This window comes from Colias eurytheme, chromosome 31 (assembly GCF_061535395.1).
Source record: "Colias eurytheme isolate Ceu_HAF_F1 chromosome 31, ilColEury1 Martin Lab GWU primary, whole genome shotgun sequence".
Taxonomy (NCBI): domain Eukaryota; kingdom Metazoa; phylum Arthropoda; class Insecta; order Lepidoptera; family Pieridae; genus Colias; species Colias eurytheme.
The window spans coordinates 910906-1032801 of NC_143010.1; the positions used below are offsets into that span (position 1 = coordinate 910906).

The following is a 121896-nucleotide window of genomic DNA, read 5'->3' on the forward strand; positions in this document are numbered from 1 at the left end:
CAAGTCTATTGAAGTGAAACTTCTTTATCGGGATTGGAAAAAAATTTAGTATAACATTTTTTTGTTACGCGTGACATTTTTCCGTTACGCGCCTTCTTTTTCTTATCCCTACCACGCGTGATTCGACGTATTTCTGTAAAGTTGCATATAGTAAATTATTTTTTGAAAAATAAGGTCATAAAGAAGTTTCACTTCTTACGTGTGCACACTAGTAGGTACACGCACACATTTTTTTATCCATTCTATTCAATACATATTAAAATACTCTAAAATCAAAGACAATAAAACACTATAAGTCCTTATACCTCCCTCGGAAACTCTATGAATAAAATAACAATAGTGCGTCTATGAATACATTTCTCAAACATTCCGTTTGAATTGTAAAACGGGTCATTTCTATTTCATTTTATTGCAAGCTTATCCTACTTGTATTATATCGTTTTCATGGATGTTTGTTACCCTGTTACGCTGGAAAAACTGAACGGATTGGGATAAAATAGCCTATCGGATAGGTATCCTAATAGTCTTGTCTATCTCTTATTTAATAATAGAAGTAGAGACTTATGTACTTAATAATATCATAAACTTGCTGGGTACAAGAATGGAATCAAAAACTCCAGCAAGTAGCTTAAATGCAAAAGTAATTCTATTTGTCTGTTATGCTTTTACGCGAAAAATACTCACCCAATTTTAATGAAATTTGAAATGGAAATAGATTGAACCTTGATAAATATGTTTTTTGAAATGAAATATGTTTATTGTGGATACATAAAAAAAATACAAATAAAATAAAACAAAGAAACTTAAATCTAATTTAAATCTATGCATGCCACAAAAGGCCTCCCACTCAGTGCAATACACTGATTTTCAGTGGTTGCCTTAGAATGCCCTGTTGACAGTGGAGGTTTTTTTGCTCAAAACTGCATAAAGTTATTAAAAATTAAAAAATAATATATATATATATATATCTATTTTAATATTATTTAGAACAAATGCTACTTTTACAAACGAAAAAGGTGGTGGAAATATGTGTGGCTGTTAATTTGGCTTGTTGTTAAGCTTGGCTGTTAAGTGTACGAAGTCGAACCGGGGGCGGAAAGCTAGTAATTATTAATAACTAGCTGCGCTTCGCGGTTTCACCCGCGTGGCTCCGGTCCTGTTGGTCTTAGCGTAATCATATAATATAAGCCTATAGCCTTCCTCGATAAATGGGCTATCCAACACCGAAAGAATTTTTCAATTCGGACAGTAGTTCCTGAGATTAGCGCGTTCAAACAAACAATCATGCTATTATTTATTTTATGTAGAGCTTGTTATGTAGAGCGAAGAATATTTTATTTAATTTATAAGATATAACGTGTTTAATATTGTTTTTTTAAGTTAATTTTTACTTTTAAGTTTTAAAAGCATTACAACTAAATAAATCCACATACCTTATCTTGCTTCATAGGTGGTTTTAAAATATACGGCAACCCTGGTACCGGGTTGAAAATCGAGGGCATCATAGCTGGTGCAAATATCACTTTCACAGCTTGATTCTGACAAGTGCACTTATGTTCAGTCACACTTTGACAGCAACAATGGTGACACTTCGGCTGACAACTCTGACAGGTCTGATTCTGACAATGACTAGAATTCGAATTCTGACTGTGACTAGAATTCTGCGCGTCTATTCCGTGTGGTACGTTTTCGCAATTCGAATTTTGAATAGAACTCTCTTTATTTATATTCTGACAGTTTCGATTCTGATGATTCTGACAGTTCTGAGATTCTGATGTTTGTATTGACGTTGTTTTCATTTCACCGTCATTTACTTCGTTTGAAACCTCCTTGTTGTAGAGCCTGGGTTTCTTAAAATCTTTTGGCAATTCTAATAATGGTGTCTTTCTCTTTAAATCACTTGGTGTTTCTAAAAGGTATTTATTCTGTTTTTCAGTATTTCTAGGCTCAAATGGATGTACTAGTAGCGTCTTTGTTTGCTTGCCTGTTTTTTGACCCCCGTGGGGGTCAGGAGTTGCTTTAGAATCCAATTTGATTGATTTATTCCACCTTTCTTAAGAATAAAATTGTTATTAGTTTTTATTAAATGTCATAAAACACTTCGTTCAGAAACACAATCTATTAACGTTCACAAATTGTATAATACACTGAATTATTCACATAAACAATTCATTCAAACTATGTCAATAAGTCACAAATCAAATGACCTTCACCCACACGTGTTATTGTTGACAAACAAACATAGTAAACAACGCGAAAACAATCCTAAATACAAAGAGCATCTTTGTATTACACTGTCCAACAATCGAACACTGTATTCCAAATTAAAAAATCGTTTTACTGGCTGATTTTTTGAAGAATAGAATGTATTATTTTAAATTATTTTATGGGAACAGACGCACGTCCTCTATCCTTGAGATCTAGAGCTCTACTGAATAAACCGTAGTGGGATAGGGTAGGCGTGGCTTAAGGAGTGTTGGATACGCCCACTGCATTATAAATGATCGTCTAATATCTAGTCTAGACTTGCCAAGATGGCTGACTGTGTCAAAAATTAAATAGGTATAAAACTTTGTGTGTCTGACTCTTTTAACGTTGTGTTTTGCACGCCTCATAACGTGAAGCGTTGGTGATTGTGCTCTACTTTCAACACGTCAAGACTTAGCAATTTTCTGACCTTAAAATTACTCTATAACGTTTATATTACCTTAACAATTACTTATCATAGCATTTAAAATAATAAATTCATTGAAAATCTTTTTATCGTATGTATAAGGAAGAAAATTTGGTGGGTGTAAAAGTCGGGCTTTACTGTGAGCAATCTCTATCAAACAAACTTTAATGCTAGAGAAAGTGATGAAAATTAAAAAAAAATTGAGTTAAGCATTGTTGAAGACATAAAAATACAATAAAAGTATAGTTTAAGAAATTCAATCTTCTTTAATCAAAACTGAATATAAAGAGGCATGAATACATTTCTTTAAACTCTATCATAATTCTCATATTTTATTAACCTAGGTCCTGGGATTAATTAATTATTTTGGTATCTATAAGCGAAAGTGGAAGGAAAAAGTAATATTGTTGTGATTGTGTATATCTATCTATACTCAAAGGTGACTGATATAGTGATCTATCAACGCACAGCCCAAACCACTGGACGTATCGGGCTGAAATTTGGCATGCAGGTAGATGTTAGGACGTTGGCATCCGCTAAGAAAGGATTTCCCGAAATTCTTGCGGGAACGGGGAAAAACGGGGATGCACGTACAAAGTCGTGGGCGGAAGCTAGTAGAGGAATAAAATCGTATACCTTTCCTTATTAAAAAAGAGGTTTGTAACTTGACTCTATCAATCTTAAAACTCTACATTGTATATTGCTATTATTTTAAAATAACAGAGGTCTAATTATATTCTCTACGTAGAGTACTTCGAGTAGTTAGAGTTTTCGATGACAAGATTTAAACGTAATACTATCGCAAATAGCTTAATTTTTTTCTACTGTGGGAGAGGCTGCACGGTGGTTTATGTAAAATATCGATGACAGAAAGCTCCGTAATTAAACCATTACAATTAATATTTTCTTAAAGTTATATTCAATACTTTTTTATAACACTAGCTTTCCGCCCGCGGCTTCGCCCGCGTTTTCAAAGAAATAGTTCCTGTTCCCGTCGGATATCCGGGATAAAACCTATCCTATGTGTTAATCCAAGTTATCCTCTATATTTGTGCTAAATTTCATTGTAATCGGTTCAGTAGCATTTGCGTGAAAGATTAACAAACACACACACACACACACATCCTCACAAACTTTCGCATTTATTTTAGTAGGATGACACATTATTACATTTTCATTACACAAAAGGGTCGAAAAATAGATATTATTATATTATTTAGATCTTAACTAACAAGTTGTTAAAATTTGTGAAACAAAATGCGAGGATTCTAATTGTCTCGTGAATGGCACAAATTAATATGTTTTTTTTTCAAATCACCAAAGAAGATACTCAGCTTAAAACACTTGATAGAGCATGTATATTTATATAAAAACTAGGTTTCCGTCCGCGGCTTCGCCCGCGCAGTCAAAGAAAAACCCGCATAGTTCCCGTTCCCGTGGGATTTCCGGGATTGCGTCACTTTCCCGGGATAAAAAGTAGCCTATGTCCTTTCTCGGGTATCAAAATATCTCCATACCAAATTTCATGAAAATTGGTTCAGTAGTTTAGGCGTGATTGAGTAACAGACAGACAGACAGAGTTACTTTCGCATTTATAATATTAATAGTATGGATGAAACCGTTTACGTGTTACCGTTTCGCGTTGTCACGGCATCACGTGTGAACGGGTGGACCGATTTCGATAATTCTTTTTTTATTATATTCCTTGAAGTACGAGGATGGTTCTTATGTAGAGAAAACGTAAATATGTACCACGGGCGAAGCCGGGGCGGACCGCTAGTCTTAATATAATAAATCTCGTGTCACAATGTACCTACTCCTAAACCACTTATGACTTAACCGATTATAATAAAATTCGCACACCATGTGCAGTTCGATCCAACTTGAGAGATAGGATAGGTTTTATCGCGGAATTCCCTCGGGAACGGGAACTATGCGGGTTTTTCTTTGAAAACGCGGGTGAAGCCGCGGGCGGAAAGTACTCTATAAAATGTAATTTCATGACTTCTACCTGAAGCTTTGTCCAGCTATTATTGCTACAAAATTTACATTTCAATCTTGACTTAAATAAATTTTGCTTATAAAAAACGATATAAAAAGACTTTTCAACTTTATACTTTAAACTATAAGTATAAATAAAGAACATCTTAATCTATATTTCTATACTAATCTATACTTCTATACTATTTATATTATTATAAAGAGGAAAGATTTGTAATTATGTATGTGTGTATGTATGCACGCATAAAATACTGGACCGATTTCAAAAATTCTTTAACCATTAGAAAGCTGCATCTTCACTGAGCAACATAGGCTATATTGCATTTTCAAAAAATTAGAGATTCTTACCAAAAATGCAATAATGTAACCCAAGGTGTATAAAAATCCTTAATAAAAATTCTGTCATCGTGTGCGCTGCGGAATCTATTCCTTGAAGTACGAGGATGGTTTTTATGAAAAAAAAACGTAAACATGTAGGTACCACGGGGTGGACCGCTATAGATACATGCGTAAAAACACTTACCTCAAATATCACCTACGATATTGAGTACCTAGGTACTCCAAACTCAAACAAAACCGTTCAACATTCAGTTCATTCAGAAAACAATAATTGCATCCCTTTTGAGTAATCATATACAGAACATTAAATACCACCGCAAAACAATTTATACTTTCTATAGAGCCTCCTTTTTAAGTCGGTTGATAAATCAATGTTCACCTTCATGTCTCCAAGACGAGTAAAACAATGAATTCGTTAGCGCTGTTGGTTTTACAGTATCACGCTTGAATAGTAATCGAGTTTTTTGGATTTTTCCTTATCAATTTGTAAGGAAATTATAGGTTCTTTGTTTTAACTTTTTATGTAATTTGTAGGAGTTTTTTCGTTGTATAATTGTGGGATTGTCTGTTGAATATAGTGTCGTAGCGTTACGTATTTGTCGCAATTTTAATTAGCCGTTTTATTAAAAGACTAGGCTCTTTATTAAACGTTGTTGAACTAACGTCTTACGGCCTCAAGGATTTACATAATCATTTAAAATTTAAACGTATAATTGTGTTTAAAAAAAATAAAGATTGAGTAAGGTATTTTAATGTTCATTTGAAATCGATTCAGCTGTTTTTGAGGTAGATCGTAACAGACGAATAAAAATTACTCGTTTACTTTCAGATAATATTATACCTTACATGTTTAAGTTTTCTCTCCATAAGAACCATCCTCGTACTTCAAGGAATATAATAAAAAAGAATTATCGAAATCGGTTCAGCCGTTCTCGAGTTATGCGCTTACCAACACATTTTGCGATTCATTTTTATATTATAGACTAGCGGTCCGCCCCGGCTTCGTCCGTGGTACATATCGCAATAAAAGGTAGCCTATGTTCTTTCTCAGGGTCTAAACTCTAAAGATTGCCTGTGCCAAATTTAATCAAAATCGGTTGAGAGGTTTATGCGTGAAATCCATACATACATACATACGTATACATAATTACAAACTTTTCCTCTTTATAATATTAGTATAGATAGATTTTCTAACAACATATCAGGAAGCTGTTAAATCGCTTTTCACATACAAATGTATCAGACAAATTATTCTACTTTACAAGTACCTACAGGTAACTTAACATCTTACCCCTCTCGGTCATTTAGTTTTACGAGAGGGCACGTCCGAATCGCAGGGTTAAATAGAGATTAAACTGCAAATTAATGTACTGTATTACTATATTAGTAGGGTTTTGGATTAACAGTGTTAATTTTGGAGTAATACAAACTTATTGTGTTATTTTGACCTGTAGGGGAATGCAGTTATGTTTTTAAAGAATTGTAGAGGTAAAATAATCTTTTCGCGTCGATTAGGAATGGATAATGGGAATGATTCAGTAGTTCGCAAATGTATTAAAAGCAAGAGCGAATAACCAAGAAGGTATAGGTACGTGAAAGTCGTGCTCTTGTATCTATTTTTAAGCGATCTTGCCAAAAAGGGAGTTCTCTATATCAATAGCGTATTTTTCAATGTGTTTATTTCATGTACTGCAACGATAGGTAGATACAAGTAAAAGCAGCAGCAAGTACGATCATAATTCGACTGTCTCTACCGCCTCACCCGCGCTCCGCGTACCTATAGGAATGTGCTGCGGGAACACGGTACAATATATTGTGTAGTACGTACACAATATATTATAACGTATGTGTGTACGTGGATCATTCGTGATAACTATTTATAATAAGATAACACAATATATTTTAATATAAAGAGTTGTTATTTGAATAATTAATTAAAAACAACACCCAGGGATGTATAATTTCTGCGCATATTGGATAATACCTATGCTTACTTTTTATTTTATTTTTTGTGAAATATTCTTGTGCATGTGAATATACTTGTGAATGTATACATTATGCGAAATACAAAAATAATTGAATTTGAAACAACAGAATAAGATCGTCACTCATTAGTTGTTTCAATATTGTTTTGAAAAGTTTTCGCTGTGAATTAAGTATTTCACTATGTAGTAGGTAGGTACCTATCTACTAATTGATTAATAAGTAGGTATATTATATTACTTTAGTATTAATTTATCTCCACTATTAAGTTCCCACATTCCAATACTCATAAAACATTCATAATACTATTCCAAAACATTCCAACTAAAAACTTTTCAATCTTACCCTCTCACAGATAACACAAAACTTTAGATAATGTCCATCGTGTGGTCTGTGTGTGACAGCCCTGATATACGGGCCCTTTGAAACAGGGCTGGATTGTAAGGGCTAGGGGAATGTGGGGCCCCGTGTTAAGGGCTATCTCCAAGAAGCTTATATCTAATACACTGGAGATTGCACTATGACCATTAACTTGTAACAAGAATGTTATCCCTTATCCCTTTCACACCAACTTGCCAAGTTAGGTGTGAAAGGGATAAAAAAACGTCATTCAACGTCATATTTTCTTGTTACAAGTTAATGGTCATAGTGCAATCTCCAGTGTATTAGATATAAGCTTCTTGGCTATCTCTTAGCTATTTATTTAATTAACTCTTCAATATAACATACATAAAGGAAATTTGGTTCCATTTATTTACCATAAATAAACATAATTGTTGATTAGGTGGCGATCATTTAGCAGTGATCTAAACTATTAGTTTAGACACAGATAATATAAAAAAAATGTGTGCGTGTACTAGTGTACACACGTAAGAAGTGAAACTTCTTTATGACCTTATTTTTCAAAAAATAATTTACTATATGCAACTTTACAGAAATACGTCGAATCACGCGTGGTAGGGATAAGAAAAAGATGGCGCGTAACGGAAAAATGTCACGCGTAACGAAAAAATGTTACACTAAATTTTTTTCCAACCCCGATAAAGAAGTTTCACTTCAATTATTATATGTTTAACTATTATATTTATTGCACTCAAAACTTGAATTTTATAACTAGCCGTGCTGTGTAATATAAGGCTCAAATACCGAAAATTACCTCACAAGTCACAACGTGTTGCAACGACGAGAAAATGCCACATGTAGTAACGTATAAAATTTTATTCGAATTTTATCTTAACATTTGTAAATTTCAATAAATAAATCAAACTCAATTTTTATACAGTTCATTCTTGCCTACTTTAGCTTTACTATCTGAAAAATGAATTATTAACTTTAGAATGTCGGAAAACAGTACATTTAAATTGTATTTTTTTCTTCACGTTATTCTCGTATGTAAGTTGGTGTTACAAAGCACTCATATCATAATAATATAATCTACTTAATGTGTCGATACAATCAGGAATCCAGCATTGTAAAAGGAATTTCGGAGCCTTGAGCGTTTATTATAAAACGTAGAGATCTTCTTTGTAAAACAATTATAGTTTCAATATTTGTTGCACCTTTAATCGTTGCAAATTCACGTTTTCTTTATTAATTTTACAACACGATGCTTTCACAGTTTACTTCACAAATAAAAACATAAGTAATGAAACCAATATCCCTTGAGCATATTCAGTGAAAAATAAAACCTTTTTCTATACAGGGTGTCCCACTGTTGATATACTAAGCTCAAAGGAGGTTATAGTTTTGCATACGCTGAGTACGTAAAAAATACTTATAAAATTCCAGACGCATTTTTTTTCAAATAGATGAATTGTTAAAACTCTATGTGTACACCCATAACAAGCAACCCATCCAAGTTTGCCACCAGCACGTGAGCTATCGTTTAAGATTATGTTTTCATAGACAAAATGCTCACATTAGAGAAGCGGTACATGACGGCTGCGCGAAGCTAGAGAAGAAAACATGGATTTTCAGGAAAAATTTAGCAAAAAAATTTTGACGTAATTTTGTTGTATCACCCCTTGACCACCGAGCGGCCCGATCGGGCCACGACACAATAGATTTTCTATTGTGTCTGTGATTCCGGGGGCTGAGGCATTAAGTATTTTTTTCGTGATCAGTGTATGCAAAACTACAAGTTTCTGCGCGCTTAGTATACCAATAGTGGGACACCCTGTATATCGGTTAAGTATATGATAAAAAATGTTATGAAACAATCTACAATCAAATCAAAGACAAAAGTGCTTATATAAGAAGTTTAATTGAATAAATAAAAGTTTGAGTTTGAGTTTATATTTTGACATTTTTAGCCTAATGTCATTAAAGTCAGTTTTGGGGCTACAAAGTTAGTCATAAAGGCCGTGAGTACGGCCCTGTTAAAGGGGTTCGGTTTTGATCCAAAGATTTTACATAGCCGTTAAATTATTTCATGACAATCCTATTGTATTCTTCAATGAATATAATATATCAAACTAAGATAATAAATTAACATTATACATACATACTAGCTGTGCCCCGTCGTTTTACCTGCATTATTTATATTATTTTTATTTATATTGTTATATTAGCTTGATGATATAATATTATATAGTCTTCCTCGATAAATAGACTATCTAGCAGTGAATGTATTTATTGTTCAAAACTATTTTCTTTAATTAGAAGTTAATAAGTAATCAGAGAACGCACATAATAATATCTCTTCATATTTTATAACTAGCTGCTCCACGCGGTTTCACCCCCGTGGCTCCACTCCTGTTGGTCGTAGCGTGATAATATAATATAGCCTATAGCCTTCCTCGATAAATGAGCTATCTAACACCGAAAGAATTTTTCAAATCGGACCAGTAGTTCCCGAGATTAGCGCGTTCAAACAAACTCTTCAGCTTTATAATATTAGTATGGATACCATTTTTCTAAAACAAGGCTAAAACATAATATAAATGCTGATTATTTCTAAAGGTTCATTAATTATAAAATAAAACACAATCTCAAGTTAATAATTTATTAAAAAATACAATTCTTAATAAGTTAACAATTTAAAACTATTACCTACATAGTTGTTAAGCTGCGATATATATATATTTTACTAGCGGTCCGCCCCGGCTTCGCCCGTGGTACATGTTTACGTTTTCTCTACATAAGAACCATCCTCGTACTTCAAGGAATATAATAAAAAAAGAATTATCGAAATCGGTTCAGCCGTTCTCGAGTTATGCGCTTACCAACACATTTTGCGATTCATTTTTATATATAAGAAGATTAGAGTAACGAGTTAACGACACAGTTTAATGATTTTCATATGGAGTAGTATTAAAAATATAGTTTTTTAGCTACATAAGTGTAATACTATTATATAAGAAGCTGTGTCCCGCGGTTTTACCCGCGTTGCTCCGCTCCTGTTGGTCTTAGCGTGATGATATATAGCCTATAGCCTTCCTCGATAAATGGGCTATCTAACACCGAAATAATTTTTCAAATTGGACCAGTAGTTCCTGAGATTAGCGCGTTCAAACAAACTAACTCTTCAGCTTTATAATATTAAGTATAGATATATCAAGGATCTGTGACAATACAATAATTTTATCTTTATTTTATATTCTTGTTCAATGTGATGTAGCTACATAATATTTTTAACTCTAATTTTTATTTAGATTTATCTAGCTTTCCGCCCGCGGCGTCGTCCGCGTTTTCAAAGAAAAACCCGTTCCTTTTAGGATTTCCGGGATAAAACCTATCCTATGTCCTTTCTCGGGTATCAAAATATCTCTATACCAAATCTCATGCAAATAGGTTCAGTAGTTAAGGCGTGATTGAGTAACAGACAGACAGACAGAGTTACTTTCGCATTTATAATATTAGTATGGATGGCCAATTACGTTTTTAAATTTTCATTTATATTAATTTTTAAAACTACATAATTTGAAAGTAGCAAAAATTAAAAATATAATGAACATAAAGTTCAGTTAAACCGGATATTACTGGTGTTTATCGAAAAGTAATTTCTAATAATAAATTAATAACGTGCATTAAACATAGCCAGCTCTTAAACTATAATAAAATAAGCGTAAATTAAGCCGAATGTCAATCATCTCTTAGGGCCGATTTTTCAATGCTTGGATAAAACTTATCCGTCCAATAAAGTATTACACGATAATATTAAAATGTCACGTAAACTGTCGAATACGGGCAATTAGAATACGTTTTTAAAATGGTAGTTTTATACATTATTCGACGAATAAGTTTTATCCAAGCATTGAAAAATCGGCCCTTAGACTATAAAGAGATAATAAAAATATCAAGGCCTATTTAAACAACAGCGGTATCCCGATGGCACGCGATTATATCTCTTACGAAATATATTATAGAGACGCTAATCGCGTATCTATTTTATTGGATTTGAACGAAAAGGAATGCACTGTTATAACAAATAAAATGAATTTATTTTTCACATTTTCTGTGTAATAAATAAAGATACTGAAATTTTTTCCATTACAAAATATTATAATAACATTTTCATCCAAAAACGTCTTATTATTGAAGTGAAACTTCTTTAGGCGCGTTGAGAGTATAATTTCAACATCGCGTCATGGCAATACCGTCACGTCATGGAGTAAGGTGACGATTTTTGTGTCTTTGAATCTCGCCAAAGAAGTTTCTCTTCTGACACGTAAGCTCGGCACACACGCCTTTTTTTACAATTTTATATATTTATTCATTAGCCAAAGCCGCAAACTTATTAGCCATACTGGCTGTTTCCCCGTCACTATCGCTGTCTCCCTCGCTCTCATCACCGTCGCTATCTCCGTCTCCCTCTGACGATGACGTCACGACTATTTCTTGCACGTCTTTAGTGAGAGCTTGCACCCACTTGACGTATTTTATCTCGTCGCAGGTTTCGTATTTTTCTGTAAAATAAATAAAAAAATAGAGATTTGAAAGTAGATAAATAAGTACATTTGAAACCATATTTTTCTGCGGAAAATATAAGAAAAATAAAAATAAAATAAAATTACATAATATAAATTTTACTTTCATAATTTGATAATTCTAGATCATCATATAAATATTTCGAATTAATACTAAACGTAAGATTTTTCAAAAATATATCAAATCATCAATGTAAATAAATAAAATTTAATTTAATTCAAAACATATATTTTATTATATTTTTATACCTCTTTCTTCAGTAAATTTAGGCGGTCGCAACCACAGGCAGATTTTCCCGTCCAACGCCATCCTTAGAATGCTGTTAGCCGCTCGGTATGTGTCCAGCCTAAATTAATATTATTTTTTAATTAAGTAAACGTGGTTTAAGATACAAGAGTGGTTTAACGTTGGTAAGTTAAACGTCAGTCTGTGTTAACCGTGTTTTGATGCTGTTTTATTTTATTTTATTCATTCAGTTTGGTGTAAGCGCGATAAAAATTCAGTGTGGGCTGTCCCTTTTATAATATTGTTATATGTAACTTTTGATTTAATATTTTTGTTTATGAATAGTTGTCACTATTTCCTGTCAAAACATGCTAGCTGTAGAATACTATAAATTGCCGCTTTCCTTTGACTCGTGGCGCATTCGTACGAATCGTGCCCGGGGGGGGGGGGGGGGGGGGCCTCGGACGTTGTTTATACGACGTTCGACCCAACTACCCTCACTTTGCTAATAGTGGTTGACTCGCTGCGATTTGTTATCAACTACCTACATCAATTAGGTAGCTGTGTATAATCGCAGTACATTCTTATTACATTGTACACAAACGAATGTTTAACCCGGCCTCGCGTGTAATTTCTTATAACATAATTAGCTTTCCGCGGCTTCGCCCGCGTTTTCAGAGAAAACCCCGCATAGTTCCCCTTCCCGTGGGATTTCCGGGATAAAACCTATCCTATCTCTCAAGTTGGATCGAACTCCACATGGTGTGCGAATTTTATTATAATCGGTTAAGTGGTTTAGGAGTCCATTGAGGACAAACATTTTGACACGAGATTTATATATATTAAGATCTACTCACTCACTCACTCACACTCACTCACCTAGCAGCCTTAGCGGTGAGATATCCCCGTTTCTTCGCCCAGCCATCACATATATCCCTCGGCGACCACGTGTCGTCGTTCTCTGGATGATCCATGCGCAAGAGTTTCGGTAGATCTAGACGTTCGGCTAGGAATCTAGGAAATTTATTTATTTATTTATTTATTTTATGTATGAATAAGGGTTGATTTTTCAATCCTTGGTTAAAACTTATACATCGAATAACGTATTAAACTACCATTTCAAAAATGTATTCTAATTGTCCGTATATGACAGTTTACAGGTGACATTTTAAAATGTTCGTGTAATACTTTATTGGACGGATAAATTTTAACCAAGGATTGAAAAATCGGCCCTAATAAGAATAAATTAAATTTATTAGACTGACCGGTTGGCTTGGTTGGTAGTGGCCCTGCCTTCCAAGCCAGAGGTCGTAGGTTCGATTCCCACTCAGAAAATATTTGTGTGATGAACATAGATGTTTGCTCTATGTCTGGGTGTTAATTATCTATATAAGTATTTATTTTAAATTATATATGTATGTATGTTTATCAGTCATCTGGTTTCCATAACACAAGCGAAAGCTTAGTATGGGATCAGATCGTGCCGTGTGTGAAATTGTCCTGAAATATTTACATTAATTTATTTATATATCACTACATAGTATTAAACAAAATCGTTTTCTCTGTCCCTATGTATGCTCAAATCTTTAAAACTACGCAACGGATTTTGATGCGGTTTTTTAATAGATGATTCTCGAGTAAGGTTTTAGTATATCATTTATTTGGTTTAGGCAAAGCGGCTGGCAAGCAAAACAGGTCAAATAAAAAATGATTTATTTATTTATTTTATTTAATATATTATTTTTTTTAATATAAATAAATGCATACGATAATATTTCTTACCTAATAGTAGTATATGGTTCTCTCAACTGCGCTATGGGATATGAACCCATCAATATTTGTATAGACCGGGGCACCATAGATGGAAACACTAACCCGGGACAGTCACACAGACGTACCTACGGACAAACACACAAACATTTTATTTTTTAAAGAATAGAAAAAAATCGATCACGAGGCGGGATTTGAACCCGCGTCTTTTGCCATTCTAGAGTGGAATAGAGATAATTTTTCGATTATTTATTTTTATTAAGCACTAGCGGTCCGCCCCGGCTTCTCTACATAAAAACCATCCTCGTACTTCAAGGAATATAATAAAATAAGAATTATCGAAATCGGTTCAGCCGTTCTCGAGTTATGCGCTTACCAACACATTTTGCGATTCATTTTTATATATAAGAAGACTAGCGGTCCGCCCCGGCTTCGCCCGTGGTACATATTTACGTTTTCTCTACGTAAAAACCATCCTCGTACTTCAAGGAATATAATAAAAAAAGAATTATCGAAATCGGTTTAGCCGTTCTCGAGTTATGCGCTTACCAACACATTTTGCGATTCATTTTTATATACAAGAAGATAAGCATTTGAATGCTATAAAAATACAATATAAACACACAAACATATTGTTTCAAAATTATATACTTTTAACGGATTTTAAACCATATTACCATACATTAACAAGCGAAAATACATCTTATGCTGCTAGGTATAAAGCTTATATTATGTTATTGCGAAATAAATCTTTTCCTATTCTTAGATGAAAAATAAGTCTTATTTGCTAAGAAATAAGGTTCAAAGTCATATTCAGCGTAAATAAAATAGTCTTAAATTGTTCGTCATCCAATATTGCGCTAAAACAAGGGAATATAACACCTAAATATATACAAACTAGCTATGTTCCGCGGTTTTACCCGTATTGCTTTGCTCCTGTTGGTTTTAGCGAGATGATATATAGCCTATAGCCTTCTTCGATAAATGGGCTATCTAACACCGAAATAATTTTTCAAATCGGACCAGAAGTTCCCGAGATTAGCGCGTTCAAACAAACAAACTCTTCAGCTTTATATTATCAGTATAGATAAGGTTCAAACTCACTTGCGGTGTTAGGATAATAGTCTGAAAATGCTTAGTATGTCCCAGAGCCCTCGATACAGAGACTTTTCTCCCCATTTTAGCAATCATAACAATTTAAAAGACAAGCTAAAATACAATCTATTTTTCTAGACATAGAGGTTATAATAATTTCTAAATCAATCTTTTCCTAATATTCAATGAAAAATAAATCTTATAAACTAAGAAATAAGATTCAAACTCACTTATGTCGTCAAAAGAGTAGTCTAAATGTTTAGAAACTGCAAATATAGTACCTAAATACATTGCAATAAGGTTCAAACTCACTTGAGGCGTCAAAAAAATAGTCTGAAAATGTTTAGTATGTCCCGGAGTCCTCGATACACATATAACTTTTTTCCCCATTATAGCGTTCATAACAATTTAAACAAGCAAATATACAATCTATTCTTCTAGACATAAAGGTTATTATTGCTAAATGAATCTTTTCCTAATATTCAACGTAAAATAAGTCTTATTTGCTAGGAAATAAGGTTCAAACTCACTTATGTCGTCAAAAAAGTAGTCTAAATGTTTAGAAACTGCAAATATAGTACCTAAACACATTGCAATAAGGTTCAAACTCACCTGCGGTGTTAGGAAAATAGTCTGAAAATGTTTAGTATGTCCCGGAGTCCTCGACACAGAGACCACTTTTTTCCCCATTATAGCGTTCATAAGGGAACTTTTCCCCACATTGGGTTGTCCAACACAGCCGATGGTTAGGACGCCATTTTTATATTTTTCGTGCGTGTAGAACGTCGTATCCGCTTGTTGGAGTATCGTTTCGCCTGTGAATAAAGAAATATATTTTAAAAGCGTTTATTTTTGTTGGAAGGAATACTTCTTTTGCCTGTATCATCTATATTATATCTTCAAGTCGATGAAACGAAAAAGCGACAAGAAAGAGATACACATAAATTCATAAGATTTTACGTGAGAGGGAAAGAGATAGGACATACAGAGTTTCTGGATTTTGAGTATGTAATAATTTTTAGCGCACAATCAATATATTTCACTTATAAGCGAAATAAACAGGCAGACAAATGTTCCCATTTATGATGTTCTTATAGGTCATTTGAATAAAAAATAATGAATTTACAATCCTTGTGATATCCGCTTAATTTATGCTTGTTTTGAACGCGATTTAAGCATGAGAAAATAATTGTGTACACTTTGCGACCAAAAAAATTATAGGATCAATTCAGCGCCATTTTATGATTTGTGACGTCACACGTGTTATTTTCCATCTCTTACCAACTTCCGTCTCCTCATCATCAAACTCCACTCCACTCTCTTCTCCTATCTTCTTCTCCCACGAAGTGAGATCGACTTCTCCCTTCACTATATCCTTGCAAGCTTCTAGAAGTTTCGAAGCACCTTCTGCGCACATACGCTGTCTACCTTTACGACGACGAACTTGAAGACCTGTGAATAAAGAATATATTTATTTATATACTAACTAACTAACTAGCGGTCCGCCCCGGCTTCGCCCGTGGTACCTACATGTTTAAACTATCCTATCTCTCAAGTTGGATCGAACTGCACATGGTGTGCGAATTTTATTATAATCGGTTAAGTGGTTTAGGAGTCCATTGAGGAAATTTCATCCAAATTCTTGGCAAGCTTAAAAGATACCAAAAATCATCGCCTTACTCCATGACGTGACGGTATCACCTAGAAATTTTACTATCGACGCGCCTAAAGACATTTCACTTAAAAAAAATATGTATATGTCGGCGCAACGACGAAAAACGACTACCCTCAAATTACTAAATAATTATAACAAGCTAAAGTTTACTTTGATCTTTTTAAATAAGTGGTTGATTCATAGAGCAGGCTCCAAGGAGATGTTCGTTTGCAAAAATAGCGGACCTAAATCTGACTTCTGATATATGTATATTGTATAGATCCCAGACATATTAATTTCGACGTAGATTAAAAAGGCAGTAAAAATACCTACGGGCGTTCTACTTCGAGTATGAGCGCTTGCCCTGATGATGGTGACGTCAGAATTGCTGACGTCACTCTTTTTAAAAATAGCCTTTGGGCCCTTCTTCCGTCATATATAATAGCTTTTTCGCCCGCGGCTTCGCCCGCTTTGTCTAAAACTTAACAAATTATATACTAAAACCTTCCTCTTGAATCACTCGTATCTATAAAAAAAAACCTCTTCAAAATCTTATAGGTAGTTTCAAAGATTCAAACATACATAGGAACGAACAGACAGCGGCAGAAACTTTCTTTTACTTACTGACTGAATATTAAAGATACTAAAGTGTTTGTTTATTTGTTTGTCTTTCTTTCACGTCGTAACAGAGCGACATTATCACATGATTTTTATGTATGAATATAGTTAGAAGACTATAGAGTTACGTACAATACTTTCTACCACGGTAAAACATCTTATTCTCATGGGAATTTCCTTAAAAAAAGCCCTAAACATAGCAGAACTAAACTTGTATTAGAAAACTAAATAAAGCAAAAAAAAGAATCAAATACATATAAAAGAAATCTAATCATTAGATTACATTAAGAGCGTATACGCACTATGCGGGTAGCCGCATTGCGGGTAGCCGTCCGGCTGACCGCAAGCACAATTATGTACGGAATATTCATTTCTATGCGCACTGTGCGGTCTGCGGTAGCCGCATCGCAGTGCGCATACCCGCATAGTGCGTATAGGCTACCCGCATAGTGCGTATAGGCTCTTAGGGCCGATTTTTCAATCGTTGGTTAAAATTTATCCGTCCAATAAAGTTTTAAACGAACATTTTAAAATGTCACCTGTAAATTGTCAAATACGGACAAATATAATATATTTTTGAAATGGTAGTTTAATACGTTATTCGATGAATAAGTTTTAACCAAGGATTGAAAAATCAGCCCTTAATATAAAAAATGCTCCACACTTACCAGCCTTATCGCAATTTGCCCCTTGCAAATTATACCCGGGGCACGACGTAAAGTATACCACTTTTAAACCGGGGCAAGTTTTCGTCAAATAATCTTTCCACGCAGCAACGACGGGTGCAGGCACTAGGTCTATTTTATTGAGCACTAGAATCATGTCTTTCTTTTGCTCTTTCACTACGTATTCGTAGAGGGAGGGGGGGAACATCATACCCTGAAATTTAGGATTTAAATTTTTTTTAATTGTATAAAAACTAATAATTTAAAGTATGAATTAGATATTTATTTTATTTATTTTTATTTATTAAAAAAGGCTCATCAATAGTTGTTACATACGTATCTTTCGCGTTAAACAGTTAAAACTGGATTTATAACTTACTAGCTTTCCGCCCGCGGCTTCGCCCGCTCAGTCAAAGAAAAACCCGCATAGTTCCCGTTCCCGTGGGATTGCCGGGATTTCGTCATTTTCCCGGGATAAGAAGTAGCCTATGTCCTTTCTCGGGTATCAAAATATCTCCATACCAAATTTCATGAAAATTGGTTCAGTAGTTTAGGCGTGATTGAGTAACAGACAGACAGACAGAGTTACTTTCGCATTTATAATATTAGTATGGATTATTACAAAATGGATTTACAACAATTACAGATGAACACAACATTCACATTAGGCGATATCTATACACAATATATCTTTACAATTAATTAGACAAAAATAAATGTGTGTGCTCTTATGATAAAGGAGTTCAGATTGAAATGATTGTATTTACAACAGGCGATATTAAAAAAATAGTTATTACAATAAATATTTAGTTATATAGCATTTAAATTGCTTTATAAATAAGCATTGCTTAAAGAATAGAAAATTTCGATCTAGAGGCGGGATTCGAACCAGCGTCTTTTGCCTCACGGGTTTGTAAAAAAAAAGAAACTGATTTTTAACCCCCAACGCAAAAAGAGGGGTTTATAAGTATTTATTGAGGGGTTAGAGGGGTTTATTGTATTTAGTATCAAAATTCAATACCAATCCCATAAACATAGAGGTATTTGTAACTTGAAAAAGCTTGAAAAACTTGGTAATAATTTTGAAAAGATTTGAAATAATTTTGGTAATGATTATGATTACAATTTCGAATAAAAACCGGATTTAAAACCGTCAAAAACTCACCGCAAACCTGACATCCACGATCAACAGCAAAATATCACACATTTCTAATACCCTCCATAACTGTCTCCAAGTTTCTAAATTGAGTTCAAAATAAGACATTTCCTTCCAACGGGGCGATGATTGCAGAGTGTTTATGTATTCCTGTAGACAAACATGTTATTGTTATTGTTATTATGAATAATAAACGGAACACTAATTTGATCTTGGGACTACTGAATGTGCAGTCTCTTTTTACCGGCTGTGAGGAATTACAGGTGATGCTCGAAGCTCATGGTCTGGACATCTTAGCTCTCAATGAGACATGGACCAAGGAGGGAATGGAGAAGTTTGCTCCCACCATGCCTGGATACAAATTCTTAAACACACCCCGTCCCCTCGGAGGCCGAGGGGGAGGGGTGGGTTTCTATATCCGTGAAGGCTTGCGTGTACGAACTCGAGCACACCCTCCGGCTGTGTTGGAACAGATGTGGGTCGAGCTGACGGTAGCTGGCGTGGGGCGAATCGCAATTGGTACTGCTTACAGACCTGAGAGCGTGAGAGTTGCAGCTGCTATCGATGCTCTGAGTGAATCTGTGAGCTCTTTTGGATATTGCACTCACATTTTTTTGCTGACCGACTTTAATGTTGATTTAGCGAGAATAGATAAGGGAGCAGCGAGTGAGTTCCTCTCTTTTTTGACACAGCAAAACTTATATCAACTAGTTAAGGAACCCACTCGGATTTCAAAAACTTCTCAAACCCTCTTGGACCTCATTATTACCGACAGCCCAGACATCTGTGAAAGTATTAACATTGTACACAATCAGGACCTCAGTGACCATGCTTTCATTTTCTTTAAATGTAAAATAAAAAAAATAAAACCACCAATCAAATATAAATATACGAGATTGTTAAAAAATATAAATTTAGATGATTTTAATAAAGATCTAGTTACTTTACCTTGGAACTCTGTACAATATGCGAAAGATGTGAACGATATGACAAACATATTTAACCAACTGTTAAATAGGTTGTTCGATAAACATGCTCCATTGAAGAAACTTAAGATAAATTCATCGCCGCGTCCTTGGGTCACAAATACGGTCAGGTCAATGATGTTACTGCGAGACAGAGCTCTAATAAAAGCGCGAAAGACAAAAAATCCCACACACTATCGCTATTACCAAGATTTACGTAATTCCGTCATTAGCGCAATGAGACGAGAAAAAACGGCTTTCTTCACTGAGTATGTAAATAATAATAAACGTAATCCACAAGCAATGTGGAATTTCCTTCGTCAAATTTCGATTACTGGTAAAAATAGGGAAGCAGATAATGTGCCGCAACATCTAAACGACGCCAATGCAATCAATAATTTCTTTCTAGAAGTACCCGGAAATCCAACTATAGATAAAAATTTAATAAAATTTTATGAACATAACAGTTTTGGCCTCAATAAATTTGATATTAAACCATGTACAATAGATCAAGTTAAAAAAATAATAGCAGGTATTCAAACTAACGCGGCTGGTCATGACACAATTACTGTTGATATGATACAGATGACTCTATCGGTAACTCTTCCAATTATTACGCTAATGGTGAACACTTCTATTTTTACCCAAACATTTCCGGATGCTTGGAAGATCGCTAAAATAAAACCTCTGCCAAAAAAATCTGTGGTTAAGGAACTGAAAGATTTACGCGCAGTCAGTATACTACCTGTACTATCAAAAATAATTGAGCGAGTTGTATGTAACCAATTAGTCAAATTTATAGAGTGTGAAAAAATTTTACCAAATGTTCAGTCTGGTTTTCGAGCGAAGCATGGCACAGCTACAGCTTTGGCACACGTAACGGATGACATCATATCAGATAGTGACAACGGAATGGGTAATATTATGATTTTACTGGATTTCACTCGTGCGTTTGACTCCATCGATAAAGAACTTTTATTAGCTAAATTAAAATACTACGGGGTCAATTCAAATTCTTGTGATTGGTTCAAATCGTATCTGTCGGAGAGGAAACAGTTTGTCGTTACCGAAAATGAGGGTTGTTTGAAATACTCGCGAACGGAACCGACTCCGCGTGGTTGTCCTCAGGGTTCTATACTCAGCCCGGTTTTGTTCACGTTGTATACTGCCGATCTCATTGAACACATTAAATACGGTAAGGTACACTTATATGCCGACGATACACAGCTATATTATCCTATAGATTCCAATAATTCTACAGTCACAGAACGCCACATTAACGAGGATTTAGAACAAGTGTCGTTATGGTCTAAACAAAACGCCCTGGTACTTAACGCGTCCAAATCTCAATACATAATCCTAGGTACAAAAAATCAAATTCAAAAAATAAAAAATCTTAATTTTAATATAAAAATTAATAATGCACCATTAGTTGGAGTGGATAAGGTTAGGAATCTCGGCTTGATTTTGGATGGGCAGCTTAAATATGAGGATCACATAAACATCACAATCAGAAATGCCTTCTACAGACTGAAAGTACTGTATGGTCTTAGGCAGGATCTATCAGAGAGCGTTAAAGTAATGCTGACAGAATCATTAGTTTTGTCACATTTTAACTACTGCGATACCGTCTATGGCCCCCGCCTATACGCCAAAACCGAGCGAGCAATTCAGCGAGTGCAGAACGCATGCGCTCGTTTCTGCTTCGCCATACCAAAACGTGCGCATATCACACCTTACCTGAATAGTCAAAAAATCCTCAAGATGGCGGGTCGTAGGCAGTTACATTTAGCAGGTCTGGTACATAGGCTGGTGCACACGGGGGCTCCTGTCTACCTCTATAAAAAACTAACATGGACTCAAGAGTACCATACGAAAGATACACGAGGTAGAAGCAACAATGCCTTAATCATACCGAAACACCACACGTCAGGTTTTAAGGGTGGATTCAAGTATTCTGCTTCAAAGATCTGGAACGACCTTCCACCACCCTTAAAGCTTAGTATGTCTTATGTATCATTCAAGTATAAATACAAAAGGATACTCTTGAACAAACAGACAGCAGAATCAACACACAGGTAAAACAATTCTTATTACAAATATTCCCATCCATATACACATACATATATATTTTCATTCATATATAATATATACGCCCTATCTATCTGATTTATTTAAATATCTATGTAAGTATAATAATACTGTTTATTTTGTTTTATAATATATATATGCATATTATATCATGTACACAATATGTAGACGTATTTATAAATTTTTTACCTTTATTGATAGGAACAGTTATAGATGTAATTTTATTTTATTATTAGTATTTATATAAATGTAGGACCTCGGAAATACGCGGGCAGACTGAAAATCAGCGCTGTTCGGGTGTTAGCCCACAGCATGGCTGAGTCTGTTCCGATTGCCTAATACGTGTTTACTTTTAAGTTAAGTTAGTCTAAGTTTTTGTTGGCAATAAAGCTTTTTTTCTTTCTTTCTTTCTTTCTTTCTTTCAAACATACAAGCACATTAAATATATTGGTAAATAGTTATTATGTAATAATAGTCTATTAAATTATTAATTCTGGTAGTGAAATTAACGGTTGCCTGGTAGAAATGGCTTTTATTTATAAGACATTCTGTATTTATTTAAACCGATATTCACTCAGTCTTAATTTTTTTTCTTTTGTGAATAATAAAGAATATATACAAAAAAATATTATTGTTAGAAATTACACGCGAGGCCGTGTTAAATATTAGTTTGAATATAATAAAAATGTACTGCGATTCTACACAGCTGCCTAATTGATGTAGGTAGTTGATAACAAATCGCAGCAAGTCAACGACTATTAATAAAGTGAGGGTAGTTGGGTCAAATGTCGTATAAACAACATCTGAGCCCCCCCCAGGCACGATTCGTACAAATGCGCCACGATTGAAAGGAAAGCGGCAATTTATAGTATTCGACAGCTAAGCATGTTCGGACAGAAAATAGTGACAACTATTCATCCACAAAAATATTAAATCAAAAATTACGTCTAACATTTTAATCTAGATATTTTTTATAGTTACATACCCTAAAATACTTCTGTTCTTGCGCGTCCAACTGTGCTGGTGTCATGTTAAAGTCCCATGGAGGTCTTTTTGGAAACGTCAATTCAGATGGAAAGAAATCTATCGGATCTATTTCCATCTCTTTCTCGCTCACGTGGTTTAGGGCTTTGCTGAAAGAGATAGACAGAGGTTTAAAGGTAATATATAATATAGAATGAGTTTTGTAACTAAAAATACAATTAATCTATACTAATATTATAAAGCTGAAGAGTTTGTTTGTTTGAATGCGCTATTCTCAGGAACTACTGGTCCGTTTTGAAAAATGATTTCGGTATTAGATAGCCCGTTTATCGAGGAAGGCTATAGGTATAGGCTATATGTATATCATCACACTAAGACCAACAAGAACGGAGCACTCCGGGTGAAACCGCGGAGCACAACTAGTAATGAATAGATGTAAATATGAGTTTATGACTTAATGTGTAAAAATAGATACTTTAACAATATAAAACACTAGATTTCCGCCCGCGACGCGCGCGACGCGACAGAACACAACGACAAAGAGAACACAATTTAACATATCAAGTGCATAATACTCACAGAGCCTCCTCCTTCTTTAGCCTTAGCTCTTCGTCACTCTCTCTATAGAATTTCAACGCATATCTGTTCGCGTCGCCACGACCCCGCGATCTATTCGGCTGGTAGTTCATTGATAGGACGTCATAATTGCTTGTGTTTGACGACGCTGTAATAAAAAAAGACGGGTTGCACTCCGGGAGTGCCGGCAGAAGTAAAAACTTGATTATTATTAACGTTGAGCATGTTTGATATTTTGGAATGGTATCCGTCTTACGCTTTTTCGATCAGGTCACGTGTCCTGACGCGAGTTTAAGATTTTATACCCATACAGAAAAAGTGCTCAACGCCGCTAAAGAAGTTTTCACTTCAAAAATGATATATCATACTAATATTATATTATAAACTAGCTTTCCGCCCGCGGCTTCGCCCGCTTAGTATAAAACCTAATAAATTATATACTAAAACCTTCATCTTGAATCACTCTATCTATAAACAAAATCGCATCGAAATCCGTTGCGTAGTTTTAAAGATTTAAGCATACAAAGGGACATAGGGACAGAGAAAGCGATTTTGTTTTATACTATAATATTATGTAGTGATGATGCAAAATACATTGGATGTTTGTTACTCTTTCAGGCAAATACTACTGAGTCGATTACAATGAAATTTTCCTACATACCAAGTATAGTAGCTGAGGACCCAGAATATAGGCTATTTTTATATGTATATTTTTTATCCCAGAAATCCCACAGGAACGGGAACTATATGGAAATCTAGTATTATATATATTTTAAGACCTAATTTTCAATCATTTGTTAAAACTTATCTGTGTAATAATGATGACACATTGATATAATAATGCCACCTGTAAAATATTAAACGATGGGCAATTCCAATACATTTTTGTAAGAGCGTGAGCACACTTGTCAGAAGTGAAACTTCTTTGGCAAGATACAAATACACCAAAATCGTCGCCTACTCCAGGATGTGATTGTATTGCCATGACCGACCGCCGCCGACCGCGACCATGAAAGTATACTCTCAACACACTAAAATTTTCACTTTAAAATTAAAAAAAAATGACTAAATATTTAAGTAAGTGGCTTACGAGTTACGCACAAAGACTGAATGTATATTAATTATTTTTATTACTTGAATTTCCTTGCCAACTAGATCTTAAAACTTTTAATAACTTAGAAATCATAATATTAAGTACTCACATGACAACAGCAATGTTTTATTCTGTTTCTTTGATTGCAACTGCTGCTTTTTTGCCTTCCCGCTAAAGGGAGTCTTCCTTCTTGCTTGCGGCATGGTGTCTTTCACTCTAAAAAATATTTTTTGTTAAACCAAATTATCTACTAAGCACTTACTACATACTACCTATTCTAATTTTTTTATTTGATTTAAATATTATATTATGGGAAATTAAACATATTATTGCTGCAACATATAGCAAAAATATATTTAAATTAAATGTATTTTTTCCGAAATCCAACATTCTAATTTAAAAAATATATAATAACAATAACACATTAAAAATCTATAAGAATAATTTCACTAAAATAGCATTTGTTTACTTACATTTAACATAAGAAAATATGCACCTACTTAATAATTGAATATAAATTGAAATAAATAGCAGCTAATTATACAATGACCCATGTTGGTTATAAATTCATATATAAAAAAACTCATACTGTATGAAGAATTTTATGAATCATACATAGTTAACTGCATTAAGACAATTATTCCCACTTACGTTAACCTAACTAAATTAAACACGCGGGTTTTCTTACAAACACAGAAATTAATTTCTATTGAAACTATACGTAAGTTTTATAATACGCAAAAGTGCAGTTTAGAAAATCGCCGGTAAGTAAAGAATACATTTATGTGTTAGAGACCATGCGGTCCATACCCACCTCTCTCCTCAGGTAAGATACGGCCTGCGGGAGGTTCAACGACCCTACACTGCAGTCTAGACGGCAAAGAAGACCTAAGAACCTAATTCGTCCGGTAACCGCAGGCCCATGCGTTTTAACCAAAAATTATGTTATCTTTGTTACCCTTACCTATATAGTAAGTGTACAAGGGAAGTAAATGTTCTCACCTGTACGTATACCTGACGAAAGTATATGCACTTGTAAGTCTAGATTTTTTTGATAAATAAAACTTACCAGCGTTTATCTTAATTTATCTTCTCGAAAAAAACTGAGTATCAATCAATGTCAATGTCAATATTGTAAACAAAGAATTTTCGTCTGTAAATGACAATATGGAAAATATATTTTGTTAGAAGCAGGTGGTTTGGAAAGATTGCTAAGTGAACTTTCCTTTTAATTATTTTTTACAACTTAGTCCATTCAACTATTGATTTTTATTTATTCGAAACAAGGTATATATTTTTCGATCAAAAGCCTTGTCGCTATAGCTCTAGTCATAACAAGTGACATTGCTTCTAAATAATCTGTGGTGACTTGACATTTGACAAATAACAAAACAAATTTCATCATAACCTCGAATAGGTACGACCAAAGAGTATAATAATATATTGGGTACGACTACGGTACGAATATTGACAAATATTTAATAAATAAGGACCGCTTTTACTCAAAATTAATTTAAATCAGCAAATATGTTACCCCTATCGTTGCTACGTACTGCGCAGAACCATCCAATGCTGGTGGAATTAAAGAATGGCGAAACTTACAACGGACATTTAGTGAGTTGCGATAACTGGATGAATATTAATTTAAGAGAAGTTATTTGCACATCAAGGGATGGTGACAAGTTCTGGAGGATGCCAGAATGCTATATTCGCGGGAGCACAATCAAGGTAATGATTAGAATCTCATATTTATCGAAGTATTGTTTCCTTCCCGCCCGATTATAATCTTCCGGTATATACTACAATATTCCATAATTCGAGCTTCTTTGTTTCTTACAAAATTTATTAAAAAGTGCAGTTCATTATTTGTAACCCTTTTACTGTTTCAATGATCATTTCTATGAAAATATATGCTTATCTTTTGAAAAATTTTATCTCAATAAAACTGTTTGTTTGAAAGCGCTAATCTCGGGAACTACTGGTCGGTCGGTCGGTCGATTTTAAAAATTCTTTCGGTGTTAGATAGCTCATTTATCGAGGAAGGCTATAGGCTATATATCATCACGCTACGACCAACAGAAGTGGAGCCACGGGGGTGAAACCGCGCGGAACAGCTAGTGACTAATAAATGGATAAATATTGCTTGTAGTTAGCCAGAAATTCATTTAATGCGGAAAATATTAAAAATCGCTTTTGGTACATTAGAGCAAGATCCCAGGGCTGTCAGACCTCTCCTTTTTTCTGACGAATGAAATGTGGACGCTTGGGTAGTGTTAAGTATTTCATCTCGAATTTTAATATTCCAAATCCCGAAAACGTTTAGACATTTTTTTATATTTTTTTTTTAATTCCAAAGTTTTATTTGCCATATAATCCCAACTCCAAATTTCACTGGGCCATTCCTTCAATTGTACGACGTTTTACAATCCAGACGAATGAGTTCAAGGCACACGAAATCTATATACACGAAAGCCAGATTCTTAAAACACATTTTTTTTAAATACAGTTAATTGATATCCAGACTAACAATATCCAGATATTTTAAATTCAAATAAATAATATCCAGAAAAACTAAATCCTTCCAGGCTATCGCAGTACTAACCCAACCCACTGAGTCGAATTTTTCACTTTAACCTTTCTGTAATGGGCAAGTAAAAACAACAAATTCACATACTGGCAGTTTTTATAACTTACAGACGATGCAATATATAGTTAAGATAAAAACATGCAAAAATGCATAGGAAGCAAATAATTATGGAAATCTGGCAATAAAATAAATATAATATTAAAAATTTGGTTTTAGTGCATCTGGAAATTGATTCGGCTTCGCCCGTGGTACATATTATTATTTCGCAATAAAAGGTAGCCTATGTCCTTTCTCGGGTATCAAAATATCTCCATACCTTTAGGCGTGATTGAGTAACAGACAGACAGACAGAGTTACTTTGCATTTATAATATTAAGTATGGATATTTGTGTATCCATATTATAATATGCTTATACATAGAATATATAGATTAAGGATCGGTTACAATGCCACAATCGTGATTTTATCTTATTAAATCGTGTTTTTATCACTATTTATTTATTTAATACTAGCGGTCCGCCCCGGCTTCGCCCGTGGTACATATTTACGTTTTCTCTACATAATAACCATCCTCGTACTTCAAGGAATATAATAAAAAAAGAATTATCGAAATCGGTTCAGACGTTCTCGAGTTATGCGCTTACCAACACATTTTGTGATTCATTTTTATATATAAGAAGATTGTTCTATGTTCTATCCTTTCAGTACCTACGTATACCAGATGAAGTCATCGACATGGTGAAAGAAGAAACTCAGGTCAAGGCTAGGAGTCGTAACGAAGTATCTAAAGGCCGCGGGGGTCAAAACCTTAGAACGGGGCGAGGGGGCAGTCGTGGGGCATTCGGGAATAGGGGCAGACCTGCCCCACTGCGCGGCGGGGGCACGGGACGACCGCAGAATAAGAATAAGAAGTAGATTAGTCTAATAAAGTTTTTGTAAGGATGTGTTTTTTTTATTTTAAAGGTGCTTTTCCATAAAAATGTACGCGATTATAGCGAGGAATGTATTTGTAAATAACCAATAGTATCGCTACAAACGCTAAAAGCTTCAGACTTCAAACTAAATGAAGCGATATGATTGGTTATTCGACTGACCGGTTGGCTTGGTTAGTAGTGGCCCTGCCTTTCAAGCCAGAGGTCGTGGGTTCGATTCCCACCCGGGGCAAATATTTGTGTGATGAACATAGATGTTTGCTCTGTGTCTGGGTGTTAATTATCTATATAAGTATTTATTTAAAAAATTATATAACTATGTATGTTTATCAGCCATCTGGTTTCCATAACACAAGCGAAAGCTTAGTATGGGATCAGATGGGGATCAGATTGTGCCTTGTGTGAAAATTGTCCTGAAATATTTATTTATTTATTATTTATTTAGAAACACATTCCTCACTTCACATCCTCGCAGATTATTGGTGGAAAAGCACTATAATTAACAAATGGATTAATAATATTCAACCTCAAGTGACAGTCATTCGTTTGTGTTGCCAGTTTTTTTTATAATATTTTGTTTACCAAATACTTTTTATAAATGTCTAGTAAAGCTTAATGAAAATTATGAAAATATTAATTGGTAGCCTTTTTTTTGTTGAAATGCCTACATTCTGGTGTAAAAAGAATGTATTACATAATTACATAGTAAATTACAGATATATAAGTTTTTATCATACTAGACGATGCGAAAATTTCGCAAAAAAGAAAAGTACTTACACTTTTCCTATAAAAACCAGCCATTTTACAGTATTAATAAAAAAATGTTAACCATGTTTTTTATGGTTTCAGGTATTAATAGTTATCTGTTTTTATTTTTAATAATTATTTAATTTTAATCTGTTCTATTGTTTAAATCTTCTTTAAAAATAATAATTATTTATTATCTATGCTTTTTTTAATTATTATAATCTGTTCTAGAAGCAAAAAAAAAGAAACAAAATTCGGTAATTCAAATTTTAAATGTGTAATTACTGTTTTCTCTTAATTTTACTGAAGTAATATTAATTACTGATTGATTTGTAAAAGTTGGTTTAAAAAATAAATCAAAATGGATAATGTGCAACTAGCATCTTCACTACAATACATTGATGTTAACAATAATGAGTTTTACGATAAATTGCAAGAAGAAATTGACTCTGATTTAGCACGGCTGAAAAAGAATGTCACGATAATAACTGATTTACGACGTAAGTTTATTCATGTTAATTAATTGTATGCTGTTATTTTAGTGTAGTTGTTCCTACCAACATTTTTTTTATATTTTATACCTAGGTATGCTAACGCGACTTCGCTTGCGTTCTGGAAAGTTCAACAAATTATACTAAAACCTTCTTCTTGAATCACTATCACTATTATATAACGCTTTATAATCCGTTGCACCGTTGCATTGCGTAGTTTTAAAGATTTAACAATACCTACATAGGAACCATAGTAGGTATTTAAAGTTCTGGAACGGACAGATTGCGACAACGACTTTGTTTTATACTATGTAGTGATGATGCAATAATGTTATACGCATAGGTAATAACAATTTCGATTAATTTTCAGTAACTGCTGCGGAAATGGAAGTGGAAACTGCTGCTTTATATCATGCAGAGCTTTGGTACAACATAGAGGAATTAAAATTGTACTCAAAACAAAATTAATAAATGATATTAAAATAAATAATAATCATAGTTACAATAAGTAGTTACTTCTTTTGTTTTTGTGTATTTGCCACATACTAATCTATAGGTACATACATCTATAGGTATTATAAAGCTGAAGAGTTTGTGTGTTTGTTTGAACGCGCTAATCTCAGGAACTACTGGTCCTATTTGAAAAATGCTTTCGGTGTTAGAAAGCTCATATTTTATCGAGGAAGGCTATAGGCTATTATAAAGCTGAAGATTTTATGTGTTTGTTTGAACGCGCTAATCTCAGGAACTAACTACTGGTCCGATTTGAAAAATGCTTTCGGTGTTAGAAAGCTCATATTTTATCGAGGAAGGCTAGGTATATACCTAATATCATCGGTCAATGCGGGTAAAACCGCGGGACACAGCTTGTTAATTTATAATAGCTAGGTTAATTAAATAAAACAAATAAATTAAGTACAATCCTTTATTTCTTTCCACGCGTACATGTACATAACTTTCTAGTCAAAAGGAAAAAAAAACGAATTACGGAACCATTATAGGAGCACTTTGTTGTCCGACTGTCAAGTCCCTTTTTCTCTAGAAAACGGAGGCTTTGTGGAGGTATCAAGCTGAAATTCATATATTCTATGGTCCCTTAAGATAGTGTACAGCCGTTTATGCTAATTATATTAGTTATTGCTTGGTTATGCCGTAATTTTGACATTCGTAAGAGAATAAAAGCCTGCTAAAGTTATTACTTTTACTGGGAATCATGTTGATGGAATTTCATTTATCTCGATGACTTTTTAATTATTTTGAGACCTTTATGGCGTCTGTTAAGCAAAATGAACTGTGTTCAGGAATTGTCTGGGAATACTGACATCTTATTTTTAACTGTAGGTATATTCTAAATTGATCCTAAAACATTACTTATATGTTATTTAGCCTGCAGAAAATACCTGTACTGTTTTTATATGTTGTTTCGATTAGTGGGAACAAACAGACAGACAGACAAAATTTTTTAAAAATTACTATTTCTCGATTTATTAATTACTAGCTGACCCGACAGACGTTGTCCTGTCTAGGTCACAAATTATTTTGCGACTATAAACTGAAACCTATCCTATCTTTCAAGTTAGATCAAACTGCACACGAGGTGCAAATCAATTTTAAAATCGGTTCAGGTAAGTACTTAGAGTCCATCGCGGACAAACATGTGACACGTACTTTTTATATTAAAAGAAATATCTTATTATGTATTCTACCTCTAGCTATATAAAAAAATGAATCGCAAATGTGTTGCTAAGCGTAAAACTCGAGAATGGTTCGACCATTTCGGCTAATTTTAAGGTTCCAAAAGAGAGAAAACGTAAATATGTATATACCTACAACGGGCAAAGCCGGGGCGAACCACTCGTTTCCAATAACTGCTTGCTTATTTCTACACCAACACGAACATCAGAGACCATTCTGTAGATAGCACTATTGCTCAAATTTGTAGGATACAGGTAGTTTACTAGTCTCAGACCTTGAGTTAATCCAGCCATGGAGGAACGATATAATACTAGCTTTCTACCCGCGGCTTCGCCCGCGTTTTCAAAGAAAAACCGGCATATTTCCCGTTCCCGTGGGATTTCCAGGATAAAATTATCCTATGTGTTAATCCAACTTACCCTCTATACGAGTGCTAAACATTGTAATTGGTTCAGAAGTATTTGCGTGAAACATACATACATCCTCACAAACTTTCGCATTTATAATATTAGTAGGAAGTAGGACTTCATAAACTACCTATTTGCTATTTCATATTCTTTCATCTGTAATTGCGACTTAAAAAATACCTGCGTAATAATTATAATTTTCCATCGTAGAAGTGATGAGATCCTTTCAGTGTAATGTGTGTCTAAATAAGTAAATAGTCGTGCGTTTTATTCTTGTTTTATTCAACGCATTTCATTTTATCATTACTGTGCATTTAGATCAAATAGAGCTAGAGCAAGAGCATTCTTTCGTGACCTCCTTTAGTGTAAACGAATACTCGTTTTCAGTGTTGTTCAGTATACTTACATACCTACACTTTAACTTTTTGATCGTTATTTTATTTAGGTACTCATTAGGTAAGAGTACTGTCGATACCAGTTTAAAGTTTTTTGATATCTTTAATAAATACGGAATAATCGCCTGTGCACACTTAAAAATTTACACCCTGTATATTTGATGATAATATATTGTGTTAATCTTCTTCTTCTTCTTCTCTTATATATAAAAATGAATCGCAAAATGTGTTGGTAAGCGCATAACTCGGGAACGGCTGAACCGATTTCGATAATTCTTTTTTTATTATATTCCTTGAAGTACGAAGATGGTTTTTATGTAGAGAAAACGTAAATATGTACCACGGGCGAAGCCGGGGCGGACCGCTAGTCTTTAATAAAATCGCCTGTGCACACATAAAAATTACACCCTGTATATTTGATGATAATATAATTATTGTGTTAATAATAATTAATAATAGGTATGTCCTTTGCTAAGCATTTAATATAAAAAGTTGCATACTACACAATATACATGAATATTATAGCCTATAATATGTATATTACTTATGTATTCATTCAATAAAATAACGGAATTTCAATATTCATACTTAGATAATTATTATAATATATAGGAATATAGGGTAAAATAAAACAAACATATCAAAGATTTAATATTGGACTAATATTTAGTAAAATACCATATTATAATAAAATTCATATAAAAATTCAAGTATTTCAGTTTTAAACAATACCTACTAAGACTTGCCGGGGCATAGATAAAAAAAAAGGTTTTTAAACAGCCAAATTGTGATTTTTATAAAAATACTGGCAACATTCACTTTGTAACGTCAATTTTTTAAAGACAAAGCAGCATTGATTTTCTAAATAAATTTTCGTATATTTTTTCGTCATGAGAAATACACAGACCGTCAAAAAAATTGCCAGAAACAAATGCTGCCAGTATCAATAATGCAAGAGTACCCGCAATCGTTTTCCCCAACAAGTCAATTAATTCTAAGATAATACTATTCAAACAACAAAAAATAATCACTCTTAAATAAAATAATAAAAAAAGAACTCAAGACTAAAACTACATAATGGTTTACATACATAATTAATTATAAATATATAAAAAACAGTATTGCATAATTTGATAGAAATTTAAATTATCTGTAAAGCTCTGAAACTTTCAAACTACATATTTTTAATCTATTATATTGATAAAAACGTACTTGTCGTAGACGCAAATAGCGTGCTATTGACTACGAGTTCTCAAATGGCACTTCACGCAATTATAATCCATTAAAATCTTATCTCTATTATTTCAATGTTTAATGCAAAACCTATAGCTGCAATCTCCATACTATTCCTATAATCTCGCTCGAAAAAGATCGCACTATATCTACTCGTATCTTTAACTATATACTGCAATTAAACATTTTAAATAGTACAAAGAGATTAAATTTTAATAATTTATTTAGCGTCTCACGACTGCGCCTCACCTGAAAACTCGTCACCAACTGTACGCGACGCGTCACCGAAAAGGGAATCGTTTTACATATTCAAATACTTAATTACGGCCAATGTGCAATATGCAAAGCTTACACTATTTATATTTATGATAATTATAATAAAAATACTAAAAAAAACTCAAACGATACTAGGTACCTACTTACTCTAAATAAATCGATAATACAAAAAAAATCGTAATACAAAAAAAACTGTAAAAAATAAATAAATAGGAATTCAAAAATATATCAAAACAAGCGGGAATCTATCTAAAAGCATACCACAGAGTCTCCGGGGAAAGTAAAAAGGAATATTTGGGAATGGCAACATGCCCCGCTTGTCTTTGTCTTTGGGACATTGTCTTTGGTCGTTCAGTGGAGAAAAGTGGCGCGAAAATGTACTTATAAAAAAATAAAAATGACAACACAGAGGCTGACCGGTCACCGGTGTGAGGCACAGCAAGGCTATGCTTGATTTTAATGTGACACTGAGTCTATATAGAGAAAATTAGTGCATTTATAAAGCACTATATTATATTATGGTAAATGTTGTTATAGGTAGTTATAAATAGGTTCAATAAGACCCAGTCCCACACTACAGTCGAGTCTGCACAACTACAGTATAAAACGCAATAAAAGTTTCAAATTCATTTTAATATCTCCACAATTGTCTAAAATAATTAATCGCACGAAACAAACGGGGAGCAAAATGTAATTAAGCACTATTTAATAATAACAAAATTTCATTAATACTGATCGTTTCGATAAAACATACATTTTAAAGTGGGAAATTTTTATTCGACAAAATTGGACAAAACGACCTCAACCGATACATCGAGAGTATAGAAAAAAAAATACAATTAAAAATTTTACATTATAAACATTGATAATACCTTCAAATTATTTAGCTAGAGTTCGAATCCGGCGCCAAACGAAACGTCAACTCTGACGGCTCCAGTGTTGCCGTGCTTCAAACTCTTCACCAAAGAGTCGACACTCCAGTTGGCGCCAAAAGCGAAATTAACAAAATTGATTGTAGTTTACAACAAGTTAATGAAATAACCGTCTATAAAAATATATGATTCTAATTTGAAATAATAGTTAAAACCGACCCGCTCCATTTACGGCTAATCAAGCAACCTAATTATTTAAATAAATTCACATCTGAATTGCTATACGAAAAAAATATTGTCTATGGTACGTATATTTTTAATTACACACGTTTTGGAGTCGGTTCATTTAAAATTTACTAAAAAAATATTTTGCTATGCACCTTCCCGGCCTGTCGAAATTCCCAAACTATGTGTCAATTAGAAAAATACTTAAACGACAGTGCAAGAAATATTTATACAAACATAATATATTGTCTAGCAACATTATAAGGTATAAGGTACTATGTTTTATTATACTTCAACTAGGTTAGGTAATGAATTGCGCTACTTTCACTATTTTATTTATAATTATGTAATAATTTCACTAAAATTTCTATTCACTTGAAATTCACAAGCCTGTTCGCTTAGGCGAATAATGCTAAGTAAAAATTTTCTAATTTCGGTCCGCCTCCGATAAGTCGATATAAAAACATTTTTTTGCGGATTTTTTCCTTTTTTTACTAAGAAACAACGTACGATACTATGTACATGCAAGTGAATGTGCAAAAAAACACACAGGACGAGACGAGGGGACAAAAATCGTATAACAACAATAATTTCGTTAATCCAAACATTAGCTACTAAGTTATCAAAAAAGTACAAATTCCATTTCAAAAAATGTATAAGAAAAGATTCGCTATGCCCCCCGCGCCGTGTACCTCACGTGATATGCTAATGCGACAAAATTACTATCTAAAAAATGGAAAATATAGCATTGAAACAGCTACTATCATTAGAAAAACAGACAACTTACAACAAGAACAAATAGCCCGAAGCGGCCGTAAACAAGGAACCGAGCAAAACGTCCTACAAACTACAACCGAAAGCGCCCCGCGGATAAACTGCTCAAAACAACTAAACTAAAACTTAAACAAAAAACGCGTACATCGAGTAGAAATTAAACGACAATCGAAACCGAAACCCCGGGGCGATACGATCCTCAAACAAACGAGCTAAACTTCGCAATAATTAAGATAAACACAATAATAATAATACAATCAAAATTGAAAAAGCCAAGAACTTCCTCCCATCTACTAGTGCAGTCAAATCGTTCAAAGTCTCGCGCCAACTAGTGACGTCACGTGCCAAGGAACCACTCGCCACAGACTACATATCCCATCCAAACACCTCGGTTTATAATCTACCGCCGATCATTTAAGGCCTTGCGGTGGGAAACCCATCCATCGGCCATTTTATTTATAAAGTAGAAACGTCTAAACGCGAGCGTCAGCTACAACGTTGCGCGCAAAGTAAAAAAATCACGTCCGAATTCACATTAATCGTTTTTTTTTTTATAAAAATATAAAAATACAAAATGGGACAGTGCGACCACACCACTCTCTGACATACACGCGACCTGCCGTACCAACTACGAGGTTAGGGGGCACTTCAAACGATTTTAAAGTATTGAGCAATTTTACCAAAAAATAACAATAATCGGGGAATTTTTTAACTGGAAAATGCACACACACCGACCGGAGCAATAAGATGCCGCAGTAGCGAAAACATTTGGACAGAATTCGTTATTTTAATGTTACTAGATCCAAAAAAAAACAGATTAGAATTACCTACAGAAGAAGAAGAGTAACGTGCAAAACGAAAAGACAAAATGGATAGTGTGAAGAGATAAGTGATCGGGACGTTAGTGCTATAAAAATATCCTAATAGTCTAATAGAGGGAAACGTTATTCTGTGCAGAATTCCACTAATATCGTATCACTAAGAAGAGCCATTCGCACGTGTGTGCATTTTTAAACTCTCACGCCTTCACCGATATCCCACAGAGCGTGTTACGGCTAAACTAAAAATAGGTACATTCCAATTATATTTCATCTAGTTAATACTTGAAACAATATCACACGCCTGTAGGACAACAGTAGAGGCACCTATCGCGGCGGAAATTTCGCTAAATCGTCTAATCATAGATTGTCTACTTAAATTTAATAGTCGATCAGTTTCATCTCAATATCTAACCGCTATTTAAAAATAGATTTGAAAACTCGCTACGTAAAACTGTATTGAGATGAAAACAAGGGACGTTAATATTGGGATAGTTAGGACAGTATAGTTTCAAACTATGTGACAAAAAAAAAAACATTTTTTTCTTAATAATCGTGTGTATTGCCAACTAAACGGTAACGGGAGGGGTACACCAATTCGTTCGCCGCACAAGGCACTTCGCCTCACTACAGAGAGAACACGACACGAAAAAACTTTTACAAAAACCATGAAAAAAATCATCGAAAACACGTCATAGTCTTATCTACAGTCTATAAACTTCCGTGGTCGGTCGGGATACGAAATCTGTATCCGAATTAAGTACATATCTTTACTCTTGAAAAGATTTCAAATCTTCCATGCAAAAAGTGGACCAAAGACTATCCACAGCTACATACAGATGTTCCATATCATGTACTCCATTTATACCATTAAAACCGTTCCAATGTAATACAAAAGAATGCAGCACAATTATTATCGGTAAGTAAATATTACGATAATAATCCTAGTCTAAAATTCCTTTAAAAATCGATTAATAATCGTACGTTCACAATTTCAATAGACCACAACGACGATAAGACTTATAGTTTACTGTCCGTAATTATTATATTTCGTCTAATAATATCCAATTAGATCTCGACAATTTGCACTTTGACGATCAACGACTTGATATACGCAAAGCACCGCACTTCGAGCCCCAGATGTTCGAGGCTATAGGGCATGAATAAAACCCTACAAATTGATTATAAATCTAAACTACCATCTATTGCACTATCCCGGCGGATCAAAAATATTTCTTTTATCAATAATAATATATAGAATACAAGAAGCTTATATCTAATACACTGGCGTCATTCACGGTCATATTTTCTTGTTACAAGTTAATGTTCATACTGAAATCTCCAGTGTATTAGATATAAGCTTCTTGATAGAATACATACATAGATAGATACTACGAGACTAAAAATATAAGAAGAATCAATAACCGCGAGTACTACAGCCAAAAATGGTAACGTCTTATACATTTTTGTACTAACACCAGTCCATACCGCCTCCCAACTAAAAACACGGCAGCGACTTAGGAACAAAACCATCGAACACATTCCTGAACGAAACGTCCAACGATCCATCGAGTATCACAACGAAAAAACGAAAAACGACGCGTCGATATCGAACATCGACAACTATTGTCGAAAATCGACAAGAATTATCGAATCGACAACAATTGTCGGAAATCGACACCAATATCGAAAATCGACAAGAATTATCGAATCGACAACAATTATCGAAAATCGACAAGAATTATCGAATCGACAACAATTGTCGGAAATCGACAACAATATCGAAAATCGACAAAAATATCGAAATCGACAACAATATCCAAAATGGGGACAAAACCGACTAAAAAGGTACTTACGTGGGGGAAAAATGGGAAAATTCACTCTAGCTACACAGGTACAATTATTCCGAGAAATGACATTCCACTTATTACTTAGTTTTATTTAACCTTAATATACGGGCGCGTGGGCAAACCGCAGTTTAGCCGCAACACAGCCTAATATATAGATACCTTATCAACCAGACAACTAAGTATTTTGGATATATTTCGCTTATTGGGTTGTCGCGTTTCAAATTTGCGCTCCTTGATGAAAAAACGCAAGAGAAAAACGCGAAACCCGCACTTGAATACTAATATATTTTGCTTAAAATTACATTAAACTTTGGATAATGTTGCCATCATTAGTCTACGCGCCAGTCCCACAACAGACAGCCACTTGACATTGACACTAGCCTCCATACATTATCTGTGGCACAGATAATCTATGAAACGTCAAAAGCCAAAAATTGCAAAACCGGCAAAAGTCGTTAATCGACGATAAATCCAAAGAAACGGCCGCCATCTTATCTCACTTCAAACACGCGGTACTAAAAGCCGTGATCGATAATCTAAATGTGTAACTGTCAAAAGGTGTAGGTATAGAAACAAGATGGCGGCCATCAGTCTATGGACACTACCTGTCTAACCACAAAAAAAAAACTTTAAACAGGGTTTAACTTTAAGCACGGGTTCTCTTTAATCTGGTTTTGTCGTATTTCACAGACAACTGTTAAAGTGACAGATCCCTGGTTTAAAGTTAGACTGTGTTTAAATTGTTTTGTGGTAAGACCATACAAGTTTCTAATTCAAACGAGGGGGAGGCATTCCGCTAACTTGCATAGATAATATAATTTTATTTAGCTACAACAAACTTTCTCTATTCAATCAACATTCCAAGCTTCAATATTAAATCTCTCGCGTTACTATTTCGAAACAAAATCATCAATATTGAAGCCAAAATGTTGATTAATCACAAACCGTTTGAGAATAGTTCAAGCCTCTGGTAAGTAGACTGATGCATTTGCAAGTTTAGAGCTAATAATAGTGCTAAAAGTTTCATCTAAGTTATCTAATTCCTGGATAAATCGACAGGTAAATACAATCCTCAACTTCAAACGCATCATCTACTTGTACAGTTTAAAGTCAATCCTGGCACAATACCATTAACTTCCCCCCTCCCACTATCTATACATTTCGCTAACCCCCCTATCAAAGTCAGAAGTTCTAATCCCAAGCAAAACATTCCATTTCGTTAAAATTCATGACTTTCAAAGCTATCCCCCCCTATAATGCCCCCCCACAATCATCATAGCTCAGCAACTTATCAGCCATTCCTGTTCTACATCTCCCCCCCCACAAACCATCTCATACATCAACAATGCTACAACCTCCCCCCTTCACAATTCCACATACGCACATCCCCCATAGCTTACAAATCCCCCCCCCATATCCAATAGCCATATCCCCCACAATATCCACCCCCCTTTACTTGCACACACTATCCCCTCTATCCTCTCTCTGGTAACACGTCATATCTCCACCCCCTACAATCTTTACTCTCTCCCCCCATCTCCTCCATACTACTCCCCCCCACACATACCCACCCACTTGCAAACACTATCCCCTTTATCCTCCCCCTAGTAACATGTCATATCCCCCCACAATCTTTACTCTCTACTTCCCCCCCACAATAGCTACACCCCTCCCCCCAAAGAATCCCGAGCCTCCCCCTCCCCGCACTACCCCCCCTCCCCCCTAGCACCATCGGAAGGGCACAGCGCGCGGTCGGTCGGCGCCCTCCTTGACGAGCGGCTTGTGGAACTCGCGGCCGGGACGGGAGTGGATCGTCGCCCAGCAGTGCTCGCAGTAGTACTGCAAGTAGAGTGACATTCCATTGTTATAATTTGTATGTGTATTCTGTTGGTATGTCTAAATAAAAATAAAGTAACATAAAAATAGATATACATACAAAAAAAAAACAAAATTAGGACACTGATAAATTTATCAGGTTTGGACAAACTGTCTAGTGTACCTAATGCAAATGTAATGTACTACATAATAATATTATGCATGTGTTATAGCATCTCGCTTGAATATTTACGTGTGAGTACTTACGTGCGTATGCTTTTCTATATGGCTCACTGGTTCCTGAGACACAGTATTTTACTAATTCAGGAGCCTAACAGCTTATTTATGAATCCATATTCATATAATATAAGCTGTACCTATTTTTTATGACAAAGTATTTATTTTTTTAATATCAGCTTATGCGTACATGCTTCTGAGTGTATATTTCCTGATAACATGCACATGTGCGTGCTATGTTGCATGTGTATAATATATTTATTATTTATAGTGTGTGTGCCTACCGCATATTATTCGTCACGGTTGTGTACGTGTGTGTGTGTATGCGTGTGTACATGTCAAGCTTGTGTTGAGTGTATATATCTATACATATCTTCTTCTTATATATAAAAATGAATCGCAAAATGTGTTGGTAAGCGCATAACTTGAGAACGGCTGAACCGATTTCGTTAATTCTTTTTTTATTATATTCCTTGAAGTACGAGGATGGTTCTTACGTAGAGAAAACGTAAATATGTACCACGGGCGAAGCCGGGGCGGACTGCTAGTAGTATATATGTATGTATGTATACCTGCAGGCACGTAACGTTGGCGCAGAAGAAGGGCGCGAACTTGGAGCCGCAGCGCGCGCCGGCGCACTCGTCGCACATCTGGTCGTCCAACACGTACGGCTTCACCTGTACACCGTACATGTATTATTGACGTGATAACGTCTTTAAAATCGTTTTAATCGGGTGACATGTTCAGAAACTTGTGTCACACCAAAACCTCACGAGCGCGATCGCAGGTATAACGAGAGAGAGACGGACCGATCTCCCGTCTCATCGCGAGCGCTGCCACTGCATTATGTTATCACGTATCTAAACATCTCGATCGTAAACCTACTTTACAAACAAACAATTTTTTTTGTTTGTATGTTTGTTTGTTTGTATAGTGAAGCCCCATGTCCCCTAGTGGGGTAAGGGGCAGCTACAATATACATCTGTTTCACTGATCGATTTTCTTTAGGGACAAGTAGGTGATCAGCCTTCTGTGTCCTACCAGTCTGAGACATTTTTTTTTCTTCGCCTAATTGTTTGAACGCGCTAATCTCGGGAACTACTGGTCCGATTTGTAAAATTCTTTCGGTGTTAGATAGCCCATGTATCGAGGAAGGCTATAGGCTATATACCATCACGCTACAACCAACAGGAGAGGAGCCACGGGGGTGAAACCGCGTGGAGCGGCTAGTAATCTATAAATACTCAGGAGATATAGTATACAGGGATTTCAGTTCAGTTAAATCTTTTGTGTACGTATAAAAAAATGGTCTGGCAATTTGTAAATTAGTATAAGTTTTTATTAGAAAATAAATTATTATTATTTTTTTTTATATATTCCAAACTCACCTCGACCCGCTTGTCGATATCGCCATGCTGCAGTTGCACGAAGCGCGCAGAGATCGCCGCGATGTAAGACTGCTGGTTAGAGAACGCCACTCGACCGGCGCCCTGAAATGTACGGGAATATATTTTAATAAAGGAGACTCATATTTAGTCATTGGTCAAATAAGTAAGGAAGAACATTTATTCATTGGTCAAATAAGGAAGAATATTTATTCATTGTAGTAGGGGAGGCCAAGAGGGGGATTTTGGGATTTACTCGAGCGCGTCAGATTACTATAAGGGACGGTACCTTAGCTATTCATTAGTACCTCTAGTCAATATGAGCAGTTATGGTTGGTGGGTGCGCTCAGGGGCCCCGCTGGAAAATTTGAATAATCCATAATTCCCTAAGGTTGAGCTCGAATCGTCAGATTAGCGAAATGGGGACTTCTTATATTGTAATTAACCCCCCCATATATTAATCTGACGCGCTCGAATAATATTACTTTAATTTTTTACCCTTTCTTCATAGCGATTAAATCGCCACTTAAATCGTCAGATTAACGTATACTTTTTTTCAGTGACGTCCTGGAGCATGCAAAATATCAATATCTAACGCGCTTGAGTATTTCCAAGCCAATTTTTTTCTTTTTTAAATTAAAAAAAATCAAAAAACCCTTCCCCACCGCTAAAAGTGAAAACATTATAGGACCTTTTTTTCTGGCTATGGTCTAATCTACCAATTCTAATAGGTTCCCGTGACGCTCGAGTAAATCCACATTTAGCATCCTGGGCTCCCCTACTATTGGTCAAATGGGTAAGGAATAATATTTAGTAATTGGTCAAATAGGTGAGGAATAATATTTAGTAATTGGTCAAATAGGTAAAGAATAATATTTAGTCATTGGTCAAGTAGGTAAGAAATAATATTTAGTTATTGGTCAAAATATAGGTAAGGGAAAATATTTAGTTATTGGTCAAATAGGTAAGAAATAAAATTTAGTCATTGGTAAAATAGGTAAGGATTAACAATTTAGTCATTGGTCAAATATATAGCGAATTTATTGGTCAAATAGGTAAGAATAATATTTAGTCATTGGTCAAATAGGTAAGGAATAAACTCAAGAGCTGTGAAAGATTTCATTGATGACTTGTTCCGCCATTATTTTAGCGCAACAACAGATAAATGAATCTAAAAAGTAATATGTGCTTATGTTTGATTTCTTCTTTGCTAGAACACATGCAAAAAATGTAGTAAAAAATGCCTATTCATAAAAAAGACGTGTGGCACTCGGGGACTGCCGCGGTAAAGCTATTGCATGCTATGCCTTCAAGCCACACCTCCGAGCCCGTCGGAGTGGGGAGCGTGAGGTTTTTTCGTTACGGAATTTCTCGATTCGGTCCCCGCGCTCAAGGCCCGCGATAGAAGCTATGCAATAGCTTAAAAAGCAAAGAATACCTATTCATATACACAATAGTTTATAATAATTTGGTATTTGCGTTAGAACTATACACTCACCTTGGGATACTTGAGCTCGGGGTCGGTGTCGATGCCGGCGTAGCATACGCCGCCGTACAGCCGGTCCATTATCATCGCCAGCTCCACTGGGAATACGGGATATGACTATTAGACAAATTTTACCTAATAGATAAGGAAAAGGCTGTAATCTAGCTGAATCTGGTAAAAATTTACGGAGCACTTAACGAGATATTACATTCAATTGTTTTAATTTAATATAACATAAGAGAGCAACCTTAATAATTATTGGAAAAATAGACAATGTGGACCAGGTCAAAGAAATTTGGTGAAGTATTTATTTATTAATAACGGCCGGCCGGTTCAGATTAAAGCAAAATGATTTGATAATGAATCCAGTTAAAACAATCCTCACACGTATGCGTGTGTATGCACGTCTGCACGTGTACGTAGGTATTAAGGCGGCCGTACACGTGCAGCTCGAGCAGTTAACGGCTGAGTGACGTACACGGACTGCTCGAGCGGTCGATCGTTGACTGCTCGAGCTATCGCTACAAACCGCGCATTAGACGGCTGGAAGCTGTCGCTACTGCTCGAGCAGTCATGTGTACGGCAGTGAATGAATGTCTATAGTTCACGGCGCGGTCGCGGCTTCAAGCAGTCGGTCTCAACTGCTTGAAGCGGTCCGTGTACGGTCGTTTGTGTATGTATTTACTTTTGTCTATATGTGTATATAGTGTATCTGTCTATCTTTGTGTATGTGCCATGTATCTGTATATAATATGTAGTGTATCTGTCTGTCTGTCTGCAGTCTGTCTGTGTACACTCACCAGCCTTCAGCGGGCGGGGAACACCCCCCACAAACACAGTCTTGCGCGGGTCGAGCGGCATAGACGCGTCGAGCACAAAGTCCGCGTCAGCGCGTCATGTGTATGTGTCTACATCTGTCTGTCTGTCGTCTATCTGTTTGTATGTGCAATGTGTCTGTATGTGTATGTAGTGTGTATGTATGTCTGTACACACTCACCAGCCTTCAGCGGGCGGGGAACACCCCCAACAAACACAGTCTTGCGCGGGTCGAGCGGCATAGACGCGTCGAGCACAAAGTCCGCGTCAGCGCGTCATGTGTGTGTCTACATCTGTCTGTCTATAGTCTATCTGTTTGTATGTGCAATGTGTCTGTATGTGTATGTAGTGTATCTGTCTGTCTGTACACACTCACCAGCCTTCAGCGGGCGGGGAACTCCCCCAACAAACACAGTCTTGCGCGGGTCGAGAGGCATGGACGCGTCGAGCACAAAGTCCGCGTCAGCGCGTCATGTGTGTGTCTACATCTGTCTGTCTATAGTCTATCTGTTTGTATGTGCAATGTGTCTGTATGTGTATGTAGTGTATCTGTCTGTCTGTACACACTCACCAGCCTTCAGCGGGCGGGGAACTCCCCCAACAAACACAGTCTTGCGCGGGTCGAGAGGCATGGACGCGTCGAGCACAAAGTCCGCGTCAGCGAGCCTCCACGGTCGGATCTGCACGGGCTTGTCGCGGATGGTGGGAGATGATACACACAAGTAGAGCTTATCATCGTCTGTGATGCAAGCCTCCATGAGCGCGGCGACAGAGCTCTCGTCCTGGGAACGTGGAATGAATATAGTCTAAGATCCCACCGCGGCCAAATTTTAACTGGAAATTTAGACGACATATTTTCTCCTAATTATAAATAAACATAAAATTTTGGTTTCATCAAAAAAACTATGAACGCACTAAACCTGCGGTGGGATCTAGTGCTAATAGTAGAAAGTTAAGGACAATACTGTGTCATCAATAATCTAGTCAGTCAAAGACAATTTGATTTGAATTTGACTCGATCTGAGAAGTTTAAGATGTCGATAAATTAAAGTATTAATATTAATATTAATCGATTTTTTTAAATTTAACTGGGAAAAAACATTAAAAACAACCGCTGAGTCTTACCTAAAATAAAATGTTAATATTATAATGAAACGCTTAAATAAAAGACTGGCAGGCTACTAACGAAAAAGGAAAAATTCTTAACAAATTTTCTTTCATTTTCTCCTTCAGCCTTTTCCAGAATTAAAAACTTGTGTCTATTTCGATAAGACAATTTCTATTTGTACTATTTGTTGTGTTGCTTAAAAACAGTTTATTTTACAAAATTATTGTAGTAATATTTGCTAACATTGTTAAAAGGCTTGACCTGCTGACCGTACACTACTCGAAAGAGCTACACAGTCGCTTATAATAATATGATTCTTTCTGTGTATCTATCTCCCTGTACTGATATGTCTGTCCGTTTGTGTTTATATGTATCTGTGTTTACCTGGAACAGTAAGAAAGCGTATCCCTTGGGCGGGAAGTAGCTCTTGCTCTCCGCTTTGTGCGGCCAGTCCACCACAAGGGGTCCAAAGCGGCGGAACGACGACGTGATCTCGTCTGAAATTCAGTTTTTATACATTTAGAATAAATAAATGGTACATTGTATTGCCTTGTGTTTGATTTAACGCGAATATTGTATGTATAGAAATTAACGACTGTCCGAGTTTTAAAGTCGATTTATGATAAATGATATTTGAAATAACGATTAGATACCATTTGTTAGAATAGATCGGTTTTTTTTTACAAAAATAGAATAAAATGTTGTGTATTCAGTATTATACAGTATTTAACAAATAAATTATTTGTTTTGTGTTATTATTTCGTAGTTTTTCTGAATTTGTAGGTAGGTACTGTTTAGGTTATCCATCAGTTAAGAAAATTTACGACAAAGTAGTGGCTCTAACTAATCGTGAAACTGGCCCTTACACTAATAAAAAGAAAATAACTTCGTGACGTATAAAGTACGGAAGCAGTACTACGGCATTAATTTAATTTGACATGTTCTGATAATAATCACAAATACTGTAAATTCCAATGGCCGAAAGAAGTTTCTTATCCAATAGGAAATTCATTAAATTGTTGAGCAGTCATTTTCAAGGTGTAGAACATCATATCAAAGTTATAATTCTAAGACAACAAAAACATTTTCCCGTAGGTACTTCAAATTTTCATCTCGATACGAGCAGTGGAACGCGAGTGAGAGGTGTAAGAGCGTATACGCATTATGCGGGTAGCCGCATTGCGGTTAGCCGTCCGGCTGACCGCAAGCACAATTATGTACGTAACCGCAGACCGCACAGTGCGCATAGAAATGAATATTACGTACATAATTGTGCTTGCGGTCAGCCGGACGGCTACCCGCAATGCGGCTACCCGCATAGTGCGTCTACGCTCTTAGAGCGTATACGCATTATGCGGGTAACCGCATTGCGGGTAGTCTATGCGCACTGTGCGGTCTGCGGTAGCCGCATCGCAGTGCGCACAGAAATGAATATTACGTACATAATTGTGCTTGCGGTCAGCCGGACGGCTACCCGCAATGCGGCTACCCGCATAGTGCGTATACGCTCTTACAGTAAAACGTATTAACTCCTTAGTAGAATATGGTAAAACGTGGTAAAACTGTCAAATTTAGACCACCAAGCGAACAAAATTAAAAATATTATCCAACCAAAAGACTTCAGAAATAGAAAAACACACACAAGACTTTATAGTAAAACGTATTAAATCTTTAGTAAAACATGGTAAAACGTGGTAAAACTGTCAAATTTCGTGCCAAGCGATCGTAATTAAAACTATTATCCAAGAGCGACTATAGAAATAGAAACATACACATAATACAGTCTCTTTTCATTCAATTTTATTCATCTACGTAACCCGAGCGAATTATTTCCCATTTCGCTCGACTGTAGCCTTTGTCTAGGCTCGCAGTTTCTAGGTCGGCCCACAATACCTAATCTGTGTAGATCTAAAGAGATTATGTAGGATACAATGGCTGACCCAGATGGCCAAGGTGCGACTTCTTTGCATATTTATGTTTAAACAATCGATATGGTAAAGACGGCTCATAAAAATAAACTGTGTGAAAGATTTATTTATACATATTTATAATACTAAATGCGTTTATTTTTTCTAGTTATTTGAAGTTAATGTTTTAGGCAGTATAAATATTCAATTTGGAAAACAGACGCATTACAGAAACTAAATGTTTTATTATTTGTTCTATTTTTTTATTTAAAAGTTATTTGAAATCGCTCATCCGTGACAATAAGATAAAAGGAATAGGAAATAGGAAAGGCTCTATGTAAACTATTACTTTTTCGAACAATTTTTTGTACAAAGTATTATACTTAGTAATATTTACTAACATTGTTAACAGGCTTTACCTGCTGACCGTATACTACTTGGAAGAGCTAAACAGTCGCTTATTGGAAAATAATAATTCGCTTACATTTAATTGCCGAGTTGTGCTATTTCAAAGGAATGTTTGGTTTCCGAACGAATCTAGATTATGAACCATTGCTTTTGTATCCAAATAGCTTTTGCAGTTTTTGCGTGACTGCCATACAAATATTTAAACTAATAGAAAGCTACGTAAGATATAATATCGATATATAACGATTTCATATTTACCGAGTAATATTAAGGCTATATTTTTTTAGTCATGTCTAATCTTCTCTTATATATAAAAATGAATCGCAAAATGTGTTGGTAAGCGCATAACTCGAGAACGGCTGAACCGATTTTTATAATTCTTTTTTTATTATATTCCTTGAAGTACGAGGATGGTTTTTATGTAGAGAAAACGTAAATACCACGGGCGAAGCCGGGGCGGACCGCTAGTTTTATATAAATTACTGGCTGTCACGAAAAACGAAAAGCTATTCGTCTTTAATATTAAGTTAACATATTAGACATTTTATCTCCGACTAAAATGAACCAGCTACTTGTTTATCTTAGTTAATAAAATAACACACAAATTGTTGTAAGCGCGGAAGTACCTACAAACAACACTGGGTGCGCCTCGTCAATTGAGCCATTACCCTAACACAATGATTACTAGTCGACCCCATGACGATCGCAAGTGGCCACCGCATTTACTATGTTATGTTTAAAAAAGACTGTAAAGTGGTGAAGAAGATATGGAAAGAGTACTTACCTACTCAGACTAAAGTAAATTAAATAGATGGATAGAAAAAGATTTATTTCACGAAATAAAGTTCACGTCACGTAAGAAAACAAAAAATCAAACAGAACGCCATTGCAGAACGCAAATAAAATTTTTGCGTATTTGTTGTGATAAATATGATAGGTAGAGCCTTTTTGCAAACACTTGAATTCAATGTTTGTTTTTGTGTATCGATTATTATAATCGAATCATATAGTATTCAACTGATTGATAGACCTACTTTTTAAAACGGGAAGAGCCAGTACATGCCGAAGGCAAATAGGCTTAAAAAAACCTTTCACAATTTTGTGTTAATAAATCACGCCATAAAAATTATTTATATTTTGAATATCATTAAATTTCCAAGCTTCTAAACGAGCTCAATTTTATATTTAAACATGTTTATTTTTACTGTTACCTACATTTACCGCAATATATTTTACGTTTCAATCATCAATGTATAATACAAATGTGTATATGTGTGTGTATACGTGTAAATGTGTAGGTATCTGCCCCTGCCCAAACACCCACCTTCATCAATCTAAATATATATGTGTGTATGTGCATGTAAACACACCCACCTTCATCAATATCGGGCGGCAAGCCTCCCACAAACACCTTCCGGCTGAACCGCTCGCCGTGCTCCGAGCCGGCCGACACGGGCGACGAGCGCGCCGGCGAACCGAGCGCGCTCACGCACATCGATAGCCCTGGAACCCACGAGCCTTCGTTTATTCATTTACGGTATACACCAAACTTAATTCTAATATTAACACTATGTCCTTAACCAATCGATTAGGCTATTGATTGGTTTATGTATCGATTGATTGATTGGTGTCTCAGTCGATTGATTGGTGTATCTATCGATTGATTAGGCGGGTTCACATAGAGCGAACAGAATCGCAAAGTAGCTGGAGATATTCCTAGGTCGAGCTACATGCATATAGATCGAGCTGATTCGCGCCGTAGTTGCTTTCACAGACTCGATATACGGGGAACAGTAATCAATTCGATATATAGACACCGCGGATCAATCGATTGGGACAACAATCAATCGATTGGGATATCAATCAATCGATGGATTGAGACATTTAATCAATCAAATAAACATAAAAAAAGTGTAATATAATATGCATATTTTAAGAAGATATTTTAAAAAGATATTTTGTAGAGATAAAATGCTCTACAATTCCTTATTATACAAACTAATCACGTAGATTTTCCAATTTACAATGTTAAGGACATTTTTATTTGTTATACAGACGTTAACTATAATTCAAGAGCCATTTACTAGTACTTAGACTAACCTGCAGCACTGAGCCTCGACACGACGTCCTGCGTCTGGTCGCCGGGGCCAGAGGGCGATCCCGCGCCCGCCGCGCTCGCCACGCTCGCCTCCTCCACGCCGGGGAAGAACGGCGACTTGCCTGCAAGAGACGGTCATTTTGAATAAGGGCTATCGTAGACAATGCTTGTTTGGAGGGGAAAAAATGAAATTTACTGTGTTAACAGCCTTATTGCCATTACTGTTGATACTCAACGAGATTGTATACTTGCGGTCTTACTAATAAAAAGTTAAACAATGGATAAATTTCTACCATTTTCTACCATAGCTGTGTCCTGCTCTCGCTCACATGAAACGTCAATCATAAAAACAAGACAGGTTATTGCAATAACTAATCCATTGCATAGCGAATGGGTAACATTTTATTAGTAAGACCGTTGATTTTTGAATAAATATTTTTTACTTTACTTTCAAAAATAGCGACTTGCCTGCAAGAGACGTTCATATAATATACTGATGTATAAGAGAATGTAATTAAATGTAGAGTCCAATAGAGCGCTTATGGGCAAATATGTGGTGCTAGAGATGTATGTGTGGGCAAATATTGCCTGGTATTGGTAGAGTCTGGTAGAGAAATACCTGTCGGCAAATTTTTCGTCATAGATGTGTTTGTGGGCAACTTTTTCATATATATTGTATCGTTGAACAAATATGTGGCAAATTTTGCCTCTCAAATGTATGTGTGTAGGCAACTTTTGCCTGATAGATGTTCGCATGTATAGGAAAATTTTTTTCGTGATAGGTGTGTTTAGGCAAAGTTATTGAAAGTATAACGCAGTAAGTTGATGGTAGGTAGGCTAAAATACTTTTATCATCGTAAAACGAATACAGCATAGAAACCTAATAATACCTAACAATTCTATAACAAAACATGTAAAGAGTCGCATAATCACAACAACCTTTCAAATTAATTATAATAAATAAATATACTATTGCAAATTGCACACAATGTCATTTCATAGACCCTGACCTTGAAACTAGTTATACACGTCGAGGAAGTAAATTTGCTTTCGCATTTTTCAATATTATAGAAATGCAATTAAATATAAAATGTTAGCATTCCGAATTCGACGCGGTATGAAACATACATGATAGCCTATTATAATAGGACTAGCTTGGTAGATCTTTAAAATCAATAGAGTAGTTTTTTGAGTTAGGTAGGTACATCTTATCAATTAATATTTTCTTTATAGAATTATTTTCATTCAAATGTAAAAGAACATTATATGATTTTAAGGGTATTATAAAAATGTTTAAAAATAACACCGCCCTTAATTCTGAAAGGCATATCCGGTCAGTAAGTATCCTAACCGGGCGGAAAATATAAAAGCCAAAACGAGGGTGTTATGGCACCTCAATATTATCTTTTTCAGTGTAAATATTACATAAATAGAATGAAATTTGCGAATAAAATGTAAAACAAACTGAGACAAATAATAATACTATTTTAATACGATTAGAATCTATACTAATATTATATAGCTGAATAGTTTGTTTGTTTGAACGCGCTAATCTCAGGAACTACTGGTCCAATTTGAAAAATCCATTCTTCATTTTATTCGTGTTAGATAGCCCATTTATCGAGGAAGGCTAACGAAGACGCTCAGACCAACAGGAGTGGAGCACTGCGGGTAAAACCGCAGGGCACAGCTAGTCCGTCATAAAGTGTACAGTGCATGTTCAAAAAATGGAAGCAAATAATAAAAACAATACTTATTATAATAATTTTGTAATCTGTAGAATCTTTTTACGAATTACCGCACCATTAGTTTAACCTAACTACAATACATGCTTCCAGAAAGTTACCATGATGTCTCAAAGCAGTATGAAACCAATGTGGGAATGTGATAGAGCTAGTAGATGACCTATGTAGCACCCATTATTCATCTCTGGATATATAAATGCGAAAGTTTGTGAGAATGAATGGATGTTTGTTACTCTTTCACGCAAATACTACACAACCGATTACAATTAAATTTGGTATGTAGGTAGCTGAAGACCTACGCTACTTTTTATCCCGGAAATCCCCCAGGAACGGGAAATATGCGGGTTTAAATAAGCAAAATACAAAGTTTTAATAAGAAATAAGCCGCGTGTGGAAATCTAGTTAAAAATATAAGTAGTTGTTATTGTCGTAGAAGTAGATAGAGCTTTTTTTTAGATAACAGCTGCATTTCTCTCGATTCAGCCCACTTTTTGACATCTTTTTGCATCTTCTATCACAAGATGAAAACGATTAAAACATAAACCAACGTGTGACAGGAGTCAACGACATGCATTGGAAGGCTGCCAATCGGCAAATGTCACCAATGCTATAAGCTAGAGTCTAGCTACCGTAGACCATCTTAACAAGGAAAGTATAACAAAACTATACTAATACTAGCGGTCCGCCCCGGCTTCTCCGTGGTACATATTTACGTTTTCTCTACATAAGAACCATCCTCGTACTTCAAGGAATATAATTAAAAAAAAATATCGAAATCGGTCCACCCGTTCACGCGTGATGCCGTGACCAAATCTTTTCTAATATAATAGAGCCGAGTTTGTTTGTTTGTACGCACTAATCTCAGGAACTACTGGTGCGATTTAAAAAATTATTTCTGTGTTATATAGCCCATTTATCTAGGAAGGCTTATCATCACGCTAAGACCTACAGGAGCAGACCAACGTGGGTAAAACCGCGGGGCACAGCTACATCATAAACAAAATACCTAGGTTAAATTTGACAATTTCTACTAAATAAAAAAGAAACGAATCGCCCGTATACTTTACTTATGAGCCTATGTTAAGACATGAATAAATTATTTGTTATCTGCATTTTTGACTTTTTATTAAAAAGTGCAATGACCCTAGGTCAGTGTCGTAGGGTCAATATCCCTTTTACAAATCTTCATATAAAGTACATATTAATATAATTAGTAATTGAATAATTGTTAATTCTTTATGCGATGATATTCACAATTTTTTTAATACATGTAAATTTTCATACAAACTATGATCAAAGAAATAATAAGGTTCATGAACTCGTCGTCTAGATGGCTATGCAACTGATGAAACTAATGTTTATACTTTATATGTATATACTAGATGAAATATTTAAATATTATGTAAAACTAATCGTGGAAATGATTATTTTATTATATTTTTAGCATTTTTCATTGCATTATCAGTCACACGTACTTTTTAAATATTTACGCGTTGCTAGGCAACACGATAATTTCATCTCAATAGTAATTTTCTATGAAAAATATTTCTGTGTCTTATTTAAATCTAATGTTATTTTAATTGCTTGTTTATTATGATAGAAATAAAAAGTTTATTTGAACTTGCGTAAAGTTAAGTTTTCATCCAAGTATAAGTACCTACTAAAAATGTTTTAAAAATTTACTCACTCTTTCTATACGGGAATCTCGGTCCACGAATAAACGGCGTAATTAAAGGAATCGTGTGCACGGACATAATATTTTTCACTCAAAGAATCGTAAAAACACAGAAAAATGTCACAGACACAAGCACCCCTCGTAGACGAAAATTCGTAATGAAAAAATTGACGCGCGCGTTCCAAACTCGAATGCAATTTTATTTTTAATTTTTTTTTTATTCTAGTGGCCAGTTTAAAAAAATACCGTTTTTAAAAACGAAATATAAAATAACTAACGCATAACGTGCAGTAACGGTATACCGTTTCCCGAAAACTGAAATTAGGGAACGATGTCTCAACTCGCTTACAAAAATAACTTTCAAAGATTCGTGTGATTTATTTAGTCCAACTTTTTTTTTACGTTGAAGCATAGAACATTGCTGTATTGTGACAGAAATAAACAGCTAATGAGATTTTAAGCGATATTTTATAATACATAATTGTCGTTGGAAAGCCGATATTGATCTATGTGTTTTCTAATAAATACTTTAGTAGTGCGAGTTAATGTTTGTTAAAATATTTTATGGGGGTCCCTACTCTGTTTATTTTCCGATCTTATCTTAATTTTTTAACGCGGTTTCATTCATATTCCTGTTGTGCGACAAGATAATTTTATTTAGGGTTTAAAAAAAGAAAAAATAGTAGTAGTCGTACCATAAACAATAATAAATAAGTAGTAAGTATTTAGAAATTAAAGAGTTTTTAACGGATTTTAAACGCGATTTATTCATTATATTATTTTCCCGACGTTTCGAACACTTTACAGCGAGCATGGTCACGGGGAGAAGTACTAAGTAGTAAGTAGTCGAAATAAAAATATGCTATAATATTATAATCATGAACATATTGACAGAATAACATTGAAAATACAATGGATTTAATTAAAAAAATAGAGTTAATTCTTATATTCTATTTACGTAGTCACTATTCAGTAACCTGTATTTATATGCCACTTTTTACCTTCTATAAATGTTTTAAAAATAAACATGTGTAGGTATAATATTTCAAACTATACGTATATATATACTAAAAACAAAACAACCAAACATTTTTACCTGCCTCTCTGACAATAAAATTACCTTAGACAACAGCTCCTACAACTAAGTCCCTTAAATAAATAAATATAAAATAAACTTTTTATATTATAAAACAAAATATCAAATAACCAAGAGCTCTTGCCAACTGGCTCTCTGACTACAAATCCTTGACTGCAGGTCGGATAACGTATTGCGCCAATGTCGTTGCGGCATCGTGTCGTAATCGGATGAGCCGCGGTCAAGCGTGTGTTGGTTACTAATTAGTTTTTGTTTAATAAGTGGTTTATCCAGCTCGCTCTTGTGCTATTTAAGGGATAAATATATAAATAGTAAGAAATTATTAAAACAATACATTTTTTACATCCATCATCATCACTTATGGTTTAATTCTCTAGAGTGATGAAAGTCATCACTGCATGGTATAAACTATAAACAAAAGTCGCTTTCTCTGTGCCTGTATCCCTATGTATGCTGAAATCTTCAAAACAGCAACGGATTTTGATGCGGTTTATTTAATAGATAGAGAAACTCAAGAGGAAGGTTTTAAGTATGTTATTTATTAGGTTTTAAAATTCATGATAAACAATAAACATATTATAAGTATTGTATTCGTAGCAATTATGTAGCTTACTTCTAAGCTTAGGTACTTCATTCTCCTACGATAAATACGAGTAGTATTTCTGAGCTAAAAACCATCAACTCTGGGCTAGCGATTTTACCGTGAAAACGGAACATACAGAAATTTATTTCATTGCTTCGCCCGTGGTACATAATATTATACAGCCTATAGGAACATAGGAATCAATTTCATTTCCACCGGTAAAAGAATTAAAAAAAATTGCTACAGCAGTTCCTGAGATTAGCGCATACAAACAAACTCTTGAGCTTAATATTATATTTTGTATTACTTCTTATAATTATTAGTAGAGAAGTGATAATTTCCTTACATTTCGTGACACTACTCAATGCTGCATCTCGCTCTATATTTAATCAAATTACAGAGTGAAAGAGACAAAAGAGCAATAGATAAAATCATACATTCAATTGTTTAATTCGTATGACCTTTACATAGAGTGCATTTAAAACGGTAATTATTCATTTAAACACATTTTTATTAATGATAATAATATAAAGTTGAAGAGTTTGTTTGTTTGAACGCGCTAATCTCAGGAACTACAAGTCTAACTAGAAAAAATATTTCATTATCAGATTGTCCATTTATCGAAGAAGACTTCCAATAGAATCGAAGCAATGTGGATAAAACCACGGGGCATAGCTAGTCTTATATATAAAAATGAATCGCAAAATGTGTTGGTATGCGCATAACTCGAGAACGGCTGAACCGATTTCGATATTTCTTTTTTTATTATATTCCTTGAAGTACGAGGATGGTTTTTATGTAGAGAAAACGTAAATATGTACCACGTGCGAAGCCGGGGCGGACCGCTAGTAATATATAGAATTTTAAAATCTAAATAAAAATACACTACTATTCGAAATGTTGGTATTATTCAAAGTTCATACAAAAACACGAACAAAACCGAGTTTATAACTAGTATTTCACATGTCCTCATATATTACAGGATGTGTTTCATTATACTCGGCCTCAACGTTTCAACACGTTGGTTTAATTTCATACTATAGGTTCAATGGTTAACTAGAAGGATGTAGGTTCAAAACTGTACTTAGTTTTATAGTAGGTAGTTGGAATATATTATTATATAAATGCGAAAGTTTGTGAGGATGTGTGTGTGTTTGTTATAGGCCGGGAGATACTGACACAAAATTTCGAGTCATTTGTAACAGTATGGTAGGTTCTATAGGGGTCTTAGTAGGTACGCAATGACAAAAATAAAAATGATGGTCAGATTTGATTTTTAAAGTGAAACTTTTATTACATCGTCTCAAACTTTTTGGTCTGTGTAGCGCATGTCGCGTGACGGTCGGCTGCCGAGTAGGTATAAAGCAGTGTTCTGAACCGTTCGAACAGTTTCACTTTTACCGTGGTTTCATAAAACCACACAACATTTTTATTGTATCTATAATCTGTGAAATTTATTCAATTTTAGAGTACAAAAGCAAGGTAGAGCAAGGGTAGAGTACACATATTTTATTATACATACTACACAAATGCTACCCTACTTGTTAAAACTATTGATTTTTACACTGACCTACTTAACTCGACCCTGTCCGACAATTCACGTGACATTCATAATTTATTACATTGTCTATACAAATGTAATAAATACAATTAAGAACAAAAAAACACGGTTAGTATAAGACTACTTATACTAATGCAAATATTGTTGTTTTGTCACCAATCCTATCCTATCCTATTAATATTATAAATGCGAAAGTTTATGAGGATGGATGTATGTTTGTTACTCTTTCTCGCAAATACTACTGAACCGATTACAATGAAATTTAGCACACATATAGAGGGTAACTTGGATTAACACATAGGATAGATTTTATCCCGGAAATCTCACGGGAACGGAAACTATGCGGGTTTTTCTTTGCCGTGGGAGGGAAGATAGTATGATGAATGAGTTCAAAAAGCAAGTACATAATTACTATTTATCTTTATGAAATGTATGTTTGTGTGTATATGTATATTATTTTATTATGTAGTATACTCATCTATTTAATTATGTATTGTATCTCCATGTATATATAATTTATTATAAATAGTGTTGTGCACCATCGACCTCAATATATGACTTAATTCTCATGATCCTTGACCTAAGGTTGCCTGGAAGAGATCGCTGTATTAGCGATAAGGCCGCCTTTTTGTACGTTTTTCTATTGTCTGTGTTTTTTGTTATTATTTTGTTTCTGGTGCAAATAAAGTATTTATTCATTCATTCATTCATAGTAATTCATAAATGTTTATTGTACGTAAAAATGTATTAGTTATAAGTTGGTTGTAAATGAAAATTATTTGTAATTATATATTTATGATTAAACGTATTTTCTCTTCTCTCTTCTCTTCATCTTTCTTTCTTTTTATTTTCTGTCACTAAAATCGATAACATGGTTCCTAAGTACAGATCCATATATCTCATAACTACTCTGCAGGCTTACAGACTTACTCATACCACAGTTAATAAAATAGTTTACAAGTACCCATACTGACCGATCCAATACACTGTATATTATATACTGTATATTTTTAGTCTGTGGCAGGCTATTTAGACGTCTACACTGCCAATGTTACTCGATAAGATTTTTCCAACATATTGCTAATTTGCTACGTTACTTTATTTGCATATAAAAGTGTTTTTCTACTTTGTTTCTTATTGGAATACAACATTATATTTTGATTTAGGTTACTTGCTGTGAACATTCTCAATAATTTACACTTATCTTAGTATGAAAAAAAACGTTTTTTTTATTATTTGAACCACTTAATTAAGTGTGAAAATTATATCTATATACAATAGAACATAGTTTTGTGTTATTTATTTAATATTATACAAGTTGGACATCAATATTTCATTTAAATTGCACGGGAATAACAATAATGAAGCATAATATGCTATGACGTGTTTTTCCAGACTTTAATCTATCTCTGTACCAAATTTCATACATATCAGATCAGCTGTTTTTGTGTGATAGAGTATTCACGTTACAATCTCAAACTCAAACATTTATTTATTCAACTAGTCTTATTAGGTATCGACAGATCAGCTTTTCATAATCATACATAACTACCTAGTCTGGTCGTAAGTTCTGTCACATATGTATTATTGAATAAACAAAAAGTTACTTTTATATATTTATTGTTTTATATGTGGCAATAAAGCTTACATATTACTTAATAATTTCGTATAAAAATTATTCAAAATGGCATCCATGTTTTGCGATACAAGCTTTCAACCTCCGCGGCCAGTCGTCTATCGCAGCACGAACCATGTCCATGTTTATTTTAGCAGCTACTTTAATAATGGATGCTTTGAGTGACTCCAAATTTGGGTAGGATTTAGCGCAGGTTCTCTCCTCTAAATATTACCAGATTTTATAATCCAGAGGATTCAGGTCCGGGCTAGAAGATGACCAATCTTCATGACGAATGATGTCAATCTGATGGGTGGCCAGCCAATTTTGGATACCCTTGGCTTTGTGGGCAGGTGCTGAGTCCTGCTGGAATACCCAGTGCTGATTTTTTAACATGGTCAGGTCAGGAGGTTTTACGAGGTTTGTTAGGACCGTATTTTAGTAAACATTGGAACTTATTTTCACACCCTTTTCACAGAAAAATACCTCTGTTAGGCTAAAATAAGACACTCCCAGGAAAACCATTACTGATAAGGGGTGATGGCCGCGTTGGACTCGAAATACACGTTGATACGCTTCTTCACTACTGTGGGTATACACTTTGATATTCTTTTTGTTGCATCACTCCTCCACTGTAAAAATTTTTTCATCTGAAAATAGGATTTCACGATACATTTTTCTCGCGTATCGTTTAAGTAAAGCGCGACATTTATCCAGTCTTAATTTCTTCAGGCGTGTGTTAAGAAGATGCGATGTTTTTCTACAATAAGCCCATAGTCCTAGGTCCTCGTTCAACACCCTTTTAACTGTGGTACTGCTAAGGCCCATCAGCAGTGCTAACTGTTTGCGATTTCGGACCGGACTTTTCCTTATTCGCACCTTTACTGCATTTATCACTGCTGTCGTCCAAATCGTACGACAAAGACCACTTCTATTCCTATCTTCTACTCTTGAATCTTACTTAAATCGATTTATAGTGCAATAAAAAAATCTCTGTGTTATTTGTAAATTTTAAATCAAACTGAAAATTTCTCTTGGCGCGTAACCGCTACGATGCAGAGCGAGAACAGCGACTCTGTCTTCTTTTTGCGTCCACTACATTGTAACAAATTCGTTATTCTAATAAAGTGTGTCGTTTTTTAACGCGTAAAATAATCAAAAATCGAACGTGAAAAAGAAATTTGCGGTAAACATTAAAAATTTGAAAATCTAACATAATGACAGAACTTATGACCAGACTAGTTATATACATATAAATTATTTACCACAGGTTCAAAAAGCAGTTTCTACAGAGAAGACCTGACAAGAAACTCTGAAAAATATAAATAATCAACATTTAATCTTTAAAAAACCAACCCTATAAAACCAGTATAAAACTCTAGGTCATAATTTCCAGGGTACCCAGTTCACATCATGACGAAAACTTGACAAGGTCAATGAACCAGCACGTGCTAGCGCATGCGTGTGACAGTACACAATTTTGGTGCCCTATTACCACCTATTACCCTATACTTATTATGTTACTAATCTCTACACGGCTTCCTAATAGTAGAAATAGTAAAAGGAAAATACCAATGAGATATTTTAAAAAGTAGCATTGTAATATTGACATGATTTTAAAAGAGCAACTACCTACCCATGCAGTTTCTTGCCGGTTCTTCTCCATAGATACTGTTTTCCGAATCGGTGGTAAATGTTAAAAATATGTTATGACGGTTCAAGTGCTTCTAGAAGAAGTCTAATTGAATAAATAAATGTTTGAGTTTGAGTTTAGTTTAATTAATAGGCTAGCTCTCTAGCCTCCTAACTATCTCTAGACACATAAATCTATTCTAATATTATAAAGCTGAAAAGTTTATGTGTTTGTTTGTTTGAACGTGCTAAACTCAGGAACTACTAGTCCGATTTGAAAAATTATTTCGGTGTTAGAAATCCCATTTATCGAGGAAGGCTATAGGCTATATATCATCACGCTACGACCAACAGGAGCGGAGCAATGCGGGTGAAACCGCGGGGAACAGCTAGTCATATCAAGGATAATACATGAGCGATAGAACTAGTCCTGCAGAGCCACCGCAGAAACAAGAACCACTTTCAGATATTTTTCGATACAAGAACATCCACCAGATACTTTGCAATACAAGAATCACCAACAAATACTTTTCAATACAAGAACCACCCCCAAATACCTTTCAATACAAGAACCACCACCAAATATTTTTCAATACAAGAACCACCAGATGCAGATAAACAAAGCGGTTATATAATGACACTCGTTATATGCGACCCGATTGCTAAATGACCCAGATCCGGGAGAAGTAAGCGCATCTGAGCACTAGATATCTAGGCTAGACCGCTTTTAGGGCTTACTCTGCCATTACGTGATGTTTTTTGAATGAGTAAAGCAGGTTGATTCATATACTTACTAGATGATAGAAAGAAACATTTATTTGATTCTATTAGAGAGGACAAAAAACATGACAATGCAAGTAAAACACTAGTCAAATCAAATATTATATTAACAAAAATAAAAATATACTGACAAAATATAGTGCAGCTAAACGCTAGCCATTTTTAAACAGAATGAATCAATATTAAGAGTTGATTTATATATTTAATTTTGAAAAGTACGTATGTTAATCTGATATGTAGGTACGTTAAAACGCTGCATAAAATTGTATGTAAGTGACAAATTTTATAAACTGTTTTTGTTTGATTGTTACGATATTAATCAAAAACAACTGGATCGTATTTAAAAATGATTTCACCATAAGAAAGCTACATATACCAAGAACCATCCATACTAATATTATAAATGCGAAAGTAACTCTGTCTGTCTGTCTGTTACTCAATCACGCCTTAACTACTGAACCAATTTGCATGAAATTTGGTATAGAGATATTTTGATACCCGAGAAAGGACATAGGATAGGTTTTATCCCGGAAATCCTACGGGAACGGGTTTTCCTTTGAAAACGCGGGCGAAGCCGCGGGCGGAAAGCTAGTACAAGTATAATAGTATACTAAACCTATTTGCCTTAAAATGTCTCTTGTAAACTGTCAAAATATAGGATAGTAACACATTTTTGAAAAAGTTGTAGGTATTATTCGATAATCGACGAATATAACCAAGAATTAATAAACCGGCCAAGTGCGAGTCGGGCTCGCGCACAAAGGGTTCCGTAGCAGCAAATATAATAAATTACAGTTAAATCAACCTATCTCAAAAACTATAAGAGATACTTTGATCAAACCAAAAATCGTTGAAAGAGTTAATTAGCATGCATCACCTCTATTTTTTTTAGAATTTTATACCCCGTAGTTATAAAAATAGAGGGGGGGGACATACTTTTTACGACTTTGAGAGCTGATATCTCAAAAACCGTTCACTTTAAGAAAAATGTTTTTTAGAAAACTTTATATCATTTTAAAAGACCTTTCCATTGATACCCCACACGGGTATGTACATCGAAAAAAAAAATTTCATCCCTCAGTTACATGTATGGGGGGCCCCACCCCCAATTCTTTTTTTTACTATTTAGTGTCATATTTTTGTAGCGGTTCATACAACACATATTCCCATCAAATTTCATCACTGTAGTACTTATAGTTTCCGAGTAAATCGGCTGTGACAGACGGACAGACGGACAGACGGACAGACGGACATGACGAAACTATAAGGGTTCCGTTTTTGCCATTTTGGCTACGGAACCCTAAAAATCGGTCCTAAAACTAAAATAATTAAAAAGCATGTGTTTGTTGTGTAATTACATTCAAACTGATAACAAACTGATAAAAACAAAACACAATAATGGGCGTTTTCACACCTTCCCGATATGTTCTGTTTAGCTTATCTGTCAGTTATAATGAGCTTATAATATAATGAATGAAAATTTACGTCAAAAGATGTCAAATAGCAGGCACATCATCACCAAGCTCGTTAGAAAAATATTTCACAAAAAGCAAGCAATATATTTACGCTAATCATTTATTAACACATTTTTGTTTTATAAGCAGACTCTATTATAATTAATAGCAATCTATACTAATATTATAAAGCTGAAGAGCTTGTTTGTTTGTTTGAACGTGCTAAACTCAGGAACTACTAGTCTGATTTAAAAAATTCTTTCGGTGTTAGATAGCATCGATGAAGGCTATAATATATCACCACGCTAAGACCAACAGGAGCGGAGCAATGCGGGTAAAACCGCGGGTCACAGCTAGTGAAAATATAACGGGTTCTAAAATCAGCTGTTTCTAACCTAAACAAAAGAATAACGATTTATCGATATTCATTTTACAGAAGCCAAAAATATATTACTAATTATGAAAGCCCCATCTATTCACTGTACTTCAAGGTATTAATTAAATGATTAATATTTTGTAGATAATTACTAACTGCAAGCCATATTTAATTCAATAGATACACGATCAAATTAGCCTCTAACTTAATGAAGGTCGTAATGAAATCGATTCTCTATTTAGCATAAAATGCAACAAACATTATAAACTTCCACAATAAATTGACCTATTTTGCAAAAAGAACCTACACAGAAAGAGAAAGACATACATTTACGTAATAAATAAAAAGGGAGAGAACATCCCCGCGTTCCACTAGCACACATACGCTATAATCAATTAATAATTTTATTAAATGCAGTATCAACACACCACGCCTTCCGGGACCGCGCACGCGCGTAACCATGGCAACGCCAACATGGCCGCGTCACTATGGCAACGGGTAAGTGGAACAGGCTCAGGTGACCTATTTCTGTGTTTTATGTACGGCATTGTTTGAGTTATTGAACCAAATGCATGTATTATATAACTAGGGAAAGATAGTTTTTGGTATCTTTATAAGGAGAATGGAAAACCTGGGAGGAAAGGATGACGTTTTCTTCTTCAGAATTTAAATTAAAAAACAACGACCACTGCGTCATTTTCACAGGTAGCTGAAGAAAATGAGTGCTTCGTTTAAAAAGCTGTATAGAAAATGCTCTATGCAGTTACCTATACCTACACAACATTTGATATTCGTTTCCAAAGGTTTTTTTTTATTCAAAATTGTTTTTTTGGAACAATAAAAAATAAAAACACACATTACAAAAACTTCATGAACGATGGCACCCATAAAAGCTTAAATAAGTTTACGTATTAATAGAGATTTCCTTTTTAATCTGTTGTTAGTGTCAAAAAGTATCTATGCCGGAGGAATTCATGTAAAAAAATAAATTTAATCTCATTCAATGAACATAGAATAAACATTATTATTTTCTATTCACATTCAAACCTAAAACCCATACAAATATAGAAACGGCCTCCTTTAAACAATTTGAATTGTCATGTCATTGGAAGGCTCTATTTTTACTGAATATTAAGTATTAACATAGGGCGTATTCAGAAAGAAAGCTTGAAACTTATAAGCGCTTATCGGCGCTTGTCATGTTCATATATTTTCCTGCGCGGGTTACCAGCGCTGACAAGCGCCGATAAGCGCTTAAAAAAAAGTTTCAAGCTTTCTTTCTGAATACGCCCATAGAGTATAGACTATTCTGAGCATAGACTATACCCTAAAACCAGGTCAACCCGGACATAGCCGAAACAATCGACCAGTATAAAATTATTTCTGGATTATACTTATATGCTTATATAAGAAACTAGCTAGAACCCGCAGCGTCTCTCGCGTGATATTTGCGTAAACCTATAATCTCAACAATGTTCCTTATTCCCCATCGTTGACATTTATCAGATGACATTTCAATTTTTTAAGAATTAACTTTATTGGAAGCAGGTTTTGATTGAAAATCGTTCCCATAATACATAAAAATAATTTGGAAAATCCAAAAGTGCACGCCTCATAATTTTTTTTTAATAAATATTTATTAATTATTATTTTTGTTTATTTAATAACAATTAAACCACATCGAATCAGACCCTGAAAAATGAAAGGGTTCTATTCCTGAGCATACTCAAGCGTAAGAGAAAAAAAAAAAGACTCGATTAGTAAAGTATTTCGGTCGCTATCGTGTTAACAAGAAAAAGGATCCGCACATACAGACACACGGACGTCCAAGACAGAACTTTTTTAAACTGTTTTTTAACTAGTTTAAATAACAAAAATGACATCAAAAATATCATGAACGTTAAAAATAGTGTTTTTTCTTAATATGTGTGTGTATGTATTATCTTACAAGTGCAATGTATGATACATAAAGACATTTTAAGTTTGAAAAATCAGATGTTTTGCGCGAAGTGACAGTAGTACCCACCTCAACGCTTCGCTTATGAGGCGTGCAATAAATAAAACTTACCGTAATATGGCATATTGGTGATCATTCTTTCGTTTATCATAACCACTCTTCACTTAACACTAATACATTTCACTGTATCACTGTAAAATATTGACACTAAAAATAGTGGGAAAATTGATTTAGTACAATGAATTAGGAAATTGCAGAAAGTGTAGTAAGTTGTGTCCTATGAATTATGATCCTATCATAAATGCCAATATAGTAAAGCTGTAGAGTTTGTTTGTTTCGAATTGAAGAATTACCTATTTTTGTGTTCAATAATTCCCAGAATTTAGCGAAGAAAATTATAAGGCTACAATTAAATCTTAATCTTAATTCTTAATACTATTATAAAGGCGAAAGTTTGTAAGGATATATGGATGTATGGATGTTTGTTACTCTTTCACGTAAAAACTACTGAACCGATTACAATAAAATTTAGCACACATATAGAGGGTAACTTGGATTAACGCATAGGATAGTTTTTATCCCGGAAATCCCACGAGAACGGGAACTATGCGGGTTTTCCTTTGCAAACGCGGGCGAAGCCGCGGGCGGAAATCTAGTACCATATAAGACCACGCTACAACTAGCGGAGCAGCTATGGAAAATATTGTAAAAATGGGTACAAATATTCATTTTAAGAGCAGACAAAGTTGCTAGTGTAAAATATATAAAACAAGGTGTACGCCGTGTAACTCGCGAACAAAACCACAAACAAAACATGCATCCCTTGAATTGATTGAAAATCTGCTAAAGCAGAAGAGTTTATTTGTTTGTTTGCTTGAACGCACTATATCTAGGGAACCATGGGTCCGATTTGAAAAATTTCACTGTTAGATACTTAGTCCATTTATCGAGGCTATATTATATCACAATAAGACTAAATGTTAAAAATATGTACTTATTGACGTTTTAAAAGTGCTTCTAGAAGAAGTCTAATCTTCTTTATATATAAAAATGAATCGCAAAATGTGTTGGTAAGCGGATAACTCGAGAACGGCTGAACCGATTTCGATAATTCTTTTTTATTATATTTCTTGAAGTACGAGGATGGTTTTCATGTAGAGAAAACGTAAACATGTACCACGGGCGAAGCCGGGGCGGACCGCTAGTAATATATAAATATCTATAACAAATAAAGTCAAGTGCATAGTCTAGTCAAGCCTTGAAAGCGTTTAGTATATTTACAACGTTTTGTGAAAATCACCACGCTAGTGACGTGCTACTGTTCAGATTTATCGATAAAAGTTTACTCGTTTTCTTGAAATTTTATCGATTTAATATGGATGTTATAACTAGGTCATAGGATTTCTATTAAAATATCCATAAATGCGATAAATTCACATATGCTAATATATGCTAATATGAAACATTAAATAAAAATATATTTCACAATTTAAATATTTCAAACTAGTTTTGACTTAATAAAATTAATTTTTATATATTCTGTAAATGCTTGACCCATTGAGCCCCAAGCGGCCCGATCGGTCTCAGACACAATAGATTTTCTATTGTGTCTGTGGTTCCGGGGCCTGAGTTATGAGCCTAATGATTGTAATTCGAATTGTGAACTAGCTTTCCGACCGCAGCTTCGCCCGCTTTGTCTAAAACTTATTGAATTATACACCAAACCTTTATCTTGATTCTTGAATCACTCAGATTTCCTGTAGTATAATATGTATTGTCTATGACTCTGTCTATAAAAAAAAACATCAAAATCCGTTTCATAGTTTTAAAGATTTAACTTTTAAGCATACATAGGGATATAGGATAAAACTACTTTGTTTTTAACGATGTAGTGATGATATATTTTTTATCACTAGAAGCATTTTTAATATATTTTGATCTTTGATACATCTATACAAAAGAAATACTAAATGTAACTGTTTATAAAGTTTAATGGTAATTTATCTAGCAGATATTAAAATGAGTATACGTGAGAAGAATCATTTCAAATAATAAATTAACATATAAATATAAAAACTACTGCGCAGTTCTTATCATGAGCTGCATATATACATATATCATTTTATGATTCTAACTCAATTTGATTATTTATAACTAGCTGTTTCGCGCGGCTTTACCCGCATTTCTCCGCTCCTGTTGGTCTTAGCGTGATGACATATAGCTTATAACCTTCCTCGATAAATGGGCTATCTAACACCGAATGAATTTTTCAAATCGGACCAGTAGTTCCCGAGATTAGCGCGTTTAAACAAACAAACAAACTCTTCAGCTTTATAGATGTACTTATCCTATCCTAGTAATCTATACATCTATACAAATATTATAAAGAGGAAAGGTTTGATTTTTTGTTTGTTTGTTTGTATGAATTGAATAGGCTCCGAAACTACTTGGCAGATTTGAAAAATTCTTTCACTGTTGGAAAGCTACATCATTTCTGAGTGACATAGGCTAGGTTTTAGTTTTGAGTGACATAGGCCCGGAAATCCCACGGGAACGGGAACTATGCGGGTTTTTTTTTGAAAGCGCGGGCGAAGCCGCGGGCGGAAAGCTAGTAGGTATTATAAATGCGAAAGTTTGTGATTATGGATTGATGTATGTTCATTTGTTACTCTTTCACGAACAAATACTGCACGTATTTAGATGAACATTTACAGTAAAGAGGTTATACATATAGGGTTACGTCCGTGGGTGAATCCGCTAGTAGGTAACTTAAGTATACTTTTCTAATAATAAATTATAAGTATCGATGTATTTGATTAAAACAGTAAATTATTAAGTAATCTATCTGTTTCGTGCTCCACTCAGCCATTAGTATGATTAAAATAGATTGACATTAACATATTTAGAACTTGGAATGGGTAGTATCGATTAAGTTTCTGTACAAATAAATCTTATATATAAAATTCTCGTGTCACAAGTTAGTCTGCATACTCCTCCCAAACGGGTGGACCGATTCTCATGAAATTTTCTGTGCATATCGGGTAAGTCTGAGAATCGGCCAACATCTATTTTTCATATGTACCACGGGCGAGGCCGGGGCGGACCGCTAGTCTTATATCTTCTTATATATAAAATTCTCGTATCACAATGTTAGTCTGCATACTCCTCCGAAACGGGTGGACCGATTCTCATGAAATTTTCTGTGCATATCGGGTAAGTCTGAGAATCGGCCAACATCTATTTTTCATATGTACCACGGGCGAAGCCGGGGCGGACCGCTAGTCTTATATATAAAATTCTCGTGTCACAATGTTAGTCTGCATACTCCTCCGAAACGGGTGGACCGATTCTCATGAAATTTTCTGTGCATATCGGGTAAGTCTGAGAATCGGCCAACATCTATTTTTCATATTTACCACGGGCGAAGCCGGGGCGGACCGCTAGTGTTTGTATATTATGTTAATGTTATAAAATAAATTCCTCCGTCGCATCTTTCTGTTAATAAAGTCAAAACTACTGCACCAATTTTCATTCTGTTTTCACAAATAGAAAACGTAGTTCTCGAAAGTTTTAATTATTAAGTTTTAGGCTACGCAGGCGAAGCTGCTCTCAGAAAGCTTGTGTATGTACAAAAAAATTTTAGCAATTTCCCACAATAGAAGTATAGAAGTATATACATATAATTATACAACAAAATAGAAGTATCTCAAACCAAACGTCACCACGTCACAGACTAGCAACGTCCAGTACAATTACCACGCGACACTCGCAGAACATTAAAAGTTAAACACTAGACGAATTTATACTGTAACCGTGTCAAGGTCGTCATTAACATGCTCGGCACAATGGCACTTTGCACTTTCTAAGACGACTCTTTTTCAAGGTAATTAATAATTAAATGTGCTCAGATTTTAATTGCTAATGTCGATAGTTGATAGGCCTTGTTTTGATTGGTTTATGATATTACTAGCTGTTCGACCTGACTCTACTCATGTTATAACTTTAATTAATATGGTAAAATCACAGCATACGGTGCAATAAGACTCATCAAAACTAAAGAGTTTACTTTTCGGTTTTAATCATGTTATATTATAAACAATTAATGTTGATGTATTTACTTGCGATTCTCTCTTTAACGTGATGAATATCTTTATTACTCATTGTTTAATCCTATTGAAAATTAAACTATAAATAAATGACTGCGAAGATTGTTAATCGAAGTTTTGTTGAACATTAAAAGTACTATAATCAAAATATTGAATATAAGCGTATAATATATACATTAAGATCCTAATTGATTGGCCTCTAAAATAATATCACAAAATCACTACATAGTATAATCAAATTCCGCCGTCTGTTTGCGATAGACTCAAAAAAAACTAGAGCGATTTCAATTTTGTTTTCACCAATTGATAGGGTGGTTCTCGATGAAGGTTTTAGTAAATTGCTAGCTTTCGGCCCACTGTATCACCCGCTTTGTCTGAAACCTACCACTTGAATCAGTATATCTATTAAAACAACCAAATCCAAATCCGTTGTCTAAGTATACATACATACATACAGACAGGCATTGCTTTATACTATTTACTATTAAGTGATTGTAGTCTTCACGAGCGTAACAAATTTGTCAACAAATAAAATAATATCGATAATTTTTTATCGACAATGACAAACTCTACATCACTGGCGTTACGCAAGATGCACGCTCAAGGTCGTATTTTGCTACAATAGCATTATTGGTGAACAGGTATTGACGTGCTGGCCACGGACAATTCGCTATAGCGAAAATTCGCGCGGCGCGACTGGCGGCGCGTCTTGCGAATGAATCAAATGTATGGAAATGTACTGGGCATGCCACGCGCAGCGGCGACCAGCGAGACGACCGGCGAATTTCCCCGAGCGAATCGCGCGGCACGACTAGCGATCGAAACAAATGTATGAGTTATTACGGCTCAGGCCACGGAGTCGAGCGGCAGACGCGGCGACTACTCCCGGAGCGAACTTAATTTAAAATAGTTTGTTTTTTTTTTGCGAAAATGGAGACGGAAGCTTTTATTGCAGAAATTCTAGCTAGACCAGCTATTTGGAAGTCTAGCCACCCGCAACATAATTTTTCATCATGCCTATATTTTTCATATTTTTGGTGGAATTCTCCGTCTGTAACACGATTTCTATTTAATTCGTGTACTCCACTATATCTTCCAAACATTAAATCTTGAGTAAAAAAGCTGCTACTCTCTAAACAATACGTCGAGCTAACTTTGATAAAGCCATCTCGTCTCCTCGTCTACACTGGTCGCGGCGGCGAACGCAACTGCCCGTGGCATGCTTACCGCGCCGCGCGAATTGCCGCGCCGCCCGTCGCGCCGTCGGTCGCGCCGCCGGTGTCCGTGGCCAAGGTGTTAGAGTTAATTCTCTATGTAAATAATAAATAGACAGGTTAAGCAACGGTAGCCGCGGTCAGTAAGTGGATTACTAGGATATTTTTGTGCTAAAAGTTCAAATCAAAATTATTGTGAATAATTTATAAATATTTTTAACAATTTCATGATCAATTTCTTCGTTTGTTTGTTTTTCGTATAAATTTTATGTTTCATTGCATTTGTTATGTACTTCTACTTTCAAATTTGTATTTAAAAGTTATCAATATTTTAGCCGTTTTTCTCTTTATCAACATGTTTACTGTAGCCTTCAAAGACAGTATTAAATTATGCCATTCAATAGTTTTTAATTCATACCAGTTCATACCTATCTTTTTCTGACGTAAGCCTTCTTGACGTAAGCTAATACTTTTTACGCATTTTCGCGTAACTTTTATGTATATATCGCAATCTTCTGTTTCTTTCTAACTAAGTAATATCTGTATTTCTTGCTCTATCTATGATACTTGTACTAGAAGTTGTCGAAAATATATGTTAGCCGGCCACTATTTATAATGCCTGGTCTGTATTCATAGTGCCCACTTTTCCTGGTCATTATGAATCATGCCCACCTTTTTAGGGCAAAGTAATAAAATAAGTGCATATATACAATATAGGATAAGTTTGTTGAGATGGATTAGGTTTCCAGTTTATTTTTTTAAATACCTACTCAGAAATAGGACCACCATATGGACTTCTGTCTGTCGGGCCTTATTAATAATGGCCGGTTTTATTAATAATGCCCAGTTAACCACTTTGCCCGGAACATGTATAATATAGAGATTTAGCAGTACTTGTACACAATAACTTCTAAATTACAGATAATTATTTAAGTAAATACAGCCTTAGAACGAGGTTATATACCAAGGTTCTATTAAAAACTTGTAGGTTGAGGTAAAGCGTACAAAAACATAGAAAAAATAAGGGCGACTGTTTTATTTCAATTCAATAGAGGTTTTTATTACTTTATCTATAGTTACACTAATATTGAATACTAGATTTCCACCCGCGACTTCGCCCGCATTTTCAAAGAAAAATCCGCATTGTTCCCGTGCCTGTGGGATAAAAAGTAGCGTATGTATTCTAGGTCTTCAGCTACCTACAAACCAAATTTCATTGTAATAAGTTCAGTAGTAACAAACATCCATCCTCATTCCTCAGCAACGATCGCATTTATAATATTAGTAGCATTTTGTAAGTTTATAGTGGATAAGCTCAAAAACTACTGAATCAATTTTGATAATTATTTTATTAGAAAGGTACATTAATCTGTAATATTATAACTTATTTAAGCATAATGATTGTGTAATGGTCGGTTTTACTCAGGTTCAAACCGGGTAGAGTCGATGCGATAACAATACAATAAGAATACCTAGTACATAAAGTCGCTGTTGCTGTCTGTCCGTCTCTATGTATGCTTAAATCTTTAAAACTACGCAACGGATTTTGATGCGGTTTTTTTAATAGATAGAGTTATTCTCGAGGAAGGTTTCAGTATATAATTTACTAGAGGTCCGCCCCGGCTTCGCCCGTGGTACATATTTCACAATAAAAGGTAGCCTATGTCCTTTCTCGGGTATCAAAATATCTCTATACCAAATTTCATGCAAATTGGTTCAGTAGTTAAGACGTGATTGAGTAACAGACAGACAGACAGAGTTACTTTCGCATTTATAATATTATGTAGTATGGATTATGATGATACTATGATCTAAATATATTATGTAGATTGTATTGTATTTGTTCTAATATTATTATCTATCAGAGTGAAACTGCGAACTGAAGTTAGTATATATAGAACAAAATATCTGACACAGTTAAAATACAGATTGAGCAATATTTAACACTTCCCCTTTTAGGAAATCAATAAAATAGAGTATTCCGGTGGAACAATCAGGGTCGCACGAATAGATAATAATAGACATTTACGATTCAAGATAGGAGACATGTTTAATATTTTAGAATTTAAACTTATATTGCATCTTTCTTCAATATTTTTAATTTTATCAAAATTATAATGAGCTAGTTCTTTTATAATTTGTCAATGTTTGTTCTTCTCAATGCCATTGTAAAAATAAATTGTTTCGAGCTATGAAAAATAACGCATTGTAATATTCATAACAATGATTTTACGACTACACAATACACATGCAAAATAGTTATGTATTACTGTTTAATTTATGTACGATGTATTTTTATTATCATTATGTAAAAATCGACGCACGGGCCATCGCCTTGACAAAATGCGCGGCAAAAAAAAATAAACGTCAAAATACCTAATCAATTTTCCCAGTATCGTAAACACAGATTAAAAAAGTTCACTGCACTCCAAATTTTTAAAAATAGACCGAGCGCGTTCTGAAATACGCGATGCGCGCGCTAGTAGCAGTTGCCGCCAAATACTGAAGAGATTCGTTCTTATCAATTACGCGGCCATTTTCAAATGTTTCGAATCCCTCTCGCGTCCTATTAGCACCTTGACTATACAACTGAGTCGGTTTATACGTTGAATATTATGCAGGTAAATTCAAATGTCTGTTCTAATTTCGTAAGCTAGTATAAAACGATGAATATTAAAATCCGCCGTATTGTTCGAATAGATCACGAGGTATCTTGTCTATGCCACCATGGTCTGGTTATTTTTAACTAGCTATGCTGCAGCCGAACTGAAAATGTCAAAAGCCAAAGCTTTTGTTTTTGTGTAATAATAACTGCTTGTTTTATTAATGTTATGTTTTTATAAGAGTTTATTTTTGTGTGTCTGAAAAGCTACCAACATTTTTGCGCATTGATGAATATAACGTTTATGAATGAAATCTTACCGCATCGTAGCTTTTTTATTTGTGTTTACAAAACACGTTTCTTTACTCTATTAACAATAAAGAGGGTTGAAAATTTTTATTATATTGTTTTTCTTATACCTACCATTATTTCAATTTGATTTATACCTAACTAGCGGTCCGCCCCGGCTTCGCCCGTGGTACATATTTCGCGATAAAAGGTAGCCTATGTTCTTTCTCAGGGTCTAAAGATTATCACTGCCAAATTTCATCAAAATCGGTCCAGTAGTTTATGCGTTAAAACCATACATACATACATACATACATACAAACTTTTCCTCTTTGTAATATTAGTATAGATATATATTATTATACTAGTTCGACTTACGCTAATAAAAATATGTTAGAACCAAGAAATATAGAGTCAAGAAAGCATTCATTTTTTTACTAGCTGTTCCCTGCGGTTTCACCCGCATTGCTCCGCTCCTATTATGATCTTATCGAGATGATATAATATAGCCTATAGCCTTCCTCGATGAATAGGCAATCTAACACCGAAATAATTTTTCTAATCGGACCAGTAGTTGCTGAGATTAGCTCTTCTCTTTTGCTCTTCAGCTGTATAATATTAATATTATATATTACTAGAGGTCCGCCCCGGCTTCGCCCGTGGTACATATTTCGCAATAAAAGACACATCCATCAACAAAACATACATCCATCCTCACAAGCATTCGCATTTATAATATTTGTAGGATAGGATTCAAATATTTATAAATTGCATTTAACGCTATCCAGTATCCATACTAATATTATAAATGCGAAAGTAACTCTGTCTGTCTGTTACTCAATCACGCCTAAACTACTGAACCAATTTTAATGAAATTTGGTATGGAGATATTTTGATACCCGAGAAAGGACATAGCTACTTTTTATCCTGGGAAAATGATGCAATCCCGGAAATCCCACGGGAACGGGAACTATGCGGGTTTTTCTTTGACTGCGCGGGCGAAGCCGCGGGCGGAAACCTAGTGTATAATAATAAGTAAATGTATAATACCTATGTATTCTAGAAAGGAAACTCAGGAAAATACTAAATACACGATATCTAATAATTAGATTCATAATGTTTTATATTATGATTGAAAGTTGACTAGGTATTTCAAATTATTAGTAAATTAGTGTACCAACAAAAAATAACTAAATGATGCGTCACAAATCTTCGCACTTCTATCGACACACAACGACCAATAAAAGTAGTTAAAATATGAACAAAACGTGTTTTTAAACCGTTAAGTATCAATTTTTTTCGATATAATAAAGAAATAATTTGGAAAATCCAAAAGTGCACGCCTCATAATTTTTTTTTAATAAATATTTATTAATTATTATTTTTGTTTATTTAATAACAATTAAACCACATCGAATCAGACCCTGAAAAATGAAAGGGTTCTATTCCTGAGCATACTCAAGCGTAAGAGAAAAAAAAAGACTCGATTAGTAAAGTATTTCGGTCGCTATCGTCACAGTATTACCATTATTTCCTACAGTAGTGCGACGAATGTACTTGTGCAGAGAAACGGAGGGGAACTGGCGGGGGTCGGGCGACGCGGGCCGCGTAAAGCAAACACGCTTAGTTTGCTTTACCTAGCGCGAAAGGATGACGCAGTCGTATTTTTTGTGTAATAATTTTATTATACATAGGTACTTACATATTCTATTATGGCGCGCACAAACTGTTCGGTTTACGGATGTAAATCTACATTGAAATCCCAGAAGGAAACAATATTTCAGAAAGATTGTATTAATTGTATCTGTTTAATTAAAATCAAAGCTATGTATATGTTGTCCTCATTATTTTCTAATCAGATTGTACATCCCAATGCGAATGCATTACTTAGTTAAATGTTATAATATACAATTAAGAACATCCAAAAATAAAGTGTCCACGTAAATAATATTTAGCAGTGCAATATCTGTAATTATATATTTATGAACAAATAATTACATCAGATTTAATAATCGCAATTAAGTATTTTGAATGTACATATGAAAGATTTCATCATAATATTAATAATCACAATTGTTTTATTTCCCATTTGTTGCAACCCTAGCGTATTTTCGTGTGGCAGCGTAAGTACCTACGCTGGCGGCGGCATCGCGCGACATCAAAGGCGATTCCTTACTGTAGGAAATAATATTGTAATACTGTGCTATCGTGTTAACAAGAAAAAGGATCCGCACATACAGACACACGGACGTCCAAGACAGAACTTTTTTAAACTGTTTTTTAACTAGTTTAAATAACAAAAATGACATCAAAAATATCATGAACGTTAAAAATAGTGTTTTTTCTTAATATGTGTGTGTATGTATTATCTTGCAAGTGCAATGTATGATACATAAAGACATTTTAAGTTTGAAAAATCAGATGTTTTGCGCGAAGTGACAGTAGTACCCACCTCAACGCTTCGCTTATGAGGCGTGCAAAACAATATAATTTTACACTAATTCTATGAAATATCACCTATTTTCAGTTTTGGAGCGACAACATACACAAGGACGTACTAAACACACTTACGTAATTTCCACAGATAGTAGAAACTAGATGTGACAAATTAATACTTATTTTTGATAAAATAGTATTTATAATATACATATAAGGAAATTTTGTTTTCACTCAATAAAATCCTGCATTGACGGGTCTTAAAATTTCATACGTTTAGATTAACGTTACGATTTATCAGATTATTTATTAAAGTGAAACTTTTATTACATCGTCTCAAACTTTTTGGTCTGTGTAGCGCATGTCGCGTACATATCGCGGCTGCCGAGTAGGTATCTACTCGGCAGCCGACCGTCACGCGACATGCGCTACACAAAGCAGTGTTCGGAACCGTTCGAACAGTTTCACTTTTACCGTGGTTTCATAAAACCACACAACATCTTTGACGCCTCGGTCAAATCGTTAACACGGTCGTTGTATAAGCTCCGTATTTAATAATTATTTAGTGTTCTAAAAGTTTGTTAATATTTTATTATATTCTCATACCTCGTGCTACTAACTATGTAACTAACTATGTTCATATGTTTGAATGTTTCATAGTGAAGCGTGGTAAAATTGTTTCAGTTTATTTAAAAAAAAATTGATGTCCACGAACCTATTTTAGATTTATCATTTAAGAATAACTGAAATTCTTCTCTCTCAACATCTAATCCTATAAGGGAAATTTCAATAAGTGAGAAGTTAATGTTCTTAAAATAGTAGCATAGCTTATTTCGTTGACTTATTGTCCAGAGTCTACAGCAGTCATTTAAATTTTCATCCAAATCGATGTCGTTCAGCATGCAAGTGTAATTACATCGACAAACAATATTTTGCATTCATATTAATTTTATCGCATATAGAAAGTTAAAATTTTATATTTGAATGCTGTAAAATAAAATATTATCAAATATTTTATTTTATTGAGCCACATCCAGTCACAAAGACATGCACGTGTCCGCCATTTTGTATCGTTAAACAGTTGACATGCAAAAGTGTGTCACATAATAAGTATTATGTAAATATTATTTAAATCTTATCAAAATTGCATTTTACATAATTTCTGCATTATATTTTACAACTTTATGGCAAACCTTGATGACTAGATTATTTTATATGTTTGTCTAAGTGTTTGTCTATTTGAACGTCATAAAATCGATACGATATTTTAATATTTTTGTAAGAAATAAGCTCTTTATTAAATGCTGATACAGATACTGTTTCCATTTTCTTTGTTACGCATATATAAATTTAAACAAAAAAGACGGGTTGCACTGGGGGAGTGCCGGCAGAAGTGAAAACTTGATTATTAACGTTCAGCATGTTTGATATTTTGGAATGGTATCCGTCTTACGCATGGAATATAAGGGCTAAAAAAAAAACATCCGTCTTACGCTTTTTCGATCAGGCCTCTTATTTCATATTAAGGGCCGATTTTACAATACTGGGATAAAACTTATTCGTCGAATAATGTGCAAAACTACCATTTTAAAAACGTATTCTAATTGTCCGTATTTGACAGTTTGCGTGACATTTTAATATTATCGTGTAATACTTTATTGGACGGATAAGTTTTATCCAAGCATTGAAAAATCGGCCCTAAATAAAATTTCAAACCTCTGATGCGTATACCGTTTGAGACCGTTTGATTTAAAATATTATGATCTAATAACCTTTAAAATTCTCATTGAAAGACAAATGTCTAGGTTTTATTCAAGGATACATTTGAACCAATAAAAATAATTTATTTATTATGTATTTAAATTAAATTTATTGGTATTCTAAATATGTGTCAAAATTAGGTTTATAGATCTAGATTTTCGTTGCGTAATTTTTATTTATATCATAGGTCGTTAACTGACCGCCTCCTCGCCCCTCGGTACAGTGGTTGACGCGTGAGCGTAACACCGAGGGGTCCTGGGTTCGATGCCCGGTGGAGACGAAGAAAAACAAATTTCTTGGTCTGGTAGGACACAGAAGGCTGATCACCTACTTGTCCCTTAAGAAAATCGATCAGTGAAACAGATGTATGCATAATGCATCTGCCCCTTACCCCACTTGGGGACATGGAACTTCACTTAATAGGTCGTTATTTAATTATTAATTAAATTTAAATTCAAATCTAAAATTATCTGCGCCTAAAACGAGATTTTAGATTTCTCAATATCATCACACTCTTTTTATTTTTATGTGTTTATCGTACTTTATTGATTACGTAGTAAATAATACGGCATAATCCTTAAATATACACATTAATTAAATACAATATATTCTATTGACATTGATTTATTTAACATGTCCTGTCTAAAACTTATGAACTCATTGCACATATCCATGCGTTTCGTCACAATTCCAAATTCGAATTTGTGAATTGCACACAACAATAGACGCATGCATGTATACTCACAGAGTTAAGAACATTTAGACATTCCTATTTATTTTGTTATAAAATAAAATATGTTTTATTAAAGTGAAACTTTTATTACATCGTCTCAAACTTTTTGGTCTGTGTAGCGCATGTCGCGTGTATCGCGGCTGCCGAGTAGGTATACCTACTCGGCAGCCGACCGTCACGGGACATGCGCTACACAAAGCAGTGTTCGGAACCGTTCGAACGGTTTCACTTTTACCGTGGTTTCATAAAACCACACAACATTTTTTGTTTTCTTTTTATATCTTACCTTTCATGTGTTCAGATGTGTCAGCTCTCATAATGTCTGTTAAATAGTGTTCTAATGATCTCATATTGTCTAGGCCTCCTCTTTCCTGTAACAAATAAAATTAACTAAATTAATTTACATTTAAAAAAATATAAGAAGGCTATAGTTTGTACAGTAAATAATTTTGGTTAAAATTTCTATGATTATCTCTTCTTATTATTATCAATACAATTGATGAGTTATATTCTGAATCTAAGTCTTATTAAAGTAATATTGTTTATTCAGATAACATGTAAAACTAAACCAATAGAAAGTAGATTAAACCCAACATAGAGGTTTTATTCAAACAAATTAATGCCAACATTCAAATAACAACTTCCTCATAAACTCAGTATGGAACTACACGTAATGCCAACATCACGGATCCTGCGTATAATCGACCAGTTACATGACCCCTCGTCCCGTACGAGCCCTCAATGATCCAGGTGTCATCGTAAACCAGCCACCTACTGACCCATTTTCGCTTACGCAGTGTGACGTCACTACAGCATTGCGCTATGACCAGCAAATACTGTAAAACGTGCCTTAATGCCAGCGCATAAAGCTCAGAATTAATGGCACGGCGCACCTCCATACTATGTTATTTGAAATGGAACAAGCTGTTTGGTAATAGAGTGTAGACTCGGTTGCAGCGCGCTATAGAAAACTCTGATGTTCGAAATTAAAATTCGTTCTTAAAAAAATAGAGTTCAGTATTGTTTGGAGTTTGTATGCGCGAAAAGGTCAAGGGGTCAGAGCTGCAATGCGAATTTACAAAACTATTCTATAATGCGTCCCATTTTTGAAAACGGATTGTTTACATTTTTTAAGCATAGAAGTACATGATTTAACATTTTAAACTTAATAAGAAACACCGAAACTATTTTGTTTATTATATCAACAATCTTATTTCCTATTTCAAGTTGAATAAAAATAACAATTTTAAAACTTTGGCGCCTGTCAATAAAAAATAACACTTTTTAAGATACACGTAAATTCGTGTTTGCTATTAATTAACCTAATTTACACAAAACGAATATGCTTATGAATATGTAAGCATAAGGCCAAAATACAAACATATAGATGCTTTCATCTATTATAAAGAAAACATATTTTCAGCGCAGGGGCAACCGTTTAAAATATTTAATCAAATAACATTACAGCACAAAAAATTTAAAAATCCTTGCTTACTTATAAAAAGTGATAATAAGCGGCTTAATCGCATATAAGCGCTTCCTTTCAAGCAACCCAGAAAAGGGACAATTTGTTTATGCGATATGAAAGTAAATATAAAATGATGCTAATAACATAGTTTTAGCGTAGTAACTGTATTACATTAGATACATATTTCTAAGGTAACAAGTAAGCATTAAAATACAGATTATGAACCATGAATACAAAAAAACGTTTAGATTACCTCTTCCATCCAAAACTCAGTTTATATATTATGATCTATTATATCAGTTTATATTACAGGCTTCGCCCGTGGTATACATATTTACGTTTGCTCTACATAAAAACCATCCTCGTAATTCAAGGAATATAATATAAAAAAGAATTGTTGAAATCGTTCCACTTTTTATATAATATATAGATGTACATATTAACCAACAAAATAGAGCTTTTCGTTTCTTTCTAAGTAAATATATTACCCAAACTTTCACATAAACGCATAATCATAACGCGAACCAGCTAGTATGAACTTATAAAATTTTAACAACTATTGATAACGGACCTGTCGTTGTTTGATTAGTTGATAAGGGCCATGTGCTGTTCCATACAAGCATTTTTGATAACGATAATCTATTTATGTAAGTACTAGCGGTCCGCCCCGGCTTCGCCCGTGGTACCTACATGTTTTACTATCCTATCTCTCAAGTTGGATCGAACTGCACATGGTGTGCGAATTTTATTATAATCGGTTAAGTGGTTTAGGAGTCCATTGAGGACAAACATTGTGACACGATATTTATATATCATATTAAGATGTTACGTACAAAGTTTGGCTAACGTACTACGTAGTAAGTAGTGTGTTTTAATATGAACTAGCTTTCCGCCCGCGGCTTCGCCCGCTTTGTTTAAAACATAATAAATTATATATTAAAACCTCCAAAATCATATCCACACTAATTAATTTTAATATTATAAATGCGAAAGTAACTCTGTCTGTCTGTCTGTTTGTCTGTTACTCAATCACGCCTTAACTACTGAACCAATTTGCATGAAATTTGGTATAGAGATATTTTGATACCCGAGAAAGGACATAGGCTACTTTTTACCCCGGGACATAGGATAGGTTATATCCCGGAAATCCCACGGGAACGGGAACTATGCGGGTTTTTCTTTGATTGCGCGGGCGAAGCCGCAGGTGGAAAGCTATAAGTTATACCATAATTAACCATGGCTGGTTATTGCTTTCATAATATGAATTTGCCAGTTAGTTCAATTCACAGCGTAAACTGTCTGGCAATAAGTGGTCATAATACAGCCCCTGTAGCGAAAACATTTCGCTTGCGCGATTCAGTGCGAGGTTTCGCTTAACACAAAAATCGAGCACGCTTATATTTTATTTATTTATTTATTTCATTTGTTTCAGATTAATTTAAATCCATATATTTGTTAGTAAAATGGCCTTAAAAAACTATGTTAGGGCGTATTCAGAAAGAAAGCTTGAAACTTATAAGCGCTTATCGGCGCTTGTCATGTTCATATATTTTCCTGCGCGGGTTACCAGCACTGACAGGAAAATATATGAACATGACAAGCGCCGATAAGCGCTTATAAGTTTCAAGCTTTCTTTCTGAATACGCCCATAGTATTATAATTCTATTTAATATTAAAAGCAATCTTATTTTCATTTACAACCTGCTATATTTATATGATAAATGTAATTTTGAAAACAAGTTGTGGTCGAATATTATGTTGGTCACGACACGAATTACGCTATGTAGTCTTCCTACAGTCGTGAGCGTTATTTTTTGGTTCACTAGAATTTCATATCCTTTTACTGTAATCACGACGTTTTGAGCAAACTTGTTCGTAAATTCCTGCGAGATTCTAATCTATCAGAGTACCTAACTTATACGAAAAAATAAAAGTGAAACCGATCAAGTCCTACTAATATTATAAATGCGAAAGTTTGTGAGGATGTGTGTGTGTGTGTGTGTGTGTTTGTTACTCTTTCACGCAAATACTACTGAACCGATTACAATGAAATTAAGCACACACGTAGAGGGTAACTCGGATTAACATATAGGATAGGTTTTATCCCGGAAATCCCACGGAACGGGAACTATGCGAGTTTTTCTTTGAAAACGCGGGCGAAGCCGCGGGCGGAAATCTAGTAGTTTATATTTTAAACTACTGGTCTATGCATATTTAATCACTTCTGAATTGCCAAATATATTTTTTTTATGTATAATATTAAACTAGGTCTTACTCGAACCTAGGTCCAGTATTCAATGGCTCTAAGTTCTAACCACTACACCACAGGGCAATATAAACAGATAATAATCTTATAAGTAGGTTATCGTTGTGTGCTTATCAATATTTGTACACAGTACTTTTTGGTAACTACGTGTTAATTTTAGAAAGAAGAGAGAAAGAATAATTTATTTTGCCAAACACATTTAAATATACATATCGAGGAAGGCTATGTGAGTGAAAACCGCGATAGTAGATTTATATAAAACAAGTGGTCCGCCCCGGCTTCGCCCGTGGTACATATTTCGCAATAAAAGGTATGCCTATGTCCTTTCTCAGGTATCAAAATATCTCCATACCAAATTTCATGCAAATTGGTTCAGTAATTTAGGCGTGATTGAGTAACAGACAGACAGACAGAGTTACTTTCGCATTTATAATATTAGTATGGACTATCTACTTATCTCGGCTAGATCACTTCGGTATCAAAAATAGAGACTGAATAACTGTAAAACTGTAGCTTCTTAATGTTAAAGGATCTTTTCGAATCGATCAAGTACTTCTGAATTAAATCCTTTCAAAAATAATCTTAGTATTTATTCATTTAAAAAATTGTATCACTAGCTGTAAGGTTATCACTACATAGTATAAAACAAAGTCGCTTTCTCTGTCCCTATGTCCCTTTGTATGCGTGAATCTTTAAAACTACGCAACGGATTTTGATCATTGATGCGGTTATTTTAATAGATAGAGCGATTCAAGAGGAAGGTTTTAGTATATAATTTATTCGGTTTTAGACAAAGCGGGTGAATCCGCGGGCAATTTGCTAGTTATAAATAAATAAAAATAGCAAATCATTCTTCTATTATAATATTACCCACTAAAAAACTTCACCACGTTTTACCTTATTTATCTCGCGTAACATTTTATCAATTTTTCTTATCAATCTTATCAGTCATCAATCATTTGGAGATGTTCTTTTAAAATTATTATTGCAAATGGTTCCGATACACAGGGCACATAATATAATTATGGTATGGTTACACGGAGCCAAATAATTTTAGTCAAAACATACAGGTGAACTCAATTAAAGCGTGTTATAAACTAAATTTATTTATTACTAGCTTTCCGTCCGCGCCTCGTCCGCGTTTTCAATATCGGTTCAGTAGTATTTGCGTGAAAGAGTAACAAACATACACATTACACACCTACACATACACATACATCCATCCTCACAAACTATCGCATTTATAATATTACTAGGATAGGATAATTATTTTGGTTACATTAAGAACCACGATTGATTTATTTCAAATAAAAGAGTCAACTCTAATTGAGTGTAGAGCAAGGTGTAAAGTATGGGAAACTAGTGGTCCGCCCCGGCTTCGCCCGTGGTAGGTTCATATTTCGCAATAAAAGGTAGCCTAAGTCCTTTCTCGGGTATCAAAATATCTCCATACCAAATTTCATGCAAATTGGTTCAGTAGTTTAGGCGTGATTAAGTAACAGACAGACAGACAGAGTTACTTTCGCATTTATAATATTAGTATGGATTAATACCAAAAAATTTTTATAGAATTAGGTAAAGTTAACATGTACCTATTTTTAACTGCAAGAAGAAAATGTTTTAATCTTAGTATTATGCATCGTAGCTCCCAAACGGATGTGTCGATTTGACTCTGGTTTTATTTAACCGATAATCTCTATATTAGATTTTTCTTAACCGGAACAGTGGTCTACAAGATATTCAGCTGTCATAAAAACTTGTTTCAGGACATGCTAGAGTGCGTTTCACGAAAGAGTTCCCCTGCCGTTATGTTGGCATACCTGACTGTCAAAAACGAAAATATTTTTTTGTTAAGTAATAAAAAATGACAGAGAAAATATTCTCCTTTCTAGGCAGCCGACCCCGTAAGATACGGGATAAGGCTAGCACTCTAACATTAAAGTTGATAATTACAAATTTTGATTATAATATGTTTAGTTTGGTAGGTTTATTCTAAAACTCAAACATGTATGTATTCAATTAGACTACTTTTAGAAGCACTTTCGAATCGTCATTACATATTTTTAACATTTACTTACCACCGATTCGGAAAGCAGTATCTATGGAGAAGAAGAAGAACCGGCAAGAAACTCCATAGTTGCTCTTTTAAAATCATGTCAAAATTTCAATTCAATTTTACAATATACAGTAACTTATATCTAACTACATAATATATCATAATATGCCAAAGAATGATAATTAAAAAATATTGATATTTTCTTCAAAAATCATTCTTCTCATTTTTAAATATTTTATTGAACTTAATTAATTCAATTTTGTAAAGCCATACAAAAATAAAAATAACAAACAATACTTTGAAAACATAAAAATAGGCATAATATAACTGTTTTTCAACAACTAAAATAATACCATTTTCACGCTTCAACGCGACACGCTGTCCCTTTCACACTCGATACGTCAGAACGAGACAGAGCACGTCTGAAACACGACATATGACGTCACGTAATGGCGGCGCAGCCTTGAACAAAACAATATTGATAAGAACGCCAGTTGAAAATTTTTGTAAACTATCAGTAAGTAATAGAACCTGGATACATTTCACATTATTTCAAAATTTTAGATTTTTTTGTTGAAAACACGACTTTTCTATACTAATATTATAATTCTGAAGTGTTTGTTTGTTGGTTTGAGCGCGCTAATCTCAGGATCTACTGGTCCGATTTGAAAAATTCTTATGTGCTTGTGCTTATTGGTGTTAGATAGCCCATTTATCGAGTAAGGCTATATGTATATAATATCATCACGCTAAGACCAACAGGAGTTATAAACAGTCTTGCGTGAATTAAAAATGCGTGGAGATAAAATAGTCGTAAAATGTTTTGAATTGTCGATTCTTCCGCGCAATTTATTTTTACCTTACTAAAACAACAACCTTCTCTTGAGAATCCATAGTTACTTAAAATTCTAAATGCGATGTATGCTTAAATCTTTTAAACTACGCAACGGATTTTGATGCGTTTTTTATATAGATAGAGTGATTTAAGAGGAAGGTTTTAGTATAATATAATTTATTAGGTTTTAGAGAAAGCGGGCGAAGCCGCGGGCGGTGAGCTAGTTAACTATAATCTTCTTTCAAAAGGCCATAAATACATAAAAATCACGGTATTGTCGTTTTATCAATTACTATAAAAGTTTATCAACAAATCAGAACGACTGATAACATGTATGACCAATTATTTCGTGAGTTCATTGGACTTTATCAAAACCTAGCCAATTTAATGACCTATACAAACTTCTTATTTGAAAATGTTAACCGTCTATTATTATTGAAGTGAAACTTCTTAATCGGGGTTGGAAAAAAATTTGGTGTAACATTTTTTCGTTACGCGTGACATTTTTCCGTTACGCGCCATCTTTTTCTTATCCCTACCACGCGTGATTCGACGTATTTCTGTAAAGTTGCATATAGTAAATTATTTTTTGAAAAATAAGGTCATACAGAAGTTTCACTTCTTACGTGTGTACACTAGCACACGCACACATTATTTTTATAATAAATGCTCAAGAATGGCTGGTCGGATTATAATCGATTTTTTCTTTGTTGTACGTATGTTTATGGCAGACAGACAAGCTGAAAAAAATAAAGAATTTGATTCTGTTTTTCTATCATATAGCCCGGTAAAATTACCGATAAAATAGAGATACATTGAGATTTGTTTCTATGTACTTACATAAATCTATTTCAATTTTACAGAAGGGGTAAGATTTTGTTTTCAATTTAATTTAAATATTACGCGACTGATTTAAAAAAAAATATTTCACAATTTACCTACATCTAATTTTTCCCAAGCTCTACATGAGCAAAACCAGGCGAAGCAACTAATTTAGTAAACAGCCAGTTTTCGTGGAGCCAACTAAAACTGTGACAGGAGAAACTTACTAATTATAAACATGAATATTGTTTGAATTTCTATGTGTTTGTTATTTTTTACGCAAAGTCCATTGAATTAATTTTGATGATAGCTACTTAACAGTGAAGTAGCTTACGTACCAGAATAACACAAACACACACAAAAGCACTTTTGAATCGTTATAACAGTTTAAACATTTACCACCGGGCACCGATTCGGAAAGCATAGTATCTATGGAGAAGAACCAGCAAGAAACTCCATAGTTGCTCTTTTAAAAAAAGCTACAAAGTACAAACATACATGCTTTTGCCCGCGGATACGCGTAAACTTGTAAAATAAAAAACTATGTCCATTCGATTAGACATAGGTATTAACTGAATCATTGGGTTATCCATTTATTATCTGTGAAATTCACACGATCTAATTATCAACAAGTATTGATAAGATATAAACATGCTATAAATATTTTGATTTTAATACATATTTATATCCCACGCGAATTTTAATAATAAAAAAGGTACTACGTATAAAAGAATCATCAGACATAAAAGGAATAGACATTAGACAAACAACGGGAATAGATGAAATTATACCCGACTAGCTTTCCGCCCGCGGCTGAAAACCCGCTCAAAGATAAACCCGCATAGTTCCTGTTCTCGTGGGATTTCCGGGATAAAACCTATCCTATGTGTTAATCCAAGTTACCCTCTATATGTGTGCTAAAATTCATTGTAATCGGTTCAGTAGTTTTTGCATGAAAGAGTAACAAACATCCATACATCCATACAAACTTTCACATTTATAATATTAATAGGATAGGATATAAACTGTGACTGTATATAATATATTTATGTACATCTAAATAATTTCAAATCAATTCCACTCAATTCGTTAAAGTATCTGAATATTGCTTTAAAGTTTAAAACTCGAGCCCACATTCCATTTTCAAACTCAAAAATTTGAAATTCGAAAATTCTAAAGTCAAACATGGCGGCTCCGTTCAGCCAATCGCGTCGCATTGCCGCTGGAGAATCTAGGTTACGCGTTGCGGCGGATTGCGGCCATCTTAGTTACACGTGTTCCGTTTGTAGCAAAGAGGTTTTTTAATAATGCATTTATTTTTTAACTTTTTTTTTTACCTGACCTGACAGATGTCACATTTTGGCGGGAACTGTCAAAGAGTTTTAACAGTTTAGTTTTCGAAGATTTTTTAGTTATCTGTACGACTTTTGGTTATCTATCAAGTAATCTATTTATAATTTAAAGAAACATCATGCAGGCAGGTTAGGTATTTTTATGCTTTTTTAAATTGGGGGAAGATTAATTTTTCTGTGCAATGTCAATGGTGCATCTTGTCTATTACATGCTATATTTCAAACATTATTTATTTTATTTATGATTCACTTATGATTCATTCAATAAAAAATGCATATCATTAAAGAAATTGAATTTCATTAAAAAAAGTAAATTAAATGTTCGGGTATTGATCTAAGTTTGATGTAGAGTTTTAAATTCGATGTACGTTAAATGTTTATATTAAAAAAAAACTATAGGCAAAGGAATTTAACAAATCACACGTCTACTAAAACGAATATCACAGGCTCTTAATTTAATGCTTATAAAATAACTTTTAATATTACCCACCTAACTTGACGACCTACATACCTACAACCAATAACTTAGAAACAAACAACATATTCTACTATATTACTCCCTCTTTACATTATCAATTCCTAAATACATAAAACAACCATAAACATTATGAAAAACTCTACCCATCCAGTTGCTGGCCGCGCGCATCAGCGCTTACCCCCGGCCGACCGGCTGACCCAGTTTACCGGATCGATAGCCTTACGTCACATTCATTGTTGCGATATGAAAGATACCCGGGACAAACTATATCTTTGCTTTAGACTAGTTACAAGCCCCGACTCCGCCCGGAAAACTTAGGTCATACATACATATATATCATCGATCAATGATATTTATTATAATATACATATTATCATTGTAAATTAATAATGTAGCATTTTTCTCGCAAAATAATTTTTGAAATAGCTTCAGTGAAATCAGGAAAAACTATATACTTTCACAAATACTTTCAAACGTTTTGAATTTTGGAGGGGCGCGCCATGTTATCGTAGTTTATCTCTATCTAACTTTTGACTAGGCCCTGTCAAAAGTTTTAATCTTTCCACTTTATTATAAAAAAAAACTATTGCAGACAGAACTCTGTTAAAGAAATGATATTAAATTGACGACATTCATTTTCACTGATTTTCACATAGTGTTTTTCGCACAGCAGATGCAAGAGGACTCTACTATCCATATATCCTATGGCTCTACCTTATGAACATTTTAATTTTATTGGTGTTTCATTTATTATATTCACTTTTTTTTATAATTAACGAAGTGCACTGTAGCTACCACCAAGTAGATACACAGTTTTTTAAAGTGAAACATTTATTACATCGTCTCAAACTTTTTGGTCTGTGTAGCGCATGTCGCGTGTATCGACCGTCACGCGACATGCGCTACACAAAGCAGTGTTCGGAACCGTTCGAACAGTTTCACTTTTACCGTGGTTTCATAAAACCACACAACATTTTTTCATGTATTTTATTTTGTTCCATATGATGCTATGATGCTATAGATAATATAAGACTATGGGTGTATGTTTTTATAAATAACTAGCAATGCCCTGCGGTTTCACCCGCATAGATAGCGATATCGTGACAGTGAAAAGTCTATTATAGGTCGGACTATAGGTTTAATTTTTAATATTGAAACAGTCTATAATAAAACATCATTTAATGGGATAAGGATTATCATACACATATAGTGTATGGATAACATGGTTTGATTACTGTCGGCACTTCTATTTACTTTGAAAACGTAAAAAAGTTGTTGTAGTAACATAACTACTGAAGATGGACATGGTATCGCGGACTTTCTTATAGATATTGATCCATTCTATAATACCGTAGAACATTTTTTTGTGGGATTTCCGGGATAAAACCTATCCTATGTGTTAATCCAAGTTACCCTCTATATGTGTGCAAAATTTCTTTGTAATCGGTTCAGTAGTATTTGCGTGAAAGAGTAACAAACATACACATACATACACATAGACATACATCCATCCTCACAAACTTTCGCATTATATTAGTAGGATAGGACAAACAACATTAGTTTTAGACTTAATTCATAGCACGAAAAAATATTTTTTCACCTTCTAAATAGCAAAGATACTCTTTTCTTAATTTCAAGTACACATTGTTTTTTGCAACAACGGATACAATGCACTTCGAGGCATTCAAACAATCCCATAATATTATGTTTGTTTTTCATTCAACACTGGAAATGCGACTGTATCGATTTATCGAGACGCCGCGCCAGCTTGAGATTGTGTTTCAGAATAATTTTATGTAAAATTATCGATAATTTTTAAGCTATTTGTAATAAATTAAAAATTTCGTCAATTATAACCAACCTAAACTACTATTTATACCTAATATTATTGAACGCGCTAATCTCAGGAACTACTGGTCCGATTTGAAAAATGATTCACTGTTGGATAGCCCATTTATTGATAGGCTATATAGGCACATCATCACGCTAAGACCAACAGGAGTGGAGCAATGCGGGTGAAACCGCGGAGCACTATATTTTTTATATATCTGTCCTATTTTTCATGTTATGTTTATTTGTCTACCTTATAACGTCGTAAAAACATATTCGAAGACGAAATATATTAACATCAATATTTTTAAGATATTTCTTATCTTTTAGATAACGCTAGAAGATAGCATGATTCAAATAATAATATTATCTCGTTTCTTATGGAATATGTTGTTTTTACTCCAAAAAATACATTTGAATTTAGGCCGTGATGACCAATTTAAACGGAGAAAATAAAAGTGAGATGGAGATAGTAAGTAGTGTGTAATAGTTTTAATACTGACTTGATTTATAAGAGCAACTATGGAGTTTCTTGCCGGTTCTTCTCCGTAGATACTGCTTTCCGAATCGGTGGTAAATGTAAAAAATATGTAATGACGTTTCAAAAGTGCTTCTAGAAGAAGTCTAATTGAGTAAATAAATGTTTTAGTTTGAGTATGACTGTAAAAGAGACGGTAACATACATACTTTTATCATTTACCACTTCGAAAAGTTACACAGTTACTTCTTAAAATCATGACAATTTTGCTTAATAATCTTTATATAATAAAAATGCATCGCTAAATGTATTGGTAAGCGCAAAACCCGAGGACGGCTGAACAGATTTCGTTAATTCTTTTTTTATTATATTCCTTGAAGTACGAGGATGGTTCTTATGGAGAGAAAACGTAAATATGTACCACGGGCGAAGCCGGGGCGGTCCGCTAGTTTAACATAATAATGTGGATCCTAAGCGACTGATATAAGCAGAAGACTGTTGAATGAATTAATAAATTAATGTTTTTAACACGCTATTGTCAGCTTCACCTGTATGTTTATATGTAACCGACATATTTGTATGAAACCGACTCCTTTAACCGGACAGATTTAATTCAAACTTTCTACACTTATCAAGGATCGGGGACAATACAATAATTTCATGAGTTTAAGCGTGTTTTTAAACTAGGTATATCTTAATACTATTATAAAGGCGAAAGTTTGTATGGATGTATGGATGTATGGATGTTTGTTACTCTTTCACGTAAAAACTACTGAACCGATTACAATGAAATTTAGCACACATATAGAGGGTAACTTGTAACACATAGGATAGGTTTTATCCCGGAAATCCCACGGGAACGGGAACTATGCGGGTTTTCCTTTGAAAACGCGGGCGAAGCCGCGGGCGGAAATCTAGTATTTTATATTATATATATATATATTTTATATTATTTTATATTATATATTGTATAACAAAACAAAGTCAACACGAGCAAGATTTTTTGACACACCTAAATGTAAAACCAATGTCTTACATCGTACTTTCTTCCTACTAGTATATCCTAATTCCTAGTAATCTCCTAATTTTCTAAATATTATCATACTTATATTTTCAACCGAAAAGCATAAATTGGTATTTTTTAATAAAAGTAACAAATTACGAATTCATTCAAAAACGGCTGCACTAATCTTGATGAAATGCGATAGATAGATTATATATTAACCCATTGACCACCGTAAGGCCCGATCGGGGCGCGACACAATAGATTTTCTATTGTGTCTGTGATTCCGAGGACTGATGGATTAAAATTATATTATTCATATGTAAAATTAAATTAACTACAAGTAAAACCAAGGTATAAAGCTAGTGCATGTAATTGAAAAGAATCCGAAACATTCTCCTGTACCACTGACCGACTACGCCGCGTAGCAGCGTAGAGGCTGCTACGGCGTAGCTGGATTCGTACTTTGACCTAATTTATATAAAGAGCTGAAAACTGGTGCAGTTTCTAATTATATTATTGAGGATGAATATTTATTTTAACAAGCTATACCCGTGTCTTTACGTACAAATTATCTAGAAGATAATAATAATATAAGGAGAAGAAATTGATATTTTTTAAGCAAATATAATAAAAATGTATCGCCAAATGTGTTAAAGCGCAAAACTCGAGAACTGCTGAACCGATTTCGTTAATTATATGATAGTTTTTACGGGGAGAAAACATAAACATGTACTACGGACGAAGCTGGGGCGGACCGCTAGTTATTAATAAATATAGAAGAAAATTTTTAAGCATATTATCTTCTTATATATAAAATTCTCGTGTCACAATGTTAGTCTGCATACTCCTCCGAAACGGGTGGACCGATTCTCATGAAATTTTCTGTGCATATCGGGTAAGTCTGAGAATCGGCCAACATCTATTTTTCATATGTACCACGGGCGAAGCTGGGGCGGACCGCTAGTTATATATATTTGTACTTAATGGAAAAAGTAAAAATGAATACCATTTTGTTTTATTTATATAAAGCTACTAAAAGCCTTCTATAGTCTTTGCCAGGAATGATTCCTGTTTTCATTACGAGTCAACCCGTAGGCGTTGGCTCTAAAATAAGAAATTTATGAATGATAAAAATTAAAGATATGTACTTTACTACTTTTTTTATAAAAAAGAAAGAACTAGAATACTTTTCAAAATAGGACTATTACTTGCCTATATGTTTTAGTGGCTGTATTTTAGATGTATGTTTATATTGCCTGTGTGTGTGAATAATAGTATTCAATAACAGAATATAGATTCTAAACATAGAAGAAGTAAGGAATATGAATGAATGAATTAAAGAAAAAAAATGTGTGTGTGTACTAGTGTACATACGTAAGAAGTGAAACTTCTTTATGACCTTATTTTTCAAAAAATAATTTACTATATGCAACTTTACAGAAATACGTCGAATCACGCGTGGTTGGTATAAGAAAAAGATGTCGCTTAACGAAAAAATGTTATATTAAATTTTTTTCCAACCCCGATAAAGAAGTTTCACTTTAAATATGCATGTATCTATAATATAACTTCAAAACTAATAATATTTGCCATCCATGCCAGCACAACACAATGCTAATGGCGTTCAATTACGAAATCTCGATCCCTAAGTTAAGCAGACTATGGTACGGTCAGGCAGTTGATGGGTGACCGCCATTGCAGCTAAACAATTTGGTAACTAATCAGGTTAAAGGCTGACTTTTCAATCCTTGGTTAAAACTCATTCGTCGAATAACGTATTAAACTACCATTTCAAAAATGTATTCTAATGGTCCGTATTTGACAGTTTACAGGTGACATTTTAATATGTTCGTGTAATACTTTTTTAGACGGATACATTTTAACCAAGGATTGAAAAATCGGCCCTAAATATTTTTGAGTTATGTGAAGTCAATGCGGCAATTACAAGCCTTGCTAAATCCTAACAATTTGGAAGTCACTTCCGATTTGGCTAAACATTTATGATCTTGCATATTTAATGTAGAGTCACGAGTAATTATTACTAATTAATAAATAATTATTTGACCGCCTCCTTGGTATAGTGGTTGACGCGTGAGCGTAGAACCGAGGGGCCCTGGGTTCGATTCCCGGTGGAGACGAAGAGAAAAAAAAATGTCTCTGTCTGGTAGGACACAGAAGGCTGATCACCTACTTGTCCCTAAAGAAAATCGATCAGTGAAAAAGATGCATGCATAAAGCATCTGCCCCTTACCCCACTACGGGGACACGGGACTTCACTTTTAAATAAATAATTATTATCTGTATCCATGCGATTTTCCATGGGCAAAGTTGATTTTATTATATAAAAATTAAGATTTGTAGACTCTTCCTTCCGCTATAAATATGTATTAAATTTATATTGTAGCTTTTCAGCATAAAAAGTGTTAAAGGTATTGATAATAATTATATCTACTAGTCATTAATATTAGAATGTTGCTTATTTTGTCTCTATTTCACTATAGAACATATAAATTTGACTTGATGTTCATGAAAATAGATTTATTTTCTGCTTCTTTTACATCAAGGGCGGAGGTATCTCAGAGCAAGAAAAAATTGTAATCTACATATTAATATGTAATCTATCATCTTCTGTAACATATTTCAGAATGTGTTGTCCCTGTATCTAAAGTAATATTATAAAGCTGAAGAGTTTGTTTGTTTAAACGCGCTAATCTCAGGAACTACTGGTCTGAATATAAAAATTCATTCGATGATAGATAGCCCATTTATTGAGGAAGGTTATAGGGTATATATCATCACGCTAAGACTAACAGTAGCGGAGAAATGCAGATAAAACCGCAATTCTACGTTATTATAAGTTATGACAAAATAATACAGACAGTTAAAAATGTTTAGTAGAGTTTGTGCGTTTATGATATAATGCCATATTTAACATAAGTAAAAATTATATTACATTTAAATACGAAATAGAAATAGGTCAATTAAATTCGCATTTTAATATAATATGGATGTTTTACCTGCGTAAACAATTTTTTTAAGAAAGTTATTTTGAAACAATTTTCCTAATTGTTTACGACTCTACATTTAGTTCAACACAGTAGTTTGTTTTTTAACATTTTTGACTTTTTTTGTGTTGTTTCCATTTCCATACAAATACTTAGACTTTAAAAAAATCAAATATACTTATATAAAAAATGTATTACGATATATATAGAGTTATTTTTGTTATCTGCGTAATAAATATGTTTTGAATAGGTTAATGCATATAGTAAGTACATGAAAATACTTATCAATATAAAAAGAAAAATATGTACTTCGAAAATAACTTAAAAACAATTTAAGTTACAACAGTCGTAAAATATAACCTTACATAATGAAAAATAAACGTTCAAGTGGATCTGATAAGCGCTGTGTAAGTTATGTTTAAGTGAAATTTACTTAGAATTGTGATTTCAGTATTTTCGTGACTTATTGTACCAAATTGTTACCCTAAATCGATTATGAATTGTATTACATACTATTATAGTAAAAAAATGTTGTCTTTCAGTATTATGTTTCGAATCAAAACTACGCATTAAATTATTATCAACGATTATTCACGGGAAATAGAAAAAAATCGATTATTTTCACAACTTATCATCACCTGAAAGGGCTCATCTGGTTTGCCTGGGTACGAGGCGCTGCGTCTGTAATCTGGAGGTCTAGGTGGCGCTGGTGCCCTCCGCCACGGGGCGAAGGCCGAGGGCTGCGGGGGCTGCGGCGTCGGCCACCTGTACTGTGGCGCCCTACGGAACGGAGCCCTGTACTGCCGTTCATCATCAGCGACGCCCGGCGCGCCGGGATATTGTAATTCACCCATGCAAGCGTGCTATGCGTCCGACCTACAGTGTGGTCGGATCACGACTGACGATAAGAGCTAAAGGGTCGATCGACTGCGCGCGCATTTTCAACACGGCACAACTTGGTTACCGATTTTTTATCTGTTGTAAGTACGTTTAGTTCAGGGAAACGCCGCGGCGCTAGTGGCGTGACGTTTGAATTGAAAATTCGTGTGATAACAGTTATGTTTTGCGTTTTTTGGTTTAAAAGCAAAATTTAGAGTATGTTGTGTAGATATTATAGTTATTGTAATGTACTGGTGGCCCCAGTAGACGTTGTTCTGCCCTATGAGTTCTTTTTCGTGTTCCATAAGAACCTTTCTTTTGCCTTAACGTTAAAATTATAGTATTTGGTAGAGCCGTTCTCGAGTTTTACTCTTATCTGCATACATGGCGATTTTTATTACAGCTTAAACTTTTCAAATACATTTGGTAATTAACGTTACGAATATGTAACTATTCTTTGGCATATTTTGTATCCATTATTTATAGATTTGGCCTAGTTATATCAATCAATGAACACAAAAACTAAATGTAGGGCTAAGCGAGTTAAACCAGCAAGCTTATAAAAGCGAACTTACTACTTATGTGAAAATATGCTAATTAAAAAAAATCAAAACGACTTGGCTCTACAGAAGTATATATTCTGTACAACCATATTCATTTTTAAATTCGAATCAAATTCAAACATTTATTTATTCAATTATACTTCTTCTAGAAGCACTTTCGAATCGTCATAACATATTTTAAACATTTACCACCGATTTCGAAAGCAGTATCTATAGAGAAAGCCATTTTGATTCTTCAACATTATGAAGACAAAAGGCGTGCAAATTAATGATTTATTTTTAATCTAAAAAAATACCTGCTCAATAAGAAAACTTCATACATATTCATACGTTAAAAATATTAAATACCATACACAGTCAAAACTAGTTTAAAATGTACAAAAAGTGAAAAATGTAGAGTCCTTCTGATTTGTACATTCTCCATGATCTATATTCTAACGTATAATATTTTGACCAACCGCCCTACAAATCCAATTCAGTGATAGAATTTATTTTATGCCACTTTAAATGACTAAGTCCACATCTACATCCACGCCATCTATCATCTATAACAGTTTTTTGTATATACTAGCTGCGCTCCGCGGTTTCACCCGCGTGGCTCCGATCCTGTTAGTCTCAACGTGATGATATATAGGCTATAGCCTTCCTCGATGAATGGGCTATCTAACACTGAAAAAATTTTTCAAATCGGACCAGTAGTCCCTGAGATTATCGCGTTCAAACAAACAAACTCATCAGCTATAGATTATGTATACTGATATATTATGTAATACTAGATTTCCGCCCGCGGCTTCGCCCGCGTTTTCAAAGGAAAACCCGCATAGTTCCCGTTCCCGTGGGATTTCCGGGATAAAACCTATCCTATGTGTTAATCCAAGTTACCCTCTATATGTGTGCTAAATTTCATTGTAATCGGTTCAGTAGTTTTTACGTGAAAGATTAACAAACATCCATACAAACTTTCGCCTTTATAATAATTTTAAGATTATAGTAGAGTCGTATTTTTCATCCATTTATGCAATTTAGATGTATTATTATGTAAAAAATCATACTGAAAAAACTATAATTAGTATTCTCTTATCTTTCTTATATATAAAAATGAATCGCAAAATGTGTTGGTAAGCGCATAACTCGAGAACGGCTGAACCGATTTCGATAATTCTTTTTTTATTATATTCCTTGAAGTACGAGGATGGTTCTTATGTAGAGAAAACGTAAACATGTACCACGGGCGAAGCCGGGGCGGACCGCTAGTCTTATATATAAAAATGAATCGCAAAATGTGTTGGTAAGCGCATAACTCGAGAACGGCTGAACCGATTTCGATAATTCTTTTTTTATTATATTCCTTGAAGTACGAGGATGGTTCTTATGTAGAGAAAACGTAAATATTATTTACCACGGGCGAAGCCGGGGCGGACCGCTAGTCTTATATATAAAAATGAATCGCAAAATGTGTTGGTAAGCGCATAACTCGAGAACGGCTGAACCGATTTCGATAATTCTTTTTTTATTATATTCCTTGAAGTACGAGGATGGTTTTTATGTAGAGAAAACGTAAATATGTACCACGGGCGAAGCCGGGGCGGACCGCTAGTGTGTTATATTAATAAAAGCATGAAGATATATCATATAATAATGCTAGAGTTGAATAAAGATATGGAATAAGTTTATTTTGTTTTATTTCCCTATTTTATCCAATTTTTGTGTATTTATGTCATACTAGAGGTCCGCCCCGGCTTCGCCCGTGGTACATATTTCGCAATAAAAGGCAGCCTATGTCCTTTCTCGGGTATCAAAATATATCCATACCAAATTTCATACAAATTGGTTCAGTAGTTTAGGCGTGATTGAGTAACAGACAGACAGACAGAGTTACTTTCGCATTTATAATATTAGTATGGATTATATGACATAAATACACAAAAATTGGATAAAACCTTTAATTCCTTCGCTACCTAGTATATCTATATCTTCTATAATATAAAAATGAATCCCAAAATGTGTTGGTAAGCGCATAACTTGAGAACGGCTGAACCGATTTCGTTAATTTTTTTTTATTATATTCCTTGAAGTACGAGGATGGTTCTTATGTAGAGAAAACGTAAATATGTACCACGGGCGAAGCCGGGGCGGACCGCTAGTTGTTTATAAGCAATAATGATTATTATATAAGTGTATGCGGATATCTGCAAACCTTGCTGCGGGGAACTGCTGCGGCATAATGCGCTAAGGTGCTATAGTCTATATCTATGAGAACTCTCGTCTATTTATGATTATTTAGTGTACCTTAAGAACTAGGATTATTTGCAATTATAAGACTAGTTGTTGCCCGCGGCTTCGTCCGCGTGAAGATCTGTGAACTGTCAGGAGTATTATTGGATAGCTATGCCCCGCGGTTTTATCCGCAATGCCCCGCTCCTGTTTGTCTTAACGATATAGCATTCCTCGATAAACGGGCTATCTAACACCGAAATTTTTTTTCAAATCGGACCAGTAGTTCCTGAGATTAGCGCGTTCAAACAAACGAACTCTTCAGCTTTATAGTATTAGTATAGAAGTATAGATAACGCAAACTTATTGGTCTCATATTGACCGATTTCATTATTTTGTATAGATATACAAAAAGACGCATCTAATAAAATATAATAAACCTGAAAGAGTTTGTTTGTTTGTTAGATCAACGCGCTAATCTCAGGAACTACGAAGCCGATTTTGAATATTGGGTAGCCTTTAGATCCATTAGCCATTTAGCATTTAGGCCATTAACCCATTGACCACCGTAAGGCCCGATCGGGGCGCGACACAATAGATTTTCTATTGTGTCTGTGATTCCGAGGACTGATGGATTAATAGAGGAAGGATATAGGCTATATTATATCATCTCGCTAAGTAATAAATAAATAAAATTTATTTTGCCAAAAACATTAACTTTACAAATAGGAACGAAGCTAGGCAGGTACAAACCGCAGGGCACGGCTAGTTTATGATAATATAATATAGAAAGGTTCTATAGAATGAACAGTAAGTTCGATACACAAATATAATATTTATACTACAAATTGATAGTTAATATGGTATATGGTGTCTAGATGTAGATACAAACAGTATGAATTTTGTGTGTAAAAAAAATAGTAAAATACATAAACATTAGTTATACTCTCTGATATAATAACAATTTTCATTAATATAATCACAGATAATCACAAACTAGTAACTACCTAGTATCAAATATCACTTGATAAGTAAACCTACAAAGTTTTAAATAAATAAGTCTGTTTTAATGTTAAATGGGTCAAATCAAGTTTTAAGCGGACTTCCCTCTCATTCGCAATAGTAGGCAGCTGGCAGCTGGCAGTACCACTATATTACAATATACAAATTGAATACTTGTTAATTTTAAGGTAGGTAAGTAAATTATGTAAGGTATAGAATATTAATTATAGAATTAGTTATGATATTTAATATATTTTTACTATTTTCATGGACTAATAAATATATTTATATTAGTCTATGCTATTTTTATGTAATAACTCCTTATAAGTTTATAAGCTTTCCTTAGTTCGACACTAGATGGCGTTGTGAGATGTTGGCGATTTTTGTCTTGATAAAAAGCAACATTATTAATAGGATCGAATTGAGTGCATGAATCTTGCATGAATCAATGTAAAATAATTAAAATCTGAAAATAAAATTCACTCCACATCCATGATCTAACCAGTAGACTTATAAAATTATGGTAACAAATTAATGTTCTATAATGCCCTATTTACAAAAATCATTATGAAACTAAAGACTTATTAATAAAAAAAATCGTCTACTTAATAGAGCTCTAAAATAACAGATTGAGAAATTAAAAATTATTTACCAAAAAAGTTCGTCAAAATAACAGCGCCATCTGTGATTATTTTAGGAAACCGTCATTTGTAATAGCGCCATCTGACAATTTATCTTAGAACTAATACAATTTTAACGTTTACAAACATTGTATGTTTAATATGCGTCGTAGTTTTGCACATATCTACGAGATGGCGCTATTTAATTATTACATGAGAACTGTTTAATTTTAGTAGTAGCCCAAAACAGCAAAAAAAGTTAAATAAGACTATAAAATATGCCTTAGTAAAAAACCTTTGTGAAAATATTATACATATATTTTGTAGTTTAACCGCACCTATATCGTTTTTCGAAATAAAAATGTATAATGTACCTATTTAAATGAGGTTCACAAATACCAACAAAATGAAAAAGAAAGAAAAAAAAAATGTTGTGTGGTTTTATGAAACCACGGTAAAAGTGAAACTGTTCGAAGGGTTCCGAACACTGCTTTGTGTAGCGCATGTCGCGTGACGGTCGGCTGCCGAGTAGGTATACCTACTCGGCAGCCGCGATACACGCGACATGCGCTACACAGACCAAAAAGTTTGAGACGATGTAATAAAAGTTTCACTTTAATAATATTATAATATCCAACTTTATAAACAAAAATGCTGTCTAGGTAATTTTTGTAAGAAACTTTTTTTTATATTTAAGTAGGTATTTAAGATACGGATTATTATTTATAGTATTATCACAGTCTACTAAAACCTATGAAAATAATATTTATAACTACTGTGGTATTATAATAGAAGTGTCTAAAATATAGTATGTACGGTGTACCTACATATACAAAATAAAAGGAACTAAAACAATTTTCGGCGATATTATTTACAATTTTAAAGATAACTTTATTGCTCTGGTTATCACTACGTTTATACTATGTTATATTAGTGTTGTAAATTGCTAACACGTAGTGCGGTGAATGTGTTATCGATAAATGAGATTTTAATTAATTTGAATGAATTCACACACTATGTATGTCTAAATTGTAAAGTAAAAATAAACTTAATAATAAATTATTCATAATCTATACTAATATTATAAAGAGGAAAGGTTTGTATGTATGTATGTATGTATGTATGGTTTTCACTTTTCACGCATAAACTACTGGACCGATTTTGATGAAATTTGGCACAGATAATCTTTAGACCCTGAGGCAGAACATAGGCTACCTTTTATTGTGAAATATGTACCACGGGCGAAGCCAGGGCGGACCACTAGTATTATTAATTCCTTTGGGAAACTTACGTGGGGACACAGGTCCAACACGCAGAGGCTCTTTAGAGAATTTTAATGTGTTGTGGGACTATTATTTTTATTTTAATTCAATAATATCCGCATAAAACGATTCTTTTTCAAAACTATCGCTATTAAAAGTATCGACGTTTTTTACTACTTCCCTATTAACAACATCACTATTATATTTTGTAATCATCTAATCAGTAAACGCGGTGTAGGACGCGGGGACGTTCGTAAAATGAAGAAATTTATATCTACTGGTAAATAAAAATTATGTATATTTATATAACAATATTTAATTAAAACTAACAATACATTCTATAATTTTGTCATAACTTATGTAGAACAAGATAAATGCCTTCATCTTTAACATTTTCTTTCATGTTTAAAAAAACTTTTTGGCGCCATCTATTAATAGCACAGATGAACAATAATTTTGAACAACTGAACAAGATGGCGGAAGTTTAATTATATTTATAAGTTTATTAATATTTTTAATTTGCATTGAAATTAAATCGAATGTTATTTATAATATGTATAATGTGCGACAAGGTTAAGGTATTGATTGACAATGTCAAGAGGTCATCACTATAATAAGGGTTGCTATTCTCATTGATTTACCAGATATTTTGGTAAAATTTGATGAAATAGATATTTTAGTTTTGCATCCAAAATGCTCTGTTTATTTTTATGATATTGTTTGTTATGAATTATTCCTTTGTTTATAGAATTAAGTATAATCGATAGACGTAGGTTTAGGACTTAAGGATTAGGATAGGTTTTTTAATTTATGCTGATTAAGTACCAGTTTTTCATTGCAGCACACTTCTCATATGTAATTGCATTTTTATTTTACTTTTTTCTTAATATTGCTGCTTTAAATATTTTCTTTTGAATTTGTTAAATTAATAATTAATCAAGCAACATATTATTTCAGATCACCAACACGTCCGCTACAATCCACTAAAGGATGAGTGGATTCTTGTGTCGCCGCATCGGTGCAAGCGCCCGTGGAGCGGTCAAACAGAAGACCCGCCGGAAGAACAGGCACCAGACCCTAATAACCCGTTGAGAGCGGGTGCTACAAGGGCTAATGGCCAGGTAACTGCCATTTAAAATAACATGTTAATATTAACGTGTTTGTTTTGTCATATATTTGTTGTAAAATAATTTTGTAACAGTTAAGCATTTCGAGACTGAGCTACAGTTCAATAATAACAAAATAAACTGTTCAAAAGGTTTGTGCAAAATGGTAAGTTTATTGAACAGTAATAACTTTTAAAATGTATATGATTGCAGAAAAATCCCAACTACACATCGACTTACGTATTTCCAAATGATTTTCCCGCGCTTCTGGAACGAGTGCCTGAACCTCCAGAGTCCGAGCATCCCTTATTTGTGTCGTCACAGGCTAAAGGCACTTGCAGGTTAGTTTATTAATAAGAATTAATAGCAAAAAATACTTCTACTATTTACTACTAAAAATCTTAAAGGTATAAGCCAATCACACGCCAATAAAAACGGTTAACACATTATTTTAATAATTAAAAATATTTATTTATGTACTTTCCTTAAAGCGTCCGTTGTCTTATTTATCAATAGTAGTTTCTTAAATGGAAACTATGTTTATGAACATAATCTTATATATAAAATTCTCGTGTCACAATGTTAGTCTGCATACTCCGAATGAAACGCGTGAAACGGGTGGACCGATTCTCATGAAATTTTCTGTGCATATCGGGTAAGTCTGAGAATCGGCCAACATCTATTTTTCATATGTACCACGGGCGAAGCCGGGGCGGACCGCTAGTCTATATATATATACATATATAAAACTCAAAGGTGACTGATATAGTGATCTATCAACGCACAGCCCAAACCACTGGACTTATTGGGCTGAAATTTGGCATGCAGGTAGATGTTAGGACGTAGGCATCCGCTAAGAAAGGATTTCCCGAAATTCTTGCGGGAACGGGGAAAAACGGGGATGCACGTACAAAGTCGTGGGCGTAAGCTAGTTTTATTATATGAATTTTATTTTCAGGGTAATGTGTTTCCACCCAGATTCTTCTATGACGATTCCTCTGATGTCTGTAAAAGAAATACGAGCAGTGATTGATGAGTGAGTGTTTATAATATTTATCACAGTAGAAAGTTATACATTAAATATACACAATAGACATAAGTACCATAATTGTTTATTAGTTGTATAACTATAATATGTATTAACATAATTTTAAGGTCATCATTTCATCATACTTACTAACAATTATTACATATTATTTAAATGGATATTACATTTATCTGAAATAGCCAAATAGCTATATTTATTGTATGTGTAAACGGTTATAAATAGGCTGAATTTCAAAGAAGAGTTTCTATAAATACTTTTGCTTTTCTATAAATGGTAAATTTTCTTGCTTCACGTAGGTACACTTAGCATGCGCTGATATGAAAATTATGTTATTTATATTTTCATTAAGTCTCTCTTCAGCCTTTTTCCATCTACTGTTGGATATAGGCCTCTCTTAGGGCACGCCATAGAGCTCGGTCTTCAGCTCAAGTCACCAATTATTAAATTTTCTTTAATTGTGGCTTAATAAAATAAATAATTTATTTACAGATGGATCAACCAAATGACAGAATTAGGTCGGCGGTTCACTTGGGTTCAGATATTCGAGAACAAGGGGGCTGTGATGGGGTGCTCTAACCCCCATCCCCACTGTCAGATATGGGCGTCTAGTTTCTTACCCAATGAACCTAGGGTTAAGGAAAGGTGAGTAGTTTCGGCTTTCATCTACATTCTCGAATTAGTGAAAATAAGTAGGTACATACTTCTGAAAAATATCAATTGTACTATTAAAATACGGACGTATGTATCTTATAGTTATTTCAGCACCTACTTCTGATACTGTAACTATTAATTATTGTGTTCGGAATGAGTAATATTTCTGATAAACAATCAACTGTGTTATAAAAATATGCATGTATTTACCTATCTATAAGTAATTTTATTATGTTATTATTCTTGATACAAATAAAATTCACGAATTTGTTGAGTTATAAACATACCGAAGAAACCAATAAATTGTATAAAATGTAGAAATTTCAGTTTTAAAAGAATTTTATTTAAAATATACAATTCAATTTATTGTATTTTCTTTCAGGTGTCAAAAAGAATACTACATAAAATACGGAAAGCCTTTACTTGCAGATTATGTAGAACAAGAAATATTGAAAAAGGTATGTTTTATCTTATTATATCTATTTTGAGCATTAGCATGTCGGGCATTTAATGTTAGTTGCACTATTTCTTTCAACAACAATAAAAATAAAATAGAAAAGTACAGTAATAACTAATAACTAATAATTTTTCCGATGTTAAAGGAACGTATAATAATCCAAAACGAAGAGTGGGTAGCAGTTATCCCATACTGGGCATCTTGGCCCTACGAAACGATGCTGTTACCACTAAAAGGAAGACCTCAGAGAATGACAGATATAAACGAGAATCAAAAGACGGCGCTGGCGGAAATAATGAAACAATTGAACACGAAGTTTGATAATTTGTTCAATTGCAGCTTTCCGTATAGCATGGGATGGCATGGTTAGTTTTGATACTTGTATTCATGATAATAATATAGACATATGCTTTCGATGAAATTAGTCGTTACTCATTAGTCGTTATAATTAATACTAGTAAACATTGTATTGGCTCACATAAAAAGTCACTTGCATTCAGTATCAACATGTTTCCGCTTTTTTAATTTAGTGTTAACGTGATTCGTCAACTAAATAAAATATAATTCTATTCAAACCAAAATTGCTGAACTGTTTATAATGTAGTGTTGTTCCTGTAGTTGTAGCTTACTTTTGTATTGATTATATAGAAAAGTAAGACACACGTTTATTCTTACATAGGTAGGTAGGTATTTATACTATGTGCTCCTCATCTTACACTTTTTTAGTATTTGTAAATTGTTTCTTATCTATTATAGGTGCTCCAACAGGCCCCTCTACATCCCCAGGGGATTCCCCGCACTGGATATTTCACGGAATCTATCTCCCTCCTCTCTTACGTTCCGCTAGTGTGAAAAAGTTCATGGTTGGTTACGAAATGTTAGCACAACCACAACGGGATCTTACACCAGAACAAGCGGCTGAGAAACTGAGAGAATGCGATCATTTAGTGCATTATAAGAATAAGAAAGATTAAAAGGTTAAGGGCAAGGTTTAGTAAGGCGTTAGAAGCACTAAAATATACTTACATGGTAATAATAGATAGAAAACTGTTAATTGTGACTGATATGTAAATCATGGAAGCTTTTTTCTACTTTTATTTAAGTATATCAAATGAATTTTTGAAATAAATCAATTTGTTATCTACAATTAACTTAGTTTTATTTTCACATACTTACCTGCAGTTGTTGACAAAATTTGAACTCAAGCTTTTAAATTACTACCTACACCGAAAAAATAATACAACGTCATGCTTCATAATCACTTTCAAATTTATTGATCCACTGTTTGCATATAGTTATTATTTAAGCAATTCAAATTACAATAAGAACTGTCAAATATACACGTCTATACAGCTCGACTCGATGCAGTTCTCAAGTGAACATTGGTCAACATCGTTTAAATCTGTTTGAAACAGTAAGAGGGTATTTGCAAACGAATTATGAGTACTCTTACCGTTAAACCACAGAATAGTAACTAGTAGCTAGCTACCGTAACCACTAATTGATTTAAATAATAATCAATACTATGAGTATTTAACCCAAATAATAGTTGACAATGAAAAGCGAATTTAAACAAGGTTTAAATAATAAAAAAAAACTATGTATGTGTCTTACATTTTAATAGAATTTCCTGCAGATGCGTTAAATAATCCCAACGATGTCATCAAATAGCAAATTACAGCAAAGGAACAATCACTATTGTATTTTTAAATGTCCTGTTAATAATTTGCACATTTTGTAACTATTTTAGGTGAAATTACATACGTTACATCTTGCAATACCAAAGGTTTGACAATCATCTGTCATTTGTCAGGGCTATGCTATTTTGTTTGTATCTGTCAAATTATCAAAATGGCCGAAGGAAAGGAATGAAGCTTCCTTTGTTCGTAATTATATTATTTAATTAGCCAAAATAAAAACATCGAAAATGAAGGAAATAGACATAAATATAGAGGGATATAATGTGAACGGCATATGTGTTGGTTGTTTGAACTACAATCGGAATATGTTTTACAGAAACGAAATTAAAGAATGTTTTAAAACATTAGCTGATATCGATGTAAGTAAATAAATACTTGTATTTGGAATACTTTTTTGTTTTTAAATTGACTTGAAAAACGCTAAAAGTTACTTAGTATTTACTGTATATGTTAGAAATCTTTAGAAACATTGAAATAGAATGGAACAGAAATCTTTAGAGCCGCCATTACGCCTCAATTTTAATTAAATTCGCAGTAGTTTAGAACAAGGAAAATTGGATATTTTTTAAATTATGATGCAGAACAACTAAGAATAAAATAATTTTCAAAAATTTTAAGGCCTAATTATTATAAAAATTAAAAAGCAAATTTTGTAGTATGGTGAAACTTTAATTTTTGGTTTTAAAATGTGGTAATGCAAGTTTACAAAAGTCTTTTTTTAGTCATGAATTGTATAATGATTAAATTTAAAACTTTCACACTTATAACAATGCTGTAACATCGAGAATAGATGTTCCCCTTTATAATTAAATCACCTGAAAAACTGCTGGACATATTTGGATGAAATGCTACTTATTAACAACTACAATTTTCAGGTACCAGATGGCCTTTCAATACAAGTTTGTTGGGAGTGTTTAGCTCGTATAAAAAACATCATGCAGTTTCAGAAACAAATATTAAAGTCATATGATATACTTATAAATTACTCAAGAAAAGTAAGTCAAGTTTAAGTTTTTACTACACATAGCCTATGTATTTAATTGGGCTATGTAATTAATAATTACCCACAGTACTCCGCTCCTGTTGGTCTTACGTGCTGGCCACGGACAATTCGCTATAGCGAAAATTCGCGCGGCGCGACCGGCGGCGCGTCTTGCGAATGAATCAAATGTATGGAAATGTACTGGGCATGCCACGCGCAGCGGCGACCAGCGAGACGACCGGCGAATTTCCCCGAGCGAATCGCGCGGCACGACTAGCGATCGAAACAAATGTATGAGTTATTACGGCGCAGGCCACGGAGTCGAGCGGCAGACGCGGCGACTACTCCCGGAGCGAACTTAATTTAAAAATAGTTTGTTTTTTTTTCGCGAAAATGGAGACGGAAGCTTTTATTGCAGAAATTCTAGCTAGACCAGCTATTTGGAAGTCTAGCCACCCGCAACATAATTTTTCATCATGCCTATATTTTTCATATTTTTGGTGGAATTCTCCGTTTGTAACACGATTTCTATTTAATTCGTGTACTCCACTATATCTTCCAAACATTAAATCTTGAGCAAAAAAGCTGCTACTCTCCAAACAACGTCGAGCTAACTTTGATAAAGCCATCTCGTCTCCTCGTCTACACTGGTCGCGGCGGCGAACGCAACTGCCCGTGGCGTGCTTACCGCGCCGCGCGAATTGCCGCGCCGCCCGTCGCGCCGTCGTCGCCGTGGCCAAGGCCAAAGCGTGATGATATAGCCTTCCTCGATACATGGGCTATCTAACACCGAAAGGATTTTTCAAATCGGACCAGTTCCTGAGATTAGCGTGTTAAACAAACAAACTTTTCACCATTATAATATTAAATATAGATGTAATATTAAAATGTTAAATTGTATAGAGTTCCAGCCTTTTTTTTAACACATCTTGAAATTATCCTAAAAATAAAATAAAAATCTCTTACAGCATACCTTCCTGAACTCCCCCTACGATCTTTCACAACACGCTACCACAAATCTAATCACCACTAAACTAATCGGCTACACAAGTAGAGACAGTGCTTTGGAAGAAATTAAACAAGAAAAGTTTGAGTCGGTAGCAGACGTGAAGGAGGAATTTGATGTTGATGTGGATGTTTTTGGGGGTAATTATTATTGTAATATGTAGTATTATAGTCCCAATTACCACAGGACAGTTCTTTGGCATATTATGTTATATGTAGCTACATATTATTACCTATGTAAAATTAAATTGTAATATTGACATGATTTTAAAAGAGCAACTAGTTTCTTGCCGGTTCTTCTCAATAGATACTGCTTTCTGAATCGGTGGTAATTGTTGAAAATATGTTTGATTCCCTATGTCCCTATGTCCCTTTGTACGCTTAAATCTTTGAAACTACGCAACGGATTTTGATGCGGTTTTTTTTAATAGATAGAGTAATTCAAGAGGAAGGTTTATATGTATAATAACATCCATTAAATTGTGGAGAAGTACTGTTATTTTTGAGGTTTCTAATGTGATATCGTAAAAAATTACATTTTTTCCGCTTACATTGCAAACGCAGGCTGAACCCTACGAGTTTTATCAAAATAATGTACTAAGTATTATACACATTGAAAAGGTCTACAGAAAAGTCCGCGATGGTATATGTCTATCTATTATGGATAACCCACAATAACTTTTTTTTGTCATTTACTTTTTACGACAAATAATGGCTGATTTTCGATGCGATTTTAACCAATACAGCATTAATCCTTAACTAATTAAATACCTTGAATACAATGTTCATTTAATATAGATCTATATGGCCTTTTACACCGTATGATTTAAGTGAATATTTTCGAAGATATTACAGATTTAAAAATTGCGGGACGTAGCGTTTGCGGTGGTACCGGCCGGCCGCCCGGCTATCTATTTTATACCCGTGCGAAGCCGGAGCGGGCCGCTATGTTTTTATATACAACGTTCACAGTTTTTCTGTAGTGTATTTAGTATCAGCATTGCACCCGTGCGAAGCCGGGGCGGGTCGCTAGTATGATATATAGCTTATAGCCTTTCACGATAAATGGGCTATGTAACACCGAAACAATTTTTCAAATCGGACCAGTAGTTCCTGAGATTAGTGCGAACATACAAACTCTTTATAATATGTATTACAACTTTTTTTATTGTTACATATTTTTCCTATTTTTATAATTTTCTTTATTTTCAGAAACATTCATAAAAGACGAAGATACATTTGATTTAGGGGCAATAGACACGCAGTCTTCTGACGAAAATACTTTCTTATCGGTTTTAGTAAGAGATGATGGAGATAGTAAGAGTAAGAAAGAGAAGGAGAAACCGGAGAAGAGGAAAAGAAAAAAGGTATGTAATTATAATGTGCAGCGATGAGTATATTGTTTATGCTAGTGTGTCATGTTGTTCTAATTTATAGTAACTAGCTGTGTCCTGCGGTTTCACCCGCATTTATAGCCTATACTCTATAGTCTATAGCCTTCCTGGATAAATGGACTATCTAACACGAAAATAATTCTTCAATTCGACATTCAATTGACAGATTGATTTTTTTTATTTACAAATATTCAGGGACCAGTTTTGACTGATATTTTTTATATTAAAAAAAATGTTTGGCTGTCAATTTTTTCGTAGATAAACACAATTTAGGACTGATTTTTCAATCCTTGGTTAAAACTTATTCGTCGAATAATGTATAAAACTACCATTTTAAAAACGTATCCTAATTGCCTGTATTTGACAGCTTACGTGACATTTTGATATTATCGTGTAATAATTTATTGGACGGATAACTTTTAACAAAGCATTGAAAAATCGGCCCTTAGTCAGTTAGTTTTAATTCAAGTATATTTTTAACAGATTAAAAAGATTTTTTGACATTTATTCATGACAGACAAAATCGCGCAGACAAAATAACCTACCGGAAGATCTGGTAGAAGAGTTCTCTATGACAGAGGAAGAGATGCAGTCGGTAAGAGAAAGAGATGTATCGAGCGCAGAGTTCGCGAGTTTGAAACATAAGTGTAGTGATTGTGTGCGGGAGTTTAATTCTAAGAAGTTGTTAGATGGACATTTGAACGGGAAACATTGTCAGGTGAGTGACAAGCTTAATATCTATCTATATTATGTTAACGGAAATGTATGTAATCCGTCATTTTATAAAATTCCTAGGAAATGTATGTAATTCCTAAAATCGCAAGAAATGTGTGAAATAAATTATTATAAACACGGAAACTAGGAAATCTATACATTAAATAGTTTATTAAACAATATTTTAAACATTTCCTAACAATTCCTTGATTTCATACATTTCCGGTAACATATACATATAGTAAAATCGTAAAAGTCGAAACTGTACATTGAATATTCAAATTCAAATTCAAATTTGAATTTTAAATCGTCATAACACATTTTCAATGTTTACCACCGATTCGGAAAGAAGTATCTATGGAGAAGAACTGGCAAGAAACTCCATAGTTGCTCTTTTTTATCAATTTGGAAGACAAAACAAATCACAAATTTACCTATAATTTATTCTCTTTGAAAATGAAATTATGTTTTAAATTTTTTCTTTCAGAAAGACGCAAAGTCCCACCAATGCGACGTGTGCAAAGGTTATTTTATAAATAAGGAAAACCTAACGAAACATAAAAATCGACATTTAAGAGCATTCCGGTGAGTATTCCACTTCTTATCTAGATTGTAATAATATTCCATTTATTTCATACTTATATTGTAAACTAGCTATGCCCCGCGGTTTTACCCGCGTGGCTCCGCTCTTCTTGGTCTTAGCGTGATGATATATAGCCTATAGCCTTCCTCAATAAATAGGCTATCTAACACCGAAATAATTTTTCAAATCGCACCAGTAGTTCCTGAGGTTAGCGCGTTCAAACAAACAAACTCACATGTAACATATTTGAGAGACTCGATTTTGACCCACTTAGCGGACAGATTTAATTCAAACTTTGTACAGTTATCAAGGACTAGCCGCTCCGCGCGGTTTCACCCCCGTGGCTCCTCTCCTGTTAGTCGTAGCGTGATGGTATATAGCCTATAGCCTTCCTCGATAAATGAGCTATCTAACACCGAAAGAATTTTTCAAATCGGACCAGTAGTTCCCGAGATTAGCGCGTTCAAACAAACAAACAAACAAACAAACAAACAAACAAACTCTTCAGCTTTATAATAATATTATCAAGGATAAGTGAAAATACAAAAAAGACGTGTGACACTCGGGGACTGCCGCGGTAAAGCTATTGCATGCTATGCCTTCAAGCCACACCTCCGCGCCCGTCCCCGTGAGGAGCGTGAGGTTTTTTCGTTACGGAATTTCTGGATTCGGTCCCCGCGCTCAAGGCCTGCGATATAAGCTATGCAATAGCTTAATAATATCAGTATGTTTGTGTAATTTTTTTATTGTATTTATTATATTCGTTATAATATTATTTATCCCCACATTTCAATTTGTTGACTTTATACAGATAATATTTATTTATTTATTTTTATTTCATTTCAGATGTAAAGAATGTGGTCTAATAACAACATTGAAAAGAATAATGCTGAGGCATGAGTGCGCTAAACGTATAGAACGATATTCCTGTACCGAATGTGATAAGACTTTTTGGTAAGTGTAGTTTAATAACAAAATTTTACTCAGAACTCAAACTCAAACATTATTTATTCAAATAGACTTCTTCTAGGAGCACTTTTGAATAGTCATAACAGTTACTAAATACTGCTTTCCGAATCGGTGGTAAATGTTTAAAATATGTAATGACGTTTCAAAAGTGAATAAATAAATCTTTGAGTTTGACTTTGAAAAATGAAAGGCGTACAATATAATATGACAATATTAGGATAATTTTATTTTTTTAAGTATTGTATCAAGATTGTGGAACATTTTGAACTAACGCAGAAAACCTGAGACAAACGCAAATTTTTTGATAGTAGTGTACTCTCTATTTTCTATTGTTTCGTATTATGAGTCGTGCAATTTAAAACAAAAAGTCTTATGTACCCTTAAAGAAGCGATCAAATTGTTTGTATTCTTTCATATATGTATTATGTTATTTTTCAGTTCTAAATCAAAACTAGCGTACCACAAAAACGTATGCCACGAAGAGAAGCCGCAGTGTGATTGTTGTGGAAAAGTATTCGCGAATAAAATGACTCTGAAGTACCATTTGAAGTGAGTATTGAATAGAGTAAGAGTTAGGAGGAGATAGAGTTGGTAAGAGATAGTAAGAGAAGCCGCAGTTCGACTGTTGTGGAAAAGTATTCGCGAATAAAATGACTCTGAAGTACCATTTGAAGTGAGTATTGAGTAGAGTAAGAGTTAGGAGGAGATAGAGTTGGTAAGAGATAGTAAGAGAAGCCGCAGTTCGACTGTTGTGGCAAAGTATTCGCTAATAAAATGACTGAAGTACCATTTGAAGTGAGTATTGAGTAGAGTAAGAGTTAGGAGGAGATAGAGTTGGTAAGAGATAGTAAGAGATAGTAGTTGCGACTGGATCGTGTGTATACAGGGTGTCCCACTATTGGTATACTAAGCGCGAAAGGACTTGTAGTTTTGCATACACTGATCACGTAAAAAATACTTAAATAACAAAATTACGTCAAAAATTTTTTGCTAAATTTTTCCTGAAAATCCATGTTTTCTTCTCTAGCTTCGCGCAGCCGGCATATATCGCTTCTCTAATGTGAGCATTTTGTCTATGAAAACATAATCTTAAACGATAGCTCACGTGCTGGTGGCAAAGTTGGGTGGGTTGCTTGTTATGGGTGTACACATAGAGTTTTAATAATTCATCTATTTGAAAAAAAAATGCGTCTGGAATTTTATAAGTATTTTTTACGTACTCACCGTATGCAAAACTATAACCTCCTTTGAGCTTAGTATACCAACAGTGGGACCAGGGACACCTTGTATAGTTAGATAAAAGCAGAAGTTAGAAAGCTACTGCTTAACGTGTGATTTTATTTAAATTATGGCGGTTCAGTTTTTTTGATAAAATTAATAACTTTTTTCAGAGTTTTACCCGCCAAAAAGGATGAAAAGCCAAAGGAAATGTTGTATATACCGTGCAAGGGGTGCGACAAAGTGTTTCACTCGCAGAAGAGTTACAGAGCACATGTGTGAGTATTATATTTTTGAAGTGAAACTTCTTTATCGTGGTTGGAAAAAAATTTAGTGTAACATTTTTTCGTTACGCGTGACACTTTTCCGTTACGCGCCATCTTTTTCTTATCCTTACCACGCGTGATTCGACGTATATCTGTAAAGTTGCATATAGTAAATTATTTTTTGAAAAATAAAGAAGTTTCACTACTTACGTGTGTACACTAGTACACGCACACATTTTTTCTTTTAATTATTAGTAACACAGGTACATGTTGTTAGTCAAATATTTACAGCATTATTAATATAATGAATGTGATAGTGTATGTTTGTTTGTCTATTTCACTTCGCTACGCGGCAGCGTATGATTTATATGTGCATGTAGACAGGAGGGTAGAGATATATATGGGCTACTTTTTACCGCAGCCAAATACATAATTCGCCTTAGAACACACGATCGAAACTGCGGGTAACGGCTAGTGACTTATATTTTATGCTAGTAATACGACAGAATACATAATAGTAGCTAAACGCTACAGAACGGACACTCTCCGCCTCCCGCCAAAATTAAACACTTACCTCACCCCGCACGATCACGCTATAGATGGCCCGCATTTTTCTGAAAGGACGATACGCAACGAAGAATTGACAACATTAATCAAATTGACTTAAAGTATTTTTATTATTTTGGATTTGTGATTATCGTTTTTCGTAGAAAATGGTTAGATATTGTGCTGTTTACGGATATGTACATATTTCGATAAAACGATAATTTTGTATGGAGTGTCCGGGGTGTGGTAATACTAAAAACTTGCTCATTGTCACTAACAAAGTGTTAGGTTTCACGCACAAAGTATCACTATATTTGACAGATATTTGTTCAAATATCATCTTTTTTTAAAACTACATTTTTAAAAGATATTCGAATGTCTATAAAACTATCCTAATTTTGGAATGTATTGAACGTGTTGTAACATATTTTTTATAGTGCATGCAGTGCTCATTTTTTATTGGTTGTCCATCATGTTCTATATTTTTTGTGTATTTTGTATGTAATTTCATCGATGTATAGCTGCTAATGAGCCTTAATAAATAAATCCTTACTTAATACTCAACATTTCGTTCCAGCGTAATCCACGACGGCCTATCCTACCCGTGCCCGATATGCGGAAAACTATTCCAATGGAAACGAAACCTCGCCCGTCACGCGCGCAACCACCGCGACCGAGAGACGGGCACCACGCACCAGTGCCGCGAGTGCGGGAAGACGTTCTCGAGCCGCGACTGCTACAACAACCACATGAAGCTCAGCAAGCGGCACGTGCCCGAGAGCGCGCTCCTGTGAGTCTATGTGCGCCTGGTACTTTGTGTCACTAAATATACAGAAAAGATAATAAAAAACGGGTAAAAAATAACAAAAATGTTCCATTTTCAAATATTTCTTGTTAATCTGTGCTATTTCGCATTAGAAAAAAAATTGTGACAATAAATAAATAACTAATATTATATTTATAGGGACCAAGATAGGGACGCTCGCTTTAGAACACTCCTATGAAGTTATGATCGCCTGGTACTTTGAGTTCATTTAGTGTGACGTTTTTTGACAAAAATGGGTAGGAGAATGTTTCTTTCTCTTTCATATTTAATAACAATGCAAACTAAGAAATTTCGTTAATTAACAAAGAAAAAATTTCCCGTATAAAAAGTGACCAAACTAATAGAAAATACATTTAAACAACATCGACCTAACTAAAAAAGTGTGTGCGTAACCTTTACGCGCGATTGAAGTAAAACGCACATGTCAATATAACCTTGTTATTGAATATTATAAAATGTCGCAATCACAGAACAGTAAAGTAGATAGAAGTGCGATGTGGGCGTGGCCCACGTGTCACTGGTAAGGTAAGATCACCTAACTTGCTCTCAGTTATGCGCAGAAAAATATTCGAGTCGGTTGTCAGCTGTCAAATCTTTTTTCCATATTTATTCATTAATTAGGACGTGTTGTTCGGTATTAGAGTGCAAAAATGATAGCAGACGAAATAATATCAGCAACGGAGGCATTTCATACCATCGGTAAGTCTTATTTTTATTTATTTTAATTATATTTTATGTTATAACTTCGCTTGTCGTAATTTGTCAAAATTGTATACAAATATCTAGTCAAAATGAACCTTATGTTATAAGAAATTAGTACTTTTATAGATTGAACAGAAAACAAGACTTTCTGGAATATTATTGCAATAAACAAACGAATGTCGGTTTAGTGATGATTGTGGCGCATATCGATAGTATCGATACTTTAGAAAAGACAAACATTATAAATATTAAATTTTATTTTATTTTTCCTTAGCTTTCATTTGACCAATTTATTTATAGATTTCCCAAAGAGGCTTATTTAAAAGAGAAATGGATAAATGCAACGTGACGAGTTAACTGGATGTCGAACAGCACTAAGCAGTCTAACAAAGGCCACCGATACATCAAACCTACAGCAGTTCCAAGATTTAAAATAATGCATATTTTCTGTTTGTATTTTGTAAATATAGATTTATACTATTCTATTCCGTTTTTTATTTAATAATAATAATATGAAAAGACGTACTTAGTAGTAATAAACATACTCCAAAATGTGACGCATTATACTATACTCATATAATAGAAAGAAAAAAAAATGCACAAAAAAATATTTATTTGTGAATTATTATCGTTAACAAGGCTGACGCCTGACATCCCTTAGAGCATAGCATCAGATAAATATCAAGTTAATGTCATTAATGTTGAGTGACACAAATTTCAACCTTATCTCTATGTGTTGAGGTTCAAAGTTATATCTATCGAAAATTAACGCCCTCTGTTGTGGAGTAGCTGAATGTTTTCGAATTTGGAATTTCTGAGCAATGAGAAACAAAACAGCTAATATACCTAGGGGTGTTATACTAAAATAAACCGTAACATGGTGCGTTAGGGTACATATTTAAATGCTAAATTTATAACCTAATTCAGTTTCTACTCAAATTAAGCTGTCCAATCAAAGACATAGTTTACTTGTAGTGTACTGTATAACTATCTGTTTAAATGTGTGGGTTTGGCGACACTGGTTTTCATACTAATTATGACATTAAAGCACTTCTATATGTTTTTACTGTTCTGTGGTCGCAATTGTCAGAAAATTTATTTTTAATTTACTTATTTTAAAAGTAATAAATAAACAAGTATATTTAGAGATTTTCAAAAAATTTTGCAATTTAAAATAATGTTTTTAAAACTGTTGAATTTTTCATTCACTTTGCTATTCACAATTGATCCGTTTGAAAATTTGAAAATAAATAATCCTAATTGATTATGATTTATGATATTTGCCACTAGCTGGCGTATAAGTCAAGAAGCGTGTAGTATATGACATATACTTACAACCAATCAGAATTATTATTTTTAAATGGCGGAAACTACACAGCGTTACTTCCGTCAGAAAAAAAATCTGAGTTACTCCCTAGTCGCGCCTAAAGAAGTTTTACTTCAACAAGTATAAAGGTACAATAACCACCACGCACCAGTGCCGCGAGTGCGGGAAGACGTTCTCGAGCCGCGACTGCTACAACAACCACATGAAGCTCAGCAAGCGGCACGTGCCCGAGAGCGCGCTCCTGTGAGTCTATGTGCGCCTGGTACTTTGTGGCACTAAATATACAGAAAAGATAATAAAAAAAACCGGCCAAGTGCGAGTCGGGCTCGCGCACAAAGGGTTCCGTAGCAGCAAATATAATAAATTACAGTTAAATCAACCTATCTCAAAAACTATAAGAGATACTTTGATCAAACCAAAAATCGTTGAAAGAGTTAATTAGCATGCATCACCTCTATTTTTTTTAGAATTTTATACCCCGTAGTTATAAAAATAGAGGGGGGGGGACATACTTTTTACGACTTTGAGAGCTGATATCTCAAAAACCGTTCACTTTAAGAAAAATGTTTTTTAGAAAACTTTATATCATTTTAAAAGACCTTTCCATTGATACCCCACACGGGTATGTACATCGAAAAAAAAAATTTCATCCCTCAGTTACATGTATGGGGGGCCCCACCCCCAATTCTTTTTTTTACTATTTAGTGTCATATTTTTGTAGCGGTTCATACAACACATATTCCCATCAAATTTCATCACTGTAGTACTTATAGTTTCCGAGTAAATCGGCTGTGACAGACGGACAGACGGACAGACGGACATGACGAAACTATAAGGGTTCCGTTTTTGCCATTTTGGCTACGGAACCCTAAAAACGGGTAAAAAATAACAAAAATGTTCCATTTTCAAATATTTCTTGTTAATCTGTGCTATTTCGCATTAGAAAAAAAATTGTGACAATAAATAACTAATATTATATTTATAGGGACCAAGATAGGGACGCTCGCTTTAGAACACTCCTATGAAGTTATGATCGCCTGGTACTTTGAGTTCATATAGTGTGACGTTTTTTGACAAAAATGGTTAGAGAAAGTTTCGTTCTCTTTCCTATTTAATAACAATAACTAAGAAATTTCGTTAATAAACAAAGAAAAAATATCCCGTATAAAAAGTGACCAAACTAATAGAAAATACATTTAAAACATCGACCTAACTAACAAGTATAAAGGTACAATAACCAGCACGCACCAGTGCCGCGAGTGCGGGAAGACGTTCTCGAGCCGCGACTGCTACAACAACCACATGAAGCTCAGCAAGCGGCACGTGCCCGAGAGCGCGCTCCTGTGAGTCTATGTGCGCCTGGTACTTTGTGGCACTAAATATAGTGAAAAAATAATGAAAAACGGGTAAAAAAATAACAAAAACGTTTCCATTTTCAAACATTTCTTTTAATCTGTGCTATTTTGATAATTAAATTAATTAATTAATTAATTAAAAATGAAAAACACTAAAATGAAATAAAGAATCCATACTAATATTATAAATGCGAAAGTAACTCTGTCTGTCTGTCTGTTACTCAATCACGCCTTAACTACTGAACCAATTTGCATGAAATTTGGTATAGAGATATTTTGATCCCTGAAAAAGGACATAGGATAGGTTTTATCCCGGAAATCCTACGGGAACGGGTTTTTCTTTGAAAACGCGGGCGGAAAGCTAGTAAAGAATAAATGCACGCGCTTTAGAAAATTCCTATGGACTTATAGGACGTAGCTTGGTACTTCATGAGTATGTAGTGTGAACATATTTTTGATTCCAATATTTTTTCCGTCAATCTTTTTAGTAACTTGGTAATAGAAGATACTAAATTAATTAAAATAATCAAATTGTTTAAGGCCAAGCGCGCACCACGATTTTAATTTTTGCGACACGATTTCAATATCGCGCTGTAGAAAATCGCAGAGAGTACGGTGCGCGCACAGCGATAATTTAATAGTGATCATTACTCACTTTCATCATGGATTTCGTACAAGATGCTTGTCTTTATTTACTACTTCGGAGGATAAGAAGAAAAAAAAAAAGAAAATTCGTCAATATTAGACTCATCCTTTTACAGCAGATAAAATTGTCAAAGGTTTCTTTTATCAGAAATACAATGAACTTCCATGTATGGTATATATTTCTGATATGGATGTATCCCAAAAAATTCTTTGGCTATTATAGAATGAAAATTCCGCCAAAAGGCCACCCTTTGTGCTTTTTTATTTTTTTTATTATTGTAACCTTTATGTATATTTTGTTTCTTGCACAATAAAGTGTTAAATAAATAAATAAATAAATTCAAACTTTTGACAGATTACTGAGTTTATGTTTACCAAACAATACCTATAACTTGCCTATAACACTATGATGTTTACTGTTGGACAGACGAAACACAAGTGAAGTGCCGGCCGGGCCCTAGTGTGCGATTTTATGATCGCAGTGCGCGCGGTACCATACAATTTCATATTCTGCATTTCATTTTCGCGACAATCGCGTCGCGTGCAGTCGCAGCAAAATGTGACAAATCACAATTTTAAAATCGCTGCGATTATTTATTCGCATGTGCGCGCATTGTCATAGTAACTCATACGCTGTATTTCTGCGATAAAATAATCACGCTGCATAAAGTCGTGGTGCGCGCTAGCTCTAAATTGTTTAAACTGAAAATGCCAATAGGTGTATTTTGCATTTTGCCAAATCCACGCTGCTTCATGCAATCGTAATTCGTAAGTCACGCGACAAAATATCTGTTTTCTTCCAACTAGCACAAGTTGTATGAGTTTGTTGCCGCACCGCACAACGAACGCATGACGAGCGGCTGACGCGACGTTGCCGCTCCGTCGCATTTGGACTGTTTTGTTCATACCCAAGTTCCAAGCATTCATCTTACATTTTCTTTTATACTATGTAGTGATTAAGCAGTCAATAAATATAACTCCTTGACATTTTAATTAATCCGTCAGTCCTCGGATCACAGACACAATAGAAAATCTATTGTGTCTCGGCCCGATCGGGCCGCTCGGTGGTCAATGGGTTAATTATAAAATATGTTACGAAATTGACGAATTGTAATTGAATATGTAATAAAAAGCGTAGAGTGAACAGGTACCTTCTAGGGAAGCGCGTTCCATCTTAGACCACATCTCAGCTTAACATCAAGTGGTCAAGCGCTTCCCTATTACCAATTAAAAAAAAACCTGTTATTAAAGATAGCCCATGTATTGAAATAAGCTGTATGAAATGAAATTTGTATCATTTATTTGTAATACTTTAATAAATAACTCCTTCCAGACACGCCTGCCACTACTGCGATAAGAGATTTGCAACCAAATGGTGTATGGTCGACCACATCGACTGGGACCATTTGAAACAGATCAAATATAGGTGCAAAGTTTGTTATAAGGTAATTAATTTAAAATTAAAGAAAATATCAATTTAAATAGTTTTTTTGCTCACTTTGAGACGACATTTTTGGTTTGGTACTCAGACATTCTCTGTGACTAAGTTTGCTATCGAATCATTTATATGGAAATACGTGTATTTATATAATTTCTGGTAATGACTATAGAAAACGTAGAGGCGCTACAGTATTTTCATAAACACGTTCAGTATGGCAACATTTGATAATTTTTTGTATGGACACGATTTGTATTGTATATCTCTTGAAGTTTTAATATTTGCGGGCAGACTGAAAATCAGCGCTGTTCAGGTGTTAAAACCCGACAGCATGGCTGAGTCTGACCCGATTGCCATGTAAACTATTGTATATTTTTTTTAGTAATATTTAGTTGTTTAGTTGTTAAGTGTGTGTAACATGTGGCAATAAATATTTTTCTTTCTTTCTTTCATATACATTTTTGGATCGCTATACATCATGTCTTTTATCCTTAAACATAATTAAAATTATTAATATGCTATATATAAGTAAAACTTTTCTATTTCAGCCATTCAAAACAGCGAAAATAATGGTCGCTCACATGAACAATATACACGAAGGAAAAAACAAAAAGGAACCGGATGGAGAGCATTTATGTGAGATCTGTGGTAAATCTTACAAGGTAAGTGTGTCACTTAGAGCAGCCGTACACGGGCGGCTCGAGCAGTTTTTTTGAAGTTGAAATTTCTTTAGGTGCGTTGAGAGTAAAATTTCAAGGTCACCGAGTAAGGCGATTTGGATATCTCTTAATCTTGTCAATGAAGTTTCACTTCGGACACGTGTGCTCGACACACATGCTTTTTTTTATTTATTAATGCAAAATTTTCAATCCACAGACAGAAAAACGTCTAAAAGGCCACGTATGGGCGATGCACACGAAACGTTCGAACACAAAGAGCTTCAAATGCTCTTTATGCCCCGCTACATTCACATGGCAGACGTCTATATACAAACATATGCGTATGATGCATGATAATAAACGAAAGGTATGTATTTTATGGAAAAATGACTCTTATAGTATACAGCAATAAGGTGCTTTATCCCGTAACCATCCGTATCCCTTCAAAAATAGGTAATGGAAGGAAGAATGAGCCGATATACAGCAATAAGGTGCTTTATCCCGTAACAACAATATATATGTATTCTTCCAAAATGGGTAATGTCGGATGGTAATTATTGTATATGAAAATAACTCTTATACCTTATAGCAATAAGGTGCTTTATCCCGTAACCATCCGTTTCACTTCAAAAATAGGTAATGTAAGGAAGAATGAGCCATAAGAGCTTTATCCCTTAACAGCGTGTATCCTTCAAAAACAGGTTAAGTTAAGGTATGTGTTGTAAGGGAAAATAACTCTTATATGTTACTACAATAAGGTGCTTTATCTCGTAACAACAACCTCAACACACACAAAAATATCAAAAATCGAATTTCCTAAATATAAAATACAGATAATGTTTCTTGTCAACAGCAACCCCGGGCTTTACCATCGAAGAAAGAAGAGCCATATGTGGAAATAGAAATAACGAACCCATACTTTCAGCAGAATATAATAAACCCAAGTTTACAGCCGATAAATATTGTACAGAATATCGGTTAAATGGGTTTGAATCGGTAATAATACCGGTTGATGACTGATGCCATATTATAAATAAATGAATTCTATATTGCTTGTTGTTTTATTTATCCAATTATGTATAAAATAATTACGGTGTTTTAATATTAAATGGGAAATGTATGTGGTTGTTTATGTGTTAAGTTTTTATGTTAAAATTGCCTTAGCGTATTTGAGAAATTTTTGCATAGAGACTGCACAACGCCGCGCCGGGAGAAAAACATGATAACATTAACATTGGATAACATAAAATAACAATTTAAGATAATAGTGAATAATGAATAGGAAATTAGAAAATATTTTATTTCAATTTTACTCAACATTGACGCGAAATTTTGTGGGTCATTTGTAACAGGATGGCGGTTCTACAGGAGTCTTAACTCTTAGTACGCAATGACAAAAAGAAAAATGATGGTCCGAACGCTGATACCGGATGCGTTAAGATACTGTAATATAAAATATAACAGTATCTTAAGATAAAATATTATAGTATCTTCACCGTGTGTGACGCGCTTTATGGCATTATGTGAAATTATTCGCATTAAAACTATTGTAAATGTAAAATTATTCGCATTGAAAATAAATTTAATAATCTCTAGAACATGTATGTTAATTAAAAACTATTTGCTACGCTTTGTTCACAGTAGGACGCCATTTTTATAGAATATAGCCGCCATAGTTGCATAGAAGTAAAATGTATTGGCATAACGTGTGTATGCAAATTTTGATTATCTGTAAGTATAAATTTGAATTTAAATATTACTTCTACATTTTTTCCTTCTTTTTAAATGTATCTAGTTTAATTTACTTTTTTCAGCTTTCGTTACAATCTTGTATTTATTATCCAAAAAATCGGAACACAGAAAAAGATTTACCAGTTACGGATATGTGAAACGACCAAACGAACAACCAAACATGGATGTATGGTTTGTTGACTCTTCTAGAATCGGTGCTAAGGATTTCAATCCTAAAAATTATTATATTGATTAATTTTTTAACGCTTTTCTTGTTTTATTTTACCATTTCCAGAGTAATAAAAACAATTACTACTTTGCAAGAGTAATAGTAACTTTTCACTGCATTAACAAGATTTTCTCGAAAAGTTCACCACCACAGACATGTATATATAAGTAGACAACGCAAGTACCGCGATCTGTATGAAAACCAAGCGTGTCATATTTTTTGTACTGACCTTGACGCGTTATGACGTCACGAGCGCTTTTTAGTGATGTTAATTTCATTTTACGCTAAATCGATTAGGCCGCCACTCGCGCGGCGATTCTAGTATCGTCCTATCCCATCGAAGTAAATCGAAAGAAATCAGATCAAACTAGATCTATGTCTAAGAGGTAGTCAAATAAATGAATCGTAATCGATTACTAAATCGATTCAAGACAGAAAAATGATAATTACCATAGACAGAGGGATGATAAAATAAAGTTATAATAAACCTTTTAATATTCTAACAAGTAAACTAATGTGTTTTAGCTTTTTCTTACATATGCCCATTGAGTTACCATGTCCTACGTACTAGAGAGGCCATCGAAAGAAAGTAATGAAACTGTCAATCAATCAATCTTTATGTCCCGTTGCATCGATCCATTTTCCTTTTATGTTCGGGTTACTTGGAAAACTGAAAAAACAAACATAGTCTAAGCAATAAGGAGTTTTCTTAAAAAACTCCCAAGATGACACTTTAACTAATGGCGTCCATGTCATAATATTTATTTTTAGTACCTTTGTATTAAAATACTTAAAAGTTCTAGGTCAAGTCGTATTAAATGACAAAAAAAATCTATGCCTTTTTTCTGAAAAATTGCTCCTTCAAATTATCATTTATCTGTTCGATTATAAAATCGATTAGAATCGAGAACTGTTGCATCAAATGAACATCACTAACCACAAAATTGGACAGAAAAATGAGAACAGAAAAATGAGAAGACGCTATTCATTGCTTGTTATCATACGACGCGATCTTTACCGTGCCAAGTAAAAGCCGCAATGTATTCCGAATCATTTCGTATGATTTGGTATCCGTGTTTGTCACGATCGTTTTCCACAGATATTCTTTATTTGATTTTAAAATAAATAGTGCATATTCTGATTAGAAAATTACTTACCGGTGGAAGGAAACATCTCTGCTAACTCGGCCACTCACAGCTGTGGAGTTTCTACAGT

At 34.2% G+C, this 121896-nt stretch overlaps 5 protein-coding genes and 1 long non-coding RNA gene across 6 annotated transcripts; 4 read left to right on the forward strand and 2 right to left on the reverse strand.

The window, feature by feature from the left end:
- Positions 1 to 10736: 10736 nt before the first annotated feature.
- On the reverse strand, positions 10737 to 25922 carry Ns4 (Nucleostemin 4). The gene is made up of 12 exons (XM_090118977.1): positions 25821 to 25922; positions 24928 to 25034; positions 23729 to 23873; positions 23151 to 23298; positions 19119 to 19259; positions 17957 to 18167; positions 16298 to 16468; positions 15629 to 15831; positions 13934 to 14049; positions 13031 to 13165; positions 12175 to 12272; positions 10737 to 11904 (listed from the first exon to the last, which is right to left on the reverse strand). Exons 2-12 carry the CDS (start codon positions 25019 to 25021, stop codon positions 11708 to 11710), a joined length of 1659 nt encoding a protein of 552 aa, XP_089975103.1. The 5' UTR covers positions 25022 to 25034; positions 25821 to 25922; the 3' UTR covers positions 10737 to 11707.
- Positions 25923 to 26185: 263 nt separating this feature from the next.
- LOC149895335 (U6 snRNA-associated Sm-like protein LSm4) lies at positions 26186 to 28347 on the forward strand. The gene is made up of 3 exons (XM_090118984.1): positions 26186 to 26232; positions 26278 to 26546; positions 28111 to 28347. Exons 2-3 carry the CDS (start codon positions 26346 to 26348, stop codon positions 28318 to 28320), a joined length of 411 nt encoding a protein of 136 aa, XP_089975110.1. The 5' UTR covers positions 26186 to 26232; positions 26278 to 26345; the 3' UTR covers positions 28321 to 28347.
- Positions 28348 to 29412: 1065 nt separating this feature from the next.
- On the forward strand, positions 29413 to 30073 carry LOC149895336 (uncharacterized). The gene is made up of 2 exons (XR_016458480.1): positions 29413 to 29584; positions 29946 to 30073. It is a non-coding gene; the product is annotated as an uncharacterized LOC149895336 (long non-coding RNA).
- A 9769-nt stretch (positions 30074 to 39842) lies between these two features.
- Positions 39843 to 93460, reverse strand: orb2 (cytoplasmic polyadenylation element-binding protein orb2). The gene is made up of 10 exons (XM_090118729.1): positions 93229 to 93460; positions 77281 to 77365; positions 49383 to 49502; positions 48657 to 48785; positions 45352 to 45464; positions 44431 to 44641; positions 43056 to 43141; positions 41561 to 41662; positions 40745 to 40849; positions 39843 to 39959 (listed from the first exon to the last, which is right to left on the reverse strand). Exons 1-10 carry the CDS (start codon positions 93442 to 93444, stop codon positions 39843 to 39845), a joined length of 1284 nt encoding a protein of 427 aa, XP_089974855.1. The 5' UTR covers positions 93445 to 93460.
- A 5887-nt stretch (positions 93461 to 99347) lies between these two features.
- Positions 99348 to 103447, forward strand: Galt (Galactose-1-phosphate uridylyltransferase). The gene is made up of 8 exons (XM_090118895.1): positions 99348 to 99410; positions 100088 to 100251; positions 100450 to 100577; positions 101195 to 101272; positions 101774 to 101926; positions 102318 to 102393; positions 102538 to 102757; positions 103149 to 103447. Exons 1-8 carry the CDS (start codon positions 99389 to 99391, stop codon positions 103364 to 103366), a joined length of 1059 nt encoding a protein of 352 aa, XP_089975021.1. The 5' UTR covers positions 99348 to 99388; the 3' UTR covers positions 103367 to 103447.
- A 788-nt stretch (positions 103448 to 104235) lies between these two features.
- LOC149895339 (uncharacterized) lies at positions 104236 to 119763 on the forward strand. Its single transcript, XM_090118726.1, has 14 exons — positions 104236 to 104451; positions 104968 to 105087; positions 106043 to 106220; positions 107292 to 107446; positions 107991 to 108191; positions 108675 to 108772; positions 109617 to 109724; positions 110178 to 110288; positions 111131 to 111235; positions 112347 to 112559; positions 117958 to 118069; positions 118611 to 118724; positions 118939 to 119088; positions 119575 to 119763. The coding sequence occupies exons 1-14, from the start codon at positions 104320 to 104322 to the stop codon at positions 119701 to 119703; spliced, it is 1926 nt and encodes a 641-aa protein (XP_089974852.1). The 5' UTR covers positions 104236 to 104319; the 3' UTR covers positions 119704 to 119763.
- Positions 119764 to 121896: the final 2133 nt, after the last annotated feature.

Excerpts from the sequence above, each read along its gene's own strand:
- Ns4 (XM_090118977.1), bottom strand. The coding sequence starts at position 25,021 with ATGCCGCAAGCAAGAAGGAAGACTCCCTTTAGCGGGAAGGCAAAAAAG. Across the intron at positions 19,260-23,150 it reads AAGAACAGAAGTATTTTAGG|GAATACATAAACACTCTGCA; the intron begins GTATGTAACTAT and ends GTTTGTCTACAG. Across the intron at positions 12,273-13,030 it reads CTCACCGCTAAGGCTGCTAG|GCTGGACACATACCGAGCGG; the intron begins GTGAGTGAGTGT and ends ATATTAATTTAG.
- Galt (XM_090118895.1), top strand. The coding sequence starts at position 99,389 with ATGAAGAAATTTATATCTACTG. Across the intron at positions 99,411-100,087 it reads GAAGAAATTTATATCTACTG|ATCACCAACACGTCCGCTAC; the intron begins GTAAATAAAAAT and ends ATATTATTTCAG. Across the intron at positions 102,394-102,537 it reads AACAAGAAATATTGAAAAAG|GAACGTATAATAATCCAAAA; the intron begins GTATGTTTTATC and ends CCGATGTTAAAG.
- LOC149895335 (XM_090118984.1), top strand. The coding sequence starts at position 26,346 with ATGTTACCCCTATCGTTGCTACGTACTGCGCAGAACCATCCAATGCTG. Across the intron at positions 26,547-28,110 it reads TTCGCGGGAGCACAATCAAG|TACCTACGTATACCAGATGA; the intron begins GTAATGATTAGA and ends CTATCCTTTCAG.
- orb2 (XM_090118729.1), bottom strand. The coding sequence starts at position 93,444 with ATGGGTGAATTACAATATCCCGGCGCGCCGGGCGTCGCTGATGATGAA. Across the intron at positions 45,465-48,656 it reads GCCGCCCGATATTGATGAAG|ACGAGATCACGTCGTCGTTC; the intron begins GTGGGTGTGTTT and ends ACTGAATTTCAG. Across the intron at positions 41,663-43,055 it reads CCGAGCTCAAGTATCCCAAG|GGCGCCGGTCGAGTGGCGTT; the intron begins GTGAGTGTATAG and ends CGTACATTTCAG.
- LOC149895339 (XM_090118726.1), top strand. The coding sequence starts at position 104,320 with ATGAAGGAAATAGACATAAATATAGAGGGATATAATGTGAACGGCATA. Across the intron at positions 105,088-106,042 it reads TTATAAATTACTCAAGAAAA|CATACCTTCCTGAACTCCCC; the intron begins GTAAGTCAAGTT and ends AATCTCTTACAG. Across the intron at positions 112,560-117,957 it reads GTGCCCGAGAGCGCGCTCCT|ACACGCCTGCCACTACTGCG; the intron begins GTGAGTCTATGT and ends AACTCCTTCCAG.